This window comes from Xiphophorus hellerii, chromosome 4 (assembly GCF_003331165.1).
Source record: "Xiphophorus hellerii strain 12219 chromosome 4, Xiphophorus_hellerii-4.1, whole genome shotgun sequence".
NCBI classification, from domain to species: domain Eukaryota; kingdom Metazoa; phylum Chordata; class Actinopteri; order Cyprinodontiformes; family Poeciliidae; genus Xiphophorus; species Xiphophorus hellerii.
In genome coordinates this window covers 21,740,229-21,884,407 of record NC_045675.1, presented here as the reverse complement: position 1 = coordinate 21,884,407, position 144,179 = coordinate 21,740,229, and the positions used below count along the sequence as shown (strand labels likewise).

The 144,179-nt window shown below is 37.7% G+C and overlaps 2 protein-coding genes across 3 annotated transcripts; one reads left to right on the top strand and one right to left on the bottom strand.

Moving 5' to 3' along the window:
• Nucleotides 1–45,783: 45,783 nt before the first annotated feature.
• pcdh17 (protocadherin 17) lies at nucleotides 45,784–110,587 on the bottom strand. 2 transcript variants are annotated; one of them, XM_032560781.1, is made up of 5 exons: nucleotides 109,884–110,587; nucleotides 106,319–109,114; nucleotides 81,468–81,526; nucleotides 81,153–81,322; nucleotides 45,784–50,407 (listed from the first exon to the last, which is right to left on the bottom strand). In XM_032560781.1, exons 2-5 carry the CDS (start codon nucleotides 108,812–108,814, stop codon nucleotides 49,710–49,712), a joined length of 3,423 nt encoding a protein of 1,140 aa, XP_032416672.1. In that variant the 5' UTR covers nucleotides 108,815–109,114; nucleotides 109,884–110,587; the 3' UTR covers nucleotides 45,784–49,709. The 2 variants fall into 2 exon arrangements, with proteins under 2 accessions (XP_032416672.1, XP_032416671.1); XM_032560780.1 differs by having other exon boundaries at nucleotides 81,153–81,325; nucleotides 109,884–110,585.
• A 4,203-nt stretch (nucleotides 110,588–114,790) lies between these two features.
• Nucleotides 114,791–132,565, top strand: LOC116718686 (uncharacterized). The gene is made up of 3 exons (XM_032560878.1): nucleotides 114,791–115,545; nucleotides 115,645–115,929; nucleotides 132,429–132,565. Exons 1-3 carry the CDS (start codon nucleotides 115,182–115,184, stop codon nucleotides 132,563–132,565), a joined length of 786 nt encoding a protein of 261 aa, XP_032416769.1. The 5' UTR covers nucleotides 114,791–115,181.
• Nucleotides 132,566–144,179: the final 11,614 nt, after the last annotated feature.

Here is a 144,179-nt window from a genome sequence, read left to right as displayed (position 1 = left end):
AAAACTGGTAAAACGTTATCTTTTTTAAGCTCATCATGACACACTAAATTATATTTTACCAGCTACAACCCAGGAATTCCAGTTGGGCAAAGTCTTGTTTTTAGCTGGGCACAGTTGGCAGGGTTAGCTGGCATAAAATTTGCAAAGAGTATGAGTGGTGAGACCCAGGCAGCCCTTGGAGGCAGTTTGTCAAATGTTTTACTTTTTATTTTTGTCAAACCACAGTCAGATAGCTTCAGCTGATTATTGATCCACTTACTGATCTATTTGCAAACAGGTGTTCCCAATTACCAATAAAAAGGACAGGGTGGAATTAACCTATTTAAGTTGATGAGATGAAAGAACAATACCTGTACATCTCCGTCCAGTTGATGGCGGTAATGAACAAAGTCTGTAAACTGCCATAAAATGCAACAGAAGAAGAACAATACCTGGAGTTGACTTTGCCAAAGCAGGATCTTTGAGCTTTCACAATTCTTGGGTGTTTGTATGATTTTTTTTTTTCTATTGGGTAACTTTTGTATAATAGTTTCTGCCATTTTAGTTTGTTCCTTGAGGACTATTTATATTTACTGTGTTCCCCTTCATGAATCATTTTCCCTTAGAGTTTTTTTTCTAATCACAATCCGTGGTGTTTTTACCTCCGTTCAGATCTCGTCATATTCTGCACGTATGTATTCCCTTGTATTAATTATCAAAGGGTCTTGCCATATTGTTTATTTCGTTTCATTTTGTACTTTTTGCATTTCTATTTCATTCCCTTGGGCTTTCTTGGTTTATTGTTATGTTGTCTTGGTTGCTTTCGTGCTAGTCTGCCTCCCATTTGTTGTGTGTTAACACCAGTCATCATTACTCATGACATTCACCTGTGCTGCTTCATCACTCCCATGTGTTTCAGCTGATCTGCCACTCATTCTGAATTTGTTTTCTCTTCAGTGCCAGATTCTTCATTTTCTTTCCCTGATTCACCGCTAATGAATTACTCTGGTCTTCCTGTTCTTGAGTTTCAAAAGTTTTGTTGTTAAATTTCTCAATAATGCCTGTCATTAGTGGTTGTCTGCACAGTGGTTGTGTCTATTGAACATGAAGCTTGACAGGTTCCCATAGTCCTCTGTGTGCCAGCAGAGTGAGCCTGTGACGGATTAGGACCAAGCAGAAACATTTTTTTTATTGCCTGTATAGTGCAGAAATGTATTGGAAGTATATTGACGGGGAAACGCAGACAGACTTTACCACCTGTTACAACAACAGGAAAAAGTCAGCAGTAAATGTGGTTAAAGTGTCCCAGTCTATTGAAGGATAAAGTGTCGAAGTGGTGGAATTACATACATACCAGCCTGCTTAAACCACTGGGTAGGAGAGACACAGGATTTTTTACTATGTTACTTTACTTTGCTTATCTTCTCCTTCTCAGACTTTAATTTCTGAATTGTCTTACTACCCTCATGTCATATGAGGATATCAACTGCAAATGAGCAATATCAAAACTCTGCTGGCACCAACCAAGCACAAATCTTATTTATTTCATGCTTAAATTTCTTAGTGGATGTATTCTTTTCATTCATCAGTTCTTACAGATTTTTCTTTTAATTGAAAAAAATAGATGTAACTATTTGTAGGTAATGATAAAAAAATATACATTAAAAATTAGATTCTATTCCACTTTAAGAGACAGCAATGCTGACTTGAAGGTTTTCAGGTAAGAGTTTTGGCTAATTTGCTTGTCAGAATTAATTGCATTTTAAAGCAAATGGACTTGCAAAAATGCAAAAAAATAGACTTCAAATATATATATATATATATATGTAAGCCCCATAAACTATGCTGATCTGTCTGTATGTTTAATGTGTTTGTTTGTTAGTTCTTAGAATGTCCTGTAGAGGGCACTAGACCCACATTTCTCCTGTGTCGGTACGAGAAGAAGAAAAAAAGAAATGGCAGACTAAGCACATTTCAGCAGATGTAGAGAAGTTACTACGCATAAGTGCTGCTGTGATATGAAAGAAATCTGTTTATTTTGAACTGGATAATGTACATTCTGTTCTGAGAGTTCTCCGGTGAGTCTGTTGTTTTATTTTCAGCTGCTTACTTACGCAGAATGGCTACCTAGCTGGAGCTAACGTTGCTCAGTTTTTTTCGAACTGGAAAAAAAAAACAACCGGAGTATAAAGTGTCGCTCTGTAAGTAGCATAGCTCTGTGAAATGAGACTGTTTATGATGAAGTGATGTTTATTAAGTAATTTCTTTATTACTGAGCGTTTTTGGTTTATTTTAAACGCTAATTTGATTTTCACTGAGAAGTAATTGAAAGATTTCTATGATTTCCGTATACTTGCATGATCGGTTAACGCTCTGCATGCAGGTTGTTTTTTTTGGGACGACTTTTATCTGAACGAGCCAGTGGAGGTCCAGAAGCAGCAGGGTTCCGCCGCCATCTTTGTGACTCGGACTGAAGCCTGGAAAGACGGAGGTACTGGTGCTGCTGGAGCTGGATGTTTTGCTTGGACAACAGATAAGCTTATTGAACAAAAAGGGGGCCCCAAATCTTTTTTTTTTTATTCCACAAACTATTTGTTCATGAACATTTTGATAACTGACAACTTATGTGCACATTGACTGAACTGACTGAACTGTTATATTGAAGGACTAAATGGAATATGTAATTTCTTTTGTTGAAATGAGCTTTAAAGCTACTGTTAAAAAAACTACCCTCAATTTTCTATATATTAATTTGATATTTTTATATAAGGGTGGACAATTTAAGTTTTATACATTAATTTTATTAAGGTAATTAGTGTTACCTGGATTATTATTTTTTTTGTGGGGAAAGAAAAATAAACTTGAGTTGTTAAAACTTGTATGCTTATCATCCTCCTGTGTGACCCTAGAACAAAAGTAACTTTCCTACTGAATTTATTGCTAATTAAATTAAGTAGTGGTTACATATATAAAAACTTAAAGTAAACAAAAAATGTGCACATTTTCACAATTGTGTTTGAAATCATAGTAAATATGTAAGTCGGGTGCCATAAATTGTAGGCAGTTTTTAAACTATCTTTTCTTAGCATGCATGGTCGGATTGCTGCTGAATCAGAGTTTAGCTATGGCTTCTTGAGAGAGCAGAGTTTTTCCTGTTCTTCTCACCAGAGTAATGGTTAGAGCATTCCTATTACCTGCTCTGAGCTCTGAAGATGGGATTCCTGTTGAGAAGGCTGGGAGCGGCTCTGCTGCACTGCATTGCGATGAGTTATCCACTGATGTTTTCCTGCTCTTGCTTCTCTCGACTCATCTCAACAGTTTTACTTTGCTTGCCTCCTCTCTTTAACCAGAGCAGTTATTTTTTTTTTTTAGTATGTCTGGCCTTTTGAGCTAATTCTGTCCTGTTGCTTCACCGACGTTTACTTTTCACACTGCATATTTTTCCTTCACTTTTTGAAACTCACTTTCTAACTGAAGTTGAAGCAAATTACATTATAGCTGATTCAAACAGCTCTTTGTGGATTATTCTTTCATTGTATTTTCTTTTTAAAACACCCCTAAGTTTCACTTAGTTCAACAGTCATTATTTGACCTGAAAATACAACCTGAAATGTAAGTAGCCTTTTTTTAACTTTTATTCCTTTATGGGGAAAAAAAAAAAAAAATCTGTGATTGTTCACGGTCTAGACTGATCTTTTACTGTGTTGTGCCTGTGTAGCCTGGCAGTGTGATAGATTGGCGATATGTTTACTTCTTCTCGCACCTTGCCATCTGGTATAGGCTTCAGATAAGTTGCAACCCTGAACCAGAAAGCAGGTACCAAAAATGAAGACGGGAAAATCATGTAGTAAACTTTACAAGTTAGAAAACATAAAACAGTCAAACTTTTAGCTTGCCTGACATTTATTGGCTTTTTTGCAAGCTATGGACAATTACGTACAACACCTGCTTCTACAAATAATAAATTAACTATATGAAAGGCAGACTGCCTGTCTTTTTTCCAACAATTGTCTTGCAAGATTTGACTCCCATGATCCATACCTTTTTTAATTGTTCTAATGCAGTAAGGCATTGTTTTATAGACTCATCTGCACATGTGGCAATATTGGATGTTTATAATAAATAAATCATTGCATGTCATGTTTTAATGAAAATATGCAAGAAAAATATAATGAAATCTGCACAAATGTATTAGTGGTCTAACCAATTGAGTGATTGATTAGTGAATTGGTTAAATTATTTCTTGGTCAATTAGTTTTTTTTGTTTTTTTTTAACAAGCTGTCAAATAGATGTTAAGCAAAACCAAAGTTTCACTAGACTTCAAACAATATTACGGAAAAGAAAAGAGACTGTTTTGCAAGAAAGGACATTTTTACAAAGATTGGCTCAAATTGTCAGGAAACCAGAAGCCAGCTTACTTTCATTATGGAGCTTAAAGAAGCAGAATGAGATGCATATGTGATATGTTCCTCATATGCAATAACAAAAACTGGGAAGTTTACTTTCACAAAGAAGAATAGAGAGACTGAAATTGGCATCCCTTTGGTCCCTACTGTCAGTTTGTCTCCTTATTTTTAACTTCTGTCCTCATCCTCATTTCTCTCTTCCAACTAATGCTTCTCTATGTTGTCACTCCATGTCGAGTTATCAGACACTATTGTCATCTTATTTCTCATGGGAACCCCGGTTGTCTCCTTATTCCCTCTATATCCTCTCTCCTATCCTGCCCTCCTACTTTCTCTATCTTCCCCCAGAGCCTGTTGTCAGTTTTTGGACTCCCTGCGGCACATCTCACAGCAAACATTCTTGAGTCATAATTGTAAAAAGATTTAAACAGAAATATAGAATTGAGAGGATCAAAGATATTGCAGAAAAGATGCAATGTAGTAGCAATCCAATCAGTAGTAAGTGCAAAGATGTGTCTCCATTGCTCTTGTTTCATAAAATCAAGAAATTTAAAGACAGTTTGAGACATGGATGCATGCTGTTTGTGTGTGTGTGCATGCTTATAGGGGTGCAGGGGTGTGTGTGTGTACATGTAAAATAGGTGCCAGGCTTGAAAGTAAAAATGAAGTCTATAATCCCCAGACAGCTTCACACTATTCCTTCAGACAAATACCCCTCCTACTTTCAAAGCGATCTTCAGGGTAGTTCTGGCATGGGACACTCTTTTACTGGGGAGTCGACAGGAACCAATATCCTTTCCCTCTGAGCCTGCAGGAAGTCTGGGTTTCTCATCACAGAACTGGCTGCCTGACAGCTCATCCATTCAGCATGGCCCCACTAGGCTTTGCCCCAGTGCTTACTGTTTTAACTGGGCCTCCGCAACAAACCTCTTTGCCATGTTGACTGTGTAGAATAAAAAGCCGAGACACTGAAGCCGGTCAGGCTGCATGATGGTCAGGAGTCGAGGGGTTGTTGGTATGGTGGGAGTGGAAGAGGAAGAACCTAAGCAATGGGAGACAGAAAATAAAGAAAGACAGAATGAAGAGAGATCTTACAGTAAGTAACCTAAAGCAGCAGTGTAAGGAAGAATAGGCATTTCTCTTCCAAGTCCCTTGTGGTTAGCACAGTGAGCAATTTTTCAAGTTAAAAAGAAGGATTTGGGTTAGATATGGAAGCCCATGAGAGTCAATGTGGCATTTGCACTACATGTTTAGCACCAGCTGAAAAAGAGAAAAGAAGTCCAGAATATGAATAAACAGGAATGTGTTTGTATTTGAGACATAATGAGAAAAAAAAGATTTGTGTGAAAATTATTTCAGTTTGGTGTTAATTACTATTATAAAACATGAAACACCTTCCCATTTGAAATTTAATAGGTGTTAGGCATATAGGCGCCACTCTTTTAATCACGTAGACCTAGATTCAGAGAAGCGCAACCAAAATAGCTCCATGTTCCACCCATTTATTCCCTCAAGTCTGTGCGGGTGCACCACTGCTCAGTGACGTCCTCCATACTCTGATGGTGGCCAGCCTCCACCACAGATGGAGGGAAAAATATACAGAGACAAAAGAATGGAATTAGGACAAGCAAGGCCTGAAGCAAATGGAACAAGTAGCTGGAATCAATTTTATCATCTAATTATCATTTTGGCCTGACCTCTGTGCACTCAATATCACTTCTTACAGTAATAGATTTGAAAGCGCTTTCTCTACATCCTAATTAGAATGGGCACATAAACTTACAGGTGGACATGCATCAATTCAGCTAATATGTGTGAGTTTAGACTTCAGGTGAAAATTGTTAGAATAGTTATGTGAAATCATACCCATATGTTTGAAAGCTAATTAAAAATAATTAAATAATGAGCCTGGGACAATATGGAGGCACATCCACTATTTGCAGAACTGGTTTTTTGAGTACCAGGTCTTGGACAAGTTAAAGTGTCTGTACACATGCACATTGTCCCAGTTTCCTCTTAACTTAGTGTATGTACTTTGACTGTCATTGCAGGGTAGGGAAGGGGGTCTGAGTAGAAGGCAACAACAACTCAATTTACCAATTGTTAACACCACAGTATGTAGAATACCATTTCTGAATACCCATGTCAAACCTTGAAGCAGACGGGCTACAGAAGCAGGAAGACATCCTGGGTGCTACTATTGCCATCTAAGAATATCTGCAGTAACAGTTCACTCAAGCTTTCTGAAACATTAATAAATTTAAAAACTGCTGCCTGGTTCAATAACTTTCCATTTTCATTTTTATAATTCAGATGAAAACTTTGAGTAGCATTCATTATACTGTCAGTAAACTTGAATGGTGTGAGTATGTGCTGAAACAGGTAAGGCATCCCTGCGAGATTCAAAACACATCTGCATTAGTGATACAGATGTGCATGTTATGTGAAATGTTACATTTTCAGCATTAATGTTGGGACGTTACTGTAAATATGCAGGTTTTTATCTCGCATCATGGCTGCAGCCAAGCTGTTTTAGCATCTACCCTTATCATTAGGTCACAGTTACAACTTTTAAAGACAGTTAAAATTTCAAATATATAAAATTAATTATACAGTCAGCCCAGAATTTGTATATATATGAAATAAATGCATGTAATATTTGTTTTTAAGAGAGAACACTAGTGGTAGCTGACATAGCTTCATCTTAGATCAAACTGAAAAATCAACAGAAAAATGCTTCAAAATTGCATGAGGTAAGCTCTTACTACAAGATCTGTCTAGTAATTTTTAAGAAAACAATGTATTCTATTAAAAGATTTGAACATAGCAAATGTACAGAATAACATCAGATCATCAGGGATGTTATTGCATGTTACTGGCTTGCTGTGATACCACTGGACACAACAATCAGTTACAAAAAAAAGCATGCCGACACCAAATTTCTGTAACGAGATCTTGCTATCGTGTTGCACAAAGTGCAGACATCAGGCATATTTGTGGATTAGCAGGAGTGAGCGACCTTTTACCCACCAGCAGCACTTGTGAGTCATGTTTCCTTGTTTATGTATCCTGACTTTGCCTTTGTCTCTCCTCGTCTGTACAGTGACAGCCAACAGTGACCTCTGCCAGCATACTTCAGACCTGACCTGCTCTCGTCTCAAATAATGAACAAGTTAGGCAAGGAGCTTTGTAAATAGAAGGAATCCCCAGGCTGGTTTCTGGATAAAACTCTATTTAAAATTCAACCAAGACAAAGAAAATACATGTATTTTAAAATTATTATTATACTTTTCAATTCATTATGCGATCTGTTTTTTTTTTTTTACACTTTACAGACTTGTAAAGCAAGCATGTTCAATGCAGTCGCACTAACAATTGTAAGACACTTTAAAGAAAAAATGAATGTATGTAGACCTACCTCTCATTCTGTGCTCCCACTCCTTCTATTTTCATTTACAGCTTACTGTCTAAGAATACAAAATGCTATTTGATTCTGAAGCCCAGCAAGATCAAAGTTGTTTTTGTATGGATTTATGAAAGAACTGATTTAATTTAGGAGCTTTACTTTCCTTTCTACAGTTTTGTTCTCACAGTGCACAATAGAAATAAATCTTTGTGTAAGATTGTCTGTCAGCAAATGAGTCAGAATCTCAGAATTGTCTGTATAAGCTGACAAGTGTCATAGTTGCACCAAAGAATTCCTTTGTTTTAGTGCAACATCAAATTGCATTTAAATAAGAATATGATTGTATTTTACCTTGCTCTTGAGGTATGTCACAAAAAATAAATAAATAAAAAAAGCCATAAGGTTATTTGCATAATTCCTCATTTGAAATTGCACAATTTCTCTACTTATATTATTGTATTTTGAACACTTAGCTTATGCACAATGTTATCTCAGTCATATTCATGTTTTGGTATATGACCCTATTGCACCCTCTTTTACTAAAGCTGCATAAACCTCAATATAAAGTGGCAACCTCTAATCCCCTCTCAGGATCTCAATGCTTACTTTGTAATCCTAAAATATGATGGAGATATAGAACTAAATGTTGTGCTAGTGTGCAATAAAAGTCTTGTTGTTGCGTCACTTGAACAATTTTCAAAAAATTGTACAGTTTTTCCTTGTAGTTTTACTGGCTAGGTTCATAAAACGTTATGCACTATGTGTTACGCCGATCCATCTTACAATGTAGGAGGAGTAATCCAAGCTTTGCATTTGTCTCGGTATAGAAAAATAATCTAGTTTGGTAGAAGTGTGCATGGCCAATGTAAAAGTGAGGTATAGTCATTCAAGGACTGAGCTGATATAACGTTCTCTAGGGAAAGGCCCCACAATTTAGGAGTCATTAGTAAAAACACATTGTCATCCCCAATAGGGCTCCCCAGATATTGAGGGGTAGGACATTTTTAGTCTGAGTAGTAGTTGGGTTTTTCTGCCAAATTGCCTAGTCAGCTTATCCCCTCATTTTCTGGTTCTTCTGGCCCACATGTTTTAGATTAATAATAATTAGTGAGAAATACAAAATCCCTACAACTACAATAGAGTCCCCTGCTATGCTGGGAGCAAGAAACGGCCAAGCTTAGCATGGTGCATTTGCCTGCTTCTGTGGACTTGGAACCTTAATTACAGTTAACAATTTCTTCAATGGAAATAAATTTTCCACACCTGAAGGATTTATTTTAGAATAACATTTATTTATCAGTCCATTGAAACAGATTATGTTGCATAGACCCTTGAGTATATGGGACCCAAAAACACTTTCTTTGTTGTAATGGTGTAGGTTAGATTTCATCTGTTGGGTTATGTGTTGACATTTTCTGCTACTCAAATTGATGTAATCCTCTTAAGTGTGATTGTGGAAAAAGCGGACAGAAGCAGGGCGACATGATGTCGCTGAGGTTAGTAATAAAAGTAATTGTAACAGCTTCCAGAGAGACCGATAGTAATCCATATGGGAACCTAGCAGAGATTAAAGCTTCTGACCTTAAGGGTAACAGTGTCACATGTGCCTGGATAAATGAAACCAGGAAAAAAAAGTGATTCAACTAAAATTGATGACTTAACTTTTATTTTGCTACCTCTTCCTAAAAGTAATTTTAAGAGATTGGATGGTGCAATGTCCGTACAGTGATGTAGTGGTCAGCACTGTCACCTCGAAGCAAGAAAGTCTAAGGCTTTTATCTCAGGTGTGTGCAGTTTGTGTGTTTTTCAGTGCATGGCTGGGTAAACTGGTGATGTCTAAATAGGCTGTAGGTTTGAGTGCAAGTTGATGAACTACTGACCTTTGCAAACTTTTAGCTTGTTGATGGACTACAAAGATCGATGGACAGATGGATGGCACATCTTAGATCACTTTTAATAAAATATTTAATTCAGTCAAAATCCATAAAAGTCTATTTTGCCAAAGTCTGACAAAGACTTCAACATTTTGTAGGTGATAATTAACAACTAGACTTTAGAAAGTGCTTGCCTCTTCATAAAGCAGTTTTTTATTTCAAAAACCAGACATGTTTGACCTGAGATGTCTCCATTTTTACTAAAATAAAACATAGTGAAGGAATCAGATTTTTGCAGGCGACCTGATTTGCATTCTGAATTGTTAATTACAAGGGGGCTTTAACATCTTTGTCTAATGGCAGAGTTATAATTAGTTTTCTTGAGTGGTGCCGTTCATAATTTTCCCCATACAGGAATATTCATCCTTTCCACCTTGCATTTTTTACTTGTCTACCAAGTGCTCTTGTATTTTTACACCTGGTTTATTTACCTGATTTTAAACCTCCCTACTTCCCATTGTGTGTCCAACACTAGCCTCATGTGAGCTTGGAGTCTCACTTGCTCTTTGTTTGAGATTGCCTTATTTGCCATGATGCCTTTGTTAGATAGTTGTGATCCCACAATCCTGTCTGATACCTGTTCTGGTGTCATTGTGTGTGCCTTATTGAAAACTCATTAGTCAGTGTGATTTAGTGTCTGATAGTTTCCCCTTTTAAGCAAAATCTGTCATCCAATACATTAACTACCTTACTCACCTTATTTTAATAATTTATTTTATTTTAGAACCATTCTGAGATGTAACATTAAAACTGTTACTGTCTATATTAGGAGCTGATATAGTCAAGAGAGCCAAATCTCTTTGGCAAAGAGAAATGTATATTTTCAATAATACAAAATCTCTTTTTCTCTTTTCATCTTCTGTTCAATACCAAAGTATGAACATTATATCACTTTCTTTTTGGTCAGTCTCTGGCAATCAAGATGATTTGTCACATCTTGAAAAGTCCCTAAAACTAATTTATTTCCCTCTCTGATGCTTGTGATTTGAATGGTTTTAACTTCAGCCGGCTGTCTTCACAGTACATATTATGGTATTAAAATGCTGCAATGAGATTTAATAATTTCATTTTATCTTATGATTTGAACAGACATATGATCAGGTGGCCAATGAGAGTACAGTTTAGTATTTAAAACTGTATATTTTACTTAGAACCATATATTTACCTTCATAAGTATCACAATTTCAGGAATGAATTCCTTCTTCCTGCCTTGTAAATGTCTCCATGTCAGAAAAGTAACTTGCACACCGGGTTTCTGATGGGTCCATAGAGTGGAAGATTATGAACAAAACTAAAGTGTAAAGGTTGGTAAAGCACAGGTAGACTGAGGCAGAGTCTTTATGTAAATATAGCTCGTCCAAGAGAGAACCATGCATTTGTACATCTTTATACTCTATAGTTCACAAGTATGATTGTATTTTATAAAAAAAGCAATTTAATGCATTTCTCAGCAGATGAGCAGTCTGGCACCATTACAAAAAAGGCTTGTATCCTTGAAAATGCATTTGATATAACAAATCACACACACTGCCTGTGCTTATGCTAGTGTGGACAGGAAACAAAAGCTTGACTTTTGTCCTTGACTGACTGCACTTGCATGATGAAAGAGGCCAAAATCCAAAGAAATATTTCATACTGAATTATGTTTGCCTGAAAGTGTTGGAAAAAAGCACTTTGGTATGGCACATCATGCTGACATACAGAATTATGGTGTCTTTACCTTCACCAACTGGATGAAAATAATGAGTACTAAGTGACTTCACAATCTCAAGCCTAGTTTGATTAAGGTTAAGGTTCTTAAACCATCGGTGTACAACAATCACTAATCTACAAGTTTTGCATAAAAACTTGGGATGTAAAATTAAAGAAGGTGTGTGTAATGCAACAATGAAACTGAAGCCTGGCTTATTTTTTTATTTATTTTTTGGTTATCTTCAAGAGGCTGAGGCAAATGTATTTTTGTCTGAGTCCTGGCTAAAACATGGATTTGCACAGTGTTTTTCTATTCGCTAAAGGCCTCGCAATTCAGAAATGTCTTTTTTGACAGGTGGTTCCTTTTGTTTGTGAAGTCATGAAGGACGAGTTGTATCTCTTAAAGCGCTGCTCCACAGAGAGCCGTCCTTTCTTGTCACTGCATGACAACAGTTAAAATTTTAATTTCAACTGAGACATGTCAGAGATAAGAACCCTGCAAGGATATTTCACTCCTTGTGTTCTTCTGCAACAAACGGTAGCAAGCAACATTTTGTGTACAAGTGTTCTGGTGCTGTCATAGGAAATTAAAACATTGCCTTAGAGCCCTGGGATGAGTAGGAAGTTCTGTTTGAAGTTTCTTTTTTCAAGAAGGAGAGCAATTGTGTCTTATACAATACACTGAATAACTATTTAGACAGTGATACATTTGGTATCCATACTCATGTTTTTAAGACAAAACCTCTCCTTTTAGTTTTGCTAAAGAAAGGCCACAATGATAGGTTTGGCATATGTGACATAGCCAAGACAATAGCATCACTATAAACTATGTACAAAATAAAGTGAACAAAATGTCAGAAGCAAAACTTCCTGTGTTTCCAGCTGAAAAAGGAAATGAAACAAAGCTCTCTCGGGTTCATTGTTTATATATTTATTTATTTCTAAGAGTCCATGCTTTCATTTGGTCATCTGTGGAGAGCAATATTTCCATTTTATTTTACCAGTGGCCAACTACTGCACAGCTTGCAATGGCATGGTTCCATATTGCATGTCATTGTTCAAAACCAAGTAAAAAAATTAAACATAATTATAGCAGGAATTTTACCAGAACTGTTAAACTGCTAAGCTTTAAAGTAAACATTATTTATCTGATCTTGTCATTTCAAATTGTGATATGCCAATCCTTTGTATTATTTGTATATAGTCATATGGTCCAATTACAACTTTTAGGTATTACCCAAGCACTGGCAGAATCAGAGGAAATGGGGCTTTGAGGATTTATTACATTATCAGCACATGGAGTTGAATAAGTTCAGTAATGGGCTCCTTTTATTCCCCTTAAAAGCAGGAGACAATCTTCTAATGGGCAGCAGATAAAATGTAGGGCAGCTTCTTGTGAGAAGAAACTAAAGCCAAACAAGACACAATGACATACATCTCTAAAGTGTTGCCAGAGACAAATTAGTTTCCCTTTTAAGCAAAATCTGTCATCCAATACATTAGCTACCTTACTCACTTTATTTTATTTATTTATTTTGTTTTAGAACCATTCTGAGATGTAACATTAAAACTGTTACTGTCTATATTAGGAGCTGATATAGTCAAGAGAGCCAAATCCCTTTGGCAAAGAGAAATGTATATTTTCAATAATACAAAATCTCTTTTTCTCTTTTCATCTTCTGTTCAATACCAAAGTATGAACATTATATCACTTTCTTTTTGGTCAGTCTCTGGCATTGCCAGGAAATCAAAAAGACATGTTTTTTTTCTTTCATGGAGTTTGGAAATCATGTCAAAATGAAGTAATGAATGGCAGGAGAACAGGCCTAACCATAGAGAAAAATGAACTGGACAAGAAACTGTAGGTCAACCAGGTTAATGACGTTGGTAGTGATTATTTTCAGGTAGGAATGATTTGAGGTTAATCATTTGTTGAGCAAAGCTTAAATGACAGAAGAGGTGAAATGGCTGTGATCAAAGTGGGAATGTTTGCTCCATCAAACCTTTGCTGAGGCAGAACAACATTAAGCCAGGGCAAATAGTGCAGCTGTCCCCTTGTCTTTTATCAGGACATATACATAACAAAATCTGCCTTTTTTATATATAACAAATGCTTTATGATTAACATAAAGTCTTTCTGTTATTTTATTTAGATTACCTTGCAGGACTGTCATTTTTAAATATTAAACATATTGGTATCCGTCACCAAGTACAGTGAAGATATATGAATGGACTCAAATACACATTTATATTGCTCTCCCTAACATGTTAGACATGCGCTCAGTCGCCTGACTGGACAAAAGCAGATTACCCAGGGCTGTGACAAGGGAAGATACATATATGTCTTTAAGACACACCTGGGAGCCCCAGAAAGCAGCTGATATAGATTTATTGGCTCGGTTTAAATTGCATCTCCACGCACATCTAGACCCAGATGTCTGTGTGATGCAATCAGCAGCCTAGCACTGGGAATATCGTAACAAGGAGAATGAGTGGGTACAGTTCCAGAAGGGTAAACTCTGAGATTGCAATCTGTGGTAGAATATGTGTTTATCTATAAAATGTATGTACAAGTGCATGGTCTGGCATTTTTAGATTTGATGAGACTCAAGTTTAGTTTTAAACACTATGAGTAAGAACCCATTTCGGGAGAGGAGAAGCTCTTGTGCTGAGACTAACAGTTTTGTAGGCATTACTTTTATCCATGTAGATGCTCAAGGACTGGTTTAGTAAAGGAATAAAAAAAAACATGTCTGATAACAGTTTTATTATGCTTCAACCTGCATTTTGAATATCAAAAGAAAGTCCATCCAGGGACTGACATCATATGCATGGACACAGGTATGCATACAGATCAACTCCTCGATAGAAGCAAAAGTTTAAAGTATGCTGCAATAATGTGAAACTGTATAGAAATATGTACAATTTTCACCATACACTTGAGAATCACATAGCAATAAAGCAACACATTCGGTTTTTCAATAAAGCAGAATTCATGATTAGTGCCGCAGACATCTAAAGGAGAGAAAAAAGGTTGTCTGAGTAACACAGAGGACCAAAGTTGTGTGGATACCATGATTTGTTTCAGGTATTTAGCTTTGGTGCTGCATTCCACAGCATGTGAATGATTGTAATATTAATGAAAAGGATAGGGATGCTTTTCATAAAAAGGATATTTAATCATTACTACAAAAGGTATGATATTTCTGCCACTGGCCTGTCATTGGCACAGAAACAGCATGAGTCCTGAGGAAATCAATAAAGTGACCTCCCACAGAGCTGTTTATGTCTTACGCATCTGACACATAATCAATTGATAAAAGTGAAATTATGAAGTTGAACCGATCACGTTCCATTCAGTCGATTCGTCCATGAGCCGTGTGACTGAGCAGCATACTAATGGACAGGAAAAAAGCAATCAGAGACAACATGACAGCAACATACAGTGTATGGGTGTATAGGTTAAGAGGATGTTTATGTGTCAGGGATGATAAAAGTGGATTCTGTGATTTTTTTTTTTCATTAGAAACAACATTGTAACAGATGAAGTACCTCCATTTCCTTTACCCATCCTTTAGATTACCAAGATCCCAATCTGATTTAGTGTGGGAGGGACAGGTCAGAGGGAAGCTACATCCTAGAACGCCACACCCTATAAATCACAAGATACAAATAATCTTCAGGCATGTTCATATCACAAGGAGTAAGTGATAAAGTAAATCATAGAATGTGAAAACCTTTAAAAAAGGGTATATTTTTAAAAGTAATGGCCCTTTTCTTTTGCATTCCAATAAAATAATTGACAACTCAATAAATGTTCTGAGCTCCCATATTTGCCTTTCTATATGACAAGTTTTGTTTGTGTGTAGATTTCAAGGCACAACTCTATACGCTTCATGGTTCTAGTTATAGAATTACAAGAAATGTTTTATCATGCACATGCGAGCCCTTATTTTACCCTTGAGTTCTAAAATAGATCCAGTTCCTAAAGTCTGAACTCACAAAGACAAAGAGACATCATAAACCCACACACCAGCAGCTTACACTTGGAACAATAATCAGAGATAACAAGTATTCTCATTAATTTCAGATTCGGGTTGCATGTGCTTTGAAATTGCATATCCTTCAGAGAACCCAAGTTATTTCTCAGACAAGGTCAAAATGTGTAAAAAAATAAATAAAAAAAGAGAGAGAGAAAAAAAACCCTGCAAAAACAGCACACCTTGTAAGAAAAGAATTTCCTTGTTTGAAAGTTGCAACTATCCTGAGAATTTTACATCCCATTGCTTTGCTGTTCTGAATATTTTGTGGAAGCAGCCACACACATTGTGCCTAGGCTTGTTCTGTGAGCTATGGGGAGGGTAGGACAATAAATAAGATTAGGAACACAACAATCAGTGGGTGTGGTTAGAGCTGACATCAGATTTGACCTATGGGTTTTCATTTTCATTCCTAATAAAAGTACATCAGTTTAATGCAAATATTTTTCTTTGTAGAAGGAGACTCTTTCACAAGAGATAACACACAACCTAATTAATGAGCATTGCAGGATAACACGTTTGGTTCTCTCTTTTTTTAAAACAGACAAAGATGTAGCCTTTCCTAATTTATAGTAATTTTTTTAGCAGCAAAAAGACAGCAAGGAAGTAGTCCATTAAATATATGTCATATTTTAGTGGATATGTATAACAGAAACGACTGGAAAAAAAGTTTGGGACTGACAAAAAACCTAAACCTATCAAGTTTATGTAAATATATAGAGAACTAAGGTCATTGCAAAGTTACCCCATTAATTAAAAATACTTAATTAAGTATTAAAGGTCAAAACAGAAACGAAAGAAGTCGAGCAGCCTGGTCAAGTTCATTAGGTTTTTCTCAAACTTTTTAAGTTCTGGAAAAATTCAACAATTAAATTATCTACTCTGGAGAAACTTACATCAGTGTTCAAATATTACTCATAATTAACAATACTCTAAATATCTTTGTCTCTGCTTGTGATTGTAATTGTTCCTATTTCTAAGAGATGATTTTACTGATAAGTGGAAAAACATATGCAGTAAGCACATTATTTGGAAATTAGAGGATCTGTTGTTGATTAGTAGTGTTTGTTGAAGATTTTCATTCACACATCGACAATATCTTTGGTCTCAAATAACCCACATCATTTTTGTGTTTTTAAACTTGGGACTGGTTTGGCTGTATAATCAAACTTTAGCTCAGATTTTAAAAGAATCTGAGCTAAAGATTATTCTGGCTTCAACATGAAAAAAAACCCAATTGTTACTGTAGTTCACAAACGAAAGACAAATTGTACAGTGTACAGTTCTTGATACTCAGTGTTAGGGCTGCATATACACAATGAAATTTTCCTGTGTAATTAAGAACAATGTAAATGAGATACTTACATGTACTTGTGACAACCCCAATATTAGGGGGTCTCTTTTTCTTTTCTTTTTCAGGCTGTAACCTGCCTTTAGTGGTATGAGATGCAATGTTCTCTTACCCTTTAAAAGCAGTTTCTACCTGTTCTTTAGTGGTGACTCCTCTGTTTAGTGAAGAGTGCTGGTTACTTCTAATATTTGGATTTTTGTTATGTCTGGGTTTTTTCACCATACAGATTTCCACACATCCAGAAATTACTAACAACTGATCAAACCTTTTAATTTTCTGGTTTAGATAAATAATTTATTTCCTTAAAATTCTACCACCTCATGCTGTCTTCCTTTTTGTTGCAGTTCTTGAGCCAGCATGTAACACACTGTGTAAAAACACAAAGTTTCCTTTCTTACTTTCTGACACTAAACCAGATTAAGCTTTTGCTGCTCTGGGTCAATCAGGATTACTAAAATTATTTCTATTTGCTAAAATGCCAAATCAATGAACAAGAACAGTTTTTAGAGATTATTTTTCATCATATGAATTCTGACTTTATTGAAAAGCCAGAATTGAATGAATATCCTTTCCAAGATTTCCACCATAGTTTGTTGGAACATTGGCCCATTCCTCAGAACAGTGTAACTCAATCAGAGATGTAGACTTTGCTCACACACACCATTTTAAGCTCTAAAATTTGCTTTAGGATTGAGCTCATGGTTATGTTACAGACACTTCAGAACACTGACTCTGTTCTCCTTGGGCCACTGTGTGGCTAATTGGCAGTATGCTCATAGTCAATGTCTGTTTGACCTATTCGCCCACAAGCCTTTAATTGCTTGGCTGATGCCTTGAGATGTTGCTTCAATTTTTAAACATAATGTTCCTCTCCTGTGACGCCACCAAGTTTGTGAAGTGCTTAAGTCCCTCGTGCAGTAAAATACACCAACACAACATCGTGCTGTTCCCCCTGTACTTCACAGCTGAAATGATATTCTGAGGTTTGCAAGCTTTTTCTCTTTTTCATTCAAATTCACTGATGATCAATATGGCCAATGACTTCAATTTTTATTTAATTAGACAACAGAACATGTTTCCAAAAATTAAGGTTTTTGCATATGATTGCATTTGCCGCCTGTAACCTGGTTCAGGCTTTTTTATGTTGCTTTTAGAGGGATGTCTTCTTGTCTAAATGGCAATTGAGCACATGTTAGGTACAGGACTTGTTTCACTGTGGATTATAAAATTATCTTTACATGGTCTTTTGCTCATACTGAAGCATGTCAACTCTGATAGCTAGACATTTTCATGGTGTTTATACTGATAATAGGTTGAATAGATGAAAGTGGCCCAGAAATGACAATTTTATTTTCCCTAGGATATGTCACATGCATCAAGCATCCCAAAATAAATATTTGAGGTGATTAACAAGAATGGCACATCTATTCATTAGTGAGTTTTTTTTCTATGTTAGGTGGTTTTTTTGGGGGGGGGGGGTTAGAGTTGGTCAGAAACTCTTGATCAGTACATGGACAGCCTATTTCAGTTTAATTGTTGTTTGCAATAAAATGCTTACTCTGATTTTTTTCTGTCTCACCCCCATTTCTTCTTTTTGCATTTTGAAGCTCTACTTAGGACCTTTATAAGATTATGCAGTGCAAAATGTAAATTTTGCCATTTCTCAACTGGTCTTACAATTTTGATCAGGAGAAGAGTAAGAAAATTGCATATATTAACCAACATATTGCTCATACACATTATCCAGAACACCAGAAATATATAAGAGTGGTAGTATTAGCCCTATATGTAGTTTCTGACTAGATATTTGAGTTAGTTTCTTAGAACATTGAGAATATTTCAGCCTTATGGTCACGCAAAGTAGACGTAGACAATCTTCTAAAGTGCTCTTTTAAGAGCAACTCAATTTGTAACAAAAATGGACACTTAAAGAATAAGCTTTCCTAAATGGTCTCCAAGAAACTTTGATAATAAAAACTTAACTTTTGTAAAGGACAAACAGTGAAATGTTCATGAACGGAGTTTTCAGGATGAATGATAACAAGGCCAAATGGTGCACAAAAGTCTGTCTAAAAAACCTTTGAATTTGTCTACAAAAAAGTAAGAAATATTGCTTCAAAAGACGACAGAATATAAAACACCATTTCAATCGTGTGGGAGTGCCGGGGTTACGAGCAGGATTGCTTTACCCCCTCCTCCACCCCACTCTAACTAATGAGAAGCCGTAAAAGAGGAGGTTTGGACCATGTTTATCTGGGTAGCTCCGAGGGGGCCAAGGTGCCCTCACACACAGCAGTGCGTAGAGAAGACGACTGCTGGGCATAATACTTCACACATCAGCTGGCTCTCACATATGGCTGTCCTCGGCTGGTCCTGGTTCCTGCCCCATCTGCCTTCCCACCTCAGCTTTCGGAGTTTGTTTTTCCAACTAGCGACTGGCTGCCTCTGAGCCCTCATTGTGTTGCCACATCACTCCCATAGCCAGACGTTGTTTGCTTCCATGCCCTCTTTTTGACAATCATGCGCACATAATAAGCCTGCTCTTCTCCATTCAGTGCAAGGCCAGCTACCCTACTATCTCTATAACCTTTTCCCCCCTTCCCTACTCCGAATCAGTGCCTCCATCCTGCCAGGCCTGGCGCAGGGTCACATCTGGAATGAAGAATTACTGCTGTTCCACCCCATCCCTCCCTTCTGTCTATTTGCAGATGGCTTGTTGATTTGAAAGTTCTCTACTGTATGCTGGATGCAGCCTGTTGGCAGAGGGAGGATGGTTAATGTAGGGGGAAGCCCATTAAGGGCTGAAACACTTAAACTGTTTTTCAAACAACAGATGGAAGGATTATTAAATATTTCACACTTACTATAATTTAAACCAAACTAATGATATCACTTGTGTCCATGGAAATTGGCCATTGCTTGGCAAGACAAGTACACTGTTGTTAGATAACTGGGAAAGTTCTTGCTAAGGTGATCTGGGCTGATGACCCAATAGGCTGGTGAAGAATGATGTTAAAACCTACCTGGGTTTCTTATGTTCCATTTTTCAAGTAAGGATTTGCTGCTCCGTTTTCTCAAATGGGCATGGCAAGCATTATATTTTCCCACTGTGCTGCTCTGAAACAGATATTTTTAAATTAAATGTTTTTTTTGTGAGTGTAAAAAAACGACCAAGTATGTTTTTTGCTTCGCACTGATCAATGCCTTGTATATTGCTCTGCTCTTTGTATTGATTGTAGAAAGTAAAAAGGTACAAAAGGTACAATTGAATACCTGCACATAGACTATGCTCAGATAATCTCTGAACTAAACAGAAATAGGAGACTGTTAAAAAAACAATTCAGCAGGACCTTAAACACATTAGGATTATCTTGTTTTACAAGCACTGTTCATGTTAAAATAATTTTAATTCTTTTTATTCTCTTTAGTTTTATTTGTTTATATCTTGGTGGTGAAACAACCTCGGCTCATATTCTCCATCCAGTTAATTCATTTACACATAAATCTGTCAATAATGGTTTGATATTTTCAGATGGTGTTGCTGTTTGCAGCAGTGTGGTCTTGGATTAATAAAAAAGTTGCAAGTTTGGTGAACATATTGTGACTCTGCAAGTACTATTTGATTTCTGGTGAAATACCTGAGCCTCTGATTAAAGACTGTTGTATTTTATTGTATGAACAGTACACAAATTGTATTGTTATTATTTATATTACAACTTTAAATACATTCAATAAAAACATGTTCTGAAAAATCTGAGCATTGCCAAAAAAATCTACTGGTCAGTCTCCGTGGAACAGTTCACAGACTGGTAGTGGAGTGGGTGGAATCTAGTGCCTATTTTCTAACTATGTATGATATTTATGGCATAATTTCTTTCTGATTACCTTGAAAGTATTTTGTACTGTTATTTTACTGACTCACCATGTTTTGTGGAAGTTCTATTTTCACCAATAGTATAAACTAGTACAATATATGGAGAAACTGGTCAAACTATACCCATCTTGAGATTTGTAAAAAAAAATTTACCAAATTAATAAAAAAAATATATATAGTACACTTAGTTTTAATAAGCAAATGATGACATGCAGTTATGTTTAAAATCATTAATTCAAAGAGGCATGCTCAAAATATTAGCAGTGTGGAGTTCAATTCATGGGTATTATGGTGCAGTTCTCTCTGAAAATCTGAATAAGATGGATTGATTCAGACTTTCAACAGAACATTATACTTTGATAAATTGAATGTAGAGGGGAAATTCAAAATCATAACCACATCATACACTATGATTTGATAGTATGATTTGAAAGATGCCAGCACTGACATGTGCCAGTTCACAAAAGAGAAACCCTCTTGTTGACCTACTACACCTAAATATAACCTGGAAAACCGCTTTTGTCTAATTTCAGACCAGAAGCTTTTTGCATGTAAACACTACATTATAGAAAATGATATTCTATGTAATATTCCTGGTAGAGGTGTCCAAAATTTGCCAAAGGCTGATTTTAATGAATGGCTGTAGACAATGACAAATATTAATACCACAGATTATTTTACAGACCACATTAACTTGGCGAACAAACTGTCAAACCTCTATTTCTGCCTGATTTCAAAAATAAAAGTCTATAAATGAAGCCTGAGAACAGCTAGAGTATTGAAAATGTTTCTTTGTGCAAAATCTTAGGTTCAATGCCAGACGGTCCTATTTGAGACTTGAACTCAGATAACTGGATTTAAAGTCCAGAGTGCTAACCATTACATCAAAGAACCCATAAATGACAAAGTGACTGAACAAGCCTTTATTTCAAAGAGGCCTGTATTGAGTTTAGTTAAGAATGGAGCACTCCTCCATTTTCAAGGTTTTGAAGATCTTTGTTAGCATCCCATTGCTGAACCAGAAATGTTGGTTCCCATTCTCCCAGTGAGAAAATTTGTGATAACCTAAGTATAAGACGTTAGTGACTCTGCCCAGTTAATACAGATCAGACTGAACAGACACTGGAAAACTCTGCTTTCTGTTGACATTCTTGAGAGAATTTATAAAGTGCTTTTCAAGTGAAAATCACAGATCTCTGCTTGGTAACTAATCATGAAACTCCATTTTCTTTATTTATTTTTTTGCATAATCAGTTCTGTAAAGCGGTAACAAGTTTGATATTATATTTACACTTTGAGTGCTCCCAATGTACTTCCCTTCACAATCATGCTACTTTAATTTTAAACACAACTGTAGGTGTGTAACATCAAGCTGTTTTTCACTGCTAGCAGGTTTTAAACTTTGATAAAGCTGTCCTCTCAACTTATTAAACTCAGAACATAAACCATGCTGAGAAAAAAAAAATGCATTTTCCTGTAATAAAAATGGATGAATTGAAGGATAACTCTAACTGCTGTCTGTTTAGGTCAGGTTACTTGGCTACATTCCCACAACAGCTGCTTTTTTTGACAGCTTTTAAAGCAGAGCAAGAAATCAATACACATTTTGAGACAGCATTGGTAGTGATGTAGACATTGTGCCAGTTTAATGACAAGCTTCTTAATTTTTTAATATACCTATGATCTATGTCCAAATCCTCACCAATAGTCATAAGTAGTAATATAGATGATAGAAAGAATAAGACTGAAAATTTGATATATAAACAAGTAGCTGAAACTGCAGGATGGCTGGACTCAAAGGTAGTGACAGGGAGATCAGGCCAGAAATTTAAAAGGAGCTCAAAGTAGAGCCATTGTTTCTCCATATTACAGGGGAGTACAGTTAAGGTGGTTTGGCCATTTGGAAAGGAAGGTTGGAAAGGAAACCTTCTGAAAGCTTTCCAAGGAAGGAGTTTCAGGCATGAAACCAAAAAGAGTCACAGGAAAGACTCAGTAAAGGAAATTTCACACCTTGCAGCTTGTGAATGAATCTGAATCTGAGTTCCAGCTGATGACACAGTGGCAGTAGTTGACAACAGGGATCTGGGGATCACTGCTAAAGCTGTTGCTGCTATGACCTGGACTCAAATAAGTGTATATAAGTATGTAATAATGTATGGATTGTTGAGTGGACTGTTCTTTCACTTGAGTACATTCTTTTTTTCCAGATTCCTCCTGTGTTATTTATATATTTTAAAATTAGATATTTCTATGCTTCAATCAATGCACAGTCAAGTGCGTGATTGAGCAATTTATTCACCAGACACCAGACAATCAGCACCATAAATACAGGTATGCTCTGAGTCAACGGATGAATGACATGTAAATGTTATACTTCACCTCAACATAAATATGCAGTTTAGTCATAACATTAATAAAGTTAAAAAGTTATAGTACCTTAGTAGTTAGAAAACTTGTTACAACTTGATCCTCATTAGTTTGAAAGTACAATCAAGGTGGACAATTTATTTTATTTAATCTTCAATTGCTTTCAGAAGCAAAAATATTCCAATGATTTTTTTTTAATTAATTTGTTGGTTTAGTGAAGGCATACTGTTGAGAGATAAAAAAAAAAAGTGAGTCAGTAGAGTACAAATAAAATAGACTATACAGACAATTTAATCTGAGATTTTACGTTTTGACAGTTCATAGCAATTTGGCTTTGTCTTGCAGTACTTTTCATATGTAGATATGAAAGGAATTCATTTGAAAATGAATGCACCATATGCTGCTTTACACATCCAGAGCCAAAAAACCATTACTTGGAAACTGCTTACAGCTGTTCTTTCTCAAGAGTTTGGCAAAAGCACCCTGTCAACAACAACAGCCCATCTAAAGCCAGGGGGAAATGGTGTTTCCAAAATGTGACTTCATAAAATTGGCCTGGACTCCCATCAGCTGTTTACCTGCTTGGCCAACAGAATAAAATACCTTTTGCAGATCTGATTGGACTGTGACATTTTAAAAATAATATGTTTCTGAAACAATTTTAAATAACATCTATAACTAAAGTGAAACAACATTGGATGTGGTTATTTGACAGGAACTAACTCAAGCAGTAAGTCTCTTAAGTCCTGCTTTAAAAAGCAATCAGTCTGTTCAATTTAAATTGGGTAAAAAAATAAAAAAAATCGATTTGCACATATGGATGTCTGCTCCAAAAGAGATGTTTGGTAATTGCTTCTTTCATATATTTGTGGCTCACTATGATGCTTACTCTGTTATACACTAATGATGATAATGATCTCACCTGCTCACTTCTGCCTATTTTGAGTTCCTTTCAGAATTAGCTGTTTTAGGGCCTCTTGTCACTTTACATCCAAATAAACTGCTTCTGGCTATGCCCCCAACTCGGCATGTACATACCTAACATTATCTGCATGCAACAGCGTTATTCACTTCCTCATTATTGGCCCCTAACTAGAACAACTCATGAAGAAATATAGACTTTTCCCATTAGAATTTAATGTTGTAGACCTTAATTCAGAAACCAAAACCTGTTTTTAGACATTTCCAAGTGTTAGATAATAATTTCTAAATGAAGAATTTGGATTTTGAAGATGTTGATGTTTTCTTTAGTGTACATTCTGCATTTTTTTGTTTTTTTCATTGTATGTCCGTTAATTTGAGGTTGTGGTAAGTTATACAAGCCTGCCTGTTAAGGTAATTGCAACTTGCTACTGAGACCACATGTAACCTGATGAGCAAGGTTTTTTTTTGGCCTGTTGGTATATCTGTTCAGTGTCAGAGAACCAATATACTAGTTGATCTGAATCTTATCTCTTCCTCAAGTTTAAATCCAGCCACTAAATTTCATTCTAAAAATCCTTAAGAATAAAACGCATGAACACATTATATAAATTAAAGGTAGAATAGATTTAATTTACATGGTGTAAGAATTATAGTCAGAATTTTGTCCCTACCTATTGTTTCTCTTTCTGTTTTATTTGAAACATAACTTATTGCAACTTTATATTAAATAAATAAAAAAGACATTGTAACATTTTCTTTACAACACCAACATTAATCATACCTAATCATATGTTTCTTACTTTTATTCAGCAAACAGCTGTCAAATATTGTAGCACAGGTTGGTTATCTTTTAAGAAATTAATGCAAGAAAAAGGAAGACAATCTACTGCAGATGCAAAGTACTTTCCAAATTTTACTTATATATTTTATCTGTTTATAGGACATTAATTAGAGATTCTTGGTTCTGATTTTGTGGCTATTTTGGAGATGATTCACAGACAGATTCCCTTTTATTTCCCATATACATTGTTAAAATCATAGGGAGCAAGCATCAAAGCCCACACATGAAGGCCACATCTAAGATTCAAACTGAGCAGATTTTTTTTTCAACAGCGCACACTATGGTGCCATTTAATCTTTCACAAGAAGCTAGTATTTTGTGACTAAGATGGCACACAACTGGAATTACTGGAACAAACAACTGTATTTTTGAAGGTAAATGTCTCTCCTTAGGATCATAATTCAGGGAATCACAGCAAAGTGGTTGAATACATTCATACACTACTTTTTATAGTCTTTTGAGTTTTTAAAACATGTTTAATTTTTTGTTTCAGTTTACTAATTTAGAATATTTCACGTCATACTATCTAAAACATGAGAAAGAAATTAATTGAAAGCTGCCCTAGTCTTACGAGTATCCAATTTCTCTGTGCTCTTGCCATTATTGCTTGCCTATAACAGAAAATGGATGATGATTTAATTATTTATTTTTAAAAAGGGAAACAAATCACAAAATCTGCATTTTTGCTTACCCACATGGTCTCAAAAAAGGTTAATTGTGAAACAGTGAAAGACATAGGATACCTTCTGAATTTAGTAGACATACAATTAATACTAGCTTTTTTTTCTTTTGGTTTTTTTTTTTTTAGTTGTTTAAATTGTAGCAGAAAATCTTAGCAGTTTTACAAAGCGGGTGCTGGCATTTTGGGCAGTGCGTGCTGGTTTCATATCCTATTGGGAAAAAAAGTTAGCTTGAAGCGCTCCAAATTTCCTACCACATAGCTTCAACGATTTTAAGTTTGATAAAACATAGTGGACCAACACCAGCAGATGACGTGGATCATCAGTGAATGTGGTAAATTCAATCTAGATTGAATTTCAATGGATTTTGCTTCATAATCTTCTCAAAGCTGTGGAATAGCCTTGTTGCTGAAAAAACTTTTTTTTTTTCATTAGGTTGCACTGCCTGTATAGGTAGATCAAAATAAGGATATTTTGTGGCGTACCTTCCCTGTGTAAGTTACTTTATGTTTTCAATTCTGTCAAGTCAACAGTCTTCTCTCCTATGGTTGTGTTGGCCATACAGTGGTCATAACAGTTTCTTGAAACATTTTGTTTTGTCTGATTTGTAATTTCATTAGTTGTAAGCTACAAAAATTAATTATTACCTACAATGTAACACTGTGTTTATAATTTCTGAGTTTTGCTTTTTGAACTAAAATACTTAAGTGACTTAATCTTTTGATGATATTTTAATTTATTGGGTCTTCCTGTCTATTAAATAAGTCTTGTAACAGGGCTCTAGTCACTTAAAGCAAGGACTTATATCGTAAAGTTGAGGGAGAAAAAATAAAAAGGAACCACCTGGAGAATACCGAACCAATTTTTATTCGGACACTAGTGTCTGAATGGCAATGAATTTGTAAAAAGTAATAAAACCCTGAAAAAATGTAAACCTAAGGATAAAGTTTAAAAACAGATCATAATAACCATTCAACAAAGTAAAAAAAAAGATAAAAATTCAAAAGTTAAAAGAAGTTTGATCTAAGCTGATAAAATATTGTTAATGCATATTTCCTCTGCAGTCAATAACATTTTAATTACAAGAACTGTATTAAAAACATTACATGTTGTTTGCATGTGATTTGCATTTGATTAGTGACAGAAAAGAGAAAAACAGTTGGCCAGTAGTGTTGATAAACAACAGAAGAACTGATTTTATTTGCAATGAGGCTGGACATTTTCTTTTGTAATAACCAACACTTCACACATGCACAGTTAATATTAACAGAAGTATCTGTGTTCAGTTTTTCCAGAACATCATCAGCTTCTTCAAGTTTCTTTCTGCTTCCTTTGAACTGACAGGCTTCTTATGATAATCACTAATAATAAACTAACCGAAAGACAGCCCTTGGGGTGGATTTGTCAAGCACATGCTTAAACACACATTCTAGAGTGATGAGGAAGCCAATGCAAGCTTTTGCTGGCATGTACCAAGGAAACGTTGCAAAGTTAAAGCAAAAAAAAAATGCCTGACAGAATGTTGCAATAAAAATGAGATAGACAGAAAAAAACACAAATTAAACAAATTTAATAAAATTATCCTTGTGAAGATGTGTATTTTAGAGGGCTTGACAACAGACAACCAAATCTAATATTCAGAAAGCAGCCACTGAACAAAATGGAACCTTTTATGGAAGATCTTTGAAGTTTTTAGATATTCATTTACACTTCCTCTATTTATAGTTAGTGCATCAGTATTCTGATTGAATATCTGTCAGATATCTCTAATATCTGAGAGTAGATTTGTAGTGATTTGTAAATTCAAGTCTTTCCTTAAGATGTTGCTCTCAAAGTGCAGTTGAGAAGAGCTAGGCAGATACTGAAAACCATAATGACAGAATTGAAGTAAGAATGACAAATCCTCAGGTGTTAAACTCTAGCATTTTCAAACAAGTTGGGGTTTATTGCTAGCTCATACTGCCAGGTCAGTATTGGAAAATCTTAAAAAAACAACAACAACAACAATCAAATAAATCCTGGCCTGTTATTGAAAGTGAACACTAACTGTAAAAGCATATTTTGTTATTCACATCACCTCTTTTCATTCTTGTTTTATTATAGTATGAATGGCAGGGGATGTGAGCTGACTCCTGATTTCCCTTCCTTTTGCATTTGGAAAGTCCCAGCGATTTGTGTTATTACGGCTCTGTCAGGCTGATGGAGGCGGGATTGATGGGGCTCCTGAGATTCTGCAGCATACGCGAACAAGAATAGAGGTTACAGTCTTTTTCTCATCAACACCTATGATATGGGAATGACTGGTGGCTTGCAGTTTTGACTGACAACTAAATGTGAGGCCTGCCTGATGCCTATATTTGGATAAGAGACAGCATGTGACTCTAATTTCAGAAAATCCAATGCAATTCATGAAGCACTGGAACTTACAGTTTGAAAATTGTTTGAGGAGGAGACAGAAAAGAACAGGTAGGGTTGAGAGATTGGAGGAAGGTTAGCAAAAGTGTTTCAGGTTGAGAGTAGAACTGACCAAAAATAATGAAAATGCATCAAAGTAGGAGGAGGTTGGCTTATCAATAGTGTAATTCATCACCTTGTCAGTGTACTCTTATTTGCTTTTCTGTACTTTACATGTGGAATAGCAGAAGAGTTTTACCCCTTGAGGTAGTTTGTAGGTGCCTGGGGTGGCTAGCAGAGTGTAAGGCACTTGGGTTGGTTTTAAGGGCTGTCTGGTTCTTGTGTACTGTGGAGAATTATCCATTCTCCATGCTAAGTTCTTGATGTATAAGGTTGAAGAAGAGCCAGTGAGTTGAATTCATGAATTCCATGTATTAATACCAAATTATAACTGGTACATTTCAAATGCTACGTTTAGGAGCTAGCAGGACAAAATGGCACCCAAGAACAGTTTGTGATTTCCTTTGTTAGCCTCTATCTAAGCTACGCCCTAAAGAGGGCATTCCCTAGTGTGTCATTTCCTCTAACCCTAGCTCTCATTTGGCTTTTCTAACATGCAATTTCCTTTAGCTATAGCTTAGCAACTAGCTAAAAGAGATAGAAGGAAAGCACTGAATGATTTATTCTCAACAGTATTCGTAGTAAGAGCTGTGCTTGCATTATTGGGACAAGGTTGGGCTTGTTCCTAGTGCAGTCCATGCAGTCAATGAGGGACTATCCCATGTCATCGATCCTATTTCTGGTTTTCATCAGCATGATCTCAAGGTTTTGTCATATAAAGGAGGGTGATTCTTTTTAAACCTTCTGGTGTGTTCTTTGCATTTTGTTCAGTTGGCATCTTTACCTTTAGGGTGCAATGAAGGGGTATGGTCAAGTGATGGTAAGATGGTGTGTGAGATAGACAAATGAATTTCTGCCATGTTTGTGGTAATGAAGGAGTTGGTTCTCTCTGTCAAGGTAAAGAATGAGCTGAGCAACAAAAAAAGTCTTGATTTCTTCTGTTCTAACGCTCACCTAAGGTCATTAGACATTAATCACTGAGAAGTTTAGTGGCTGTGATTACCCTGAGCAACTGGATGAAAAGCTCAATGTAGAATATGTTGGCCATATGATTAGGATCTCTTCAGCTTGGCTCTCCTTTCTGGGCATGCCCATATAAGAGAGGTATGTTAAACTCTAGTCCTCAAGTCTTCCGCATGTCTGAGATTTGTCCTTGCTACATCACATCTGATTCAATTCATTTACTTTATCTGGATCTGATCAATTTCTGTAAAGGCCTTTTAACTAAGCACTGCTTAGGTTCAGCTCTGTTGAACCAGGACAACACTTAAAACATGCAGGATACTGGTCCTTGAGCACTGATGATAGACACCACTAATAGGAGACCCAGGAAAGACTCAGAACAAATTGGAGGGACTATGTTTGGCTTGTGGACTGTGAAGATCCTAGAATACCCCTGGATGAGCTGAAGGGTCTTGCTGTGAAGAGAAATGTGTGAGTTTCTCCTCACAAAGCTCTTACTCCTTCAGATAAGCAGAATATAATCATTGGGTGGCTGGACTTCATTTTTAACAGGCAAATGTCTACACAAACACAAACAAAACCATGGCCAGAACAAGTAGACATGGAAAATGCTCTTGAAACTTTTATCATTATTTAAACCAGTGTTCCCCAACCCTGGTCCTCAAGGCACACTGTCCTGCATGTTTTAGGCATTTCCTTGCTTCAGTCCAGCTGATTTCAATTGATGACTGATTAACAGGCATTTGTTGAACTGCAATCAGTTGAATCAGGCACATTAAAGCAGGAAAACCTCTAAAACATGTAGGACAGTGTGCCTTGAGGACCAGGGTTGGGAAACACTGATTTAGACAGACCTTGGATAACCAGTTGACACTGATGGAAAGAGCAGGTGAACATAACAAGGTTCCAGGAAAAAAGTCTGTCTGCAGGAAATGAAAAATAATGACTGACACAGCAGAGAGTGCCAGGTAGGGAAAATTGGAGTTCTTTGGCACAAAAGGCTGGTTTAGTCTAGGTTAACATCAAGAGAATTTTCTTCTTCTTACATAAAAGAAAGGACACAGCAAATGTACAAATAATTTTCAGTAATCACCACATTGGTTGCTAGCCGTGCTAGTTAAAAAAGTTATTTCCAATTTTGCTGAAGGGCCGAAGTGGCTTAACCCTTTTCAATGTCATGTTTTTCATCTGTCCCTGCATCTGTCCTTGGACAAAACAGCAGAGCGAAAACAAGAATTAGGATTTGTGAAGCAGACTTGTTGATTATGTGCCCTACCTCTCCAATTTGCTTTCATGGCGGGTTTGAAATGACCTCTATAATTGTGGCACAGTAAATGGTCAGATGTTTAATCCAAAGGGAAACTCAGAGGTTACACCAGAAAGCAAGACAACATATGGTCAACATGATCCTGTCACACATCTCATCCTCTTTAATCTCCTCGCCTCTCTCAGTCGAGTTCAGGCCTTTTGCATGGGTGCCTGTATCAACAGCGCCTTCTAAAGCCAACATCAGCAGGTAGTTTATCTGACTCTATATCCTCCTTCATCACAACAGACCACCAGCTGTCACAGCAGACATCCTTTCAGCCACCACACTGAGAGGAGAAGAGTTCAGTCCAACTGAGCTGCTAGGGTACATCTGCAACATCAAGCCCTCCTAGGAGGTAGGAAGCAGGAGCAAAGGGAGCTTTCCCTCTCTCCCATGGCTCACAGTGTGCAAAGATAGTTATTATCAGCAGAGGGAGGTGAGAGAGCACCTTATGAGGCAATGTGGTGTCGAATGAATGCATCTCTTTCTTCCTTTTCTTTCTTTATGCTTCTTTGTATCTACCCAGCACTTCCTCCCTTACTGAGCTTCTTTTTCCACCTTTCCTCTCTTAATGCCTCCTGCACCGCTCCAATTGCACACAGCTGACACCAACATACGTAATTCTGACTAATGTGACAAATAAACTCTTCTAATCTCAACAAAGCGGCTGTTGCTTTCTCCTGTGCATTCATCTGTGTTAAATCAAAGGTTTTATGCAAATGCACATTTTTATGAGGTACATTTCATCCAAGTAAGTAGGTACATCGAGTTGTAAGCCGGACAGGTTTGAATTTATGAAGTAAACAAGTGTCAGGCTTCATTTTGAAACCTCCCCAATGTTTGGTTGTCAAGATCAGAATTTTTTTTATTTCAAATTATAACTCTTCTAACTAAAAAAAAACCATCCATTTCTGAGAGGTTTGCCTTTTTTATTCAGGTGTGTCTGGTGTGCAATTCACCTTCTGTATTTAAATCTGCCGTGACCTTAAACAGCTTAGTACAACATCACAACTTTCTCCTAACAGTCTTAATTTATAGTTACAGCTTTATGCTGTCAGCTGTGCAAACTAGATAAATAACGCCTGTAAAAAGGCTGAAAGCTCCACACATGAAAACGTCAGATTTGTTGAGCTGAGAAGTCTGATTAGTCACTTTCTAACTCCAAAAGTTCCATGCACCTTATTTTTCCATTTCCACCTCTCATCCTGGTGAGGAAGTACATTACTGCGCTTTGTATTGGCATAGCGGTAAAAGCATTTAAACATTAACAACAATACATCAGAACGTATGGGTGCTGTCAGTCTGTATCCTTTGTGTTTGGCTGGAAAGCACATCGCCAAAGCACAGCTGTCTTGTAAGTGAGGTTGGGTTCAGTGCTGCAGAAAGACAAAGCGTCACTCTGCAGTATTTATGAACAGTTTTTAGAGGGTGGTGCTGAGTGCTCTCCTTTGTACTCACCATCCTACATATCCTGGCCTACATAACCTCCGTGTGACAACAAGCAATTGTCTGCTGAGCAGTCTGCTCCCCAAGGGAGAGTTCTTGTAGTCTGTTTAATGTGCCGAGCAAACGATTCGTTGGCATGCAGGTGCACAATAATGGGTACACCAACATCCGTTCACCTGCATCAAAAATAAACATAATTCCTCCCCTTTTAGATCTGGCCATGCAAATAGTTTGGGTTGTATGTGCCAAGCTTGGAGGTCGCTGCCAGTGAAAATTATGCTGCCAACCCATTACAGTAGAGGTCTGTAAAATTCTGTTCTGCCGAAAGCAGTGAACGTTTATTTCTAAAAAATTTAAGGCCACCATGACTTTGCAGACAGAATAAATAATTTCAGGCACCATCTACCATTCTGATAGATTTGTATGCACAATGTCACAACAACATTTCCATAAAATGAAGCAAAAGCAGTTTCAAAAAAATATCTTGATGTTTTTCTTATTTAAAAGGATAATCCTTTCGTCTTCTGACGTTTTGAGGGCATCAGATAGTTTTTGCAGTTTAGCCTTTCAGTTGTCATTGGGCATCAGTGCCCCTGTGGTGCTGAATGATGCCATCAGGAATGGATGTGGTCTACATACCACACAGGCGCCTCAATACCGTGCCAGATGCAGCTTTGCCACCCGTGGCACCATCTCAACCTTTGAAATTTAACGGTTCATGTACGTCAGGGCTGAACCATCTGGCCCTTTAAAGCAGTTTTGCATGTCAAAATGACTCAGGAGATGATACATGGGCAATCTGATGACTGTAAAAACATGCACTGTTTTCCATTTATATTTTATGACATTTGGGTAGATGGTATAGTTGCAACATACATCATTCCTGTTTTGTCAGTGTTATATTATACACCAGGGGTATGGTAACAGGCTTCTAATAGTATGATAACCTTGAGTAAAAACAACACTGTTCTGTGCTATGATTCAACATGTAAAGCTATGAAAAGAACAAAATGTTTTCACCAAAGGCAGAGCATTACATCTGATTAAATTATTTAAGATGTGACCAAAGCAGTATGAATAAATTGTATCTATAACTATTTTTATTTTATGTTTTTGGTCATTTTAGCATCTTTGGCATCTCCAATAAAAGAACATTAAACCATTGGAATATATTAAAGTTTATCCATGTTGATTTCACATTAAACATTCTAAACTCACACCAATGTTGCACACAGCAGTTTTTGACTAGTCAGTTAACAACTGGACATTGAAATTACATGTTTTAAAACACAAAATGCATACTGGGTAAAACACTTTGCTTACCTTTTAACAGAGCTACAGTTTACCATTCATTACTGTGATAACAAAATATATGGAGGCTGCTATTATCTTGCAAAAATACTTTAGTGGTGTCTTCTGCTGAAAATAACCCTAATTTGTATATTTAGAATAAAAGTGTTGTTTTAATACACATCTTACATCTATATTAAAAGTCTAACTTGACAAGTTTAGTTTAATATTAGCTGACGTTGATAAGACTGAGCTAATCCCAAACTCAGGAGATGTTTATTACTAAACAAGTCCATCAGGTGAGATGCTAACTGTATGCTAACTGCAGTCATTGTGTCCTGATTAAAAAAAATAAAAAATCCCTTCCTCATCTGTCTGACAGATATTCTGTCATCATCATCTCTTTGTTATGAAATACCTGTGAGAGAGGTGCTATGGCTGTAAGAGATTAAGTGTGTTTCTAATTTCAGATTTGGAGGCACTGAGAGCAGAAAAAGTCCATTGTTTGATGCCTCTTTAGTGCTATTAACTCTCATACTTCTGTTGGCTGAGAATTTATGGAATGGCTCACTTTGGTAGAGTTCATTGGGTACTGGGTGTATCAGAAATACAGGCACAGAATAACAATGTCACTCTGCTCATTTCCTATGCTCCCATTGTTTTGGTCTCTCATTTTTAATGAATCCAAAGGCCTGTCCTTTGTCAATGAAATATTGATGTTTCTCAGTGGCTAAAGCGAGATTGAAACCTTGGTCATAGAAAGCTTGTGTATAACGAAATCAATGGTCATATCAATAGCATAATCTGTTAAGCAGTTGATTGGCCAGATAATTGATGCATCTCCCTGTCACAACATGAGTTTTAGGACAAAATAGGTAATTTAACTGGAATAATTTGCCCGAGAACACACCCTTCTATGTACAATGTGACACGTCATTGTAAGCCAGTGACAGGTACATTGTGCAACACAGCGGATGTGAGACAGCAAGTCATCATCCTTCTGCCACTCAACGGATACTTGAAAGCAGGGTGTTCGGATGTTCACTGGGCTGTGATCTAAGCTGTAATACGAGCTCAGATGCGCGACACACGCACAGTTACTCACTCACGTCACACGCCAATACCCGGGCGGTCTGGTGGAAGACAAAGGGAGGGAGAAAAACAGCAGTATATCTAAAGGGTGAAATAGTAGAAGGGCATTTCTAATGTTTTCCATTAAGGTAAAGGAGATATGATGGTAGAGATGTTTGACCAGATAAGAGCAGAAAGTGACTTAAATGGAAATGTATTACTTTTTTTTTTTTTTTCTATTTCCTGAATAACCTCAAGCGGCTATGATTTAACTGTGACTTCGAATGCTTATCTTGAGGCAGTACTTCAGAGTGTGGTCTGTTTACAATAAAAAGATAAATTACAGCACAAATATGGACAAAATGCTTGCAGTGAATAATACGCAGTGTTCCCCATATCTTGATTTCGGATAATACAATGAAGTGTTGGTGCTGTGGCATTGCAAATAAAAAAGGAAGATGGAAGCTGCTAACATCATGAGGCTAAAGTGTTAAAGTCTTGAAGGTAATTTTCCTGGTAAGTGGTTATACAAATGTCAGATAGCATTTAGACAAATCAAACCCTCAAACAAGTGAATCTTGATGGTATGTAGCCCACACCTCTAGGGACTGTCTGTTATTTACACCCTCTTATCCGTCCTGGGTTGTTGCCATGTGGAGGCATTGCATTCTCACTTTGTTGTAGATCTGCCTGAGACTGCTTTAACTGTCAGCTGCAGCCCTTTAAATCCCTCAAGGCCCATTTTATTTGCAGTAGCCATTAGAGAAGAGAAGACCCCTGTCTGTTACTCTGTCTGTTTAGCAACTCACTGTTTGCTTTTCTCTTGCCAATTCATATTTGATCGTTCCGTTTCTCACTTGTCATTGATACGAAGTTCATTTTAACTCTCATGTTTCATTTGATAAGTTTGGGGAATACTTGGGGGGTGGTTGTGGAGGTTTAAAGCTCAGAAGGATTGTCTAATCATATGCAGGCAAGCTGTCACAGGCTTTAATCGCCTTTGTGAACCATGGTTTTGAGTTCAAAGTGAGGCCGATGTCCCTGCATGATATCTTTTGCTGTGTTCATACGGGAGATCCATGAACTTTAAAATCAAAGGGAGGCAGGCAGGGGGATGGAGCTTTGAACTCACTATAGGTTTCCAGTTCCCATCATTACACATACTATATCATGCTAAAGACAAAAGATTTTCCAGAATGGACAAATGGAAGAAGAGCAGAAGATAAATGTTTCCTAGGTTGTTACTGGTCAGATCAGTCTCAGTGTAGAAGAAGAAGGGTAGAAGAATTTTTCATTCTGCCAAACCATGTCTACTATGAATCAAAAGAGAAGATGTAAAGGTTTACTAGTAGGCAAAAAATTATACATACCCTTGGCAGACTAGAATGCGAAAGTAATTTTTTATTCAACCAAGAAGTGTTTCTGACAGGGAATTAGGTAGCTGTCACTTAAGAGATTAAACAATGGGAGTATCAATTTTGGAGAAAAAAAAATACATTGTTCTAAAAACTTGCAAAGTTACTTATATCCTTCACAATAATCAATGAAAATATCTTTACAGGCAATACAACAATTGTAATTGCTGATCAGTTTTGATGATCACCCCAATCATCAAGTTCAAACTGGGGCGCTGACTGGTCCACTCTAAGGCATCAATGTTTCTTCCAGTCAGAAGTCACATATTGATCAGACTAAAAAATCTTTGATCAGAATAAAGCTGCAAGAATAATTTTGGTCTAAGTCAAAAAGAATATAAACTTCATGGTGTTGTCATTACAAGTCATACAATCATATTTCTTATAGCTATACTCTTTGTAATTTTAAATCTATATGAACAAAGTCTATAAATCCACACTTATTGAAAATTGTGGGTTTGTGTGGACAGTGTGACATGTCTGACTTTACCACAGTGAATAGTGAGCTTGTTGAAGGTGGCAGCACTGCTTGGTGAACCAGACAGACAGCCAGGACGGCAGCACTAAATCACATAATTGCTTGGAAATGTCATTTGTGTTCTTATTATAACAAAGTAAGCAAATATGGTAGATAAAGAGCAAAAGCTATTACGATAAATGTAATAATTTGTTCCACTAATTTATTTTTCCTATCACCGTGATTTATCATGCAGCAAAAGTAATTGGTGAGCGTGGGGGGTACCCGTCTGTATGTGCCCCTCTTTCACTTCAGTGTGTATGTATAGCACAAGAGATTTCCCAAAGAACACTCTCAAAATGACATTGCGACTAAAAGCTCATTTAACAATTGTATGGCTAATTGATATTGGAGCAATGGATCAAAGGTGCGGTGCTGCCAAAGCACAATAGGTTTGGTCATAAGAACTTTGTCCCCAAAGTCATATTCTGTTACTGTAATATTGACCTTGCTGTCCCCCCAGTCCCATTTGGTTCAAAGCACATCCTGTTGTTATAGTCCAGTCAGTTAGGTATCTGCCTTTTCTTTCATCCAATACATCCCTTCCCCATTGGTCTCTGATGATATATCAACCAAAGCTAACTTCTAAATCACTTGTATTGATTGTTTTTTTGTTTTTTTTCACAGATTAAAAAAAAGAAAAACATTCTTATAGAGCCAGATTCAGTTTGCAAGCAACAAAAATGTCCTCATCAATATTCCTTGATAATTTCTTGTTTGGTACGAAGAAAGACAAGAACATTTGAAAGTAGCTTTTTAATGGCCAAAAAATGTTGAAAAACATAACCAATAAAGAAATGCATCTTAGTGAAAGAATGCCGAAAGCACACATGCATAAGTCATCACAAGCAAAAAAATGACCAAATACAAGGGACAAAATAGTTGAATGGAATAGTTCTAAACGTCCTGGTGGCATTTAGTGGAAGGTCCCCTTAGTTCTCAAGTGTCTCACTCAGAAGACATTGGATATTTATGAATTGATTCAGCAGTGTCAGTCAGTCCTGCACTTTGCCAGCGGCACTAATCCATGTGATAGAATTCATATGTCTACTTCATATTAAGTTTCCCGTGCTGCTTATTGACCTTTTCATCTAGCATTTTCCCTCCACTGATGTGAACTGGTCCCTTCACAGAAGCTGTCTAGAGCCATTATTTGGTAGCTTTCAATTTTGCTTCAGGTGAAAAACACTCGAACACTTAATGCAACGGTGAAAAGGGCTTTGAAAGTGAATGAGGACTTGGAGTACGCAGTCCGGGGAACATAAACAATATTCTGTCCAATTCTGCTTACATTGTACATATCATGAAACATTCATAACTTTTTGCAAGTTTCTCCACCAGTGTTAATTTTTAGTTGAGCAATACCTAAGGTGAAAATGCCAGAGAAGCAAATATACTCAATATTTGATTTGACATGTATTCTATATTAATTGATGTTTGCTCCAAATAGCTGACAACATACTTTTATTTCAAAAAAGAACAAAGAAAAGCAATTTAGTCTCTTGTTTGATAAAGGCAAGAGTCTTAAATACTGTTGCTATAGTTACCTTCTGCACCCCTGTTTTGTTTTTCTTTCAGGTTCATCTGAACTCCTTGGTAGGAAGAAAATCATGTTTTCACACAAATGAGATGTGACTTGAAAAGCGATGAGTGGATTTTTTAAAAGTCAAAATATGCAGTTATGAGAGAAATATTTTTGGCTTTTGTAACAAACATTTTTTAAATTAAGATTTTTACATTAAAAATAATTAAAGCATATTCCAAATTTTATGAAACAGACTGAACAACAATATAATGTTAACAGAAACAACCCAACTATCCATACTGTATAGGTTTGTAAGTCACCAGCTACATGAAAATATCTGCATATTTTGTTAAAGCAGAATTGAATTGTTCTAGCATTGAAATTTTGTCAATGTCCATCAATAAAGTGCTTTTTGAAATTATGTTTATTCTAAGACTAAACTTTAATACATCCATTTTAAACATATTTTATAGTTATTTCTGTTAAATAAAACTAGATGTTGAGGGGATGTGGGTGGTTGTGGCAACTGTATACACATTTTTAAAAACCCTGCACCAGGAAGAAGAGGAAATGGGGACACACTCTTTCCCACTCTGAGGGAGTGGGTAGGGACACTGATAGTTAGGGCAGCAGAGTTTGAACCTCCTCCCTCCTATAGCAATCAGAGCAAATTCAAAGCCAACAACATGAGAGTAGCAGAGAATAAGCACAAGCAGAGGGACCAGTTATAGCAGGGGACAAAGAGAAAACTTTAAGGAAGTTGTCTGAACTCTGATTTTAAAGTGGGTACGCAGCCTTTTGGAGCCACCGCCCCCTTTCTCTCTCTTCAGAGAGTGAGATGTGAAAAGTTTGAATGTTTGCTGATTACTTTTTTCCTGGGCTAGATGGTGGCTTGGAGCTTTGGAGGTAAAAATTACTTTATACCAGGTTTTAGCTATTTTCCAGAATAGATATAACAAGGAAAATATGCATAGAACACATAATCATTTATTACAGTATAATTCCAACAGGGGTATTATTATGAATTTTAAGCCAAATGTCAGTTACAACCTCAGTAAGTCACAGACATATATAAATCAAAACATGTTAGACTATAGGTTAACTTGACAGAGGAAACACGTTTCAAGCACCTAAAGAAAAGATGCTGCAAAAACCAACAGAATCCAACGAAACACTGGAATTTGTGTTAAAAAACAATCCTTACTCGTAGCAGTACAAATAATATCAGCTGGATAAGTCCTAACTGATGACCTGTAAAAGGCTGTCTCCTTACCAAAAATAACAAAAGATGCAGTTCATGATAGGTAAAAGCAAAAAACTATTCGATACCTTTAAAACATTATTGTTGCAAAATATACTATTGATATTGTTTACAGATTAATTTCTACGCTGAATGTTCTAGAAAGTACTGACAGGGACATTATGAGCAAGTGGAAAGAACATGATTTCACCAGCCACGATCAGGTGCTCCTTATAAAATGTCTGCCATATGAGAAAACTGGATCCACTTGCAGAGAGGTTTAAAAAGATGTGGAATTTGTAGGTTCAGATTTTCTATGAAAACGCTGAGTTATACAATCAATTTCACAAAAAAAAAAAAAAATAGGAACACTGACTCTTGTTTGCTTACTGCAGAACATTTGGCCAAGCAAATTCAGTGCTGGGAGGTGATAGTTTTGTCAGATGTCACCAAAATGGAATATCTTGAATGTCATTGCCTGCACCTTGTTTGGTGGAGGAATGGTGCTGCACCATAATAAAGGTGGAAGAAGGACACCTGGATAAATACAATGACATTCCTGGTAAGAAGCTAAAAAGAAAATATGGTTGGATTTTTGAGCAAGACAAAAATCCCAAACACAGAGCAATGACAAATCTCTGAGAAAAAGTATGCTTTGTTGTTTTCAAAGTGTATTCTTTCATAATTGATATACTATTTAACAGTGCAATACAAAGAAAAATAAATGAATATTTAATGTAAGGTCAAATGTTGCTAAACCTATCTTACTAATACTAGCTGAAGTCATGAAACCACACCAATAGCAGTTTTAAATGTATTAATAGAGTAAATCTGTACGGCAGGCATTTGAGTTTTGGGGGTTGGTGAAATCTGTAGCTGATTAACATACTGGTTTTGTTTTGCTATTCACATGCTTTGGTTATTGTTTTTGGCTAATAAGCTGCACATCTAAAAGGAACACATGGCTACTTATCGCTCGTACAGCAAAATCTGCAATTCTCCACTTGGGACATTGTCGTCCAGCTGCAAACTTCGTCCTGTGAACATGTAAACTTAAGGATGGATTCTTCAGCAGCAGAAAGAGAGTGGCAGGACATGAGAATAATCAGACATCTAGAAGGTAATACGTGTACGGTCCTTATTTTGAAGATGACACCATCCACCATAAAGATGCCAGTGAGAAGAAAACACCCAGGACCACTCATATGATCAGTCTACAAGTATACCTTCAGTTTATCAGTCGGTGACTTTCAGAACTTTTGTTTTTAGAAAACAATTATGATATAGCACTAAAACATTTTTCAGGAAATGTATTCAATACTTACAGTGTAATATGGTGGATTTGATAGGTCCTGATTTCTATCACACACTTATTGCAGGTCTGTTCCTGCTCTCCTGTGCTGAGGTACTGCGGTTGTGCTTAGTGGGCTATGATAGTGACCAGGAGGGTCTTGCATCAGATGTGGTGTGCACTGCATAGAGTAGCGGTAACACCTAAAATAAAATTATTATCTATGCCGGGCTTTCTTCAGTATAACAAAACATTGTCGAACATGTTGTATTTAGGCATGGTTTCATTTTACTACTGACCAAGGTTCACAGACAACTCCATGATAAAGGCTCATGGTAGAAGCTCACATCCTTATTGGAAAAAGGTGGGTTAGATTATTGCAAAGTTATGTAAATGAACAGACACTTGCAGGTAGCTCGTCAGGTATGGGGACAAATCTTCTCAAACTTTGAGGCCTGTTTTCTCAATAATCTTTGAAGTTTTCCAACATTCAAATGGTCATATCGTCTTCATTTTCTGTCTGTGTTTGAAGTCATTAGAAAGCTTAGAATCCACACTTTCAGAAGCTGTAAATAACTCAAAACACTCCTGGGGAGATTTGTTCCTGGTTTTGTGGAGGCCAGTCACATTTTCACTGCACATTTATGGCTGATCACGTAGACTAATAATGTCACATTTATTAAATTTGCTACGCAGGCTGCGGAACGTCGACATGTGTAGCACATGTGTAACCAAACATGTCTATTGAGACAGAGAGACAACAATGGGCATGTGCCAACTGCCTGCTCCATTCATTGTGTGACACTTCACCACCAGAGGTGAAGCACAGCTCATCACTGCCTCATCCTGCACTTTTTCCATGTATTTAAACTGGTCATTTTGGCCAAAAATAGTTGAAATCATATGTAAACAAATTTTTTGAACAGTCAAGTGGACAAATTGATTTTGTTTTATCCTTGTCAGAACCTATTTTACTTGTCATGACAAATGTCTGTCCTTTCTGCATGTCACTGCTGAACAATAGAAAGATTTTTGTTACTGTCATTACCAACCAAAGGTTGTTCTACAAAGTCATGAATGCATTTCATTAAATTGTCAGTAGCCTCATTAGAAGGGTATTTGTAGTGAAAACATTTTAGAGATTCAATATTTGTTTTCTCCTTTTTACTTTCAATACTTCATCTTTATTTCATTAAAATTTCAGTCTAAAAAGTTGCTTTTAACACATAGTATTCCTTAGTAATCAATATTGTAAGCTTTGCCTGATTTCAAGGATGCACAGTGGCTCTACTATCTTGCAGCAGGAGGCTCCTATGTTTGGTTACTGGCCTGGTGTCTTGCTGCATAAAGTTTGTATGTTGTCTCTGTGAATGAGTAAGTTCTCTTCAGGTACCCTGGCTTCCTTCCCCAGTCCAAAAAGAATTACTGTGATTAGGTTTGACTGTGTATATGTATGGTTGTTTGTGATGTGTCTCTCCATATTGCCTTGTTAAGGACTAATGACCTGTCCAGATGCACCCCCCTTCCCATCTTATGACCCTTTAATTAAATACAGTTGCTTTGTTTAAATGGTTAAGACTATACTCTGGTTTATTATCCCAAATAATGGACCAGGAGGCCACAATGAGTTTAATTTTGATCAAAGCTAAGAACTTTTCTTACCTGGCCCAAAGTGTTCTTGTCTGGATTTAACTGCAGTCTGTCCTTTGAATGTCCTCCATTTTATTTGCCAGCTTTTCAATTCTATTAGAGGCTTGCATTCAAATTTTCTGTTGAGCTTTTTCTCACACAGACATAGTCTTCCTCTCATAGAGATGCGTCACTTATTCTAATTTTTTGTACTTTCCTGAACACTGTCACAAATGAAAGGACAATTCATGTCCTTTTACAATAAAGTATGATGAATACTTTCTCCTCTTAATGTTGAAATGATCTTTTCCCCAGCTGCCCTTTTAGTCAGCTCAATACAGAAGAGTGCTTGATTAAATCCCATCAGCACTGCTATTTGGATCAAGGACCTTGATTAAAATGCAGAAATATGTTTTCCCATCTACTGTTAAGCTGAAATCTCAACCTGAGCTCGCCTGAGACTAAACAACTAAACGAGGCAGTAGATTCATTTAGTATATCATACCCTAAAACTGTATGCAGAGTTTAGTGAATAAACATGACCGCTGTATGCAACGTTGTCATTGTGGTTTCAGTTTCAGTTTCATGACTCTGAGTCACTTTGGAATGGAGTGTGCTGCGGACATGTGGGGCTGAAATGCATATCTTCTCATCTTTGGGTTGCATTTACCTCACTATGCATTCCTAGCTGCTACAAACCACGCTCTGCACCATGTCATTAATATTTCACACCTTCATGTGGTTTCCTTAATGAGTGGTGTGATCTGTAAAGTTTTTGGTTGAAGGTGAAGAACACGTACAAGAAGACAGCCTGTTATTTGCTTGAAGGTATGCTGTGGGTTTTTGAAAACTGACTACCGGCCAGAACTAGCCAGTCAAGCATGAACCTGCTGCAGTCCTAGAAGTGGTGTTTTTATGTAGGAGTGCCTCAGCTATCTTTTTAATTAATATCTGCCTTCAGGCGACTAGTTAGATACAAACAGAAAAAAAAAGAGGGGAAAAAAAACCCTTGACGCATACGAATGGACTGTTAATCCAGCAAGGGGTAGAACATTCCCTCTCTGGTCAAAATAAAAATTTATTTGATTGAGTCTTCTTCAAATAATAAATTATTCCATGAATAATTTGCCTTGATGTAGCTGAATGAATTCTTTTGGCATTGAATTTTATAAGCATAAACAATTAACTTAGCTGCTGCAGCTAATTTCAGTATTTTAAAACATATTTTAATAAATATTAGTAATTGAACATTCCAGCTCAAAGCTTATGGCCAGGTTGAGAGGGAGCATAATCAAAGAGGGGTTTAGCCACCTTCAAATAAACTTCTAAATTCAGCTTGTCATAGACCTTGATGTGAGCAAAGTTTTGTTTCTTTAAGTATTTTTATTGGTTTTATTCTGCCCCATTTTTATGTTTTGTAGTTATTCTGATTAGCAGCACTTTATCTGTTCTGCCTAATGTTGCCACCTTGATCCATTTAATTACTTCAGGCCACTCTAGCAACAATTGTAGCAGTTTTTTCTGACTTTATTGGAGTTCTTAACATAAAAATATTTTTTATTATTGTTATTTTTACTTTTTTTCAACAAGCACCAGATACTAACATGAATCTCATCACCTTCCCAAAGTTTTCACAGCTGAAATTAGACATTGTGTGGATTGTATAAAGATCCTAAAAATATTGTTGTTAAAAATATTTGTGTTGTGCTGACAATTATTTTAGGTTCCCAACAGGACCATAGGGTTAAAAACCAAACCAGACTTTAGAAAAGTAAACTACAGTAAAAATAAATAAATAAATAAATAAATAAATAAATAAGATGAATAAAAAATATACTTTCTATTTTGGATCACTTCCAGGTCTCAAAAAGAAGAGGGTTAGAATTTTGACATTAACAAAATAGGGTTTTAGTGCTGAACTTTTTTTTTGTCTCTCTCATTATGTCCTCCTGCAGCTTCTATTAGAATCACATGCAGATGGCCTATTATGCAAATTAGTTGATCATATAATTTCAGTTACTAGAAAGAAAGCCAATATCTACTTTACTTTTACTTTTACTGAGGAGTTGCAATTGCATCCTCCGTATGTGGTTGTTGCCAGTGCAGTGAGTCCCACCTCTGTTTTCTGTGTACATTGGCATTTGAGTCAGTAATTGCAGAATACATATGGGAAAATAGTTTTAGATTCATAAAATAGTGCTCACATAAATAAATGAGTGTTTTTGTCATTGGAGTTGTTTTAAAGCTTTGTTCACATGTAGCTGGGTCTTTTTAAAATGATGTTGTGGAGATATTTGTTTCTATAAAATAATTTCGTTCACAGTTGATCGGTTTAAGAAAAGTGTTCATACGCACAAACCTGCTGAATTACACTACGGAGCATTGTTTTAAACCTGCCAAACCCATAGGGGGCAGTGTGGAGCAAAGCTAAAAGCTATATCAACCAATCTCATTCCTTCAAATTAACTACGAATTCCCTTTAGGAATTAAACATTTGTGTGGACAGACAGAAAGGTTAAACTACTTTTAAATACCGTGTTAGAAAATAAAACCAATAGAACACAATGTGAACTGGGAATTATGTTAAAGCAAGTATGTGGACGCATGTGGAGGTTGAACAGGATTGTGTCTAGATTGGGACAGATACCTGTTGTAAGACAGCTGACCTCCAAGTGCACTTTCTCCTTTGCAACTCAACATATTGGTGCAATTGGGCTTATGAAAAACAAGAAGGGTTTATGAACAAGTGCACCTCCGTGAAAGAAGTCACCTTTTCTTCACTGCAAGGCCAAACAATAACAAAGGTCACATATGAGATGTTGCCGCTGCAATAGTTGTTGCCTGTCATGCATTTACTTCTAAACCTCCGGTTTCCAGTGTCCACATGCAAAAAAGGAAAATTTGCAAAGCTTCATTTTGGCCGGAGGTTTTGTTTATAGTGTTTTTTAGTGCTATTAAACAGAGGTTACATATGGATGAAAGATCAATTGGCATAAAAATCTTGTCGGTTTATCAGGTTTATGTGTAGAGAAGGCCTAAGAGAGCAGAAGTCCATTTCAGTCTTAGCCCTATTCTACTAGCCATTTGCTTCTGGCTTCTGAACAAGTTGGGGTGCATTTTTGCCAAATTAAGATGCCAAGATGTAAGATATTACAGTTCAGAACCCTTTAAAAAAAAAAAAAAAATCAATGACTATGCCTTTAGAGAACCACCAGGTTCCTGGAAATGTCAGGATATGAGTATTGTAAATGTTTACAAGACTACAAGCTAAACAGTTACAAGCTTTACTCTTTTAACAGCAGAATAACAGGAAAACACCCATATGCTTGTGCAATCAAACCAAGTTGATGGATAATGGCTCCCTATTGCAAGTGCAGAACTATAGTGTATTGTCATCTTCTCTGTTTCATTTTGGCTTGGGCAGCACAGGTGATTAGAAACCCATTCAAAAGCAACAAAAATAAACTTTTCCTTTTGGCAAGCTAAACATTTCAAAGAAGGTCACACTTTGAATATGCTCCTTTGTTCAGCATCCATTGCCTTTAACAGGCATAAATGGTGTGTTACATAAGCAACATTTTAACAGGGTAAATGTGAAGCCTGTTGGCTATCACTAAAAGATGTGAAGAGAGAAGTATTTACGCGTTTGTGGTCCTGGCATATGTTTAATTGCATTCAATCCAGTGTATTTGTATAAAGCCAATTAAACATTTAACTTTTTATATTTGAATGCAACACAAAGTATTTACAACTATTTTGTATATTCTCATTACAGATTAGTTGTATTTTTATGTTTTATTATTTTGTAAACACAACTGTAAACTGCAATATGTTATTACACAAGCAGTTTAAATAAATAAAAAAAATAAACAAATAAAAATTCCAACTCCTTTTTAAAATAAGCCGGCACTTACTCACAAAACAATGCAATTCAAGTTGACATTAAAATACTGGCCATGTAAAGATAACTGAGAGCAAAGAAGTATCGGGTGTGCAAGGTCTTCTCCTGGGAAAAGAGAAATTAAATCAGAGCCAGGACTAATCATTCCTCAACCAAGTCAAACAAGGACAAGAGAAAAACATTTTGGTTATTTCCTTTTTATTTGCGCTTTTAACTGTTTTTCTTTTTTAACTTCAGATAGATCACAATGAACACAGCCTTTAGACAATAGCAGAAATAATCCATACAAATAAAAATGTCTCTGGTCTTCTCATGATAAAGTGGAGCCCTATGCTATCAGTGCGGGCCCTGTGGGTGAGGGAACAACACCAACATCATTGGGTGCTTAATTTAACAAACCAAAAAGGCATATTGTCTGACATGTGTCTGTGTTTGTGAAGCAGTGACTGTCTGAGTCTGTGTGCACTTGCATCAGTGTGAGTAATAGACCAGAGGTGGTTAGCCACATTCAACAAGGCCCTTCCCTAATCGCTTGGTAAAGCCAACAAGTCTCAAATGGGCAAAACATATCACACTCTAGGCTTGAGTAATGCACTGCCAACAGTGCAAGATGCCAGTGTATAATTAGACAATAATGAGAGACCTCACATAAAGCTCAATCTCTAAACTTCTGAGGCCAAACTATGCATTGGCCCTGAACAGCAGCCTCTGCTCTATTAAACAGCAAATTGCCTGAGAAAAGGGGGCCATGGCTTTAGAGAATTCCTTTCCACAACTGGACCCTGCACATTTCTTCACCTTCGGTTTTTATATGTGCAGACAGTGGCCAGGGCGAGGGAACACCATCAAAGGGGACAGTACCTTGAATTGTGACAGCGACAGTGAAAACAATGAAACCTGGGATGTCCTCTACATACCTGTTTTGAATAAGGAAAAGAAAGGAAGGACATCAAAATGGAGTTTGAGGTGGAGAAAGAAGGGAAATGGACAATATGTACAGAAATTAAGCAAACAAGCACGCAACACAAAGAAAGATTACTGGCTCTAGCTAAGAGGCAGACAAAGTCGCTCAACACAAAAAAATCACTAGGGTAAATAAAGAAGACTCAAAATCAACTTTGTAATGTTTTTTCCCTCCCTTTAAGTATATATTTCATTTTCAGTGCTTATGAAAATGAAATGCCTAAATGCACCAGTGCATTTAAGCATTATGTTACTTAAATGCACTGGTGTTATTGAGTGTGTGTGATGGCATTCCTGGCTGGATCAAAGTTCCAGTGCAAGCTGCAAATGTGAACTGTTTGTGCTGCCTGTATCATGTGAATCTGAGGCTTGCTTGATTTATCCAGATATTTAAATTAAAATAGAAGAAAAAGTCTCCTCTGAAAAAGAAAGAGAAGCGTAAATATTTGTGCTCCTCTGTCAAAGCCTCTAAGCTCTGCCTAAAAATCTGCATTCTGCTTTTCTCCTGCAAAAAAGAGCAAGGGTAAACCTAAACCAAATACTTTTCAGACGAAAGAGAGGAGAAAAGGTAACAGTTGCTTTGCCCCTCTAAGGAGAGAAAACAGTCAAAAAGGGAGAGATGTCAGTGAATGAATAGCAAAATGCAAAGAAGTCAAAATGATGCAGAACAGAAGAATGATAGAATGCCCAAACAAAGGAAATCCAAACAACATGAGTGTGATTTGCCTGTATGACAACAGGCAAATCTACTTCCAACATATCTTGGTGCCACAATAAGTCACTGTTTCCTATCATGGCTGCAGGTTATATACATTTTATGATTGTGGTCACATTTTCCAGAACACAAGTAGCCTACTGTTCTGTGTACCTTACTGTAAGGGAATTTTTTAAAAAGCACCCTGCATTAGTATTTCAGACTGGCCGAAACTTGCCAAAATTCTCAAAAATAAATGTTTTTCTTCTTTTTTTTATTTTAAGAAATCCTGAATGCAAAGACACCTGGTTGTACAAACCATGTACCCAAACAGCGAAGATGTAACCAAAGTAACTTCAGATAGAATTTCAGATAAGTCTCTCTGCAAAGTATGAGATTTCCAACATGTATTGAAGAAGAAGTACATACATAAACAACGCAGACTGTTGAAAAAGAACCTGTTTTGGTCCTTTATAGGAAATGCACATTTTGGTGGACCAGGGCTTAAGAAGCAGTCACAAAGCTCCACAGATACAACAAGCTCTCTGCAGAGACAGTAAGGCAGTTTCATGATCACCAAGGAAACCACTCCACTTTCCATATGGCGGGTTTCTTTTCTCTTTTTTTTGGAAAGAAAGTAGAAACAAAATGAACAGAAAATATGCAGACTTGTTATTGTTAAAGAAAATAGCTGCCTTATAAAAATTTGCTCAGTAAAAATAGTCAAACTGTCTCCTTGTTGTTGTTGCTTTTTTTGTTGTTGGTTTGAATCATCTTCCAGATCAGCTGGCTCATTAAGCTTCTAACAGTTATTGTATTTGATCCAGCTGGATCTCAGGGTAAAAAGAGGCGACATCTCCAAAGCACTGAGGCCAGTCTGCCTGCAAAGATGCAGAATAGAGATGGAAAAAAAGGAAATACCAACAGAAACCCAAAAGCAAACTCACAGAGTTCGACAGCTACTAAGGCAACTTTTGCCAAATACAATATAAGCCCATGTATATTGCAACACAACAATATATTAATTTAATAAAATACACAATATAGCTTTTGTACACATAACAATTTGGCTCAAATGCACAGAAATTGCAGTAAAATCAATAAAAATATGTCAGTTTTTCTGATGTAAACACATCTAAATTGGATACATATACACATATAATGATATTATGTATAGTGATAATGTGAAGGGACATTTTCTTGTTTTGTTATATTTTTGGATATTTGTCTTTGAAACAATGGCAGTGTCCTTTGCAGTTCTTTCCTGAAATGCTTCACACCTGACCTCAACTCCAGGACACTTCACTTCAAATTCCTTTTTTTTCTCCTTACAAAATGTATACATATTTTGCTGATATTCTGACACTATACATGGATTCATACATACAGTCATCTATATAACCATATAGATATTATCTTTTCACAGCTGAGGAAAGAAATGTCCCTTTTTATACAACTTGATTGCCTTAAGGCATAGTCACACACATGATAATTCACTGTACACAAGGGACTAAAAGCTGATGGTGTACATGTATAAGACAAATCCACAGATGGGCAGTTGTGTGTGAGCATTCATTTGTTTGCGTGTTTCTGCGTGTGGTGCAGCATCAGCGCGTGTCAATGTACTGCCATGTGTGTATGCAGAGTGGTAGTGGACATGTGGTGACATTGGTGCGTGCGACTACATTGCTGAGCAACATGAACATTTAAATAGAGGTGTGAGACAGACACAGCTTACACATGTAGTTACAAAATGACGGGTGAGACATGGTTACACTGTTAATAAATCCGACTGAAACAGATCCGACTGGTCCATAGCAACCCCCCTAAAAGGAAATCTCTTCAGGTACAGATCTGGTTCATCACACGCTACACTTTTTATCACTTAATTAAAAAAAAACAAACAAACAAACAAACAAAATAAACAGGTAAAGTTGTATTCCTGTCTTTCACTGTCCGATTAGATCAGCTTTTGTTTCTCTTTTTCCACATCGATTGTCAGGTCTGACCATAAGTAGTCCTTTGTCATTCAGTTTCAATGTCCAACACGCAAAACAGAAATCCACCTACGCACACTTAAAAAGATATGTAGGATTTCACGATAGACCATGAACAACACACGAATGAGCTGGTGGGCACTTAGATAGGAGCTTGCGAGGTGCCAGAGGCTTAAACCCCTGCAATTTTCTTAAGAATCCAAAAAAAGTTTAGAAATTCAGAAAAAGTCAGATGTCAGTTTCTTATTTTGTTGGTTGCCATATGACTGACGTAATAAAAGTCCAGTGTCTGTACTTTTTCTACAACAAATACAGTGAAAAACGCTCTGGGGACCAGAGAGGTTTAACCTTTTCAATTTGTTTTGGTGACAGTTTTGGCATGAGAGTCGTTAGAAGAGCAACAAACCCCGACTTTTATCTTCACAATTCCTATGTTTCAGTCGTTTGAGTCACTTTCTCAGTGTGCCAGTGGCCTCACTTTCTCTGCAGTCCTGCAACAGTTTGTCGATGTCTCTCACCACCTGGTCAGCGTCCATTCCGTCGCGGCTTGAATCTGGTTCCGCCTGCTCCAGGACACACTCCATTTCACCTGCTGCCTCCTGACTGATCCTGGAGCGGGCCTCTGCGAGCACCTTGGCCACTGGGTCTGAGGGAGGCAACGATGGGTACACCCCTTGGTCTCTTGTTTGTTTAGTAGGTGACAGGTATTGACCATCAGGTGGCCCGTAGTGGACAGAGCAGCTGGCTAGGGGAGGTTTGCCCTCAGCCCCATCTGCTGGGCCTTTTACTGCGGAGCAGGGAGGCATCGTGGAGCAACCCTTGGTTGGACTGCTGGAGACTGAGGGTACCTCTTGCAGCAGGGGGCTGAGGGCACGTTTTGCTTTTAGGTAGGGCTTGACATTGGCGACAAGGATGGTGTGGTCGCGTCTCTCCTTGCCAAAAGTACAGAATGTTTTCTTGCCGTTGGGGTTGACAGTCTCATAAGTTTCTGTCTCGGCAACTGCCTCCATCCCGGCCGGCACAAACATATTGTTGCGGTAGTCAACACCTTCCGCCTGGTTTCCGCCTGCAGGGAACTGAGGCATCCAGCAGCGGTCAGAATGACCCAGCACTCTGCACTCCTCTGTGCAATTTAAACAATCCTCATCTGCAGACAAAAACAAAGGGAGGGGATGGATGGAGAAGAAAGCAACATTAATGTCAAACATCTATATAAAACAGAATTAAAACGCACAATGAGACGGCGCTTAAATCCTACTGGCATTAAAAACCAAAGTAAACTTGAGAATAAATTTCGTTGTTCTTGTGACAATGACAATAAAGATTTATCTTATCTTATCTTATCTTATCTTATCTTAAGGAGTTAAAGGTAGAGAAATAGAACAAAAGCCCAAAGAAGTCCCAAAAAAAGAGGAAAACCAGCAAAGGATGTCCCATTCTTAGCACACATATAAACACAGTCACATGCGCACTAAAGCACACATAAAGGCACACAGCTTTCCAAGGGAACTGGGGGACACCTGCTTGCATTTTCCAAAGCTCTGATCAAGGGGATGGCAGAGCATACAGAAAAGATGGGAAGGGAGTGAGAGGAAAAACAACAACGGTTCAGGTTTGGCAAAGGCACAGTGGCGTTATCATAAATTCATGTCAGTGGGCTTTGAAGCCCTCCCTAGATAGTGAGCCTGTGCCAAATGGCTTGTGCTTCTTCCCTGTGTGTTTCTGCCTGTTTATTTGTGCGTGCCTTGTTGCCTCTCGTGTGCATATGTGTGCATAAAAGTGTGTGTTTCTCTCTTTCATCTCTATTCAGAAGGAAGCACACTTTGGCTGATTATGGGAGTGTTTCTGCCTGTGTAAAGTGGATCCAAAACTTGGTTAAAAAAATAAAATAAAAAAAGTAGATTTTTTTTTTTGCTCCTGATGGAAGAGAGAAGGTAACATTGTGTGGCACAAAAGGTTTGTTGTATGTTGGATACAGAGACACGATTCTTACAAACAATAAGAAATAAAATTAATGAAGTTTGTGCCTTATTTCTAACAAAAATTATTTGTCACTATAAAGTGACAAATTGGAAAGATATTAAGAGGGGTCTTAATGGATATCATAGTACGTTTCTGTAATGTTATCAATCAATCTAGTAGACAGATGTGATGTCACTGTAAACATGTTAGAAAAACATCTTCATAGCAGCGAAACAGCTAACAGTCGGTGTTAGTTGATTTTAGCTTTTCCAAACAAGTCAATTTAAGAATATTTATGAATGTGTTACATTAGTAGATATGAGATATGTACATTTTCACAGGAGATTGTTAAGCTTGTCTCTATGTTCTCTGCCAAACAACTTCCACATTACTCCACGGAAGTTATGTTGAAGGCCGCGACTAGTCAATCTGCTCTAAGTCCACCGATAGTGGAGCAAATGCTTGAATTTCGCAACAGGCTGAACTTTATGCAACGGCACTGCAGATGGTGCGTTTGTGTCCTTTTTTCTTTTCCTGGTCTCATAGCTGTTTGGAAACGATGGCAGCAGATTTCCAGTCAGGTGAATGGGCAGATCAGCAGTTCAGTCCGCCAACAAAAGTTTAGTTACATGGAAGTTGTTTGTCTAAGTAAAAAGCAACAAAATTCATGGGATCTCCTCAAGGTGAAATGTGTTATATGCTAATAGAGTATTATATATTACAAATATGAGCAGTTTAAGTTTAAATTGATTTAAAAGGCTAATATTCAGGTAAACATGGTATTTTACTGACAAGACGTCAGCCTCCTACCTGAGTATTTTATTATGTTTCATACTTACAAGTAAGAAAATTGTTACTCATATTTTTACAGAAAATTCGGGACAATTTACCAATTTACAAAATTTCCTTAAAAATCCAGAAAAAATAGCAATCAAAAATGGTTTTCAAGTAGATGTTACATGTTTGCAATGAACCCAACATAGAACGCCATTAATACGGTTTACTTGAATACTTAATTATTGCAAGCATGTCTTTATTGCAGCACTCGCTAACAGTATTTAATATCACATGTCTTGCACTGACATTGGAGAATTTTCTTCACTACAGAAGATTGTAAGATGATCGCAGTGTGAACCTGGCCCTAGTTGAGATGGTGTTAACCTTGTGTCAAACACAAGTGTTTGCCTCTTTCTTCCTGTATCTATCATCCAAGTTATACCAGTTAATTTCCACCTACTTTACTTTTCTTAAATAAGACTGAGGATACATTTTTATCCTTGTACACCTGAATTTGACAAATGCACTCCATCATTTTGATGTTGTTTTATAGTAAAATCAGAGGTTTTAAATTCTGAAGAACTTATCAACACAAGGCTACAGTTTGTTCTTGCAAATGTAAAAACAAAGGTAACCTTTTATTGGAGTAACAACAAGGCTACTTAGAACTGTGCAGCGTTTGAGCAACTATTCTCAATTGACTCCTGAAGGACAGAATTGCTGTTAGGAACTGGAAAGCTACCCCATCAGCTCCATTATGCAATGCACAAGGCTCTACAACACGGTGAAAGTGCTGCTTTAAAGACCACAAACCTGGGACTAATACAATCTTTCGTTGATGCGAATGAGCAAGCAGAGTGGATGTGCTTGAGTGCACTTGGCTTGGCCGTCTTTGCCGTGTTGCGGGTCAGCAGCACAGATTCCCAAGAGACTGCCCTTCCTAAGCTGTGGAGATGAGCTTAACACTTCACAAATGTTTGAAGAAGCCAAAAAGCGCTGCCAGGGAGAGCCTGACATTTCCCGTGTCAAGGCAGTCATCTACAGAGGAAATAAGGTGAGCAGGAAAAGCGAGACTAGACCAATACAGAATGGACTACATTTAAGTGGTATCGATGACGAGTGAATGCATCTACACACACCGACTGAGAGTGACGCATGTCTGAGGTTTTAAGAAAGTGATTTAAGATTGGAGTAAGAAAATATAAGCGAAATATCAAAGCGCAGATATCGCTGATTTAGTAAAAAGACTGCACATAAAAATACAAGCTTGAATATTGTTTTCAACCAGAGCACACAATGACTGTAATCCATCAGCAGGGTTAAAAAAACAAACAGAGCCAGCATCTAACAATGCATGGACAACTGCTGCCTTTCACCCACCCACTCACAAAGACACAAACAATTAACTTTGCCCCTACGATGTCTTCATGCTCTCCGAGGTGATTGTCCATTCAGCATATTAAAGCATAAATAATCCATGCAGACATATTTCTCTCTATTTAGTCGAAGAAAACCTCTGATAGATTATTCATGTCTCTGCTGCACGTACAACCTTGAGGCACTCTCCTCATATCTATGGCTAACAATATGACATATGAGAACAGGGGTGACATTCATCTCCCTCTCTCTCTTTCTTCTTCCCTCTTTCTGTTTTTTCACTCTGGCTCAACCAGCTCTCTAGGATGGGCAGCAAAGGCCTCCACCAAGGACACATTTGCTTATGATGATTTGGCTAGTGGGGGCATGTGCTGTTTCTTCCTCTTTAGTTCCTCTGCACTTACATGCACTTCAAATGCACTTCAGTGGTGCAAGATAAATTACCCTGACAGACACCCTAAAACATGCCATCATTTGTCCAAACTTAATACAGCTCTCTGCCAATAATCTGGTTTAGGGCACTGGTTACTGAGACAAATTATTTGGCTCGTTCTTTAATTTTAATTTCCTGCAGATGATTAATAAAAACACCATTACCTTCCATGCTGTGGACTTACTATTAAAAAGAACTCTTCATTAACATGTTGAACGAATAAGTGTTATGGTCATTTCTTATTCACTTTTCTCAGCGAGTGCACAGTTGCCGTCTGGGTAACAAAACATAAAAATAACAAGGTGCATGTGCAAAGAGCTTGATAATGGCATCCTTTCCTGTCTGACTCCGACTGTAACAGAGTAACAGCAGAGAGATGTTTCACTACATTTGTCACAGCATCCCCCCCCCCCGCCCCCGTTCTTTTAAAGGAGGCTGCAAAGAAAAAAAATCCACTAAGCTGGTAACAACCAGGGGAACTTAAGCACAAACGTAACTGCTGAGAGAGGAATGACAAGCAGTAAAAAATAATAATGGAAATATTCAGAAGGTTCATTGGGGTTTGTTTATTTGTGGTCATTTGTGACCTGTATATAACTACCTGATACATGGGTCTTCCAGTGTTAATTCTTTATTCAAACTGAAATGACAGGTACTGACTTTAGCTGGTTACAATTAGGTTTAAAGTTCCTCAGAAAGGACATAACTCTTTTCCAAAATGTAATCAGAAACCCCAAAAGTGCTTTGCTTTAAGGCAAGTGTCACTAAACTCTGATTGAATCCCCTGATCGGGAGTCAAGAACTATCGACTATTCTATCTTGGCAACTCTACTGAAGACACTTGACCTCGATTCCTGATTGGAATTAAATATTACATCTCTGGTGTCAACAAAAAGGCTTAAGTAAACTCTACACAGTTTTGTGTGGTTGTGGAGACATTTCTACCAACAATTAGATATTAACATCTTGCTACCTCAGATAAGGCTTGCAACAAATGACTGAGGTTTGATGTGATGTGCAATTGTGCACACTGAAACTTGTGAATGTAAAAGTCCTCTTGTGTATCAGCATGTATCATAAAACATGGTGTGATTTCCCTAAACACCCTTTTCTTCCCCGAGACACCTGCCCTCTGGCCCTACAAGCCCGTCCCTTCTCGCTTTATTACCCAGGCCGGTGATTAATGTCCCTCTGTCACATGCTGTGGTTCCCAAAGAGGAAAGGATGAGAGCTGTACTCACAGGCTAATGCTAGCAAACCATCAGCATTACGCTGAACACTGGGTAAAACAATGTAGAGGTAATGTGTTCCTTAAGTTTAAAAATGAGGGAAAAGACGGCAAACCGATAACAGTGGCAGTGAATCATTCCACTGTCGTGCACGCATTGGAGCCACTACACAGAGCAAAATGATCTGCTAAAGTGGACTACAGGACTAGAGAATGAACCAAGGTAATGAGTGTGTGTGTGTGTATCTTTGTGTAGAGGTTGTGTTGTGTTAACCCACCCGAGGTGGACAGGAGGAGTGGCAGCTGACGAATTGAGCGGGGCATCTGTGACAAACCATGACTGCACCTGTTCACCTGAGGGAGCTCACAGTGTGTGTTCGTGTGTGCAGGCGTGTGGGGGTGTGCATTATTGTGTTTTTAATCTTCTCACCTACTGCTATCCAGCCCAGCTGAACCATGCGCTTCCTCTTCCCCACCACCCCTGGCTATCTCAGCCAATCAGGTTAACTAAATATCTGAACTGAGCCGATGAAAGAGTCTCCAATCTGACGGGGTCAAATGTTCAGCAAATATCTTGAGACTTTTTATTAAGGGACAACATCTCAAGCTTTGGGTATCGGTGACATAATTTAGAATCCCTCTAAACAGACAATATTGTGATCATGCATAAAGCTCTACTTTTTTTTATTTATTTTGAACTATTTAAGAAACCTTCTTAAATTTTCCCTGAGATTAAACTGAATAAAGCCTAGTCTACGCAGATTTATTTACAAACAGCAAATTTTTGAATCGAGTTGAACGATTGTTGTTTTCCATTGTTTTCCACACTCACGCTGGGAATGTCACTTGCCTTCTACAGTTGGCTGGTTTATTATGCCAGCATTATATCTGCAGTCCTTGTGTACTCATCACATCTTGCTGTGGGACCAGCATTTGTGATGGCCAACGACTCTACTTGAAACCCGAAAAGCATCAAAACCAGGACATAATGTCATTTTATGATACTTTGGAGCAAATTGTACCTGCACACTCTTGTCCTGTAAACTTGCTTCAAAGGTCCAAAATTATAAGTTTGCTTTCTTTGGAAAAAAACACACTTTCAAAGGAATTTTAAATATTACCCAAACCTTATAAGCAAACAAAAAAAAAAAAGATTTATTCTCTCATCTCTACTCTACAGTCCATATGCATGAAGAGCACAGGAATTCCTACTGAGGAGGTTCTTTAGTATATTTGTGAGTGCTACTGAAATGTTTTTGCAATGTTCTTGTTTTTCCAAAATGTTCTTAAATGTTTTGCTAACTGCCTTCACTGTGGCCATAAACAAATAAAAAGCAATGGTGGTTTTTTTAACTGTAATTTTCTCCTGACTGATAACATTTTACTGACATTATTCTGAACCTTTGTAATCTGTTTGCAAACTATGACTTTAGCTGACATATGCAATTGAGCAATGTCAAGACATTCCTATTACAACATCTTTATAATTAGATTCTCTATAACCTGTGGCAGGTGTAAATTCAAGAAGACTGAAAGCTTAAACTGCTGAAAAAGTTTAGTTAAAAGCTTTTGCAAATTGTGCCATCTAAGTTACAGATTTTCTTTTTAAATATTTTTTTTTTCCCTCCAGTTTTTCAATTAAACTTGACAGGAAATATCTGACATTAAAGGGTAAAAGAGTTTTGAAATGATAATGAAAAAGTCTTTTAAATCACAAAAACCAAACATTGTATTATTACAAATGTGTGTGTATTTTTGAGAGCTATTGTATATTCATGCTTATCTGACATTTTTACCTTTTTTTCATAAAGACTGTAGCAAAAATGCTAATTATTGATCAGGAAATTCAAACTTCTGGTTGTATAAATGTGATTTAATATAGCGTGTCTAGATTGTTTTGTGGAGTGAACGGCTTAACAGAATGAAAAGAATAATTATCTTTGTTGTAATAGATGGCATAACAGCGAGAGGCAGGAGAATACTGATGCATAGCAGGAAGTGCTCGGCAGCAGCCGTGGGGAAAAACCGTTGGCTGGCAATGCACAGACTAAATCAAGAACACCTATCTAAGGATCAAACACGTCCTCTCTTTAGGCATTCTGCCGCAAAACCGCAGGCCTCTCAGTTGGCTAATGCTTGGCTAAGTTGCTCAAACAACACACAGAGGAGAAAGTTTATGCACAGCGGAGAGAAGGATAAAAAAACCTAGGAGCAGCATAAGCTCATATTCAAACAAAAACAAACACGCAAAGCTTAATCAGTGATGAGCAAGCAGAGCCAGGGGGTGTGGGTGGAAAAAAGGGGTCTGCAGGGCTGTGGAAATAAGGGGCATATGGGCTGCCAGAATTGTGTTCTCAAACAGCACTCTCCTACTGGCACAAAGCAGCCAAAGTGCCCTGAAATGCGTGAGGTTGTCCTTAAAATTTTTTTTGCATGGCCACATAAGGGGGTGTGCATGTGAGTGTGTGTACCAGTTGGGGTTGTTTGTGTCTGAATGAATTGTGCCCCCCCCAGTGTCAGTTTATCTGCAATGTGAACGCGTATCAGTTTTATTTTTAGTGAATCTAATCAAATAGGATCTGCTTTTCCTGGCATGTTTTCCCACATGCTTTAGATTTCCCCAGGTGCGCCAAGAGCTGCCTGGTGTTATATTATTAATGAAAGATGTCTGCCAGCTTTAACTGTTAGCAAAGGTCAACCTTGAGATATCTGTGGGAAAAAGGGATTTCAACGTTTTTTTGTTTAGATTTTTCTTTTCTTTATCTGCTGGCAATCCTCACAAACAAGTTCAACGGTAATGAACAGCCATGAAAGCCTATTCAAAAACATGCTGAGTAAAGGCAAACCAGTGTTTAACAGTAACAATGTTTTGTGTTACAATATTCAAACCGCTGTTTCAAACAACAACTTTAGTGAACTTCTCAGTCTTGCCCTTCTTTGATGTATTTTCATCTTCCGTTATGTACAGAATAAACAAATTAAAAGAAAAACACACTTTTTTTGTTGTTGTTGTGAATAGAACAGCTTTGAGCTTTCACTTCTGACAGCAGTCAGAGGCACTCAATAAATATTGCAAGGTCAGCTAAGGGAAGATCCTTCCCTTAGCCTATCAAAATACCTGAGCCTCTTCTCCAACGCTGTGACTTTAGACCTTATATAATTCACATTTCCTCTAGGTATAGATCGCCCCTGCTTTTGCTTCAAAGTCTTTTAATGTTGCAGCTTTTGAAAGAGAGAAGCCATGGGCAAGCTATTAGATTATAGATGACTGAGAAGAACAAGCCTTACATCATTCCTGAAGTGATCAAGCTGTTTATTCTAATTAAAAAACTCTGAAAAATATAAATAACCTAGTTTAGCAATGCAAGGTATCCTATGAATATATTAAACACTACACAGTATATACATAAACACACAGACAGACAGATACCTAGTAAAGTATACATACTTCTTGAATGTAAATTCATGGACTTTAAGTTATAAACAAACACAAATAGAAGTATAGTATTTGTGAAATAGTATATAATTGTGAATAAGAAAAAAAAAACTATCTAAACATTTTTAGAAATACAAATCAGGAATGTGTAGCATACTATTATATTGAGCCTTCTTTCCTCTGATCCCCCAAAGTAAAATTCAGTACAACTAGTATCTTTCAGGAGTTACCTTATTATTAAGGAGTGTGTTTCTGGTAAAATCTTAGCAGTTTGTCAGAGAACATCAATGAACAAACTGCAACATGAAAAGCAAAAAAGAAAAAACACGACATGTTAGGGATTAAGTTTTGTAAAAAACTATAAAACATCTGCAAAGATACCAAAATATGGCTGGCCATATGGATGTGGAAGAAGGTGCTCTGGCCAAACAGTATGAGCAAAATTTTTAATTTTTACGGTTTTGTAAAAAATCCTATGTTTAGTGTAAAACTAACACATGAAACATGGGGATGGCAGCATGATGCTGTGAAAGATGGTAGAACTAAACAGGATAAAACATTAAAAAAGGCAACATGTCAAGAGGTTTAAATCGACTTGAAACTGGGGCGGTGATTTAGATCCAGTCGGCAAAACAAAGACAGTCTGAGCTAAAATGTAAAGACTTTAATCAAATCATAATCATAGGTAGAGGATCACAATGCTCAGACTTAAATTAATCGATCATCTGTGGCCAGACATGAAACTCGTTGTTCACATTTGCTCATCATTTAAGGGGACTGAGCTTGAGGTATTTTCCAAAGGCTAAAGGACAAAAATATAAATCATTAAAAGTTTAGAGCTGGCAGAAACGGGCTAAAAAAGATTAGGTGTACAAGAATTGAGTTCAGATGAATAAAAATGCCAAGCTTTTTATATCATGTGAAGGCACATCTCCTGAATATATACACTATATCTATTTATATACAGGATATGTATACATCCACAAAGTAAACTGAATAAAATAAACTGCAGTTAACAGTTGTAATGTGATAAAGTGTAAAAGAATTCTAGGACCATGAATAATTTTTCAGAGCACTTCAGGACGATTTCATGTTTTAAAGCATTTAATATTTATCAACATGCAGTAAGCTATAACCAGAATTTAACCCATAAAAGCAAGTAGGTCTCTGTGTAATAAAACTTTAAGAATGTTCTTGAAAAACAGGGTTAGATATAATGAATTTGTCCCAAGCCTCATGTTGAACTTGTTTCCATCGTTTCATGTATTCCCTGGTTGATGTAGTGACACTGAGATCTAAGCTGTGTGGGTCCACGGCATCTGGTGCAGGCTTCCTTGTTCTTCTCACTGCTGAAGATGAATCTGTGCGACTCTCGCTGTGTGATTGGGGTCATTGTATGGTGCAGATTGAATTTGGGACCAATTAGATGAACGCCTGATGGGGCTGCACAGCGGATATGAGTCTCAGCATTTAAAGTGACTACAATGAAGCAGCACTGAGAGTAAAATTGTTTTGCTGCAAACAAAGTGCTTCAGTTTAATTCAAAAAAATGAATAAACAAACTTGAGAAGTTCATTCACAAAGAGAAACAGGAGAAATACAGATGAGACTAGGGTACTGAATTGTACAGAAATGCTGAACCCATGATGTCGAGGACCGCAAACAAACAGATCTGCCACACAACCTACTTTTACAAAGGATTTAGCTTTTGTTGTCTGGAGTGTAAATGTTGGTAAGAATGGGCAAAGAAAGAAAGACAGACTCGGGACAACAGTATCCTTCTACCTGTAACTGAAGAAAGACATGCGGGGTTGCACAAAGGGTGGCAAGGAAACAAGAAGAGGACTTATTAGAAGATGAGGCGAGAAGCGTGGTGAATTGGTGGCTAATCCTCCGTTTCCTCTAAGCCTGTGTAATTAGGACATGGGGGATTGCACCATAACAGGGGATGCTTCTGGACCGCCTTGTTTTTTTTCCTCTCCGCTTTCTCCTTTGTTTACTTTTCCCCCTTTAGTCTGGGTTTGTGGCACTTTGTCATCTAAATATAGTATGCTTGTGTGCTCCCTGTCTTTCCTGTGTGTGTGTATCTCAGCTTGTTCGCTCATGAGCAACACAAACAGACACAGCAGGCTCGCACCATGTTTTACTTCTGCTCACTCCTCACTTGTTTTTTGCGCTGCTTTCTTTGCTCCATGGCAGCATTAAGATTATGCCTGGTCATATTTGCTTGCCTGTTTCTATCAAGCAACTGTTTGGTGAGCCACAAATGTTCACCAAGCAGTCAAGAGAATTGTATTTGAAGGCTGCAGAAGAGCCTTAGCAGAAAAGAGGTTCACAATGTGTTTGAGACATTAGATCAGAGACCGAGGAGGCTGATCAGCAGCCGTCTGCCAGTTAATAGCCTTTATCTACTTCCTCGCCCCTGTAGATGGCAAAGAAAGTTGCCTTGGCCCATTTAGAGAGATAGTGAGCACAAGACTTGGAGTGAGAAAGAGAGACAGAAAAGAAAATGGAAGGAGGAGAGGAATTTAAAAAAATTAAGGCAAGCGAATCTATGAGTCACCAGCTCATTACAGAAATCCTGTTTCTATCCAAGGAGAAAACAGGTTTAAAGAGCTTATTAAAGAAAGAATGAGGGGGAACCTATTGTTGCTAATTCAGAGAGGGACGTCTTTAGAAGCGGTTCACTCCACCAAATTTTTACATTTTAACCATGGTGCTTTAATGGTGCCATTGCTCCCTCAGCCATTTCCGGAGCTGAGGGAGCATATCTTGGACTGAATTTAGAGCCCTGTCGCGATAACTGGCCTGAAGCAGGGAGACTGGTGAGCGAGATGAAGCATGGGCGCTTCATAGATACAATCCATACAATAATATAATCCACCATAAATTTAATACTGTCACGTTTACTGAATTAGATTACTTCTTTATTGTCTCCCTCTCTCTGTTTGTTGCTCAGTTTTGAACAAATGGATTTGAGCGACTCAGGGTGTTGCGGCTTTGTGCAGGAACCATTCCCACGTGTGCCGCTTTAGCAGGATTAGGGAAAGTGCTTCTGATTCTCAATCTCAAAACAACCCTTTGCATATAGCAAACGAAGATTGAACGGTTTGCACCAATGTTGTTCGTTTTGACCTTATTTATGCGTCAAGCGTACACACACACGCAATTCAGTCATTCTATGTCTGACCACAGATCAGAAAATCCAAGGTAATTGTGGGATTTAATTTTAGGCCGATGTATCTTCCACAAAAGGATTGAGCTACTGACCTTTTGACTGCATGAAAGCTCCTTGTGGCAAATTGTCACTGCATTGCATAGTTTGTTTCAAATTATCTTAAATATTTTAGCATAGCGGGTTTTGCACTAAACAAACCAGCTCTGGCAGAAAAATCTGCATTGGAAATGATAATAAAGTGAATATATGAATATTTGACAGCTTGCAGCCACAACCTGTACCTTCGGCTTAGTGACTAAAACATCTCAAACTAAAATAAAGATAAGGTGGCTGATGATGCATGTTGGTAAGCTTGCCAATCAAGCCTAATGTAATCCGAAAGGTGGAAAAAACAGCATAAGAAGAAATTAGTCATTGATGGTGCTCTTTTACAGACTAGAAAACACATTAGTTTTCTTTTTACATCAGCAGTACAAATCTTTCTTGACTACTATATCACAAAATTTGGGGGGGAAAAAAATAAAAAAAATCATAGTTTTTATTTATATATATAAAAAAATTAATACTGAATATAATACCCGTTTAAATATTCAGTGGGGAAAAAAAAACAAACTTTATAGGCATCCCAGCTGTCAAATTCTCATAATAGCTGAACTGCTTTTCAGGTTTCCACCTGTAGTTTGACATTTTATCTTTGGTGATCTGTCCTCGCCATCCTACTAATCTTTATCTCCCTTCACAGATTCTCTATCAGTCAAGTCAGGACAGTTTGACCACTCCAAAGCCTTAATTTTACTTTTACTCTGAAGAAAGATGTTGGTAAAGTTATAAGAGAGATAGTGAATTCAAGACTTAAAGTGAGAAAGTCACCACATAAAGTAATCTTCTTCAGAGTCCTACTCATGACGTAATAGTATGGATAATTTTGGCCAATAATGCAGCCACAGAAAAATCAGAGTTTAAGCAAATGATACAAATCAGATATTTTGAAAGTTACTTTATCTCATATTTTGTTATGGATTCTACATTTTCCATGAAATTCCAACTATTTGGCAAACAATTAGTAAACAGTGGCTGTGCTCCTTTTGATTATGTCATTAGTGCATTACATGATGAGGTTTAAATAAAGTACTTAGAAGATGCCAAACTCCAGTCCTAAAGAACCACCTGAATCAAAAAATTACATCATGAGTAGGACTCTGAAGAACATTACTTTATGTGGTGATAATGGACCATCATAGTTGGTCTGCTAACCGCCATAAAACACAAGAAGCAGAATCTGACTGAGGACATAGTTGAGATATTTGATTCATATGTGTTGCTCAACTGAGACATCTAAATGTCAGTTGCTGAAAGTCAGTCCTCAAGGACTAGAGTTTGACACCTTACCAGAGATGAGACTGATGTAGGTGCATATGAATGGCATATATGGTTTCATCACCTATTCTTACTGCCTGTTAAACAGGGTAATGGAGAGGTCACAGCATGGAGCTCAGTGTGAAGTCAAAACACCTCTATAGTTGCATGCCATGCATCACAATACATGGCATGCAATCCTCTAAATTCATCCTCCAGAACATGGACTTGTGAGACTAATAAGTGCAATGAGAAAAATGTACACTTAAGCATGAAGGCATTTGATCAATTTTGCCAATGAACAGCAGTGTAACTCCCCTAAGGATATTGGCGGGTGTTGAACAGAGGCTAAGTGGAAAGGTGGAGTGAGGTGGGCCGAGTCGATGGTGTTGGCTTTCTCAGCCCCGGGGCCTAACACATTTAAAGAGCTAACTGACACACTTTGGATGTATTAGCCACGGTGAGCTCTGCCAACCTTTCCACTACTTCTGCTGCACCGCCTTTTCCTCCTATCGCCGTCTGTCTGCCACTGCAATCTCCCCTTCCGTGCAAAGCCAAAGCACATGCCTAGTGTTTCAGCACCATTGCTTTAGCATTGATGTTCCTCTGTGTCCCAGCCAAATTAGTGTTTGCCGTCTAGACAATGGCCGCCTATGCCTCTGTTATGGATAAACATACGCAAACAGTAATGCTATCACTCATCTGTTTATATGCATGATTAGATTAAAAGAAACTGACGGAAATGCAATAACAGTTTATTAGTGCACCCGTTGGGGGGAGGGGAGTAGAGGGGGTATAATCATTTCAAATAGAAATGCATTTTCCATCTCACTATCTCATTTATACTTTCTTTGCCTCTCCATCTGCTTTACGCTTGAGACTGGTGAGTTATGAACAAAGAGCTTTAAAACTCACAGGGTTCAAGTCCAGGCTCTGGCAATAAAACATAAATAAAAATAAATATAGAGCTATAGGCACATTTCAAACTCAGCTTGAGAGGCAAAAAACCCAAAAGACTAGAGCGCCTAGGCTCCCTGTGACAAATCTATGCATTGAATTTGAAGGTGAGAGAAACAACTCGCCTCAATCCACACTGCCCCATTCTATTCAGCGGTTTAAGATTAGGGTCAAAGATTAGAAGGCTTACACAAGATAAGAATGGGATTAAAAGAGCTCAGAGATGTAAAATTACAGATCAGAGAACTGGCGAGAACACACCTGAATCGTAAACAAACTCCTAACACGGCTGCCACCTGTCCTGCTGGACAGCACTGGCATCATGGGGGGAAAGCAAAACAATGCACTGCCGATGAGAGAGCAAAAAAAAAAAAAAAAAAAAACAGAGAAGAGAAGTTGCATCCAATATTCCAGCGAGGGATTCAGCACACATCAAAGGCTGCTTCTGCAGTATGTCTGTTAGATTTGGGATTAATGGACTCCAGAGGGGCCTGGACACACACACACACACACACCCCCACACACACACACACACACACCCCGACGCTCGCACACACACACGCACACCCACGCAAACAAAATCCCCCACAACTCTGCCTGATAAGATTCACAACTCGGCTAGCAAAGCACTGCAGTGCAGAATGAGTATCTTTTCTAGTAACTCTCCACAGTAGGCTCTCTACTGCAGTATGATACATTGTACTTACACCTTAGTAAAGGCTTTCAGGGTATTTTTTTTTAACATTCCATTAAATTTTGGGTAACAAGCATTTGAAATGTCCGGGTAATTTAAGATTTCCACGGATTTGGTGCAGGCTTTTCCAGGCGCGTTCATTTGATTGCTTGGACAAGGTTTTGATTTCTCTTGTCGAATTGCAAAGCACATGCCCACACATGCAATCATGCCTGCATGCAAACGTGCACATACGACCGTAAGTTGCCTCCAAGCTCCAATGACTTCATGCAAATTATAAATATGCAAATAGGGGCGGTAAAGCCTCAGCTGTCCTGTGATGCATTTTGAAGAAAACACAACAAAACGGGGAGGGAGGAGGCACACTGTGAATCTATTTCCTTTAATCTTTACAGACAGAGGGATAGCCTAATCCCAACTCCGACTGCCTTTCCACCCCGGTGCCCTGCTTCGCCACCATTCTCCCGCCCCCTTTTTCCCTCCCCTGTCCTCCAGGCTGAAACCACAGGTGCACACAAATGCAAACCACTGGGTGGAAAATTCTCGTTGACAGCATTCTGGTGTGCTTGCGATTGGTCAGTGAGCAATGAGGGAGTTCCCTGATCCACTTGTCGTGCTGACAGAACAGCTGGACACCAACACCAGACACAGATCAGGGTGGGAAGAGATCATGTGGAACAACAGGGAACTTAAGACCAAAATGAGATTGAGCAAAGCTTAAGCTCACTGTCATTTCACAGACTGAGTCAACAGGGCAAAAGAAAAACAAAAGAACACAAGTAAAACTAAATCTGTTTGTCTTTAATATTTCTCAAACAAATAGTTTGAAGCAAACAAGGTGTACAAGCTGTACATACTGAAATGAGGAGAGATGGATGAATCAACCTGCCAAAGATAGGAATGGACCTTTGACCATTTCCCCATTGACTGTCTCTGATTGGTGATTTATTGGTCAAATGCTAAAAAATCTGATATTTTTTCTCTAATTCATTAAATGAATCACAACTAAGAACTTCCACCACTTTCAGTCAATAAGCAAATCTACCAACACTTATACATTTTAATGAGCTTAAAAAACAACGATGCATTAATTTGAGTGATCCTGTAATAATTTTCTGTTACTAGTTTTTTGTTAAGCTCTTAAATAAAAAGAATAAAAACTCTGTCACAACTGGAATTAGCAGGTCTGATATCAAATACAATTGTAAATCAGTATCTACACGGAAAACCCTGTATAATTCTAGAAGGGAGATCCTTCTCATATTTTCCCAAGCAAACACTCAAACATAACTGCTCTCTAATATTTATCATACTTTTAAATCCATAAACCCCTGACATGTATGACCTGCTGCTCTCTTTGGTGCTCCAGTGTATCGTCTCATCATGCCAAGATGTAAAGAGTTCTCTAAGGCCTTCAAAAAAAGTTCCAGATGTTTGTATTCTATGAAGGGATTTAAAAAGACCTTCAAATTATATAAAAAAGATCATCCCCAAGTAAAGGAGAACATCTGCAAGTGGCACACATTTGAAATGGCTGCCAATTTATGGAATGGCAGCCTCAGCAAAAATGGCTAAAGAGAAAAAACTATTTAATGCAAAAAGGAGTCTGGAAGTCTCCTAGCAGATTCTGCAGGTAAATACTGCAGCTAGTAGTGTTAAAGCGAATGCATAGATGGATAGAAAATAAAATTTAAAACTAAGTGGTAGACATTTATGCTTGAAATACATAAATGAATAAATAAATGAATGAATGCCCTCGTGAAATAACCTGCCAAGAAGAAAAGCAAAGAGAAAGGCTGTGTGGCCGCAGCAACAGACACGCGGCAGAGGTCACAGATGGCTTTTCAGGAGCGGAACCTCACACCAAGCGTAAAGTGTGGAAGAAGTGTTCTGGTTTGAGGTTGTTTCACTGCCCCCGGGACAGGGCAGCTTGAAGCCACTGATCCAACTATGAATTCTGCACCATATCAAAGAGTTTCTGGAAGATAATGTGAGTCAATCTGGCCAAAAGTCAAAATTGGAATTGAAGTGGACCTTTCAACAGGATAATGATGCTCCACACACTAGCAAATCCACCAAGGAATGACTCAAAAAGACCAAACGGGGAGAGTTATGGAAAGTCGAGCTACAGGCCAGACTTGAGTCATGTTGAAATGTTGCAGTAGTGAGAGCAAAGAAAACCTTTGTAAATCTTGTAACTAAAATAATTTTACATGAAGGGGATAGGGGAAAGGTCATTTTTTTGTTCCAAACTAGAGAACAATCATGCAAAATTATTTTTTGTTACTTTCTTGATATTTTACACATGGACATATTATGTTGTTTTTTTCTTTACAAGTACATTGTTGTGTACGATTTTCCATGTACCCCATAATTTTTCAGCGATTCACCCAAAGAATCATAGTCACCAAAAATATAGTAAAAACATTTCCAGTTATAACAGTATTTATTAAAATTAAAGTCTCACAACATATTTGAATTCACACTAAGCTAGAACATGTTATATTTCATCACTGTAAAGCTAGAAAAGGAAGATAGCAGCAATCATCTGTCATGAATGCAAAACGTTATCAATTCTGATGTGGTTGCCTGGATACACCTTCAGCAAAAGTGTGTTTTCCATCTCCCTACATGTGCTAATTCACTGCCTCACTCTGCTATTGTCTGCCATTTGTCTTTTGAGCACTAACACGCTGACAAGTACCTCATGAGGAAAAAGAAAAAGAAGAAAAAACACACTACCGTGAGCACGCCCAGACCCGCTCTCATCCACATGATCACCCTGAGAAGCATTATCACAATCTAAGGGACTAGATTATCCCCAGGCTCAAAACTTCATCCTCTTTGATCCGCACTTGGGAGGGGATAAGAGGCAGCGCGGCAGGAGGACCATTACCCAGACTTCGCACTTGCTAATCACGGCAGATTGTGATCACCTTCAGGGACAGATGGACAATAGATTCATAAACATCACAGCAGAACAGACATGAAGTGGTCAAGCCAGTTTGTAAAAATTTTGCAAAAATCCTGACACAGTCTCAGAGGTGCTTATTCCCTGAAATGCATTTCAGTCATCTAAATGATGTTTGTGTTCAACTGAAATGCTCCAAGAATATACTATAAAAAATGTTTAATAAATTAGGTCTGATTAAAAATTCACATTCTAATTAAGAAGCAATAAAATATCAGTACATCTTGAGCAGGTCATTAGGAGTACATTGATGAAATTGGTAGTGTTAAAAAAAAATCTGTATACATGCACCACATCCATGAATTTACTTTAATGTTGTTTGTGTAAGAGGTGCAAATACCCATCACTCCAAGTTGTTTACACTATAAACCCTCTAAATCTCCGTAATAGATCTTTGTTGTGTTTTGAGGTGCGATGGTGAGGTCAGCTGTTTATTGGCTGCTAGTAATTACAGATGCATCCTAAGCTTGCTGACATTGTCCATGGGGCTTTGCAGGCACTATCAACTAATTCAATGCAGAAACAACTACAATGTACTGAAAATTACACTGACTCTCATTAACGTGAAACTTAAGAAGCGATAGGAAGTCGTGGTGGGCCTAATCTGGTGTTCACGGCTTCACAGGGAAACTGCAGGAATTACATTTTGGTTTTAAAATGTGTTAAGTGATTTTTAAGTATTTAGACTGAATCGCAAAGCTCTTTTTTCACAAACTTAAGTCGGCAATTACTCTGAACTTGTCTCAAAATTTTTCTACATCATATGCATCATTCTTAAGTTTTTCTGTCCTTCACCAGAGGCAATGAGAGTGTTTTGTTCCCCTGTGTGGGGTTGATTCCCGCATAAGGGAGGCAATACGGGGACAATAGCAGCCACCCAATTAAAGCTGTGTTGGCCTTGCAATTCCTCAAGGTATTGCCATGTGACAGTTTAATTAACCAAGCCCGTTATCTTAATTTAGCAGGATCAAAAAGTAACAAACTGAGGTTATCTGGGAAAAACACTCCTAGTCGCCATACTCGTATACTCACATGTACATGCTCTCAGTCTTTGTCAATGTGGCAAAGCTTCGGTGAAATAGATATATTTAATGAAATTTATAATGTTGGCACTGACTGCTTTATGTTAAGATACCATACTTTAGCACAAGTTTATTCTGTTGTGTAGTTCTGACATCAAGGCAAGTTTTTTGACAATCCATACAGGTATATCCCTGATTGGGACAAGACTGAAGCAGGTCTTACCAGTGTATGTGTTGTCTTTTTCATCTGGATTGGAACTGGTGTCTTTGTAAGTCTATCTCCAATGAAGCTAGCCTGGTGTAATGCTCATCCATAGTGACCCTCTTATTCAGATGTCATATTTTAAAACCTAATTAGGGGTTGGGTGCTTTTTATGTAAATAAGTCTCAATCATTCAGATTTACGAAATACCTAAATAGTTTCTTCTGTGATCATCCCATCCACTGTCATTTCATAAAGTCCACCCTACCCCCCTTTGTTTTAGCATCTCTTCTTTTTCAAAAACTCCATTATCTACTACACTGCAGGCAGTGGATGAAAGGACATTACTAGTTATGGTTGAACTGAGAAGAAGTCTTGATGCCTTGGACAGGCCTGGGCCATTTGTCTCTCTGGTTCCTGATGCAGTGTAACACGGGGAAACAATGCCCCAGGGCATCACAAATATTCACTCGCATCAGGCGTGGAAACAGTGCAGACGGAGGGGCCTTCCAATTGCATCTTAGTGATTGAAGTTGTGCTGAATTCATTGTCTCAGGAAATTTTCATACGGCAGTTCATTTTCACATAATCAAAGCTGAACAATTTCTCCAGTTTGTAGCTGACTGCACAGAATTGATCAAGCAATCTGTCATTTTTACTATTGTAATTAATAACGTTGAGGAATTCAATATAGGGGGAACTCAGGACATAATATTGTGAGCAGAACTACAGCAATCAGCATGTGGCTGCTCCAGCAAATCCATACAAAACCGTCTAATTATAGCAGGATATTAACAGATGGGACCTCTAAACTAGGTCTAGATATGCATTTTGAAGCAAATACATTTCTGTGTGGCAATCTGCAAACTGAAATGACCTTGTGAGTAAAATAAATAATCTATTCTTCAAGTTGATTTCAGAGCGATTGTAATTTTGTTCAATGTAATTCTGTAGGTGCTTCGACTGATTTTCTTTTAGAGGTAAAGTTTCACAGATCAGCATAAGTAAATAAACACACACATAAAAGTTATCAAAGCCACCTTGCACACAGAGCATCTGAAAGCCTCCGCAGATGTTTGGCCATTAGCAAAAGATATTTGTGCTACTGAAGTTATGAGATGAGTTTTTTTGTAGATCATGTTTCCTTTTCACTACTACCTGAAAGGCCTGACTATATTTTTCATAATTTCAAAACCGTTTCTTTTTTAACATAATGGTGTCATTACAAAGAGGAGTGTTATTGCCATGTAATTTGTGGGTCTAGTCTTTGAAAAATATCTTTGTTGGTGCAGAGTATCAAAAAGATATCTGTGTTAAAGCAAGGATGCAGATTTCAGCCATCATAGGGAACAATATCTGAACTAGTCACAGGTGGACTGAAATATTGGGCACTAGTTGAAAAGTCTTTAAAACTGAGTATTTAAAAGGGGGCTGTTATGTATTTTTCAGTTCCATTTTATACCACAATAAAGTAAGCATGTAACTTACACTTGTGAAAATATCAAAATATCAAAACTAACTTCAAAGAAATTTGACCATATCTCACTTTTTGAAATTGGCCTTTGTCACTTTCAGATGATCCAAGGCAGAGCTTTCGGTAAATAGGTGCGGCTTCGTCTGAGCAACGATTAGGCACCATGAATCGTTGCCACGGGAGACTCAAGGATTTCTCAAACATGCATGAAAGAATCAAAGCAACACTCTGGGCATGTCTTTGATGAGAGAATGACATTATAACATGATATAAAGCTGGAAAAAAAAAAGTAGATTTCACATAATTACACAATTAATGAAAATCCCCTCTTTTCAAGACGTCTCCATTTGTTATTAAATGTCTTGCTTTGTTCTTGAGAGTCCAATATATTTTTCCCTTCCTAACATTGTAATCATATGACTAGCCTGAATTTTGTCACTTATTTCTTTTCCTACTAACAAGCTTTAAGATCTTGATGGCTGAGTTCTGTTTTAAATGTAAACCTAGAGAACACAGAAAGTTCTTCTACCTGCCCATAACCTTATTATTAGCAACCAGGCTCCTAAGTCGTTCTACTGGGAGTATGACAGCACACACTACTGCTTTTTTTGCTGTAATTAGTCTGGTTCTCTAAACCTCTCTGAAACGATAAACCCAAAGTATGAGTCCAAGTACTCTCAATTTTACTGCATACAAGAACATGTTAAAACACAGTACATAAAGATTGTAGAAATGGCAAAATCTTCATTTCAATCCCATAACATAAAAAAATTTAATTAAAATAATTTGGACCGAGATAGATATTGTGAAATCTAAATCCCTCATGTAGTTTTATGACTCTAAGATTAAAGTATAAACATAATTCTTTTCTCTCAAATTTTATTATCTGTTTTAAAAAGTCTCCATAGTGAGTTGGCTTCATTACCTAATTTATCACTGTTCTATGACTGTATCATTAACACTGTCCTTATTATGCATTTGCTTTTTTGTTTGCAAAGGACAATAGCTTGTTCCTCTCTGTGGGGCAGAGCTTGTAGTTCGACTTTGGCCTCTAATATTTCATAGGTTAAGTAAAACAGCAGAAAATATAATAATTCCACTTTAATATTCAGTATATGCTTAAAGCACTTAACATTACCTGAAGGCACTGCTATAGGTCAAAGAATCTGACAGGTCACCGAGCGGCTGTAGCACCAGTGTAAGGTCGCTCTCTAAATATACTTGGAGCTCTTTTATGAAGTGCTAGAGAGTTGTCATGTCCTAATTTCCTAATTAATTTCTAGCATTTTTGTATAATGTAAGGCAATGTGGAGAAAATGAAAAGAAGAGTCTCTCTGGTTATAAGAGAGAGTCAGTTTTAAAAAAACAAAACTAAACTATATATTTTTAACTTGGCTGAAAAACTGGGTACTAAAAGAAATGGTAATGATCATGTATATGGCTGGACAACGATAGGGAGCAAGTAAAAGAGGCTTTCAAAGCATATGTAAAACAGCATGGGTAATGTCTAGAATTACTTCTCGCACACATGCACATACGCACACACACCCCAACACGCATGCATACACACAAATACAAATGCAGAAATGCCCGGCTGTCCATGGACAGAGGACAGATGGCTACGGAGTGGCTCTGATCCAGGGAGTGACGATGTTCTGTATCATTATAATCTGCTCCGTAGTATCCTCCCTACTGCTGTGCAGGACAACATGTTTCACCCACTGAGAGCAGACACTGGAACAATTCTACTGCTGTTCTCCAGCACATACACTCAGACGCTTGCAAAAATAAACTTACATTTGGCATTTCCAACATTCCATAGCTATCATCGCTCGTTTACTACTTCCAATTAATACCCATGAACTTAAACTATTGCATACTGTTTCATTTATCTTTTTAGTTGTATTTTTGATAAATTATGGAGTTAAATACTTGCTTTAAAATGCTTAAATCTACATATAAATAAAAAAATTAATTAAACATGAAGTTTAATTTATTTTTTTATATTTTCTCAAAATGTTGCCTTACATCATTTTTCCATTTGTCCCCCCTCCTGTCTGTACCAATGAAGTGTGGTGGGCCAGATCTTAGCTCACAAAGAGTAGTAGAGACATGAAGAAAAAGAAAAAATAGAGTAAAATGTAGGTATAGTAAATATAGCTATAACAATATTCTTCTTTTTTGTTTCCAGTGTGGCTCTCAGAGGTGTGTCTGAGTACCAAAGTGAAGCAAAACAGATTTACTTTTCACAAGTGGAGCATTACAACTTTTGTCGTGATGTTCCAATGCAGATTGATTCACTTGAGCATATCTGTCTGTCTATCAATCTATGTAAAACTTGCTTTGTAAAGTTTTACTTGAAATGTAAAGGATGCAGACAGAAAAAAAAGGAGAAAAGAAAGGCAAAAAGGTGGGAAAGAAGGTGAGAGGAATACTGGATGCATTAATGAAAAGTCAATGAAAAGTACGCAGATCGAGGTAATACAAGATGTATTTAGTAGCAACCGCAGCCCAGTGTAAAGTGTATCTAAAAACAAGCCATTACAAAATTCAATGAAAGTATTGCAATCACACTTTTCCTGATATCTTGTAGTATTTCTTAAAATGCAAAACAATGTGTGCTCTAACCCTCAGGCTTTCTCAAATCCAACTTGCTTGCAGTAGCTATTGCTTTGATTCAGTTACACATATAAAAGCAAGTTCAACCTTGCAAAGCACAGTTTTCGACTGTTCAATGGGCTTCTTCGCTGTTTATAGAACTACTCTGAAAAACTGCAACACAACATCTACACATTCTGAGTTGCGATAGTTGCTGTCTTTTAAGCACTTCTATTTAAAAGCTATGATAACACTTTAATTGTCTGAGTTGAATTCACAAAATTAACAAAGCTTTGCATCCAGAAATTAATTCCTGGAGAAAAAAAAAAGGAGGCTGCATTGCCATGGGGCTCAGCTACATAGTATTAATTAATTTCATTTATAGCTCAGACACCCCATCTAGGAGGCTGTTGATCATGTGATTACAAACGGAACAACTGGGAACAGAAACATGTCTATCATGATGATGGAGCTGATAAACACTGGATTTTCTCTCTTACAACTCCTTAGGGAGATTTTATATCTGCGTAGAAACAAGTTTGGTAGAGTTGTTTTCTTTTCCAGTCAACTCAGCGGAGTTGAATCATATTCTCTGCATGATAATGTGGGTTACTAGCGTGTTTACAGCAAACAAGTCAGCCAGCATGTATAAACTGTAAACATAAAATATGCAAACTAATCAAACCACCATCCCTCACTTTCCGAGCTCTATTGCGCACAGACAAGGCATTAAAACAAACACATGCAAATTTGTGCATGGGGCAGGGCCTGCGATAAGAACAATGATGACGAATCTGTGGCTCGAGAAGAGCACCGGGATCCATATTTATGGTCCTGCAAGTCGCAAGAGTTATGACTGACAAAAAAAGCAAGTAAATAAATGATTACACAATATCACTGGAGCTTTACTGGTCCTGATGCTGGATGAAGGCTTTAACAATATGGGTGAAGAGTGATTACCCTTAAATCTCCAGGACTCTGGACTAATCCTCATCCTTAGCAGATATACATTTTTCAGTAAGCTTTGAATAACATTTTCATTGTGTTCTACTGGATTTGCGTTTTCTTTTTTCCATGTAATATGAGACTCTTAGAGTAATAGTTTGCCATTTTTGAGGACGGTCTGATTTTGGTAAGCAGTTGTAGCTTCAGATGTAGGTGACAACCATTCTCAGAAGGATATAAGGCAGACTTTTAAAGGTGAAAAGTCCAACTATGCTGTGTAGAGAAGTTATGAGGAAACTTAGGAAGAAATAAGAGGTGTTCTCTCTCACTGCTTCCATAAACATGGTGTAATTATTTGCTACTGCTACCAGAGTAAAGGGATAATGTCACAGATTTACAGCCTAAGTGGTAAGAGTCAGAGATATTCATCAATCCTCTCCAGCACTAGAGAGTTGGAGATAGGCTACACTGGCTGAATGAGGATTGTGGGTGATCCGCCATGCAGTCGGGCTGAGATTTAGAGGTGGATATCACACCCAACAGCCGGCCCGGCCTGAAATAGCTTCCCACGAAACACAAGAGGAAGGACACAAGAATGGACATTACCCTTTATAAACCACAATCATAACAATAGGATTTAATAAAACTTTGTGTGGTAAAGAAAATAGACTAATCCCTTTAAATCTTCCGTAATGAGAGGGAAGAAATCCTCAGACTGTGATAGTTCCCCTCCCTTCACCCCATAAGATTTTAGGCTTTCCGCAGGATTCCAATAGCTTAGCCGCAAATCGTCTCACTGCTGTGCGATACCACCACATCCTCTAAGAATAGGGGTGATCTGGCACATGTGTATGGCACAAAAACACTCACAAATCTTATTTGACTTTGAGTGATGCATCCTGGAGAACTCCAGACTGTTGATGGCTTTTATATTCCCCACCAGGAAAAGTAAGTTGGTGAGGGTGCAATGAATCAAGCTATCGGCCTGGCCAGGGACAGACCGCAGAAAGCTGAGGAGATGAGGGACAGGAAGAGATGAAAGTCTCAGAGACAAATCCTCCCTGCCCAATGGCTCGCACAAACAGTTAGAAGAAGCACAAGCTGCTGGCTGCTGTTTTTGGATGATGCTTGTTTTTTAATCTACTCCCCAAGGCCACGTTGCAGAGTTTCACAACCAACCTTTAGTGGCATTGTGGTAAATCACAATTGATACTTCATTAGATGATGCGAAAAACAATTCCAATTTTTTACATTAATGATTTCTGAAGAAAGGTGCAAACAGGAAAACAGGAGCTGAGGAGCGCTCCAAATTGTGCTTGTGCTGGTATGAGGAGGATCACTGGAATGACGCACTTTCATATCTGGTTGGAACAACGGGTGTAAACACACCCCGATGGCCTAAATTAATCATGTTTAAACAGACGGACGCGATGGCATCACATGAAACCATGACTCCTCCATATGCTACCTGTTTGGAGCAATATTTGTAAGCTGACTAATTACAGTGCTCTCAGATGAAGCCTATCTCTTAGCAGCTGTTTGTCCATTAACCTGTGGAACAGTTATTTTAGCATGGGAACCAGCACACATCAACACTGCTCTAATTGTAAAAGAGAAAATAAACACAATGTTTTTGCTTTCGGCATTGAAAAGCTGGCTGTTCATTGAACATGAAGGTTAATTTTGTTGACTGTTGCCTTTTCTAACATTCATTGAGAAATTATTGCTGATGTTGCTATCGATTTTTAAGTGACAAACAATTCAGGAGCAAATTCAAGAAGGATGTATTAAGTGTTAAACATGATCAAACCTTAAACTGGGTGACTGATTATAAACTTGGACACAAAGGCAGATCTGGATCTGAAATAACCAAACAGAGCAAATAGCCTCTCCCTCTCTATCTATCTCCAACTGATTCAGGTAAATGAATGCATCATTCCACTTTTTTTTTTTTTTTACAATCTGCCGCAACACTTGTTGATTTAGGCCATTCTTCCCTAATATTTCTAAGCACAATTTGTCTTTAAAAAATTTTGTCTTGCCTTTTCAGGTCAATTATCAGTTCCTTATTAGCTGAAATTTGAATAACAAAACGAGAAACTATCTTTTCAATCTCTTTGATCACTCCAGCTCCAGCTGTGTTTGTGCCTGGAGAAAGTATTACTGTGACTTGATGATATTTGCAGATTTCTTCCATTACCAGCACCCATCTTCAGGTATTTAGCGCAACCTGCTTCATAAATCCAGTAAGGAAACAAAAGTAGGCACTGGGTGCAAGACAGCTGCAGAAGTGAATCATGAATCTTCCCTCTCAAGTTTCTATCTATCAATGGGTTTTCTTTAACAAAATGCAAAACAAAAAAAAACAAAAAAACTTGAATATGATGGATCACAGTGTCACATATATTGAATAAAATCATGAAATATATGATGGATGTAATAACTGCAATAAGAAAGGAATTATTATGTGTCAGTGAGCCGTCACTTTAGGGACCCTCACAAGAGAGGCAACTGTTGCTTTTCAAGTTTTCATCAGATGAGTAAATGTCAAAAAGTCAGCCTCCCTGTCCGGATGATATGACTGAGTCACATCCTGGTGGCGCCATGGTTCGATCATGCCACTTTGGATTCAAAGCTTACTGGAAGTGTTTCAGAAGATGTGCGTCTTCAAGCAGCCTGTCATTCAGCAGCCAGATTGCGTGTTTCTTTGTTCATTTGTTGTTTTCAGAATTCACTTGTGCAGCATCTGAACTGTTTTTTCCCTTTTCAGCTTGCTTCTCTCTTCCTCTCCCTTGACGAAACATTCGCTATGAACCATGCTTTATCCCTAAAAGGGAACCCAGATGAAATAAATTGGAACGATAAGAACTTGTTTGTCCAAAACCATTATTGACAAATCTCAAATGGAGCAGCTGACAATGTTTATGTAAATACCAAAACAAATACTTCTCTAATGAAGCTGATAGCCGTGTAAAATTTGCACTCGATTTTCTTTGAATTGGCATGACTGGTGAGCCCAAACGAAAGCATTTTCTATCAACCCATTAAGAGGAATTCTAAACATAAATACATCAAAATAGTATGCGTTATTGATTTCACCCACTACTGTAATGTGTACTGTCCTGAGGGCTGTATGTGTCAAAATGGTACATGTCAATAATGAAGTCATAAAATGCTGTCTGGGATGCCTTTTTAATACAGATCCAAAAGCATTCATACAACAAATGCTCTATCTGACCATGAAATATGAATGATATTCAACGGAAACCACTTTTCCAACAGTCAGATAAAGGTTTATTGAAGGCCATGGTGAGTAGGAAAGGGGTTGCCATGGCTACACGGTTGAAAAGGGCATCTGATTTGACTTCTGACCAGTCAATTAATCTTGCAACTGCATTTTTTTAATCAAAGGTTCACCTATAATTCAAAATTAATTGCTTTGTACATAAAAAAGGAAAACTGAGATTGTGAGGATTTAGGAAAGGTACCATAGTACTAACGTCTTAAGATTAAGCTGCCTCGAGGGAAGATGGGATTAATATTTTAGATGAATTTAAGTCAGAATATTTCTTTGACTTTGTCTTTGCGAGGACTAAAAGAGAAAATGTTTAATTAAGCACAGTAAATTATGTGGACTCAATTTTATGCATAGTTTTTCAGAAGAACACGGAGTTGAGCCCTTCTTTAGCTTGAAAACATCCTAATGCCACAATAAGGTCAGGAAAATCCACTGCGTGAAATCCTCTTTGATAGGCTGCTAACTTTTCTGCTGCGCTTGTTGCTTTGGGCTACTACATTCAGCTGAAAATGCTACTGATAAAATTAGAAACACTGATGTGTAAAGGGATAAATGGAAATTCACACATCACCCGCAGAAGTACATTGATATGAAATATTGCCAGCTCAGTATTATGTTGTTCTCTTAACATCCACCTTTGCAATTACATCTCAGATTCAAAAGAAGGCACAAGACACTGCCTATAGGATCCATCGAAGATAAAATGTCTGATTTTATTTTTGTATATCTTTAAGTTTGCGCATAAAGCAATGAAGTATTCTATAAAACATTAAAAACACACTGCAAAAATGTGTATTTAATCTGTTAGCACAGAAGTAAATAGAATTGTAAATTTTTATATAACTGTATATAACCATTATATACAGGTTCATTCTCAGTATGATATATTACTTAGCATTTACAGAAAAAACAAGCAAACTGAAATGTAGGTTTTCAAGTAAGAGCTGAATATAATGCCATCATCATTATCTTTTTATGAATTACATTATATGTGCGTGCGTGTGTGTGTGTGTTCATAGACATCACTGTAAGGGAGCATTTGCGTGTGTGAGAACAACTGACCAATCATGGCATTTCCCTTACTTAATCAATTCAAAAGCTGGTGGAAAATGTGCAGGTGGATATTTCTATTACCGAGCCACAAATAACTGAGAAACTCAATTTCATCACCTTCCACAGTGCTGTCATAGGAACACATCTCATGCTGTCTCCTCACAGTATCCACACTGTCCTTGTAGTATCACATTATCCTCCCACACCCCCATCCCCTCCCTGTCCCACTCATCCCTCCCGTTTCTGAAACAAAGCAGGAGGCGGTTTGATTATCATAATCCAGTTGCAGATAATTAGGAAAGGTCAGGTGGTGCACTCAAACACTGTCCGTTCCTCTCTGTGCTCCAACCCCCTGCCCTCATCCCCCACTGTTCTTCTTGCTCCCTCTCCATTTGCTCGGACAGCCCTATCAGTGGGTAACATCTCCCAACACCACTGCCGACTGTCTGTTCATGATAGCGACTGTGGCAGTCATCTCCACAGAGGCGAGCGATGTGCTGCCAACCTCTCCGGCGAGCCAGACAAGACCGTATTAATGTCTGCTGCAGGCGCGCTGGAGCATCAATTAATCGCTGTTTAAAACTGGCAAAAATGCATTTGATATACTTAAGCTTAATTAATACATTGCAACCAATTTTGCGAGACTAATTAATCAATTTGAGACTGAGCTGCAGTGCTAAGATATCTAGATTATATTGTCTAGAAGAAACCTATTCTATAAGGGAGGGAAATTGTTGAACTCAACCTACTTTTACTGGAGGGCAGCACAAATCCAGGTATTAAAAGAAAAACCTAAACGGGATGGCAAAATTAGGGTGAAAATAAAGAAAAACTTGGTTTCTTTAAGGATAAGAACTGACTGAGGTGGGGATTAATTGGGACTTGAACTACATGCTCTGTGCACTGCAAGTCCTGTTTATACTGAACCAGTGAAAGAGGCCACAGTGTTCTGACAGAAAAGCAAAGAGCTACAGAGTAATTGAGAGGGCTATGCTTAGAGGGAAACTGGTCTTAAGATGGGATAAAGGATGAAAGTTGGGGGTGGGGAAAGGTGGGGGAGGCAGCTGTAAAGAAAGACCCATGAACTATACACTAAGTGATTAGATGTATAGAAAACCCTGTAAGAAAACAACCTCAGGGACACTGACCAGTGTCAAGTTTTTTTTTTAACCTGTTTTCATCTGAGGAAACAAACTGGAGCGTTGTTTCATGAACAATATACTGTCTACACACTTGTGTGGTTTTATCTCATGTGGGTTAAACAAATCCCAGTGCATTAAACATTTTTTTCTCTTGACAGCTTCAGATTTAAGTGATCGTACTACAAATTACTTGCGCATGCATGGAAGAGTATAATTTTCTTTCTCTTCAAGATATAGCTTGAATACAGAACATATGATGATATTTATTTTTCCTTAAGATAAAAACATCATTGAGCACTCAACTAGTGGTTTTGAAAGTTGATAAAGATGTGCTAGTGTAGTACCAGAGTAACTTCAGCGTTAGCCTACAGCCTCTCCCCCACAGCTTAGCTAAACCCCTATGTTATTGGCAAAACACAGCCGGCTGCTGTCGGTTGACTGTCTAATCTCACATCAGTCGATTTCCCCAAACAAGGAGAGGGGGAGAAGTGGAACGAGACTCATGGTGGAGGAGTGGGGAAAAAACCCTTAAACACAGATTACACCCTCAATAAGTTACCATCACCTCCGGACTTGTGGTCTGTGAGTGCATGTACTGTATGTGTGTGTGAGTGGGTGCACGTGTAGGCATGTGAGCACATTTTGTTTAGTTCAAGAACTAAATTGTACTGCTCAAAGACCACACAGACAGAAGTGTATAAACATGCTGCATCTACCAGAGCTCAAACAGCTACCAAACACCTAAAGTTGCATACTTAGTCTTTAGTCACGTGCTTTTGTGTTTATAAATGTGATCCTTTGGTCCCTCATGGACAATTAAATGAGAACATTTTCAAAATGAGAAACATATGGAGCTTTTTAATTGGCCAATTTCTCTTGCCAACATGTGTGGCTTTTTTTAATTCTAAAATCAATGAAAAGGAAAAAAAATGCTATCTTGTCAGACTCGCATATTGCAGCACAGAGTGTTGCTCAAATTTTCATTGTCCTTCCGTACGGAGTAAAGCAGCCCTTCTGTTCCCAGGATTAATAGCACCATTACAGAGAATCCATGTTCAGTACACAAGACCATTCTTCAGGATCCTGTCAGCGAGATACAAACTTTTTTAGTGTAGATGTTTTAGCAAATTTGTGTTTCCCAGAGTATTTCCATTATGTTAAGCGGGTAATTGTGCGCACCAAAGCAAATCTCCGGTTAAAGCTGCTAAGAGAAATTCACTGTATCTCCTTTCCCATTTCCTCTCTCTTTCTACTCTATGCATAATCTTAAATTTCTTGCCTCTCTGTGACCATGCACTAATCATGCAAGGTTGCGGGGGGTGACTGCAGCAACTCATATCTGGGGAGTTATTGTTCTACACATGTCATATGTAATCTGCCCGACCCACAGTGCTTAGAATAATTATTCATATTTAATCACCAAACTACGAGACTACATCGCCTGCCGCTCGCTAAGTCATTTTCCATGTTCCATTATCAAAGTTTCAGAGATGGGAGCTCAGAGAAAGGGGACTAAATGCAGAAGCAGAAGTAGTTGAGCTTATAAAAACATAATGGGCTTGTCTGCTTTGATAAACTGAGGACGTGTGTAGCATGCACACATAGTCACACCCTCCAGTCCAGGCATACTGTATGCAGAGTGCAGTGAAAAAAGTGGGGCGTGGATAAAGGGGACCGATGCGATTTCATACAATGAGTATTTAGGCAAGTACAAAAGAAATATGTTTTTAATTGTATTTTTTTGGCTGTTTCTTCTCCCGTCTGCTTAGATTTGCCAGGGAGGGCTCACCTTGTTCCAAAGGTGGTGGTTTCACACCTGCAGCCTTCAGTTTGAGGGCTTCTTTTGCAGACATATCACAGCAGGAGCCTTTGTTGGTGTCCTGGTCGCTGTCAGCCTGGTCGCTGTCACCATGGCCGCTGTCTCTGAGGCTGGCTCGCTCTGGGTCTTTGAATGTTGAACTACTAAACAACAACAAAAAACCAAAAGATTTGGATGCATCAATATGACCACTTTTAGATCTAATTGACATATGCATACTCTGTAGTACGTTTTGGTAACTAGTAATGACTTGGATACAGTTACCTTATAGATTCCAGCTCTTACCTTTGAACAAACTGTTGTCTGCTACCCATATAATTAGGTTCAGTGGGGAAACTGTCCGTCTGTGGAAAAGTGAGAATAAAGTATGCAGTGTTAGTAAGAGAAACATTTTCTGTTGTAAAAACAAGAATTCCTAAAGATATACAATTAATTATGCAGAACTGTGAGGTGCAGGACAGATTAGTTGAAAGGAACTGAAAGTATGCACTCTGCTTTGCCAAGGTTTAAGCATTTCACTAACCGTATGAAACGGGATAATTAGCCATTGGAGAGTAACCCACACAGTTAAACATCAGGTCTGGCAGACATCAGATAATCAATGACTCCAAGGACAATTGTCTTGATGAAAATAGAAATCTTTGCAATTGCGGTGTCGAGCCGTTGGCTAGACATCTATTAGCTAGATTACAGTACAAATTGTACAGGAATAAGAATGTAATTTACGCCTTGTTCCTGTTAGAGAACAACTAACTCTCTTAAATTCAACATATTCTTTCTCAATCTTCACTCACAAGTATATTAAAAAATAAAAAGACTTTGTATAGTAGGGACGATTAGTTGAATATTAGACGGTCCATTCTTAGATCTGCAATGACTTTCTTGCATTTCATGTCGACTAGTTGAGATCACAACATGCTGCATGAGGAATTGGGTGGGAATGTCAGATAATTAGAGCTTTACGCTGTTATAAGAACACTGAGAATATCTAGAAATATAGTTCAAGCTGTTTTCAAAAGATCTAACAGTCTATCCATGTGATCGAAACAAACCAAACGAATGAAAGTTCTTTCAATGGAAACACACTATATGTAACTCAGACCAGTAATTTGTGATGGTCACTCTGTTAAGCCACTTTCTAAATAAGCTGGTGGTATGCTTAGGGTAATTATCCATTTGGAAAATCCACTTTTGCTTTAACGTCTTAGCAGATATGTTAACATGTAATGGTATTGTTTCCGAAATTGGCTAAACACTTTACTCTTGATTTCATTGTCTCTAAACATTAAGGTGTTTGTCCCCAACTTGGTCATGGTTTATTTTTACCCAGGTTTTGTTTTTTAGTTGATAGGCACATTTTGCTACACAAAGAACCCATCTCCTTTTTGAACAATATGATAGAAGGATACCTATTTATACTTGGACATAATTGTTTGAACTGACAAATGTGATAAGAGCTGTAAAAATATTACAGTTGATTATTACTACTATCAATATTATATAGCCAATAGGAATGATTTGTATATACCAAACTAACACAATAATAAAACTTCAGTCTGATTTTAATGTCAGATAATGAGAAAAAGACTTTACATGTCCTGTACAGTCACATTAGGAAGCATTTTGATGTGTGACAAAGTGCAGCACTGTAATGTAATTCTGGTACAAGGCACTCTGCATAAATGGCACAAATGCCTAATCTTTGGAACAGTACGAAGCACCGCCTTACGGAGTGGATCAATCACATCGGCAACGAAGCACTCTATCTTAGTCCCAGTGTGTCTCACTGGCTTAGTAATTATAGCAAGCCACAATGTATTGGAGATTTTAATCATGTTAAGGAGTTAAAAGGTTAAAAACATTGCAGTGTGCTTACTGGCATTTGCCAAAAATATAGGCCCATTATCAAAAGATGTAGGATCTTTTTATGAAAACATTTTTTTAACCAGCATATTTTTAGCTCTGATTATTGCAAGGGAATAATCAATTTCCTCTTGTGTAGTGGTAGGAATGATTGAAGAAAATGCCTTAAAGAGAAAATGCTTTCATGCTCTTGTAGCTGCATTCATCACAGCAACACAAATAATTACACTATGTTGTGCACAACTCTCTGTCTAGAATTCATAGCGGCGAAATGTCATGTTTGGTGAGTAATGCGTCGTTGTGCCAGGCTTTTTCACATGCGCAGCTTGACTCACGGTCGATAGAGTATTTCAATGTCATCGGTGCGCTGCAGTGGCTCAGTATGAAAAAAGGGTGTGTGAAGGTCAGACAGGCCACCTCAGTACTCTGACCTTCCATGCTTTTGCAAACACCTTTATCTCCTCAACATTTTATTCCACTTCAGCCTTTGCCAATGTTAAAAGAAAACACCCACGGAATATATCAAAGACTGGAATCTGACCATAAAGCAAGAGAAGAAGGAATGTTTGAAATCATTTGGCAATGAAATGATAAGAGCGGCTGAAAAGAGTTTTAAAAAAATAAAATGAAATAAATTGAAATAAAATTGGAAAGAAAGAAAAGGGAAGATTAAAATCTTTTTCCAGTGATGTGTCCCATCTGTACTTATTTTGACTATACAACTAACCTTGGACATGTGTTTCAAACAATTCTGCTCCATAAAGGTCATCACAAGAAAAGGGCATTACTCAAAGATGTTTTTTGCAATTGCCATGCTGTGATTTCTTCATCATGACAGACAAAAATTAAAATGTTGTGGTACTGAATAAAATAGTCGACAGTTACAGTTGATTTGAATCCAAACGTAGTCTCAACAAATGTTATTCACACCTGTAGTTTTTCTTAACAGACAAAAAAAACATGCCTCTACTTAAAGTACCATGCCGTTCACTGCACACAAGGCAATAAAAAACACATTACACCACTTCATGGAAACCTCTTTCCTGCCAATTAAGAGTTCTGGGTGATCTTAAGCCTCCATCTCTTCCTGTCTGACCATAGCACCCAGCCCTTTCACTTCAATGGGCCACTTTCCAATTAATGGGTCGATAACAGGCAGCATGAACTGCTTTCCGCTGAGAAAGTCAGAGCCCACAATAAATACAGGATAATTTGAGGCAGACTGATAAACTGCATTGTACACTGCATAAATTCCCTTTGCATTATAGGTATCATTACTTTCAATGCTACATGTACCTAAACCTGAATAGCCAGAACTCGTTTGAAGATTTCCCTTGCTTATTGACTGAAGATCTGAGTCATTACCGTAAAGAGCTAAAGAAGTGAAGAACCTGTTCAATAAAAGATGAATCCAGCAAATCCACCTCTACTCACATTGTTCACATAACAACAAAGGCTGTTCTTGTTTTGTGGTGTGGATGAATTTTCCGAAGGCATGTGTTGCTGAAGTTCAGTAAATGATGTGTTGTATCTAGTTCAGGGAGCAAGGTCACAAAGGTCACAGGGATACTGAACACAGCCAGGCTGAGTAAGTGTAAAAAGCTGCACTCTATTCTGTATTCCCATTGAGGCCCCTAAGACTGACCGCCCAGACAGCAGGCCGATTGAGACAAATGGGACGAGAATATTGGAGTGCTGTTCTCCTCTCGGGGCATAGTGGTGAATTCTGGGCTACTGTTTGCTTCTGTGTGGTTACATTTGTGTATTGCTACCTTTTCAGTGTGCATTTGATATCCTACACAGGGATGGTGAGCGAGGACAAATTGCAGCTTCTTTTTCACACATCATTGGACCGCTCACTTTTATTCAAACGAACAAGAGTACACCCCCTTCACCTATTCTGAGAGGTATGATTCATGCATTTCTCCTTTGCTGTCGTCCTGGAAAAAATACAGTGACCTCCATATGTATTGGCACTCACTTGTAAAAACAAGTGGGTGCCAATTCCTTCCTTACAGAAACATGTAAAAACCGTAAGGAAAGGATTATTATTTTTTTATTGCACACCGTAATCACACATAAAACAATACAACAATACACAAGGTCAGAGCACGCAGAAAGAGACCTTCAATACTTGTTCTTTGTTGACTTCAATGTCAAATTAAGACAGTTAGGTATTTTCTTGCAGTCATTTTGTGACTCGAAACTCAAAACAAAGGCCCTTACCTTACGTGTTATTGCAATAGTGACTCACAAGATGTCATGGATATTGATAAAAAGTTCCGCCACAAAGTGACCAAACTTAAACACAACACAAAGAAAGTTCAGTTACATTTATATTTTAGGAATCGTTAGGCCAAGTTTAGCAACAGTGATATAAGTAAAAACAACTGTTTCAATTTTTTTTTCCATAAAGAGGACTTTTTTCCATAAATGTGTCAAATGAAAATAGAATTTTTCAATTAATTCTGAGGATTTTAGTTCATCTTCAATAACTCTCAATAACTGTTGAAGATACGGCAGAAATCTTGTTAATGTATATGTGATTATTATTATGTTTTTTGCTAAGAAAAAGTAATCGGAGCAACCTGGAATCACCATAGTCGTAGTAATAAACTGAAAAAATCTATGCACCAGTTACACATTAGGAAAATGCGTTTTTCAGCTGTGCAAAAATAAAGGTTGTACAGTATATCAGCACCAGTCAGACAGAAATAAAGGACAAAATGAAAAACATACTGAGACCAGGGAAAAACAATAAGGAAATGAATGGCACAGAAAATGGGTTATAAAAGAATAAATTGAGGTAAAACAGTAAACGCTAAAAGAATCAGAAAAGAGGGGTGGAGAAACAATACATTGGACCACATAGAGTATCTAGTGGTTGAGGAGCAACTTTAAGTGATCAGATCTAATTAGCATTTAAACATCTTCCTGGAGATAAGAGACCATCAAATCGATGGTCGTAAGTGAACTTAAGGCCAACACACTGCCTGATAAACATCTTGCTTTATCTTCTAAATAACTCAGAACAGAAGTGATCCAGTTGAATTTTTGACAAGTAACGGTGTCCTAATGATGCCAGTAAACACAAAAGGTCTAAGCAGTTCTGATGGACAGGAGTAACTAATTAAGTAAGTAAAATCTTATTTATAAAGAACCTTTCAAGATAAAAAATACAAACAACTTGCTTTAACAAGCGGAGTAAAAATATAAAGTGCAAAATTAAACATTAGCAGACTTAAAAAAGTACATTTTTAGCTGTCCTTCAAAGGGTCTGCTGATTGCAGAGTCAGAGGAAGAGAGTTCCAGAGAACGCTCTGTTTCTTATAGTTTTCTGTTTTATTTGGGAGGAAATCAGTACGTCTAGGTGTAGACTGGTGTCTATCCATGAGAACCTCTCCAAATCAAAACCAGAATCTTGAATTGCAATGACCAGAAACTAGTGTTTTGTCACTGAAAGTGACAAAACTTTAAAGATGCAATTAGCACCCCAGCAGCAGCATTCTGTACAGACTGCAACTGGTCTAGGGAGGCTCAGGTTAGACAAAGTCCATCGCAATTATCCAGATGAAATGAACCAAAAGCTATTGTCTCCTGTCTATCTAAGGACAAGAGACAACAAGGTTAAGTTTGGCAATATTTCGTACATGGTAGAAACAGGATCAAACCAGAACTTTTAAGATATTTTCCAGCTTAAAATCTGAGTTGGAGGTTATTCCAAAGTTTCAAACAGACGATGGCCCAAGGGTCTGCTTTATCTTTACCGATACTTTTTGTGGCTCAAAGAGGATTTCTTCAGTTTTTTCTTCATTCAACTGAAAAAAAACTTTCACTCATCCAGCTTTTAAGGGAATCCAGACATCTTAGTAAAATGTGTAGTTTCAAAACTTAGTTTAGAGCTGGATATTATCCGCAAAGCAATGATGGGAAATATCCTTAAAAATTGATAGTATTGGACCAAGAGGAAGCAGATAGAGAAGAACAACATATAGGAGAGCTGCTGATAGACTGAATTATAAAATATGGTTGGAAAGAATGACTGGTTGTTTAGTTTTGTAAAGAGTTTGTCTTAAAGTTAGTTATTTTGAACATCAGATTTTTCTGACATGCAAGATAAATGTCACACTGAAACCCTTTACTAGTTTGTTTGCAGTTTTCTTTTTCAATGAGAATATATATTAATGAAAATTTACTTGTGAACACATAAACACAACCCAAATGTGGAAGCCGTAATCCTTGAAATGTGGGTCAGAGTCCCATAATGTCCCCCACTTCCCCTTTCATTTCCCACTGTCCTGTCTGACCATTCTCAAATAAAGAACCCTAGTGAATGAAATCTTTTATTTTTTTTTAACACATCAACTATGATGCATGCCTCTCAGTAAATGTCCATGCATGCAGGTCACATTTACAAAACATTAAACATAATAAATTGCATTTAATTTAAACTAGTACAGCTGCCATTGTACACTGATGTGGAAAAGCACTTGAGTGCTCACCCCGACATAAAACCAACACATTTGCTTGTTGTCACATTTGATGGAAAGCAGGGAATGTCTGAAAGTGGCTTTAAATTCATTACACTGATACAGCTCTGAGGAGATCATTACAAGTCTTTCACATGCTGTTTAGCCCTAGGATGTCAGGGTGCGTTTTAAAAGCAAATTACCCAGAAAAAGTAACAGCAAACATTTAGTCAACTTCACCAAGCCTATACCATAGATAAAATTGATGAGTTGCTACAACCTAAAGCTATGTTGAATAAGGAGATAGAGTCTGGGCCAAGCAAAACAGTATGATGATGATGGAGGAAATTTTCATGGGCTGGATACCCCACTGCCAATGTGTTGCCTTGGGGGGTTTTGTTACAGGAGGCTAAACAAACTTCGACTACAGCAGAAAGTAGTTCATACTTGTAGCACTGTAACTGACAAAGCAGCAAAAGCCTCATGTCATGTGGTAAAGCAAGTAAAGCAAGATAAAGCAAATAAACCCCACAACATCAGTGAAACATGTCTGAATGGAACATCAAGTATAGCGACAGCCAAAGGTTTGAAGACATTCTAGCAACAATGTAGAGGGGCCTAGCTCCCCCACATTTTTAAAACTCATATCTTAAACAATTGCAAAACAAGTAACAAGTGTTACTATGAAGAAAAAAAACTGAATGTGCTCCAATATTCTCTCCTGGCTTCAATTCTATTATATGTCAGCAACCCTCAAACACAACCTCAAGCATAATTCTAAGATGCCTGGGAGAGCTGTGTTGTTGACAAAGGTCCAAAATAGCACTTCAACTGGTAATTCCCAAGTGTGAACAAGTGCGGCTACATAAATGACATGAGGCAGAGCTAAAATCGAGCATGCATGCTCAGCAAGCGTTTGAGTACAGCTATAATAAAACAGTTAGTTTGTAGGTTTAGTCATCTAAATCACATGGGTCCTTCAGAAAACCTGAAAAATCTTAAAATGTGTTCTTTAAAGCAATGTAGCAGCAGAGAACTTTTTAAAATAAAAATAATACGATTTGTTTCAGGTCTAGCTTGACATTATTGATATCAGTGAGGTATATGTACAGATACGTGCAGCTGCAGAATGATATGCTGTAGTGCTTAAAATAGCTAACATGCCTTACTTCCTATCACAATGTTTGTGATATGTGGCAAGTTACTGTAACGCTAATGGAAACAAATGAGCTAATACTTGATGTAAACTCCATTGTAGCAGACTTGGTAGATGTACATTAATGAATCCTTTATATGTATCTATTACAGAAATTTTCATTTTTCCAATTGGCATTTGACAGCTACATTCATGTTTCCCAGATTTTTCTCTGCAATACCAGCAAATTATGAAAAGAACTCCTCAGTATAGCAAGAGAAAAATGATGTGAAACTAGCACCGATGTAATGATAAAACATCACTTGAGACCGTAACAGAAAATATTGATTATTTGTTCCACCCAAAGAAATGAGTCATTAAATCAAATCCTTCTTACAATCTCTTATCTGCTGCTCATCACTAGCTGCAGTGAATCTGACATTACAACAAATCTAACACAAGACAAAGTAAATAAAGACAAACAAAGAATCATCTGTTAGCGCTGCTGTGGTGTAGAAGTATCATCTGTGTTTATTATAGAACTACCTCGGGGCTATTTGTAAGAAGCTCCTTTATTATAAAGCTGGCAAATTCAATCTAACTCGGCACTCATACCTTGTAAATCATTGTCTCATCATTTTAAGAGATTTGTTTTTTTTTTTGTTTTTTTTTTTACGTGTTGGGAATGGTACCTTTTCCTTTATTAAATTGGGCTAAGAAGCACTCTGGTGACTTTTTTTATTAATCTATATAAAGGACATGACTTCTTGCTTGCTGATTAATTCCTCGATTCAGTATTCATGATTAACATGGAGTCCCTTTCAATGACCACAAAGTATCATTAGGGCTCCCTTTTGACATCCTGGTAAACAACAAACAAGTAGAATTCATCGTGCATGCTTAGTGGCACAGCTGCTGTTATTAAGAAAGAACTTCATTTGAAATATATACAAATATAGAGTGGAAGATGCAGTGGAGGAAAGTTGGCTTATGTTTTTTTTTCAAGCCTATCTAAACTGACAAGTGAAAAACAAACAGGACAGTCAGTGAAGTTACTGATAATCTATTATTCCATTTGAAGTGGAGCCCGGGCAAACATACACATATACTTTTCACTTCTGTCTCCAAATAGCTGCTTTAGTCTCATTTGTAGTTTTCGGCACAATCCGAATAGCTGCATTTGCCTTTGACAGTAACAGTTTATGAGGGTTGATCAGTTTTAAGAGCTTTTTTTTGTAAAGCACTTCATCCATTTGTAATAAAGTTTGTCATTTAATCTTGAAAACTAAATGAGTTTTGAAGAGCAAGGAAAGAACACTGGTGGATTAACACCCCTGTGTCTGACAGACTGTCACTAAAGAACTGTTAAACTTTAACTTGATCTTATCGTCATCATGAGACTACACTTCAGATTACAATGAAGAATTAATTATTCTTCTACCCTCAAGACAATGTGTTCTCTTTATAATCAAGGAAAATACATAATAATCTGATTACTTTGGACAACAAAAATATATTAAATTTTTTTCTTTTAACTTCTTTGCATGTAATTGATTCATTAATAGGATGATTAAGCAGGTTTTTAAAGGATTCTCCCTATCTAACTATGAAGAACATCATTACCCATAAATCATGATGTGGACCAGCATCCCCTTGGGAAAAGATTACAATAAGCTGCAAAATTGGAAAAACACCATGAGTCACAAACACACAATGTTGCTTTTTTCTAAAATTGAAGCAAGATGGTCTGTCTGGTCCCTATTTTATGCAAAACTCCGTATCTACTCTGAAAATCATCAAACTAGGATTTGTGCCATGGAGGTCATCAGTATTTTATATTATGACACAACTAACCCTGCACTCAAACCTGAGGTTAACTTCAGATAAGACTGTGGGAGGAGACTAAAGTGGATTCAAAAGGAGAACACATGGGAAGTACACACCAAAAAAACCCAAACGGAAATTGAATTGGTTGTCTTCTGGCTTTGAGGGGGTGATGCTTACCCACACACTACTGTGAAGCTAATCTCATTAAATAGTTTATGATATTGAATGAATACATTCAAGAATAGAGGGAGGAGACAGACACCTTTGAAAGATGATAAAAGTATTTGTCCGCTTACCAAATTCTTCTAATCTTTCTTCAGACTAGTAGAAAGTCTTGTGCTATTAAAAATCTCAATGCCTTTTAAGAACACAATTCTTTCCACACAAAGCTGAGAAACCTTAGATTCTTAGTTGTATGTTTGAATTATCACCTCAGTAACTTACCTGACTTTGTAAGACTTGCATATAATTTCTACCAAATCACAAGTCATGTAGACACAAGTTGAACTGTACATAAAAAACATCTGAATGCTCACTGCTAGTGGCTTAAAAAGATAAAACTCCTTTAAGGATTATGCACCACAGAGGAAAGGCTGGCATATAAAAAAATTACAATATATTTTTTCTCATTACCGTAATGTTTAGATATCTATACAAAATGTATAAAACAGAAAAGAAAAATGTTAAATGGTGGATCAGGCTGTTTATTATATGTCCATTCTTAATTAACTTATTATACAGCTTTATTGCTAATAAGTCAACTTTAACCATATGTGAACCAGCGATAACCTGGGCCCATGCCACTGTTATTTTGTTAAGACAAAAGCTGAAAATTAGGTAACCCCTGGATAGCAAAATACATGTTATGTAAGCAAATGTCTTCACTTCAATGCTCTCCATTACTTTAATTACTTTCATCTGCATGGACTAAATATTAAATAACGCTTTATTTTAAAATGTACAGTCTATTAAAATAAAGTGGAAAATCTTTTTTTGTTGTTGTTGTTGGTGTACTCCAAAAAGCCTCAAATTATAATCAGCAGTAGCATGGTGGAGGTACGTTTTGGTATTTCTGTTATATATTGCCTATTTTATTCAGTTTTGTGCTTTATAAAGTGCAAAGGAAGCATAGCATAAGGCTAGAGCTTACCTACTGGACTTCACATTATGATTCCAATGCAGAAAGGAGACCAAGCCTGAACACATTAATTGGTAAAAGAATGTTATTAATGTTGAGAGACTGCAACCACAAAGCTCCATCACAGTCCACAACAGCCATTACTTGGACAAATCTTTGCACCAACCTGCCATCTACATGTAAGAAGGAGATGATATCAACAGTCATGTGAAATTAACAAAAGTATTATTGCACTGATAACCAACCTTACCACAACTTTTACTATGCCTTGGAAGATTTCTTAATTAAAATCATTTTAAAGCATCCTCACCTCCAGCATGCTGTGCACTGAGTTTCCCCAAAGTTGTATACTCAGTTCAATTCTACTGAGTGGAATTCACAATGTGGAAAACCTGATCAAAAAATATGCAGATGACACTGCAGTAGTGGGATGTATCTAAGGGATGAACAGAGAAAGGCATAGCCAACAACCTGGTGCTCAATGTAGACAAAATGGAGGAAAAGATAATCAACAGCTTACGAAAATCACAAAATGATTGCACACCAATTAACATCAGCACGTTTGCTGTATAGAAATTAATTAATTGAGTAGATTTTATTGAAAGACAGGTGTCTGATGACCTCATCTAATCAAAGAATACATCTCATATTTTGAAACAGAACCCTCATTTATATTTTTGCAACTTTCTACAGAACTGTAGTTGATGTCTGAAAATGGAACTGTACAGCAATATAGAGAAAAGAGGGCCTTGCAGAAGATAGTAATGGGAGGAGTAACAATTAGAGGCACCTTACTCTCTGTCCAAGATCATTTTTATTGTCACTAGCAGTGGTGGTTTCTGATATGTGATATAGGCAACCGCCCAGGGTGGCATGTTGTGAAGGAGATGGCATGGCAAATTATAAGTACTTGTCACATTTTAAATCAGTGACATGATATATCTCAATTAACATTTGAACAAAATAGCAAGTAAAGACTATTTCACTCTTCAGGAATCATAATAGATAGTGCTATTGAGACAGTGTAATGTATTCCCTGCATACTGATAGGCACAGACATGCGTTAAGCCTTTTGCATTTTTTGCCTTCAGTATAAATAAGTGTTTTTAAAAATCCCAAATCCCATTTTGCTGTTTTTTCTCCATCAGTAGATAACAGAGTGGGTTATAGCTCACAGGAGCAAATAGTTTATTCTGTGTGCATCAAATGAAACCCAAATGTTTCGCCTAATTTTAGATTTAATTTAAGCAAATGATTCTTGTTTTGTAAAGCAAAAATCAACATCAATTTAATTCTGTTAGTTTGTGGTTTGCATGACAAACAAGTCATAAGTGTAGAAAATTGCAAAAATCCACTCCCTCACAAGCTGCTGTACATTTGTCTTCGGGCAAGCAGACTGTGGGATCACTAAAATGCCATGTGAGTGGGATATTCAAGCAGAAAAATTAATTCCAATTTCATCTGGGTGGCACTGGCACAATTCATAGCCTAACAAGGTGCAAACTAAATTCAAATTGAGTGAATTCATATGACTGACCCTAGGGTTTTTGGGGCCGAGTGAGAAGTCATAATGCTCTTCTACCAGACCAGGGAGTTGGTGTCTACATGTGTGAGCTAATCTGTGCATGATTCTGCATTAGCCTGTTTGTGTGACTGTATGCTTATGTGTGTGCACTTAAGCATGCAGTCACACTATTAGTCATAATGTTGGGACAAAAAGCTGTTTAGGCAGTCCTATTGTGTGGACCTGCCTGACCTTAGGAATAAAAGCAAGTAAACAAAAGTATTAAATTATTATATTTCATGGTAATAGCTCTAGCCTTAAATGTGAGGTAATTTTTGGTTAAGACTGAACCTGTAAACTAGTCCTCCCCAACCCCGGGCCGGTACTGGTAGGTGGACCAATTGGTTCCGGGCCGCACAAGAAATAGTTAAATATTTCAGTTTTATGCATTATTTGAGTCTGGAGGATCTTTTATTTTGAAAATCCTTTAACCGGATTCTTTTAGTTACGTCTTGCGCGCCAACATTGAGCTCACAAGCAGCAAAATGAGTAAGAAACAGATCATATGTCTTTGGAAAGCTTCTTTGCGAAGGAGAATTTGTCGTTATCGTGAGATAAAATTTTCATGAAAGCAAAATATTTGTTTTTGTGGCGCATCTGTGTCTTATTTTGAAGAGATATGTAAACGTTACCATAGCGACAGAGTCAGAGAGGAGAGTAGAGCTTGTGAGTTTTAGGTCGAGTTCACACGGCACAATTTAAAAGTTGTCGGCTGATTTTCCAAACCTCTGTGACCACACAGGGGCTGATAAAAGTACAACAGGTTCGATCGGTTCGTGTGTCCAGCCACATGGCACAAACCGATTTCACTCACCAACATCCTGATTCCTGAAGAAAATCCCGTAAAACCCCCCACCATACCATACGTCAATTTAGAGTAACAAACATGTCCGACGATGTAGTAGCAATAGTGATGGTTTGTGGACTCATGTTAAAAGACCTAACAAAAAGAAAAAACCTTGGATAAAAGACTGTGGGAGCAGCCGCTCTATTTGCTGCACTATGCACTAAACCAGGCTCTTAGTTGCGCAATGCTAGCTGTTTGAGATTTCCCTTCCGTGCTTATGTCACCGTACTTTCTGATTGGCCACCTGTCACATTCAACAGGCTGCGTTCTCGTTCCTAGTCAGGGCAAATCCCACAGGCTGCCATAAAAGGGCCAAGACAATCCAACATGTTGAATATGCCCGACTTTAGATCGGAGCGGTCCCGACGTTCTACGTAACACACCACACAGGAGGTCGGAACGTCCTAAGATTGTCATAAGGGGTTAAATACCCCTCACCCCCATAACTTGCTGTTTGGCCCCAGGAGTAAATGATAAATATGACTTTTCAAATAAATACAATTCTTCATTACAGCACAAGAAATGTAAATGAAACATTAAAACAAAAAAGAGCAACTACATGAGACATTTGTATACAGACAGATTTTACTAGCTTGTCTGAGATGCGTAGGACCAGTCTTTTGATTATTAATGAAGAAAAATATGAAACATCGAATAAAACATGTCAGAAATGAGAGATAGAGGATTTTCCTTGATGCCACATTCATCAGTTACATTTAAAATTATCTAGAGAACACACAAAAGTGAGAGGACAGTATGAAATTTTAGAGCCAGGGCTACTAATCCTCTATTACTTGCTCATTAATAGTGACAACTGTTTGAACTGAAGTTATCTAAAGCCTAGAATCCACACTGATCCTGCTAAACCCTCATTATTCCAAAGCAAACTCAGCTGAGAAGGTCCAGCTTGAGGTAATATATTGTCATCATACAAAAAGACATTGTACTTAGTCATAAAGAGAGACATGCATAATGCATATTTGCTGCAATAAGTAAACAGGGAGTTACGCCTTTATACAATTCTCTTCAAGGTAAATACGGGTGTATTCATTTTGTTTCTGAAACTTTTCAGAATACTGAAACCACTTTGGTATCTACATAAAGAAAATAAAACCTGTAGTAAAAATAAAAAAAACTCAGCTACACCACCTGTTTATTTATTTCAGTCAGGACATATGTTGCTTTTCTTTAGAATCTTGTTTACAGTTTCCATTTTGTATTTTAAATGTAGATTAATAAAATCATTAATTTTCAGGTTAGGATGTGCTGGTGTGCAGTCTGATACCTTTGGATTTTTATTACTAACATGGAACTAAGTTTTACAATTGCTGCCTTAAGATTCAGACTTGGAATTTAACTTTATGGAGTAGATGGATATAGATAAGTGTTTCTCCCCATTGTTTATCTACTGTGACTTGTGTTTTTTGTTGTTGTTGTTGTTTTTCATTTAAGTTATGACTAAGGGATACGGAAACACTAAAGATACTTCTCACTGATAAAATGTTTTAATATAATTCACATCACCGGGTGGAAATATGTAAATTTCTCAATAAGAAAAAAATGACAAGCTAAAATCAGCTATTCTCAAAACAAAACTGATCAGAGTTCAGACCAAATAGCAAGCCAATCTGGACAGAGTGCATGTCTTACTGCTTGGCATGTTCTGCTAGCTCAACAGAAGAGTTAAACCCACCACTGTATGCTGCCATGACACCAAGTGTAAAAAATGGGCCATTCAAAACAAAGAACTCAATTTCTGAAGAAAGGATTCACAAAAACAAAACCAAAAAACAAAACAACACATTTTCTTCTTCGAGGCACGGAAAGTAATAGAAATAATTACGTTTAAGTTATATTTTCTAATAAAATTAAGCAGCTCGTTATGTTTTAATGTCCAAAATTAAGCGGATTAGGCAACTGTAGGCATAAAGTTTTATTTCTTTTCAAGATGTACACAAATTTATAAAATTGATTTACTAATCTATCTGGAAATTAAATTTGGACCTTTAAACATGAACTATGATAGTTTTTTTGTTTGTTTTTTTCTGGAATGTTTGGAACAGCCTTAAGAAGCTTTACAAAGGAGGAGCATGTTTTCATCTTTCTCTGTTGCCCTTACTTTCTCCCAAAAGTAGTTAATTCCAGTCTAAAGAAAAGACTGGAGGAGAATTCACGTGATGGTGAATTCTCCTCAGTGATCGAGCACATGTTTTGCTGCCCTCAATCAAACCGAGACAATAGTAAATACTTAAGCAATTTTATTCCAGTAAAAGCAGCAATTATTACTTAAAGCTAAGTATAAATAAAATGTGTCGAATTCTTTGGCGTTATCTGAATTATTTCCCATCTCAGAAAATGGGCAATTTGTGTGAGTAATCAGGAATTATTATATCTTTTCACTACAAAGGAACCAGAGCAGAAAGAGGCATCTTTAGGATGAAGTCAATAAACAGCTGCATGATTCTGTGTTAGGGATAATTGTTAAATAAACATATTGTGACCCAGTGTTTAGCTTCAGCATACAATAATTACACTTGTAAACTGATTTCATTAAGTCCTCTTATTTTGCAGATTTATTTAGTTTTTCTCCTGCAAAGAAATAATCCAAAAATTATTGGCTTCTCTGCTGATAAACAAGACAGAAGCTGAGAGCTTGTGAACAAAACAATAAAGAATACAATTATTCCAATTGAATGGAGGAGGGGGGGTGTGCCATTCTGTGGATGAAAGGGCTTTTTAGAGGCTTCCCAAAAGCCCAATACCAAGGCCAGACACAAAGAAACACACAAATATTGACACAGACTGAATGCATGGGTCTCACATTAATACATACACCAATGCACGCCGACACACATAAAGGCCTTCTTGTCCTCACTCCCTCTCAATGAATACTCAAACAGACACAAAATACATTGAGGTACTTTTATAACAAGGTGACTTATAGGGTCAATAGGGGGTGTAATATTTTAGTAAAAGGTTGAGCCTGAATAAGACACAATGGAAGACAGGGTGGAAGCTATTCTTGCTCCTGGGGAAAAGCAGGAAAACAAGCTTTGGGATAATGCTCTATTGTCAGAGTGTTGGATGTATGTTTCTCTCTGTCTCTTTTAAGTGTCTCTATGGAGCGTCAAGGATCTGGCAGAGCAGCTTTGGTGTTAATCAGCTAGCCCACTGAAGAAACAATCACACATAATCGGAGCTTCTAAATCCTGCTGACCTTCTCTTCAAATACATAGAGAGACCCTGCTTCAAACTTCAGCCTTTTTAAGACACACACCAGAGGTGGGGACTCGAGTCACATGACTTGGACTCGAGTCAGACTCGAGTCGTTAAAATCACGACTTGAGACTTGACTTGAAAAAATGCTCAAAGACTCGGACTTGACTTTGACTTTCATGCCATTGACTTGGGACTTGACTCGACTTGAAGCTGTTTACTTGAAAAGACTTGATATTTTTTACTCAAAGTCTTAAAATTTAAAACACATTATTTATAAAGTGGCGTCATTAATTAATTTCACTCATTCCGTATCAATATGCGCAGACAGTCACTATGTTTTTCCTCTCTCCTTATGTATGTATGTGTACGTAGCTGCAGCACAACCAATCAAATTAACAGGATTTGGACGTTTAAAAAAACGCGGCAAAGCTACAGAGCTCAGGGAACGAAATACGAAATAACCGCTCGAATATGCTTCCGCGAGTAATTTCTTTTGGCTATGTAGGTTATGAACTTTCGACTAAAAAACGAACTGCAACTTGTAAAACATGCAAGAAGAGAATATCGGATGGAGATGCCACGACGTCCAACTTTGTCCGGCATTTGAAGCTTCACAGAGATCGGTAGGTGGCACTTTTCTTTTGCTGTAAGATAGTTGACTTTAGCTAACTTCGTGTTAGCATGTGTACTCCGGGTTAAATTGGTGATGATTTACCATAAATCCGGTCCTTCAAATGCCTCCACAAATAATGTGCACCGTGTTAGCTCAGGAAGCCGGTGGATAGTGAGCGGGGCTCCGGAACAGAAAGCAGATTCTGGACCTGAACACAGGGAACAGAGTCTCTCTGTCCCATCATGATGATGAGCCGGGTCTAGTATCATCTAAGGATGGTTGGTGTATTTGAAGACATCTACGTTGGGAAATTATATTGACAATATATTGTTTACTGCAGTCAGTTCATTAAGTCAACTGTTTTTGACTTAATGCACTGACCGGCGTGACTGTCACATGTCGCACAGAACCCATTTCCAAGTAGTATAGCTTTGCTGGGAAAAAAAAAAAGACCAAATACAGTGACTGTCCCAAATAAATTTTGTGTTTAGAATATCTGTCCCATATTTACGGAGGACTGAAACTAACATACTTAGAAATAAAAGCAGAAAAATAAATGCACCAGACCTTCCTGAGTTTACTTGTGATAACTTCATTTATACTTATTTCATTTTATGAAAACTATGATTGTTGTAGAGTTGATGTTTATTTATGAATAGAAGGAGTAAACTGAAGTCAAATGTAATTCATGAAAGGCTGTAATTTATTGTCTGACATCTGTTTACTTCTGACAGATTTGAAGAATACCAGATGAATAAGAGGATCACAAATGAACCTCAAATACATATTTTAAAAAGAACAAATGGTCTAATATTTGAATTTTATGTATAATTGCAAATTATTAAAAAAAAATAAATAAAAATGACTCGAAATGACTTGAAATTAAAAGCTCCTGACTTGAGACTTGACTCGACTTTTGCCTGTCTTTACTTGAGACTTGACTCGGACTTGAGGACAGAGACTTGAGACTTACTTGAGACTTGCAACACAGTGACTTGGTCACACCTCTGACACACACACACACGCACACCCACACACCCCAACGCACATGCACAAAGGCGTTGCTAACTTGTTTTTGCCCTGCTCTACCGCCCTTAGATTCTGTCTGATTGGCAGCACCCATGTCTCTCCACCTGCAAGCATTTCGGTCAAGCATGTTACTATGACCTCAAACAGGGGAGGAGAAAAAAGGAAGAGGAGGGATTAATTGAGACAGGGCATAAAAAAGATACAAGAGGAAAACGGAAAAAGATCCATCCATCATCTAAGCAGTGTTGAGAGTATATAAATAGCAAGATCTGTTCAGAGTTATTACTGAGCCAAAGCTTCCATTGTGGTACTTCATTTATTAGGACTTTGCACAGATCAATACAGCAGACATATACACCCTGTACCGTTGACAACATAATCTCATCATTATAAATTTGGCTTGGGTCGTCTGTAACATGAGCAATTGCTATGCTTATCTGAGATGACAAGGGCTGAGAGAAAGAAAAGAAATCCTAAAATTGAAGGCAAAAACCAAGAGCTCTAGGTTTTTTTTTTACTTAACAATGCTAAGAGCGCTAGATAATGAAAAACAGTAAGTCAGTACCAAACAGAGTAAAAATCAATAAGAAACGGAGCAAACCGGCCATTGATCTGAATGCTAAAGGACCCAAAAAGATTTCTTGCTAAGACATAAACCCAGCAAGGGGCCAATTCAGTACATCTGTGTGGTACAACAGACGAAGATAAGACTGGTGAAATAAAACAATTTTCAATATGCCTTTAGCACTTAGTGTTGCCACTGCTACCACTAAGAACAGAGACCGTCAAGGTTTGACAACAAATCTTGTGCTCCCACCACTTAGTGGCTCTTTGTTTAGGCAATAGCATCTAAGAGTGTGGGACCATTCGCCTCTATTTCCATCAACACTCCAATACACAGCCGCTTCTCGATTTCTCTCATGCACACTCAGGGCTATAGACACGCGGGTCAAATTTCAAGCTGTGCGATAGATATACGCAGCAACAGAAGAGAACGGGAGGATCTCTCTCATTTCAGTTTCACAATCTCTCACACACACCGTGCACAAACTCAGATAGGATTGCACACAAATTGCGAGGGAAATCGTAATTTCCTATTTGTAACAGGCCAGTAATGTACTCCTGTGATTGTATGAGGGAGAGGGAGTCATTTTATAACAGCTTGTTTTGACATGCAGTTAGGTTAAATTATAGCAAATGAGATGGTATGCATGATATATGCCTCCAAACAATTAATCACATTACTGATGAAGCTGAAGAAGAGCTGAACTGTAAAAGGCAAGGACAAGGAGAGAGAGCGAGACATTCAGGCAGAGGGGGATACATCATTTCTCTTATACTAATGAGATAGAAGGTGAGAACAGTTTCACATAACTCATTCTTTGAGCTACGTGTTGTTTCTACAGCACATGCCTGGGGGGCACAGTGAAAGAAGATGTGGCAGAAATAAAAGCTCTCTCAGGCTGGACCGGAGCCAAGGCACAGCAGAGCGGACTCTACTTTGTTTGACTTTGAGAGCGTTTGATTTACAGCAAGGAGACCCAGTTGCTGGCAGTTCAAAGAATACATCACCATGCTCTGTACACCTAGGCGACCCCTTGTGTGTCGTGCATTTTGTTGCACATTAATGTGTGGTCATTCCTATCTGAGCCTGTCTTCAGTTCCATCTAAGGCCCACCTGTTACTTAAAAAGCCAAGTGTAAGGACGCCGGCAGGGATCCAGAGCCTACGGGGGACAGGCGGCCCCAACAGAGAAGACCATTACGTTCTGGGAAAACCAGCAAGACCTGTGCTTCAGAGCTCTGCTGGTGGTAGCACAGGTGCGAGGTTGTGTGCACATACACACGTCCGCGCAGAAATACAGGTAGACGCGTGGCAGTTGAATCACAGATTCCTTTGCTGTGAAGGTTATGTTTTGTTCTTTCATCTCCACACCCTCTCAGCACAATGCCAGCAGCACCAAGCTGAGTGGCAGCATGTGGATTTTTTTTGACAAAATATTATTTTTTTCTCACAGGAAACATCTTAAATTATGCAAAAAAATAAATAAATAAAAACATTACAGTAGATGTATTCTCAGGTACAAAACGCTGAAATGTATCCTGTGTAGGAGTGCACCTGCAGCATAACAGAAATATGGTATCAACAAGGTCTGGCAAACAAGAGAGTGCTGGACAAGACAGCATCCAGAAATAAAGAAAGAAGTGTGCTTGGCTTCATGGAATAGTAAATAGTTGCATAAAACTTTCCTAGTCTCTCAGTTAAATGTATGTCAAGCAAACGGCACTGAATTAGGCATAAAAATCTTCATCATCCTCTTCCCCTCTGTCTCTAACACAGATAGGCATACACCACCACACAATAAGAGAGCAAGCATTCACTAACAAGCCGCAGTTTTATTATCAAGCTCATGTCATCTCCAATTGGCTGTTTCCTACTGAGCCAAGAAAATTGGTTAATGTGTCCGGTCAATCTGGCTATCATGAAGGGTGACTTGTGTGCTCATTTCCTGTGTCTTTCATTACGCTACCAAAAAAATAAAAATTCCTTTGTTGGCCTGCCTTGCCAAGTTGGGAGGTCTGTTAAACTAATGAAATTATGCAGCACAGCTAAGTGCGGAGTCCATATGGAGAGCGCTTCCTCCGCATCCAGGGGGTCACCAACAAACCAGTCCATATCTGTCTACAGCATGTGAAGTTTGTTTTTAGTTACAAGGGGAAATCGTAAGTAGTGGTGAGCAAAGTATGGAGCCAACAGATAAATTATTTAGCATGGTTACTGGGATTTTTGAAAACAAGAAATAAATAAAACATTCCTTTCTAAAGCTGCGTTAAATCTCAAACAAACTTTCAGTGTGCTTATAATATCTGTTTATGTAATGAATGTGGGAAGATAAAAGACATGGGCGATGCACATTGCAATCAGACCTAATTTTCTGCTCTCCATCTTTCATAAAACTTAAATACAATTCCCACATCGGAGAGTGGAAACTGATTGGCTATTTGAGAGGCTACTACACTGCCCTCTGTCTCTCTCTCTCCTTCTCTTGCTGTCTCATAATGTTTCAAATAAGCACTCAAATTCTGCCTATATCAGCCAGCGAACATCTTCTGGTTCCCCACTTTCTCTGAGTTCAGTTATACTCATTTGGTCCGGTTCAGAAACAAGTAGCCGGAGACCTCTGATGTTTATTGTGACATCTTCTGCTTTAGCTCTGATTTGTTAAACATCATGATTAATTAATGAAGGAGGATGCAAATATAGCTTTATGCTCTGCTTTGCACAGCCGCTGCCACTTCTAACCACTCTGAAGGCATCTATATGGAAACAAGCCCTTTTTCAACGATTACTATTAAACACTAGCGATGGTTGCAAATAAAATAAAAATATACACATTATCCAAACTTGTGCGTGTTGGGAAAAGAGATCAAATAACTTGGAGTTATTCCCCAGAGCAACACTCTTTGGTTTGACTGCACTTCCTCCCAGTTGTATCTATCATATCAGCTTTGGGTAGCATGAAGAGACATAAAGGTGTTTATTAATAATTTAATATTTCATTGTGGTGTGTTATGTACAGTAGGGGCAGGTTTATTTGAAGAAATACAAAAATAAACCCCAAGGCAAGATAATATTTCTTTATGTACAGGCGAATAAAATAAAACAGATCTGTCTTAGAGACTTAGTAGGCCCACAAGGGGACAAATAAACACAAATTGCAAAAGGTTTCTCGAAGTGTTTCTTATTTGCCATAATTGCCTACACATTTTGTTGTTATACTGCAAAACCTGACAGCAGGTTTGAGTATATACATGTTTACTAAACTTACTCTGTAGGAAGCTCCAGACCAAAAGAGTTATCGAAAGATGAAAGGAGAAAAAAATGAAATAAAGAGTGCTTTTCTATTCATTGGCTCAGTGGCTACTGAAGTGTGGGAGCAATTTCAATACAATATACCACTGAGGCTTGGATAAGACGTTTTGGTTGAATCCTTAAAAAAAGCAGACCTACGTGTGTGTGTGAGTCTGTATGCGTGTGTGTGTCTCTTGGAGGAAGGGTGTTTCAAGGTTCGGACAAACGCAACATTGTCACACTCATAAAAGAGAGGGGCTCTGTCACGGAGCCTGCCAGCTAAAGGCTTAAATCACATGCCTGGAATACACAATGACACTACACCCACACACGAACACACACAATCTCCCTAAATTATGCAGAGTAAGACCATCCCTCGAAGCATCCATTCTCAACATCTGCTCCAGTTAAAATGTTGGCATGCGTATTCTCAACCTAAACAGATCAAAAGAGTGAAAAATCCCAAGCAGAGTAAATACGCAACTTTAATGGTCACAATCACATCACTTAAAAGTTCCTTTTCCTGCCACACATACACATATTTGTGTATGTGTGGCCAATATTGCAGTCCATGTTTCCTGAACCCTCAGGGATTTCGCTACAGACTGGCTTTATTACTCTGATTCCATTCAGAGTAAATTCCTTTAACACCTTAAAAAGAAAAAAACAACAACAAAAAAAATTATATATATATATATATAGAGAGAGAGAGAGACAGAGAGAGAGAGCGCTGACGGTGATTTTTTTTTCTTCTAGCAACATGTATTCCTAAATGAACCATCGATATCATGGATTCACTGTCACAAGTTCAGTGAATGTCAATCAGACCTGTAGCAGAGGAATGCTGCAAGAGAGGCTGCTTTTAAAAAACCTCCTATAGCTGATGATTCCACATATATCCTTTCTTGATAGAGCAGAACTCTTTTAATAAACTGACGAGTGACAAGTCAGTATATACTGGAGCCCAGTTTTTCTTGCCACTCTCTTGTCAATGCTACCCCACAAAAGGCAGAATATCGCCACCTACAGGCAGCTTTTACAGCCTTTTTTTACAGAGCCACTCATATCTTATTCACAAGAGTTATGTCTCACAGACATAACATTAAGTTTTTTTATACAAGAAATAATACACAAGCTTACATCAGTGCAGCATCTTCTGTTTGACAAAGCAGAGTTTTAAAATGTGGTCACAATGAAGACTTAAAAAGGAGAGCCTCTAAACAAGTCAGTAAGTGACTTCCAGTTTGGTGAATCTGAATCCATTTCCAGTCACTTTTAGCGCAGGCTCTGTTAAGCAAAAATATTACAGTCCATTCATCCTGAACCCCAAGGAATTTTGCTACAGACTGGTTTTATTATTGATTCCATACAGAGTAATTTCCTTTTACGCCTTAAGTGGAATTAGGCTTCGCTGTATATCATCCATCTCTTCTCGGGAATTCTGTTTACGAATGACAATATTCTCCACTATGTAATGTCCTTGCATGGTGATGAGGATAATAAGGAAAGTGGAGCTTTGCTGAATTCTTTATATCATTCCTCTATTCAAGCTAAACACCATCTCAGCCCCTCTCCTAGTGCACCGCTATAAAATATTATTTGTGTAAACCAGCTCTACAGATGAAGACCACACATTGCAGGCAGTTAATATTGCTCCACAATGCACAGATGTAGCCAGCACCACAAAGGTGCCCTTGTGAAGAGGTGATATGTTCATCCGGTTTATTCATCTATTCATTTGTTTTTCCTACTCAGCCACACCACTGTGGCAACCACAGTGACAGATGGGACGAGAGGCCTTGGATCGATAGAAGGGGAATTCTGTCTTTGTTTCCTGACATTTTTACCATAGACACTTTCCTGACTCAGGTTACTTAATGTCCATGCGAATGGAGTGAGGGTAGGAGGAAGGAGGAGGGAAGAAACTGATATGTTTCTGTACAGCTTCTGAAGAAACTTAATGCCTCAGGCCATCTCCCTCAACACAGGTTTCTATTGAATAATACAATAAAGCACCCATACATTGAAGGGACCTTCCATAAACAAGGCACTATAGAGTGTGTTGATCCCTCTTGTTTTTTTGTTGTTTAATTTTTGCCTTTAACAGTTAAGGAGAAAAACATTAATAAACAAGTGCAAGACAGCCTAATGCAGTCCAATTCATCATGAGTAGATTAGCAGGGAAACTGTTTGTGGAATGGACCAGCAATTATTTTGTCCCTCAGAATAGCAAGCATTAACGGTCTTTGTGCTGACCTCTGGCCTTCAGAGCCAGTTCATAATAGAAGGAGGGCAAAGAAAGTGAGACAGAACAACAGACATTTGCCTTCTTTCCTAGTAAATGAAGTGGCATATTTCATAAATGAAATATGCCACTTCTGATTGCAGTCATCGTCCCAAACTCCATCAGGGAACAAGCAAACAGCGTAACCTAGACTATGATAGTTGAAGTCCCAGAGGATAAGTGGAGATAATAAGCATAACTGGTTTTAAATTGCACCTGTTTATTTTTTCTATATATAGTGCTCCAAGATTACATCTGTTCTGAATAAGAAGTAGCTGAACATAATAAATATGGAGAATAAATTTGTGCTATATTTGGGGAATATAAATTAAGGTCTTTATCAAATAGCAAAATAATTAACCCAGATAATAGAAACAACACCCATCAAAACTACATTTAGAAGGGACAGATATCAACCAAAACTGGAACAATAGTAAGAAAACAAGACACTGGTTAACTTCACTGTGACTGCCCATTAGGTGTCGTGGAATACACCACTAGCTTAAGCTGGGTTTAATCCTTGTCGACCACGACAGACCTTTAATGGGCTTATGGTCAAAGACTTTGAGAACTTATCACGTTGGAAGCTTATGTACCCTACTACTTGGCACAAAGACGTATAAAGTAGTCAGGAAAATAAGTACAATCTCCTTATCGCCAGGAATTAAAACCACTAAAATAAGTATGAAAGAAACTGTAGAATAGAATGTCATACTAAATAGTTATTGATTAGAGATAGTTTCCTCTTCATATAAGCTGTTGTTTTAACCAACTAAATGCATTGCATACTAAATACATAGTTGTGTTTTTTGTAGATAATTCTTTAGTAATTTAAATTGACATTAGGCCTAAGAAATAGGGGTAATGCCTGTTTTATAGCCAGATTACAATTATAGAACAATATAATATTTTAGTTTCTGGGATAAATTGCTTTCTCCTACAAGAACAGAAAACTTTAAAGTGATATAAAAACAACTGCACAGAGGCTGATCTAAGAAAATAAATAAAAGTTGTTGTCACATATTTCCGGCACAACAGATTTGCGTTGATGTCATCGGCTCTGTTCTATGTAAGCACCAGAATGGCAGTTTAATCCTTCTAATGCTCACCCCTCCCTTGCATCTTTTTTTTTTTTTTATCACTGCTCCTGGGTCGCTCTGCCACTGTCTGTCCTTGCCTTTTTTTTCATTTAAAGAAACAAAAGTAAGTGGTGATGTGGGAAATGGGAGCTTTGTGCAGCTTGTGATGTAAAAACGATGGTACCACAGTGAAGGAGAAGAATGCAATTTCTCTTACCTGTATGATGGACATGCGGTTAGTAGGTGTGTCTGTAGTGCTGGTGACTGGGCCTGTGAAGCTGGTGTGGCATCCCACGTGGCTTTGGGGCACGCTGAGGTTATTGGCAGTGGGTTTGAGGTACATGACCTCTGACCTTGGTGAGCTGAGTGGCAGGCGTGTCTGATAGTCAAAGTACATGGGAGAGGTGGCCAGGGAAGGGCTGCTTACCACATTCATCACATTCATGGCATCCCGCTCCTCCACTTCGCTTTGCACCAGCATGATGTCGTTCTTGTTGATCTTCTTCTTCTTGCCTTTACCCAGCTGTGGGTGCGAGTACTCTGCAATGCGACAATTATAAGTACGAATTTCCTTGTTCTCCCGCTTGCACTTGATTGCTATGGTCACCATGGCAGCTAGAAGCATGATAGATATGATGCTCAGAGTCACAATAAGAGGCAGTGACATGTCCCAGTTTTGATTGTCTTTCATGTGTGGAAGTCCATCTGGAGGACGCCCGTTGGAGGCCTTGACAATGAGTCTGGCAGCGGCAGTCAGAGTTGGCTTGCCGTGGTCTGATACACGAATGATCAACTCAACAATGGGACTTACATCATCCCAGAAAGGGTGAGCTGTTCGCACCTCCCCAGTTATAGGATCAATCTCAAAGAGGTGTTCTTCATTGCCATCTGAAATTTCATAGGTGAGTCTTCCACTCTCACCATAGTCGTTATCTACTGCTCTCACTGTGGTAACAATGTAGCCAACTCCAACATTTCGTGGAACATGGATTTCAGCTGTGTCATTCTGGAGAAGCGGCAAAACTATGACAGGGATGTTGTCGTTGACGTCCAAGACACTAATGCGCACAGTAGCATTGCTCTCTAAGTGTGGAGATCCTGCGTCTTTAGCAAGAACTTTGAAGTCAAAATACTTTATTTGCTCATAGTTAAAAGATCTTACAGCATAGATGGCTCCGTTAGCGGCATTTACATTAACATAGGTGTTGACATCACCCCCACTCACGTTGGAGTTGATAATACTGTAGTACACAGTGCCATTCTGGCCTAGATCTGGGTCATGTGCCAGAACTGAACCTAGGTACTCCCCAGGGATGTTGTTCTCAGGAATTTGAAGTAGGTAGACTGACTTGGTGAAACGAGGAACATTATCGTTCTCATCAAGAATCTTCACCGTAAAAGATTTTGTGGAGTTTAAAGGAGGAATGCCATTGTCTTTGGCTACAATAGTAACGTTGTATTCATCCTGCACCTCTCTGTCCAGGGGCCTGTCTGTAACCACTGTGTAGAAGTTATCATAGTTCTCTTCAAGTTTAAAAGGGACATTACCCAACACCCTGCACTGGAGCTGCCCATTTCTTCCAGAGTCCTTGTCTGTGACACGGACCAGAGCAATGACAGTGCCTGGGGGTGCTGCTTCACTGATGGCTCCCTGTCTCACAGACACAAAGCCTATAGATGGCCAGTTATCATTCCTGTCAAGCACTTTAACGGTGACTTTACAGTGGCCCGGGATTGGATTGGGACCTAGATCTTTTGCCTGGACGTCAATCTCGATAACTGAGCTCTCTTCATAATCAATTTCCCCCTGAATCTTTATGACTCCTGTTCTAGAATCTATTGAGAATAGCTCACGGATTCTCTCAGGAGCATAGCCACTAAACGAATAGACTACTTGACCATTGTTTCCCTCATCAGGGTCTGTAGCATTTAAATCAATTAAGACTTTTCCAGGAGGTGAATTTTCAGGAATTTCTACAACATATGAAGATTGATCAAATACTGGACTGTTATCGTTGGAATCTATAACTTTAACATTTATCTGCATTGTACCTGATCTAGGATATTCTCCACCATCAGTGGCTGACAAAATGAGAGTGTGATGGCTTCTTTCTTCTCTGTCCAGTGGACGCTGAATGACTAATTCTGGGAATTTGGTCCCATCCCCTCGGGATTTTACCTCCAATGAAAAGAGATTGTAGTCATCGCGAGTTATTTGATACGTTTTTAGGCCATTTTCCCCTGCATCAGGGTCATGTGCGCTGGTCAGAGGAAAGCGTGTCCCTGGCACTGCATTTTCAGAAATGTCGATGTCAATTTGATCAGAAGGAAAAACGGGTGAGTTGTCATTGATGTCCTGAATATCTATTTTTATCATGCATATCTCCTTGTCATTGGCAAACACCTCCATGGAGAGCTGGCACTTGGGGTTTCTCTTACACAATGTTTCCCTGTCGATGCGCTGCTTTGTGTACAGCAGTCCGCTTTGGGGGTCCACGTCGATAAGATGTGGGGCTGAGTTCTCCAACACCCTAAAGTTGGCTTTCTTACCCTGTCCTCCCGGCCCAATCTGTTCGAGTCCAAGCCTGGCATCTTTGGCAATGTTCCCAATCACTGTTCCTGGTCCCTGTTCCTCCGGGACAGAGTAATTCAAGTTTTTCAATGTCAAGGCTTGAGCCCACAACAGGAGGAAAAAGAAAATAGAAAGATGCATCTCCACTCAGTAAAAGCTGCTTAAATCTTTGCAGTGATTATTCTATCTGTGACCTGTTGATATTCTGTTCAGATTTGATACTTCTATCACGACGGGTAAAGAAAAGAGTCCAGTTCATCATGTGATGTCTTGACATTTGTCACTGTAGATTGTCTTTGCTTTGTTGCGTTCTCTCCTCAGCAAGCAATCTGTGGTACTGAATGCCTAATTTATATTCAGCTGAGCACCCAGACTCATCTTAACAATAATCGAGATCCAGACTCCAACAGAATAGTCATTGTAAGTGTTCACTCATATCACCTAAGAAAGGAAAAGGAGGAAAAAAAACATGTTATATGAAAATCAATTAGTAAATCGAATAAAAACAAAATGAGCTACAAGCCACCCTGCCAGAGAGAAATCAGAAGAAATCAGATTCACTGCCAAGCCAAAAATGAGACACAGCTCATGTGTAATTCATCTACACAATTATGGGAGAAGATTGTTAATTGGTTAACCTTGGAAGGCGCTCAGCCCCATAAATACACAGGCAGCAAGTATTCTCCTGCAGTCTATACATAACAAAATCCAAGACTCTGCAGGCAGTTTCAAATCTATATGTGGTGTGCATGCATCATTTGACCCCAGAGAGATAATGACCCATACATTTGTTGAGGGTGCTGACTGAAGTGTAACAGGGCAACTTTAATAATGCGGTAACGCCGCAGGCGTAAAACTGAGGATGGCCTATTGTAAGGGCTATTTGAAGGAGTGAATATAAAATTATCTTCTTACGCGCATTAACAAATCCGCATAATCCGGATATTTAAAATGAGCCTTATAAAAAGTCAGAAATGAGCTGCCAACATCTCAGCACAGCCGTTTAATTCTCTCCACTGCTGCTCTCCGTTTCCTCAACTCTGCTTCTCTCTAACGCTCAACAGTCCTTGAGAGAAGCTGTTGCGTCGGGGTGTACGGGAAAAGGTTAGGGAATAACACCGGTTTGAAAATGAGCAACAGTGAGAGCTTCAGGTGGAAAATCACGAAAGCGGATAAGACACAAAGAATATATAAAAAAACACAATCTTACCACGGGAGAAACTGTTTCGCTAGTTCAAAAGGGTAACAGTAAAAAAAATCAAAACAGTCAATTCCAGTGCGATGAAGAGATTGTTTAATTTCCACTTCACTAAAGGTACCACCCGTATCCTTCTTCTCCTCCGTGAAGAAGGAAAGCCACAAGCCTCCGATGCACACGCACTCTACAGTACAGCGCAGTAGAAATAAAAAAAAAAGTGCTCCAAAGTATGACTGTAATGTCAATGAGCTGAAGACCTCTCTCCTGTCTGATTAGGATGCAGCGGCTCGCCCTCTGCCTGCAGTGAGTCACTGTTCTTCAGGATGGAAAACTGTTGTCAAAATTACTGTGTGAAAGAAAGAAGAATCCAGATGTGTGGAAAGGTAGCCGATATCCACAGTGGACATTTAAAGGGCGATCGGTGTTCTCTCCCCACGTCCGAGACAGCTCAGAGTTACTGATTCCCGTAGTGGCATTTTGTCCTTGTGCGTCGTCCCCCAGTCAAAGTGCGCAAAGACAGACGGACAGCCGCTCTGGAAGTGGTCAGCAACAATGCCGCATTTTAGGATAAGTCTCCATGCTGCTGTCAGAGAAAATTTAGATTTTTTTTTAAACTACTCAAGCCAAGTCATCACTTACTATTTTCAGCACGTAACACAGCCCTAAGCACAGCAAGCGCTTCCTCTCACTGACTGGACTCCGGACACCGCATGGTGCATTAAACATTGTCGCTACTCCTGTGGCAGCCAATGAATTTGAAGAGGTGGGAAGAGAAGGAGGGATTCAAAAGTCGCCGTGGGTACAGACTACAAATGATTGGTGGGTCTTAGTTCACCGGTGGCGGATCTGTCTTTTTTCAAATATCACACTTCATTGTTGTGCGGGGCTACAATAAAGGAAACGGTGCGTTGACCACGGTCACCAACGGATGTGCTGAGGCCAAGCCCAAGTGGTTTGAAATTTCAGTTAGACTGGGAGGAAGAGAAACAGACCAGTTAATTCACTTTCCCGCTAACTGAATAAATAATATCCACGTCTCCTTTTTAAAATTAGTGGCATAGTTAAAAAAAATATCCTTGTCATTTAAATACAAACACACGATGATGTTGGGTTATTTTTGTACATGCAACGACTTGCAAAAGTATTTATAGCATTTAAAGTTATCCCATTTTGTACAATCAGAAAGTTTAATATGTCTGGATTTTATGTAATAGAGCATAAAGATGTAGACTAGAGCATAGTTGTAAAGTGAAATGCAAGTTCTTACTTTTTTAAGAAATCTGAAAGGTGTGGTGTGCACTTGCATTCTCCTTCGCAATATACAGCAGAATGTTTTACCCCTTGGTATTAGCAAAACCACTGTGGAACAGGCTGAAAGGGTTCCATTTGTGAACAGCAGATTTTTTATTTATTTATTTTTAGTCTTGAAACATTTTCAATTTGACTTTGGTTTGAACTTTCACTTTCTTTGCAACATATGGATGTGCTTTGATTTCTAAGTCATTAAGCCATTTCTCTGACTATTCATTTTAGGTAATTTTCTCCTGAATGGTTAACATCTTTGAGTGTTTTGCAGCCTCTAACAGGTTGTCCTAAAGGATTTCCTTGTATTTAGGTCCCTCCATCTTCCAATCAATTCTGATCAGTTTCCCTCTCTCTGCTCCAGAAAAAACATAATTTCAGCATGATATTGCCACCACCACGTGTCATGATAGTGATATATTAGTGCACAAAATGCATTAATCAGATTGAATATATTTGGGTTAAATAATGCAAATGTATCATTTATGTGGGCACAATTTAATTTAAGTTGATCCTGATGTGTTTATGTGCACCAGGATTTATTCAAAAAAGAAGCATGCATGTCTGCACAGTGCATAAAGACAAACGCAGAAGCACTTGTGTTTGTTTTGTATTTTCTGAGTGCCCAAAATGGACTTGGACCATAAAAAAGGCTAAGACTTTACTGCACTCCCTAATTAAGCTACAGGCTAAGCATATGCTAATGGTCCTCCAGTGTTACAGGACGAGAGAATGGGAGGCAATTAACATCCTTCAAAGTTTTAACCATAGCAGACCAGTTTTGCTTTCCCATTAGTTGACATAGCTGGGACATGCGCAGTCAAGTCAGTTTGCCACAATCAGAAAGACATCAACAGAACAAGTGTGTTTTGAATATTGATCAGTACAAGCCATCACTTTCATTTGGATCACAATTTCATTCCTATTGTTCTGAATCCGATCTTAGATATCATATTTTTATTTCAATTGGCAGGTTATTCCAATTACATATGTCCATGTGAACATGCCTACCAACGATGTTTGTTCAGAGTAGTAATGGGTCGGATGGGAATGTTTCGGCTCTTAGAGCCGGTTCTTGGAAGTGAGTGAGGGGCGCCGACTCCTCGCTAACAGCAGTTCTTTATTGGGAAGGGCTATAGACACAACAGCGCAACTATCATAAAACACTAAAGGTGAAGAGAAGGAGGGAGAGAGAGAGCGAAAGGGACTGAGTGCCGTCTCCACACTTTCGCCCCTATGGCACTGCAGAGCCGGCCCGGTCCCACTCTGCTCCCTAGCCTGATATAATCTCACAACTTCCTAGTCTGTATCAGTTGTACACAATCAAATATCTCAAGGTTTTCAAGTTGATCTAGCGGACGAATCTGCGCTCTGTGCTACACTGGAATTACAAGCGCCTCTTCAGTCACAGATTTTAATGGTAAATGTAAATAAGATTTCTCCAATTGAACTGATCAGAAGTCACCAAGACTGTGAATGAGGGGATTTTCCACATGTAGCTGGGAAATCCCTCAAGCCTTGGTGGTAGTTCAGCAGTATCAAATGTGAGTTCAATTCTGAGAGAACACTTAGATGAAAATTTTTTTTAGTTAAAAGTAATGCTGAGATAATTAGTTTCCTCAGCTTCTTCGCTGACAAGTGCATACAGAAGGAGCTAGACGGGATAACCAAGAACAAAACTATTCTGCTTTCCAGAGGTGGGGACTCGAGTCACATGACTTGGACTCGAGTCAGACTCGAGTCGTTAAAATCACGACTTGAGACTTGACTTGAAAAAATGCTCAAAGACTCGGACTTGACTTTGACTTTCATGCCATTGACTTGGGACTTGACTCGACTTGAAGCTGTTTACTTGAAAAGACTTGATATTTTTTACTCAAAGTCTTAAAATTTAAAACACATTATTTATAAAGTGGCGTCATTAATTAATTTCACTCATTCCGTATCAATATGCGCAGACCGTCACTATGGTTTTCCTCTCTCCTTATGTATGTATGTGTACGTAGCTGCAGCACAACCAATCAAATTAACAGGATTTGGACGTTTAAAAAAACGCGGCAAAGCTACAGAGCTCAGGGAACGAAATACGAAATAACTGCTCGAATATGCTTCCGCGAGTAATTTCTTTTGGCTATGTAGGTTATGAACTTTCGACTAAAAAACGAACTGCAACTTGTAAAACATGCAAGAAGAGAATATCGGATGGAGATGCCACGACGTCCAACTTTGTCCGGCATTTGAAGCTTCACAAAGATCGGTAGGTGGCACTTTTCTTTTGCTGTAAGATAGTTGACTATAGCTAACTTCGTGTTAGCATGTGTACTCCGGGTTAAATTGGTGATGATTTACCATAAATCCGGTCCTTCAAATGCCTCCACAAATAATGTGCACCGTGTTAGCTCAGGAAGCCGGTGGATAGTGAGCGGGGCTCCGGAACAGAAAGCAGATTCTGGACCTGAACACAGGGAACAGAGTCTCTCTGTCCCATCATGATGATGAGCCGGGTCTAGTATCATCTAAGGATGGTTGGTGTATTTGAAGACATCTACGTTGGGAAATTATATTGACAATATATTGTTTACTGCAGTCAGTGCATTAAGTCAACTGTTTTTGACTTAATGCACTGACCGGCGTGACTGTCACATGTCGCACAGAACCCATTTCCAAGTAGTATAGCTTTGCTGGGAAAAAAAAAAAAAAGACCAAATACAGTGACTGTCCCAAATACATTTTGTGTTTAGAATATCTGTCCCATATTTACGGAGGACTGAAACTAACATACTTAGAAATAAAAGCAGAAAAATAAATGCACCAGACCTTCCTGAGTTTACTTGTGATAACTTCATTTATACTTATTTCATTTTTTGAAAACTATGATTGTTGTAGTGTTGATGTTTATTTATGAATAGAAGGAGTAAACTGAAGTCAAATGTAATTCATGAATGGCTGTAATTTATTTTCTGACATCTGTTTACTTCTGACAGATTTGAAGAATACCAGATGAATAAGAGGATCACAAATGAACCTCAACAGCCTTCCATATCACAATTTCTGGACACTCGTGCTGGGCAGTACAGTATGAATCATCCACAGCAGAAAGCCATTACAAATGCCTTACTACGTGATTTAATTATTGGTTGCAATCTGCCCCTGTCTATTGTGGAAAACAAGAGTTTTCGACACTTTCTGACAGTAGTCGACAGCAAATACAGCCCAATATGTCGCAGAACAATGACATCAAAAATAGAAGATCTTGCTGCTGAGAAACATTTGATGTTAAAAACCCAGCTGAGCCAGACTGATCATGTTTCAGTGACAGTGGACATTTGGTCAGACCGAAAGATGAGGGGTTTCCTTGGCATCACTGTGCACTGGATACAAAAAGGAATTGAGAGGCTCGAGGTAAAATCAAAACTGTTGGCCTTTGAGCGCTTCAAAGGCTCGCACACAGGTGAAAGAATCTGTGAAAAGTTTGAAGCTGTATGCGATGAATACAACATCAAAGATAAGCTAGATTACATTATAAGTGACAATGCTGCCAATATGCGGAAAGCATTCACTGTATGCTTTCCCACTGACCAAGGTGAGGAACCTGATGATAATCATCATCTTGACGACCCAGAGCTCTGGCATGACTTACCCTTGGAAGATCAGGAAACAGTCGGTGCTTCTTTGGGAAAGAAACATCGCCTGCAATGTTTTGCTCACACACTTCAGCTGGTGGTGAGAGATGGCCTGACAGAGACCAAAGTGGCATCTCCTGCCCTTTCAAAGCTATCTAAGCTCAGCTCACTGCTGCACACAAGCACAACATTGAAAGATGTGTTTGAAGCTGAATTTGGTGAACGGAAAAGCATTCCTGCTTCTGTAATCACAAGATGGAATTCAACAGTGAGACAAGTGAAGGCGGTTCTTCAATGTGAACATCTAAAACTCTGTGCTATTCTTGAAAAGGCCGGGCACAAGAAGTTGTTGTTCACAATACGAGAGTGGAACTTGTTGAAGGAGATGGTGGACATCTTGAAACCGTTTGAAGAAGCAACTGATTTGACACAAGGTGAGAAAATAGTCACGATCAGTGCTGTTGTTCCATCCGTGCTGTCCCTCAATCACCACCTTGAGAAACTGAAGCCGCAAGTCCGTTTCCTGAATGGTCTGGTCAGCAGTCTCCAGGCATCTTTGAACAAAAGATTTCTTGGAATTTTTATCAGTGTACAAATGGCGAGAGCAGAAGAAGGGATCACTGCACCCTTTTCAGATCCAGTGTACCTCAAAGCAGCTGCTTTGGATCCAGCGTTTTCTCTGTTGTGGGTGGAACACCATGTGTTGGGCAGTCAGGACATGAAGACAGAAGTGACACAAAAAGTTAAAGGTAAAGACTGTATTTGGTGTTCTTTTTCTGTATTATTTATTTATTGTCTAAAATTCTAATACAGGCTCTTTTGCCGCTGTTACTTGGATGTTTTCTCAGATCTGATCCTGGAAAATGCTGCAGATCCTGCAAAGTTGGAGCAACACGTGACTCCTGGTGATAAAGATCAAAAGGACTGTGAAGATGGAGGACTGTTTGCTGCTTATTGTAAGAGGCAGAAGAAGGATGTCCAGACAAGTCCAGCACTACAGCTAAGTCATTACCTCCATATTGCTGATGGACAGAACGCCCTCTTGTTCTGGGCAATGAACATGCACACTCTTCCTTCACTGTTTAATGTGGCCACCAGAGTTTTGGCAGTGCCTGCTTGCTTGCAGTGCTCCAGTGGAGCGCGTCTTCAGCTATGGTGGCATCATTTTACGTCCTCATCGTGCACAAATGACAGACAGAGTTTTGGCCAGTTTGGTCTTTTGCAAATGCAATGCAGAATAGTTAACTGAAATACAGTATCCTCAATTGCAGATTTCTGTTAATTGTTCAGTTGATATATTTGTTTTGTTTCTTATGTCACTCAAAACATGGACACATAAAAATACATGTTCACTCAGTGACCAGGTCAGAGAAAAGAGGAAAAAACTGCTGTTATGGTTCTTTGTATTGTGCTGTGGAAATGTCAGCATTTTCGTCTTTTTTTATTGAATATCAAGTTTAACAGAACTGGGCAATAAAGTGGTCCAATTTAAAAATGTTTTTTATACTTTGTGTTCAGCTACACATGTTCTATCATTTGAGATAAATACATATTTTAAAAAGAACAAATGGTCTATTATTTGAATTTTATGTATAATTGCAAATTATAAAAAAATAAAAACGACTCGAAATGACTTGAAATTAAAGGTTCCTGACTTGAGACTTGACTCGACTTTTGCCTTCTTTACTTGAGACTTGACTCGGACTTGAGGACAAAGACTTGAGACTTACTTGAGACTTGCAACACAGTGACTTGGTCACACCTCTGCTGCTTTCTCTTGGGAGATAGCCTCGGCAGCTTTAGCAGGAATTTGATTGACATGACGGTCCGCCCACTTTCGAAGTCGTACTCTGCTCAATGCAAAATGACCAGAGCCAGAGTAAAATAGGGCTGAATCTTCAGTGCAAAAAAGCCTATTTTTTCTGCCTTTGGCTGCTCAGTTCTCACTCTCACTGCAAGCGCTCTGCTCAAGGCCGAACTTTGCTTTGATTAGAATGGCAGCCTTGTGACCAACCACATGTGAGGATATGGGATTATAGCATTATGTAAAAACAGAGAGGGGACAGACACAACAGTCAGGTGAGGACTTTCTTTCACTCAATAGGCAGTGGTGAGGACAAGACTGTCGCAAAAATTTATAAATATAACTGACACCTGTAAGAGAAGCAGCATCTGAAGATTAATGATCCTATATAATAATAAATTATTATTATCGGTCTGTTCGGTAGATTTGTTTTTGTTAAAAATTTAAATGTTGATTAAATATTGTACAAAAGTAATGTCTGCTTTTGTAACAGAACAAATTCTTAAAATTAATCAAGTACAAGTATCTGTAGGGAACATTGAAAGCTAAATGATTTATCATGCAAAAAATTCCTAAATTCCAAGTCTTGCTAAAACATGAGGCAGATGATAATAAATGATAAGAGCCGTTTGGGAGCTAAAAGAACCAGCTCTTCTTTGGGAGCCGAGTCACAAGATCCGGGTCTCTGAAAGGAATCAGACTTTCCATTTCTAGTTCAGGGTGAGGTGTCAATTTACTTTTCTGCCATAGGACAAAAAGTTAAGTCATGATGTCATCCGATCATGTTTGTTGTGCCCCCTGAATGACTTGTGGCAAAATGTAAATATCTTATAATTTCTTTAAATAATGGCTTTCTTCTTGCCGCTCTTCCAGATTTGTGGAGTGCATGCATTATTTGCAATGTTGAAAGATTTAAAAAAAAATTTTTTATCTGCACTATGAATCTTTTCCATATTTTATTTTTCATTTGCAGATAATAGATTGGACAACTTTATTAGTGACTTGATTAGTAACACCTTTATTGCTTTATTTATACTGAGATTAGAGTCTTGATATTTATACTCTATTTACTAATTAGCTCAATTCTAAATGCAGCTGTTTGTGGTGGATATAACTTAAAGGTTTCCCAGTAGCAGAGACTGAATACACATGTGTGTCAAACTTTTCAGATTTGTATTTTTTAAAAAAATATAGAAAGCCACGGGTATTTTTCTTTCCATAAGTCTATCACATGAAATCATGCTAGAATACATAGAAGTTTATTTTGATGACATCTGGAAAGGTTCAAAGGGTATCAACACTTTTGCAAGGCACTGTAACTAATGACCGGCATAACACACTTTTTTTTCTGTATATAACACAAGAACACATGATAACGTCAGTAGTCTTTAGACATTTCCTGAAACTGCTGCAAAAAGAAGTGTTTATGGTGTGAGAAAGAAAGTAAAAAAAATAATACAGTTTGAAAAAAAAAGTGTTTGGAATATTGCATGGAGGGTATATTGGCAGTGTGCTCATACAGTATATAAGGCATTTTCCTACATGAACTCAAGAATGCCTGGAGAATGTATGCATGGAATTAGGTAGAGTTTCACCAAAGGTGTTGTTCACACATTCACTTCACAGCGGGATATTCTCCACTGGGGAGGCGTTCTCACAACAGAATACTCTGCAGGCTGGTGCTGTGGGGTAGCACACAGAGAGCACAACATGATGGAGAAACCTGTGCAGAAGGAAAAAAAAATTGCAGTTGTATATTTACAGCATGTTGGTAATGACAGATGCAGCTCCCCATGTCTCTGTTGTGATGAGTACTGATATCATCCCCCCATGAATTTTCAGCATGTAAAAAAAAGAAAGTCCATTCTCCTTCCAGTGTCCACTGTTTTACATATAACACAATATCTATCCATATCAGAGTCTGAAATTACTAAAATCATACTTCAAGTGACAAAAAATACAATGTGTTCTACATTGTCATAATGTATTTAAATAGAAAGCACAAGAAAACCCAATAACACATCATTGTTCAATAGCTTGTTGGACAATCTTTAGCTACAATAATTTATAGTAATCATTTCCTTTGTTTATTAGGCTGATACACTGTTATGGTACATTTTAGTCCACCTGCCTGAACTACTATTCTGACTAGGTTTAAAATGTATAAATGTATCCCCAGTGCTATGTAAGGCTCCCCTACAATATTTTAGATGGATTAAGATCTGGGCTTTTACTTGGTCAGAGGATTTGGTCTTTACTGCAATACAAGCCCAAATAATCTCCCTTTGTTCTGATACGAAGTTGTATATGTTTTCAGCAATTAAGTTAATTTATGTAGGTCAAAACGAGGGAAAGCCTGCCTCATGTGTTATTTTTAGGTACTGCAACTTAGCAATCGTTTTGAAACAAAACTTTATTGAACAGCAGTAGCAGTCAAGGAGACAATATGACGTTCGCATCCACTTTGTGATGTCCGCGTCGAGTGAAAATCTGCAGACATCTTTCGTTCATGGTTGCATTTCTGGTTTGTACTGCACGAGTAATTATGTGAGGTAGTTTCTGTACTAGATGTAGCTTCCTAATGTGCTATTTGACTGCAAAATAAGTTTTCTTTGTTGTGTAATTTAACCGCGAGTTGAGAAATTACTCAATATGGTGTCGGTAGCCTAGATCTATACACATAGATGTTCGGCAGAAACTCAGTATAAAAGTGCAATATATTCTGCACATATTTATATATTGTATTTTTTGTCTTGTTTTTCAGTTTCACCCTTTTGATTGTTAATAAACCTGCTGACAACGGTCTTTGGTCTTCGTTAGCTAGCCTTTGTATCAGACATGTACAAGTAACGGGACGCCCTTCACTTATGATAGTCTTAGGAGTTTGGATAATGTGTTTTCACCAAGCATGCCGTATATTGAGGTCATCTCTTCTTTGATCCCACCGGTTCAATATACATTGCTCAAGGACTCGTGTTTCTTTACGAACCTGGTTTGTGAAGCCTTATTATTTTGATTTTCTCCTTTTAATTCTTTCAGACATGCTTTACTTTGTGTTATTTTTAATTGTATCACGAACTACATTAATGCATTGAATGTAGGAATAGTTTGGTGAACTGTGATGGACAATTTGACCATATTTTTCAATAACTTAAAAAAAACATAGTTTTGTGTTAACGGTGGAACAATGACATTTCATCTCTGCAGTATTTCACTTGTACATAGCCACATGCAAACCATTTTGATACAAGTATGAAAGTCGGAGCTAATATTGGCTATGATGGTTCTTTGAATACTACAGTATGTAGAGACAAAATAAGTAATTCTACATTTGATGTGACTATTTAAGTCCAAACATATCTATTCATTAATTCAGTTATCAATCAAATGATGCTTATTGCTAGGGCTGTTGTAAAAGAATATTTTAGTAATTGAGTACTCTATAGAATATTTTTATGATTAATCAAGGAATCTCCCGCTCTCTCTCTCAGCACCATTCCTACCGTTCGCTCCACGACGTGGCTCCGACAGCAGAAACGCTGTCGTACTCCAACCATCGCGCCACAAAATTCAACAATCCTTATTTCTCCCCAAACTCTCACAAATGCCACACAATTCAACACCATGCTGCTAGCACTTCACAACAACTCATAGGCAGAAGTAAGAGCGCTGCCCACCACAAATAATGATCTGGGCGGAGCACGGTGCGCTACATAATAAAACATTATTTAACGAAGCTTCGAGGCAGATACATTTTCCTCGAGGAATTTTAATAGTCGAGGTACTCGAATCATTCGAGAAATTGTTTCAGTCCTACTTATTGCTTCATTTATTACTTAAAAATGTTTGACAAAGCTTCTAAAGGATTAGAGTATATCGAACTGGGTCTCACCACTATTGCTGTACAGCCCTCTCCCCGCCTCCCATATTTTAGGAAGGGTGTACTTTTTTGACAATGCAAGAAGCTTAATTCCTCCACGATGCTGACTTAAGATATAGAAACATTTAACATTAATTTTGTCAGGATATATACATGTGTTTAGTTATAATACATTGTTAGGTATGAAGAAGGATGTATCCCTAATAAAAAATAATCATAACCATAGCTTGCACAGTAGTTATTTAAAACTGATCATTTCCAGAAAAATGTTATCACTTTGCCTGTTATGTTAGAGCTTTGTCTCTTTTTTGTTGCAAGATTTACCAAAGCCTTTTATTCAGGCTTTCTGTTTTGGCATGTCAGCATTGTTCAGTACAATCATCTATAAACATGGGTCTCAACCTCTTTGACTTTCATGTTGACCTTTCCCTCTGACAGCAGCGAATGACAACAGTGTCAGATTTGTTCAGTCAGATGGCGACCAAAGCTCATTATCAAACAGCAGGTTTGATGTACTAATGTCAAGATGTTGATAACTGATGAAGGTAAATGTCACATCACTGTCTCTATCTGTGCTATGAGCGTGTGTCTACGTGCTGCACATTTTGCTTATTCATGTCTTTGCCCTTGGTTCCAAAATTAAGGAGTTCAAAATGAACAAGTAAAACATTACAAAATGTGTGGATAATAAAAAAAAAATTATTCATTCTCCTTTTAAATAAAGTTGAATTAGCCATTGTCCTCAGGACCACATTGTTACCAGCACCATTTTCCATAATTTGCCCAAGTAACACACTTGCATTTTTTTTTTTTTTTTCACTATGAAATGCACTGAGGTAAAACAATGCCTGGAAAATCACCTGCTTTGATGAAATGTCACCAGTGCTTCCAGAGATAAAGCCAGCCATTAGCAGCTTTCTTCATTAGCCCAATTAAATGGCCCTCAGGAAATGCACTGACAGAAAGTGTATTTGGAATGGGCTGCTGGTGAACAGCTGCATTAAAACCCTATTTCGTAAATTAAATTTCAATCTAATGGCAATGGCCTTTCTTCAGGTGGTAATAAGAGAGAGGAGGCCTATTCCTGCCTGCACTATTTAACCTATTTCTAGATTTCCCTTCCCCATTTTCTGGCATCCAGATTTCTTTCTTTCACACAGCTTAAAAATATCCAACTCTTCCACTAGATAGAAATTTGAGCCAACAGAATGAAGACTAGGTGTGATTTTTCCCCCCCTTTACTACTTCTTTAAAGGAAAGAAAATTGAAATGAGAGCAGACTTTTACACATGGAGAAATTTTCCTGCAACACACTTTTTGCCTCTTTCATAGTGACTTTTTTTCTTGACAGTGGTTGGCTTCACATGTTCATTTTTTATCATGTTCCCATCAGAATCTGTCCTCTGTTTTCTTCTCAGTGTTCAATTCTTTGCTGTGTTTTATGGAGAGAATATTTGGCACAGTGTGCACCTAACAGTACTTCTTCTGGTATTAGATGAATCAGCATATTAGAAGGCTGTGCTAAGAATATTTCTTAAGATAGCACATTGTTGGAGTAAATTACCAAAATGCTGCATTTTAGTTTTAAAGTTTAAGGCTGTTCCACACCAAAAAGGTCAGAAGGACAAAGTTTGAATGGACAGAGAATGCACAAATATGTGCAATTTTCATTCAGTTTAGTTCCCTTTCATACAACGCTTTTGAAACTTCATGCAAAACATCATGTAGTCATAACAGCTGTTCACCTGAGGCAGTATCAAAAGAGGCTGCCCACTAAGAGCAGCAATACGTGGCACCAACCTACCCAGAATGTAGTTCTGTGCACCTGAGATTCAGCAGTATAGAAAGAAACAGAAGATTGGAAAGGACACAGACATACATGGTATCACATAATAAAGTAATGTAAATAGGCCATAATGTCAGTTTTGAAAAAAGTAATTAAGCAATAAATCAATTAATCAAAAAACTTGAATACTCTTCTCCATATTCAGTAGAAAAACCTTTATTTGCATTACAGCAAACAAACCCTTCTTAAAATTGCTGACCAGCTTTTTGCATATTTTCACTGCAATTTGGAGGATTTATTTTTGGCGATGAGTTCCTACCCTTGAGGTTGGAAGGCCTCCATCACATCGCTCTAATCTTAAGCATCCTCCGCAAATTTTTCAACAGATTCATGTTGAGACTCCGGCTGAGTGTAAAACAGTAATGTCACTTTTATTAAATAAGAAACATATTGGGGAATCTAATAAATCTATAAGGGGGTATGCGTTACAATATGTCTGGAAATCATGCATCAACCTCATATCTTTGTTTCCCTTTCTATATTTGGTCTGCTGTGTAGTCTGCTTGCATTCTAACTGTAAGTGAACAGTTAGAATGCCTCTTACAAGTAGGATAACTAAGTGGTGCAGAAAACAGATTCACTTGTTTCAAATGAACCAGTTGGCCTTTTTGGACAGGCGTGAAAGCAGATCAAACTGTTCTGGTGCCAAAGCACCTTACAATAACCCCAATTTCAACAATATGTAATTTCAAAGTGGAGCTGAGTTCCTAACTTTTACTCTTTCATAATCTGTTTTCTATATTTCACTGAATTGCTCTGCCATGAAAGAGTATCGCTCCAAGTCCATGCATTGAAACTACTACTCCCCACGATGCTATTTGTGATTTATTGTGCTAAAAACAGGGGGAATTACAACTTGCATATTTGAACATTCATATTATACAACTTTTAATGTACCAAAGTGCAAAATTAGCATAATATGCCACTGCAAACGCCAAAGAATATATTACCACAACTTGGTGACTGCACTTGTTTTAATCTGTTTAGAACTTAAGTTTTTGATATTTCTTTATCAAAGTACCAATACAATTCTTCAAGGATATCAAACTGGAAATAATGTACCAATGTTTAATCAGATATGAGTTTAAGTGTAATAATTCCATGGTAACCACAACATCTAAATACTTAGATAAATAGTTGCTGCTTGTGTTTATGTATATTTTTGAGTGAAATGTAAGTATAACTGATAGTTTTGTTCCTGTTTCTTACAGCATGGGTCATGCCAAAAGTCAAATGTGAGAACCATTAGCTTTATTTTCTTTTGTGACGCCTAATGCAAAACTGACTTACATTTGATCCAACTTTTTTTATACTGATGCCGCTGGAATCGTTAATCTCACTCCAAGCTCCCCACTAAAGCTGGTACTACCAAAATACATACTAAAGCATACACTGTGTGAGTTGTCTTCGTTCACGTTCCCTGAGTCACAGCTTACTTTTCACTATGTGATGGTGCACAGTTAAACTTTTTGGTACGTGCTGCTACGTGATGAAGTGAAGACTGACACTCTTCACTCCAGTAAATTGCTTGTTAGGAGGAAAGTAGCAGTCTGCAGACTCTCACACAAAGGATTGTTAGTTTGAGATGAGTCACAGACAATGTTTTCCACAGTCCTTTGGCACTTCCACTTTACTTTCACTCAGTGTTGCTCAGTTTTTAGCTCCACTGGTGAATGGACAAGAAGTCTGCCCTGTACAAAACCATGTCACAGTGTTCCTGAAGTTCCTGAATTAAAATTGTCTAATGTCAAACTTCTATGTTCCCAGATATGGTAATAGATGCTCCTAGTATATGTGAGTAGCAACAGTCTCCCTGCTCTGAGACAGTGCTTGCTGCAGCTCATCTTCAGATGATCTGATTTCAGTAAAAGTAGTAGCCTGTCCTCATAGAAAGCCACTGAGAGAGTGAAAAAAAGCTACATTATGTGAAAGTTTACATTACTTACATTTATGCCTTTTTCATCTCTGATGACAAAGAAGAGTTGTGCCCTAACCCTCTTTCACAGTCAGGTGAGAAGGAGAGATTTAATGGCAGGCCAGATGTCAATGCACTGATCGATTCAGAAATACTCCCAGCGCTGCTTTAACCCATTTAACAACAGTTTTCACCATGGGAATCTGTCAATGTATGCTTCTGTATATGCTCTCTGTGCAGTATCTGTTTGCAACAGAAACAGATCCTGTCCTGGGTTCGCACATGCCAAAAGGAAGTCTCAAGACAAACAATGTTTTAAAATAGCTTGACAGGCAACATGTTTGCCCAAATGTACTGTGCATTGTGAATGTGTCACTCTGTGTCTGTTTTTGTCTAATGTATGTGTCAGGACAGTGTGTAATGTCAATATGTTGATTTCTAATTTGTCTTCACAAAGGCTCCAGGTAATGTATGCTTCTATCAGTGAGTTTAGGAAAAGGACAAGCTTAATGGTCAAGCTCAATTTGAATCTCTTTGAACCTGTTTTCCTGTGAATTTTTTTTTTTTCAACCACGTTAATGGTTTGCACATTCCAAGAAGTCAGTCAGTGATTGCATTTTTAGCAGGTTTTGCCTCTCATCAAAGAAGCTTTTTATCAGCTATGCGATATGATGTTTAGATGTTTATGGGTTGTTGTTTGTGGCAGCAAAAATGAGATTAATTGGTCTCATATTTTTTCATGGGCAGAACACACAGAAAAGTGCTTCTCTACATCTTTTAAATAAAAGTCCTATTTGATGCATATAATAAAGCCTCTGGTTTGCTTTGAGAAGAATTATTTTCCTGTCTTCTAACAGAACATGCGAGGCACATTAATTGTAATTATCCCCCACATTTTCTAAACATCAAGTATTGCCCACAAAGATTTTAATCACATTCGGTCAGCTGAGGCTGACACAGAATATTGGTGGAGCAATGTGAGGCTCGCCAATGGAATGATTTTTATTCACCCTGAGGTGCAAATAATTACTTCTCCTTGCAGAGCCAGGAACCATGCTGAGACAAGGAGATGAGACCAACTGAGTTCTTTGGTATGGGCCTGCTTTTAAATGCTACCCCAACATCAAATGACACACCAACAGACAGTTACCCATTAAAATTTGCCCATCAAGCGCAGTTTAGAGAGGGGTAGTCTTGACAGAAAAATTATCTCCTTAGAAATAAGAATGAGACTATACATTTCCTTTTACTCCCACTGCAGATTTATGTCTATTTTTCTTGTTTTTACTGAAAGATATCATCTCACAACAATGCATCTGAAATTAATAAATAAACTAATAATAAACACAATTGAAACACATTTTTTACAGTCTAATTTATTACTGTAATGTTTATTACTGGGTAATAAGGTTAAGGGTATATAAGAGCCTAAGATGGTCAAAATCTAAGATATAAATAGTGTGTTTTATAATTATTGATTGAGATTGGGGGGCTGCACAGTGGCGCAGTTGGTAGCACTGTTGCCTTGCAGCAAGAAGGTCCTGGGTTCGATTCCCGGCTGGGGTCTTTCTGCATGGAGTTTGCATGTTCTCCCTGTGCATGCGTGGGTTCTCTCCAGGTTCTCCTGCTTCCTCCCACAGTCCAAAAACATGACTGTCAGGTTAATTGGTCTCTCTAAATTCTCCCTAGGTGTGAGTGTGTGTGTGCATGGTCTGTGTTGCCCTGCGACAGACTGGCGACCTGTCCAGGGTGTACCCCGCCTCTCGCCTGGAACGTAGCTGGAGATAGGCACCAGCAACCCTCCCGACCCCATTAGGGACAAAGGGTGAACAGAAAATGGATGGATGGATTGAGATTGGAAAAGACTGAATTGACAACCCAACAGATCTGCTCTTTTAAGTTCTCAGATCTTTGCTAACTAAGGTCAATGCCCAGGCATAATTATGATTGGGAAGCCAATGAAAATGTTTATATATGAATAAATAGTGGAGAGCAAAATAAATCACAAAAGACCCCTACAATTTTGTCGTTCACCTATGACACGATTCAGGACAGTTTAAGCATAATTGCTTTTTATTTGTGGCCAGTTTCCCACTTTATTGCATGAATTACACAAAATCATCCAATCCCATGCAAGTCTTTGTCCAGACCTAGTTCAATACCTTGTCTGCTCCTTCCTTTTTGTATGATAAAGGACAAAAATAAGAACATGGACTACTTTACATCAAAGTAGGTCAAAGTGATTTTCTACAGAGGAGGTAGAATCACATGGGTCACTGCATTATTTCTGGCAATTCAGTAAGAATGAGTGTTGTAGGACTGTCGAAAATTACCAACCAATTTTATATAGTTGACCCAGTAGAGTGTCTATATTTGTCTTGCGCTGGGTTTATTGTATGTGGAAGGAGTAGATTTGTCCTTCCTACTATTTCCAATCCAATCTCGGTTTAACTGGCCTTTATCACCTCTGTTCTCTGCAGCAGTTCATCCTAGACTGGCAATGCATGTCTGTCAATGTTGAATTACACTTTGAGTATAGTTATTTATAAAGTATGATGAAATTGTAGAAACCTCTAAGCAGATCCTTTAAAACCGATATTCTTGAAAACATCTCTATGTAAAGTTTGGAGAACAAACTGCTGCATTCTTTGGATTTGAAGATTCTCCTTCAGTGTTTTGCTTTACTTGGTCTCAACTGGAGCAGCTTAGTTGTCAATAGCAATTTTGACTCAGGAGATGGTCACGGACTACCCCTCTGTTGCTTAACATGCCTGTCTTTTTCTCTTTACACTTCCCTCTTCACCCCACCTCCTCAATAGCTATTTTCTTCATTCCCTCCACCAGCCACTCCTTCTTCTCTTTTTCCCTCTCTGTGACCTCTGTTTCAGTCACCCTGTAGTGAACAGGTGTATCTGTCTCTCTCCTGATGAGTATATTACTCTGAAGTGGCTCCATGGTCCCCATAGACCCCCTGCCTCCTAATACGCTTAGCTCTCACAGCTTATGTCAGCTGGAGTGGGTGGTCTGATAACGCTCCACTTGATCAAGCCATCCCCATCAGGGTCCATCTGGTCCACGGTCACGCCGGTCCTCTCGCATGTCAGGGAGTAAAACTGCAGACAAACGTCTAAATAGAGTTTAACCTTCCTTATTTTCTATAAAAGTTAGGGAGTTTAAACTGAGTTCAGCATGGCTTTTTATTTCTAATTAAGTCATGTGGAGATTAATGGGAAATGACTGAGCAGAACATTCACCTCTTTGGGTAAATATTATGTGATTGGGAGATAACATCCGTTGTGATCCCACATTACTTCACAACATCATCAAAATAATGTCCTCTATTATCCCTTGCATTTACATCAGGACCAGTTCAGCATGTACCACCTTTTAACTTCTGACCCTTGAAAAAAATACAGACCCCCTCCAACACCCCCCACACACACACAACCCTGCATAAAATTAAGCAGACACTGAACATATGAACTAAATTTACGTTTTTGTATTCTCTGTATTGAATAAATATTCAAAATATATTTCCTGTCATATCTACTACTATCAGTAAGGACAGCAATAGAGGTTTTGTTGTGTCTAATCAAACTTATAAAAAAATTGTCCCAACAATGTTAATATATCAGGTAAATTTTGAGCCTTACTAAGCTATATTTTTAAAATTTTATAACAAATAGCAAAGAAGGACATAATTGTGAACTGGAGGGAAAAATTTACATGCTTTTCAAATGCTTTGAAAATTGGAGAATTGTACCCCTCTTCAATCTGATACCCCTAAATAACATCCAGAGTAGCTACATTTCAGATTGTAAAATGGAGTCTGTCTTTATATAACCCTTGTTATTAGCAAAGCTGTTCTGTGACAGTTTTGCTAAAGAACATAAACCTAAGTCATCAAACAAAACAGGACCACAGCATTCAGGTGAGAGATTTTGATGCGGAGAAGCATAATTTGCCATCGGAAATGGATAGTGTACGACACAACTACAAAATCACCGCAATATGACTGTCCATCTGCACTAACAGGCAAGGCAAGAAACACAAGTGGTTTATGGTGACTTTGGAAGGACTGCAATGATTTATAGCTCAGGTGGAATTAGCTATCAACAAGTCGACTATCACTTATAAACTATACAAATCTAACTTTTATGGAATGGTGAAAAGAAGAGAAAAAAATTGACCCATTTAAAAAAAAAAAAGTATTTGAAGGTTGCCACAATCTATTGCAGACACAGCAAAGGTGTGGAAGAAGTTGGTCTAGTCACTCCAAAACTAAACTTTTGATCCTACATGCAAAACACTACTATTAATAATCACCCCCTCCTTAACATAAGACATTGTGATGGTAATATCATGGGAGTGTGTTGCTTTACAATAACAGGGTTGCAAGTTGCTCAGAGTTGGTAGGGAAATAGATGGAGCTTATTGAAGCCCAATCCAAGAAGAAAGTCTGTTAGAGGCTGCTGACTTGAAACAAATGTGAATGTTCACTTTCCAGTAGGACAGCGACTCTAGACTTTCAGCCAGAGATGCAGTAAGAATGTTTAGAACAAAGCATATTCATAATGTTAGTGGCCCAGTCATGGCTCTAATCTAAATCCATTTACTTTCACCTTTAAATACAGTAAAAGATAATAGTTCTTCAATGTATTAATGAGGAGGTTGGGGTGGATGGATACATATGGACAACATTTTTCAAATGATTTGAAAAATAATGATAATGATAAATAGAATCTACCTTTTCACTCAGACAAAAAATTAAATATTGACTGTCATACTAAGACTTTTTGTAAATCCTGAGGAAAATAAGATCATTAGGTTTTTTTGGTTTGTTTGTGCTAACAAGCTATTTATTAATTTAGAGCCTTGCGTGAACAGTGATTAAAATAAAATGTTTGTGAAATTGAAAACATAGAAATTGCAGTGGTATTGAAACAAAAAGTTGCTGAAAAAAGATTTGCTGAAATACTGCATGATTGGATCACAGAGCTGTGATTGTATTTTTGGTGCCACACTAACCCAAGAAACAAATTTTAATTTACACAGACATTTGAAGCATTTTTAATATAAGATATATATTGATTTTAAGTGCTTTGAAAAATATCAACTGTACACTGAAACTGAAACGGTGTAGCAGAGAACACACTTCTAGCACAGGAATTAGGATTAAATGTCACTAGATGCAATTACAAGCTCTTGAGGTTTATAATGTGGTCTCACTAGTGGAGTTCAATGTTCTATTTTTACAGTAACAGGGAGATATGAGACTGTATCCTCTTTTCATTCATGATGTCCCCTTCTATTGTTTCCTGCAGAGTATAAATAATAGCAGGCTAACGCATGTACTGTACAATCCATTGTGGCCTTGGGACAGCAGAGGCAAAACAAGGAAGATTTTTTTTATTATTTTAGTTCCCATTAACCATGATTGACCCAGCCTCCTGCCTTGTCTTCCTTTCTTTCCTTTTTCTCATTTTTCTGTTTTTCGCTTTCACCTACTTGCAAACACCTGACCCCCCTTTGCCTTCCCACAAAGAAATATCAATGGAATTGAGAGCAAAACAAAGACTTCAAGCCATCCCTGTAGAGCAGTGTGGTGCCGGTGCTCAAATGTGTATCACTACAAAGGTGCAGCACCTGATTCCCTCAGAACTGATGCAAGACTTTGTACACTCCAAGGGCCTTGAACTATGCATAAGGGTTGTGCTCATCCTGATTAGATGTACACAACAGACAGAAACAACGACAGAACACTTAAGTCTTGTTGCACTCACACAACATAACACAAACTGCAGATTTTACACTCTGTGTGCATTTTCCATAGGCACCAACCATTGCATTGTTTTTTTTATGTTTTTGAAATGTCGTTTTTTTTCTTATTATTTATAAACTAATACAAGTTTGTTGTGATAAGGTCTTCTCAGTTTGTGTTGTTTGCTTTAGCATTCCTATTTCTCCAACTAATTATTTCTAGCAGTGTGTAAATCCACACAAATAAAAAACTAAAACAGAGTAGGAAATAACACTATTCCGTTTGCACCTTTATTTAAACAGTGTGTTGTCTATGGCAACCACAGGCACTGTTTCTGCCTTACTGCGTCTTGATGGCATGAACAGATTCACAGTTCCAGACAATATGCTGATTTGATTTGTTTACTGGAATCCGCTTTTATTTAAGCTTGATTTCTAAAACTGTTAACCCTATTTTATGAGTTTGTCAGTGTCACAAGAGGCACTTGTGCGTTAAGACGAATGGGGTGACAAACACATTAGCACCATCTAGTGGCGAGTTTAAAAGAGATTTTCAGTACCTCAAAGGTTTTAAATGTTTATTGTAAAATCTATCTGTCTGTCTGTCTGTCTGTCTGCCTGCCTGCCTGCCTGCCTGCCTGCCTGCCTGCCTGCCTGTCTGTCTGTCTGTCTGTCTGTCTGTCTACATTTACTTTTTAGATAACTGAATTGTTTATTCAGACATAGTGTCATTATGCCCTACAGATCAAGTATCTTAATTAGGGAAAAACTCATACTCCAGTTAATTAGCCAGTATAATAATAACAAAAAAAGAAAAATCTGAATGTCAACTAAATTATATATGCACTTCTACAGTGTTCCTGCAATCATCTTCAAATGTGTCCTCTAAGAAAACACATCCTTTTACCTTTGTGAAAGTGCCAGCTCATTTTGTTCACAAAAAAGATCTACCATTTAGCCAAGCATGTGAAGACTGTTAATAAGTTTAGCTCATGAAAGTTATGAACCAATCTCTAAATAACATCAGTGCAAACATCCATGCATGCTAGAGATTCTTTGCCTGTGGTCTGCAAAAAACTTGTGTTTGTCATGACAACATAGGTGTTTGCTTAAATGGGAGGGTAATTCCATTTGCAAGGCCTGTGTTAAATTTTGATTTGTGTCTGATAAAGCTGCAAGACAGCAGCGGACAAAATTTCAGCATTATAATTGCCGAAACTGTTTGCGACAGTGCCGACCCCAATCATTCTTTTCCCCAGCTTGTCATTGTAACCAAATTTAATAAAATGGTTGAAGGAAAAAGAGAGGAACCCTTACTATTAAGGAGTTCTGTAGATAGAGTCCTGGAGTAGTTCTAATTGTGTGTATTCAGATATGTTTTTAATAGTTTGAGAATACTAAGAAAAGCAATTCTTAGTCAGACTGCCACATCAAATACTGAACATCCGCATGCAAGCCTTTTTAACTGAAGTTAAACTACCACTTAGAAATTATGTAGTCATTGCATTTTTTAATTGGCTTTTGGAAAGACTCATAATGATTTTACACTGAATATTTAGCAGTTTTTCAATAATATAGCACAGATTTGTCTTTAATTGAACATTAATATCTCTTTTCCCCCCTCTTTTTAACAGTGTTAGACCCACATTCTGGGACATGAGTACTACATCATGTAATCAAGAGACAGTCATAATTTTAGATAATAGATGAATAGATACCTTAATGGATGACGTTTTGCTAAATAATGTACAGCTATAAAACTATTTACTGCAAAGTTGACATTACAACTACAAGAAAACAACTGGAACACATATCGGCAACTTGTCCTTTAAAAATATAACATTTGTTTGTGTTAGTGTTAGTGTTAGAGTTGCTCTAACCCAGGTTGCCCTTTTGTGTAACCAGCCGCCTATGTAGTCCATGTCAAGAGTCAACCTTGTCCAAAGCCTTCAGCATCTGATGCGAATCTTATTCACACCTGGTGCTCTGCCACCATTGACCTTTGTAGCTAACTCAATGACCTCTGCTTTTACCATGGAATCACCTTCAGGCTTATAATTATCATAATGTTTTCTATATAATGTTTTGCTAAATGCCAGTATAATTACATAAATGTTTTTTCAGAGAATATTGTTTTACTTTCTTCAAAGTTAGAGATTTACATACATTAAAATTATTATGCCTTTAGCCTATGAGGAAAGCTCTGGTAACAATAGGGTTTGTAAGCTGTTGATAAGTTCATTCACGGCATTTCAGTTAAATGGACACACAACTGTGGGTGTGTTTTCAGGTAACACCACAAGCACACTGCATGTGCTATGTTCATCTGTTCAAATAACTGTATGCAAGAATATACAAAATATACCATCACAGTATTTTGGAAGAAAGGGTTCTGTAACCCCTGCAATGGACTGGCGACCTGTCCAGGGTGTACCCCGCCTCACCCGAAACGTTCACTGGAGATAAGCACCAACTCTCCTTCTGACCCCACCAAGGGGGAGGGTGTACAGAAGATGGACGGACGGACGGACGGGTACTGTAACCCAGATATGAACAGTGTCTGAGATACAGAAGTAATGTTTTGGTATGAAATGTGAGTGTCAACCTTAAAACAAAACAAAAAAATCTTGAGAAGATGCTTTCTCAAATAAGTAAGAGAGTGTTATTATCCCCAGTGAAACATGTCCTGTACCTACATCTGACAGGCCTCTCAGAGGGGAAGAAGTCATCACTCCAAAAGCAACATAAAAAAGTTAACTGCCAGCTTACAAAGGCTCTCAGAGAGACAGACCTTCTTTTTTAGAAGGGTGTCTTGTGGGCTGCTGAAACTAAAACTGAAGTGTTTGATCAAAGTGACCATCATTACTTTTGGAGGGGGGAAGCATGTAAGTCTGAGAACATTATCAGAACTTTTAAGTATCAATGGCAGCATCATATTGTTTATTTTATTTTATTTAATATTTTTTTGGCCATAAACCCAATCAATCAATCAATCAATCAATCAATCAATCAATCAATCAATCAATCAATCAATCAATCAATCAATCAAATTTTATTTGTATAGCACATTTCAGCAGCAAGGCATTTCAAAGTGCTTTACATCATATCAAACACAGAAACACAATGCAATGGACAATGGAGGGAGGAGAGACATACACATTTTTTAGCTGGAAATTCAAGCATCGTTTTTAGTTTGCATCAGCTAATGATGACAATATTAAGGTTTGTTGTTCCCTCTTTGCTGGTAAAGTGCAATTGTTACACTCTTAAAAATACAGAAAACAGAAAAAGGAGTGATTTTTCTGTAGTTTAATAAAATGCCAATTTACATTATTACGTGAAAAAATAACTTTTCAACAAATGAATTGTATTTTACTATGTTTTAAGGTTTGTCAGTTAATGTGGATTGATATTTATTGTAAACCTTTTTTTTCTTTTACAATTCATTTTCTTTTGTTGTTGTTGTTGGGGTTTTTTACTGTCTGAAATCAATTTATAAAACCTGCACAGAATCTTTTAGTCCTACAATAATAGCCTTCTAACCTATCAAACTATCTGGCTTCAAAAATATTTCATCAAATTTAAAGAAGCACCTGGAGTCTCAGCATGGCACAGTCAAAATGACAGAGCAAGTCCCACTGAAGCAGAGAGCTGGGACTAAAATGCAGGAGGACCCCCATCCACCCAAACAACAAAACCTGATTTTCAGTACACAACCAGTAACTTGAGCAGAATTGAAGAAGTTAGTCAGACAGAAAGGAATAGAAGAAGTGCTGTCCTTGAATCCAGTCGTCTTGCCCTGATTGTCAATTTTATGTTGCGGTGTTGGGGGCTGTGTAAGTACTAATAAAGTAACTTGTAATGTAACTTGATTGCTTTTAAGATCTAGTAGTCAGTTAAATAACTAAGTTACATTTTCAAGGAATAACCAGCAATCAGTAATCAAGTTGCTTTTCATCACTAGTTACAAATTGGAATGAGGACGGAGCCTGGTCAATACCAGCCCCTTGCTCTACACTTTGCGTAGTAAACAGGGTCTGGGTTCTCGACTATCAAGAAACAATTGCTTCCTGGAATCATGAACTCTGTTGAGGTTGAAATTATAGCTGATCCCTAATGTTTGATGTATCTAAAGTGCCAGATTGCCGCCAGGAAGTTTACCAGAAATTGCCTGCACTGTAAACAACTATCTGTCAATTCAAAAAGGGAAGTGCCAATCTGATCGAGGCGGCTGTTAATGTTTATTCAGTATTTGGAAGCGTGACCAACACGGACTGAACAGCTTTGTGCATTTCCTATGCTGCCATTGCTGAAACTACGATTGTAAAACAGCAAGGAAAATCAATATCGTTCACAACTTCTCCTTCTGTTTGCTGATCGACCTGGTAGGAATTCTACCGTAGAGAATCCGAGTCTCTCTCCGGTAGTGCTTTAAGCACAATCTTAGACAGATTGTGTTTTAAGTGAGATTTGAATCGAGCAGAATAGTGTAGGAAGGCAATAGCCAGTCTAAGATGTTAGCAAATCACTATTTTGGGATTTCCGTCATAAGTCCATTATCTCAGCTTCACATAAATTTGTGGACAGAACATAAAAGATGTTTGAGCAAAAGAGTTACAAGCCTCCTCATTCAGTTACATAATTTCTTTCCAAGTAACTAGTCAAAATATCCACAAACATTTGGGAGTTTTGTGCATGGATAATGGATAAGGTAATCTTTTGAGTTGGAATATAGTTACAAAATAGCCCATGAAAATATGTCCCCTATTATTCTATCATACAGAAAAAAAAATTAGGTAAGCCTGGCTGACCTAAGAAATTAAAAATTTTGTCTGATTTAATTACAAATGATGAGAGAAAAAGGTTCTGTGTGTATTGTATTTCTGATTCAGAGTGTACATAAATATTTGGTTTCTCTTGCATCATTAATGTTCCTGCACATAACAGTTCCTTATATGGCAGATATGTTTTATTGATGTTTTTGGAGTTACTAAATCATAGCAGACTTTATCTATAGAACTGCCTTAAAGATTAATAGCGAAAGACAATGATATTGTTAACAGTAATTACTTTAATCAGAGTTAACCATCCATTTTAAATTCTTAATTATAGGAGATGGCCCTCTGGTGACCAGAATGAAAGAATATTCGTTTGCTTTGTCTTTGATGTCACTGAAACAGACACCCCCTTTCTCCCGTCTCAAAAAAAACAAAATCAAATGACTTTTTATGAACTGTCATGATATATATTGTAATGAGCTTGTGCCAAGATTAGCCACTCAAATTCTGTCCGAGTCTGTTTCCCCCCATCAGAACAAAATGAATATGTCCATGGCAAGTTAAAAATGGAAATATTTTTAGGAAGTTCTAAGTTTATAATCAACATAATAAAAAACTGACTTTTAAAACAACTATGAATGCACAGTTCATAACAGGAGGGATTACTTTGGAAACATGCAAAACAGCAACAGCTCAAACATCAGTTCATCATGAGTAACAAGGGTTATGATATCACCCGAATAGTTGCACAGGACTATTTTATGTTAGGAATTTGCTGACATATGTGTAAGTAAAACCAAGCAAAAGTCCCTCAAACGGGTATTTGGATGAATCTCCCTGAAGATCTTTGGTGGCAGATTATGCAAGTCTTTCTCCACAAAAAACAGTCAGAAATCCATTGAGATGTTTTACTTTCTAAACATGGAATGTCTCTGGGAGCTTTGTTCCAGAGTCATCTAGTAACACCATACTTTCATCTCAAATTAATAGTCCAAAAAGCATTTATACTAACGCTATAGCAAACTGCTATATTATCTGGCACACAAGTATGGTAGCATGAACATTCAATATAGTATCAGTGCACAGACTTCACACTATGCTAAACTTTTTATTCAATTATTCTATTATAATGAATTGCAGTCATAATGGTACTATCATACCTGTCTTCACACAATATATTACAACAAACTTTCTATGTAACATATTTTCATTTTTGCAAATTTATTGATATTTTGGATCCTCAGTTAATGCCATAGTACCTAGGGTCTGTCACTATTTGCTGTAAATTCTCAAAAAAAATCAAAAACTGGGAAAGGGTATTTGGTGTTTGATTAACCAAAAAGGGCACAGGTCACTCTGTTATTCACTGAACTTCACATGGCTGCCCAAATGTAACTTCAGTTGCTCGCACTCTCTTACAGAACAGTTTGTGTGTCTGCACCGAATCTTTAGACGTATGTTGTTTTAGAACTGTGTTCATTTCTAGAATGTCACCTGATGCTGCCATCCTTATATACATGGCACTCAATCAGACTGATCTCATCTGTTGTTAAAAGACTGTAAAAGTCAGTCAGTGACATCTTCATCGTCATCATCATTAATCATTGTCGTCAAGTTTATTTGTGTAGCACATTCCAGGAACAAGGCAATTCAAACAGTTTTAGATGATGAAAACATAACGTAATAAATAAGAAATCCAGACTAAACTAATGATTTTCCAGTTGTTATTGATTAAAGGCAATGCAAATACTTTTACAACTTTCTATGTAGACAAAATGATAACCAAACAAGTGTTTTTTTTGTTTGTTTTTTCAGCTGAACCCAACAGCAATCTCTTTTCCATTTTAACAATTTCTTATGTTTCAAAGTGATCACAACCTTCAACAGAGTACACCTTTATTTCATTCACTCATGCACAACTTAGTTCTACAGAGTCCTCTAAGAATCCTTTCCAATTGTACAAGATCCTATAAAGTGTTATAATGTTGATCATTTTCTCTCCTTCTGATTTGCAGACAGTTTCTTAGCAACAAAAACACATTATCCCTCGACAACATCATTCCCTCTCTCACTCGAAAAAGGCACATGCTCCTCTTCAGCTTCTGTTTCATCAGGTCTTCGCTAAAGAGTCAGAAAATGAGTCTCTTCTTTGATGTCTGAGAATAATGCGGACTGGACCATTAACACTGTATACGACAATGGTGATGAAGAACAAAGCCCAGAGAGGTGAACAGCCATAACCATTGACTTTCCAATCAGCTTTTTCCTTTCTTGACACAACCACTTACAAACACTAGAACTTCTCATTAAAGAAGCTCCAATTAGTGTGAGTCAGCAACTCAGACTCTGGCTAAAGCTAAGGACATTTTTAGTCCAACACTTTATGCATTAAAGTGTTGGACTAAAACACTTTAGTCTCCCAGCTTTCTCCTGGGCAGTTTAATGTTTATGACTAAATATAATCACTGGCCTACAACAAATTTAGGAACAGTTAGATTAGGCCATAAAGCCACTGAAAAAAGTAGAAGGTTTTATTTATGAAACTTGTATTAATTTAAACAAATGTTTAGGTTTGAAAAAATCAACTTTGACTTCCCTTTGGGAAACTGGCTGAAAGTTGTTTCAGTACAACACATTGGTCTGTCAGAAACCAAGCCTAAACCTACTAAATGATATCATTTGTTTCAAAAATGATTTATAAACCACTTAAAAGCAAACTATTGTACCATTGCCACAATGCATTTATAAACTTGGCCAGTGATGTAATACTGCATACATATCAATATAACCCATTTTAGAAATTTCTCATCTTGATGTGATTATCTGGAGCTGCTCAGTGAGGGGTTTGAATCCTAGAAGAACCCACATAAAACCTGAGCGCACAAGTGGTCAAGCTTTAGTCTGTTGTGACAGACCCCCACCAGCTGTCATTCATTGCTCCTTGCCTTTTTGTTTGGACTGTAAAACTCTTCACCAACCACCACATTTTCTGAAGGTTTAGAGGGCTTACAACAAAAGAAACTGGAGAGCAGAAATACACACTCTCTGGTTTCATGCCATTAAAAACGGTTGTCTATGGTAGAACTGGAAAAAAGCATCTTAAAAAAAGACCTCCGCTGATTTATGTTTGTCCCTCCCCACATTGAGAGGGCAGGTGTTTGGATTGCTGTAATCTCCATGTCGCTTTCAAAGTCAGAAGTGGCCTGCTGCAAGGATGTTCTTTAGCTCATCTAGGCTCTCACTGGATTACCCTTCGCTTAGAAAAAGTTTGATATTATGCAGAGTTTTGTTTGGTGTTGTTTTTATTCTTTGTCATATAGCAAACTTAAAATCAATATTTCTTATCTTGTAAAGTTCTATGTTTTCACATGTACTTTAGGTGTAGAGAACAGAATACAATCAATAGAGGAGATAATATAATTTAAATATTTTACGATATATTCCCAGTAAGCGCTGTCCAGATCCTGTTTGTGATTCAAAGTCATGCAGATGAATTTGTCTGCTTTAGGAACCTCATGGTCATATATTTCCATTTTGCAGATGATGTGGTTGAATCTTCTGCTCATGACCTCCATTTGGCACTGAAGCAAATGAGTGACAAGTAGGTTTTACTATTACCCCTTTTCCACTGGCTCTACTTCAGCAGCCCGGCTCTACTACGGAGTGAACGCATATCCACAGGCCCAGCTCGGTTTGTAGCAAGGCCATTGTTCTCAACTAAAAATGTTGGAGTGACATAAAGCACTTCAAGTATCTTGACTTTTATGAGTGATGGTAGGATGGAACAGACTGACAGGGCCTCATCAGCTTTAATGCAGGTGCTTCTCCAGCCTGTTGTGATCATAAAAAAATCTTAGAAAAAAACAACAAAGTTCTCAATTTATTGTCTGTCTAGGTTCCAACCCTCACCTACTGTGATGAGATAGGAATTACAGCTGATATGAGATCCTGGATACTAGCCGGCGAAATGAATGTCCTCTGTAGGCTGGCCTAGCTTAGCCTTGGGAATATAGTGAAGCGGTTCCTTCATCCGGGGGAGGCTTGAAGTAAAGTCCCTATATATCCACATCAAAAGGGCATCTGATCAGCATGAGCACCTCTCTTTGGAGGTTTTTCAGGTCTGGGAGGAGGAAGCCCCATAGCAGACACGTTGGAGGGACTGTATAACCCTTCTGGCCTGGGAACGTCTTGGGTCCCTCAGAATGAGTTGGAAAGTATTGCCAGTGAGACTGATGGGTGGATTTACATCATGAATCTGTTACTGCTGTGACCTAACCACAGCCAATAAAGCTAATAAATGTGATTGATTTTAAAATTCATAATTTGGTAAAAGCTTCATAAAGAAAAATATGATCAAATGCAGAAGAAGCCTGAAAGACCTTGTAAAATAGAACTCAAGTGATTCCAAGGAACTGCTGCAGTAACGTCACAGTAAACAATGTTTAAGTAAACAAGATATTCCTGCAATAATCAACATGTTGATACTTAAAAATATAACTCATATTTAAATGATCGTATTTCACAAATTATAGCATAACCTATATGCAGGACACAATTAGCAGAGCAAATCTTTAATAGTTTTCAATACAGTTGTCACTAATACTACGAATCTGAGTGAGTTTAAAGAAACAAAATTTACATGTTAGAACTGCACTGTGAATGTAAAAATTTTTAAAACTGATCAATCTTTTCCCTTTTTCAGCTCTTGTACCAAATTCAACAACTGTGTGACAATTCAGTTTTAGTCAAGCATCTGTACACATCTGTTGGGCTCTTTTTGATTTTGATCCAAACTCAAGCAGCAAAAATCACAACTTGTCAACTACCTCTTCCAGTTACAATAGTTATTTAGACCATGCTTGAATTTTTCAAAATCCTATCAAATTTGGGATTCACAGTGACAAGAAACAGTGCTGACAACTTGCCAGGATTACTAATGACTCATCGACTGTGAGAAGTAACGTCCCCTGGTCTGGTGAAACAATTACTGAGCTACTTAGCCAAACTTCCCAACCGCATGTGTGCAAGAAACCAGACACTGGGGATCAGCTCATTAATAGCATCCCTACAGTCAAATTTGAAGATGGCAGCATTATTGTGTGGGGATGTTTCAGCAGTCAGAAAAGGGAGTGGAGCTAATATAATGGCTATGACAGAAGAAAAAATGTAGAACAATTTTAGAAGAAATTATTTTTCCAGCGTGCTCATGGAAGGAGGTTACATTTTTAACACTAGAGACCAAACCTTACCATAATGAAAACTCAGAAGTGGCAATAGGAAAACATTGAAGCAAGCGTTTGAAAAATATAAACAAGAAATCTGCAGTCTTCTTGTGGGAAATTAACACCAGCAATGAACAGTATTTAACTCATTTCCAAACAAATAAAAGCAAGGTAATTTCTTTTCAATCATAAAATAATCATGAATCACAGGTTCAAAGAAAAAATTAGTAATTGAAAAGATACATTGAAAACTGTCTTATTGAAAATTATGGTACCACTGGCTCAAGGCTGAATTTAACAAAACCTCTGAAACTGTGTGTCATGAACGGAAGGTTTATGGACCTTGGAAAGAAAGAAAGAAAAGGAAAATTTTTACTCATTGCTGCAAAGCATAAATTCCACTCCGAAATAATCCTAAAATCATTTAGCTGGATACATTCAAAAATTTGTGACAAATCAATTGCATTTTTATCTTTAATAATAACTTAAATAATACAACTCTTTAACAAAGATCTATTTGATCAAAGTTTTAGTCTTTTTAATGAAAAACGTAATGTTCAGGCTTATTCCCTAAAAACAGATTAATGTCTGTGTAATTGGTTTCTTAATATTTCAAGCATCAGTGAAAGAAAACTGTTGTGGATATTAAAAGTTTACTTGCCCTTTATAGATTCCCAGGGTGTGTGTTGTAAAAAAAACTTGACAATAATTTCTGAACTTTTTCTACCATAACACATCCTGCATATGTCAACTGAAAGAGAAAGTGAGACAGACAAATGTAAACAGTAATAAAGCTGCAGTAGGTTTGTAGATTCTGCCACCAATTGAAATTACATCTCTTAACCCTTATGGACAAATCTCTATCCATCAAGATCACAACACTCAACCCTACAGAACCCAAGTCCTGACTCCAGGACCTTTACTTCTCAATAGTTGTGGGATCAGTTTGGGCAGAGTGTCATATACACAACCTTACTGGCTGACGTGAGACAAAAACTTATGAAAACATGAGATACATGACACTAGTGTGTTTGACCAACCTGGTTGCCAGCCTGAGGAGGACATTCCAGGCAAATAATAACAAATTACCAGTTAAAAATGTCTTTGGTTTATATATACAAATAAGCTGAAAATTATTAATTCACATGGCAGATTATATTTAACTTTAAAAGTTTGTTTCTGATAGGAAGCAATATGGGCATATCTGAAAAAAGGGAAAATTTACCTGAGAAGAGTTGTTCACAAGAAATCTCTTCACAACCTGAAAGGTGAACTTTTACAGGGTAGATTGGAGAAATGTTGCCAAGTCAAGATGTGGGATACTGAACTACTTCTTCAACAAAGTAATAGTTTAGGAGTGTGCACATTGTGGCAGTTTTAAATATATACTTCTGTGTTTTCAGCAGACATTTTTATTTTTTCATTTAAATTGTGCAGATGATTTCATTTGTCTCTTTAAATCTGGAAAAATATTTATAATCATTCATCACTGTCTTTTTAACAGGTGTGTTTTTCCTTTTTACATTTGCTCTGCCTTCGTGAAAATATTTTAGAAAGACATTAAAAGGGATCAGCTTTGCAAAGTTACCTAAAAGAACAAAGGGTCTGACTTGGAAAGGGCAAAGTTGGTAATCCTGTCACATGCTGGCTGGCTCGGATTCAATTGAAGGACAGTGCTCAGCTCATCAACCATAACTTCATGTTTGTGTACATTCCACAGAGTCTGAGTTGCATTCTAAATAAACTGGATGCTTTCCTGGAGCCCGGGCAAAGGTATTTGCATGCAAAACTCACACTTGCCTCCCTCATGCTCAAATTGACTGACAAGTATAAACAGGAAGTAATTTTCTATTGGCACAACAATGTATGTAAAGTTGTTTCAATCTCCTCTGTGACTTCAATGTCTTTAAGTAGCCCACGGCAATGAATGTCATTACTTAGTTTTAATTTTGAGAGAGAGATGAAAGAGGAATCCAGAAATGGATGCATGCTGACTGAAGTGGCTTTGTTGCTGCTTCATCCAGTCTGAAGGGCTTTAGAAATTCAGGATCATTGGCCAGTCAACACAGCTTTATGACCTAGTGTTTGATTACCTAAGAATAAATTAATAATCACATCATCAGAATAATTTTTGGGGAATTAATTATAAAATTACAAATTCTGAAAAAAAAAAAAAAAAAACGTGCACACAGGTTGACTCCAATTTGGAGACTTCTGAAGTTCCTCCATAGTTTTTTAGCGAACCTAAAGTAAAAGATAACTACCTGTTACAGCTATGGAAACACTGAAAACCATGTAATACATCTACCAAGTATCTACTGTGTACCTTGTTTAGTCCCAGTATTTGTGGTGACCCGTAGATTTTTTTTTAGATTAAAGTAATAAACTACGTACATACTCAACGTAAATACTTTTATTTAATTAAAATAATCAACTTTGTTAATTTTCCAATCTTAGATAGGGGGTAAATTTAAAGAGATGTGAAGCAGCCAGCAGAAACAACATTTTCTTCAGTAGAGGAAAAAAATCAACATCCCTCAAGTTAAGATGTTTTATGTAGAGGCTAATTTAAAATGGAGATACCACAAATAAACAAGTGAAATAACTTGCATATGACATGTTTTAAATTGGAAACATTTCCAGTAGCTTCACTGAACAATTCATTCTAAAACATCACTGCAAAGCTTTTTTTTTTACCACTGGGATTTCTGCATTTGGTGGGCAAAGAACAGGAAAAACAGCAACAAAATAAAAAATTAAGACTGCATGTCAGGTTTTTCCAAATATTTTGACCAGAGCTTTAGTACGGCAGCAGAAATTTAAAGCAGATGCGTCTTGAAAGCCGTATGTAGAAAAAAATCATAAAGTGGATGCAGAATGAATTCTAAATTCAAAATATGACTATAATAGACATTTGGCACATTTTAGTTTCAAAAAATTAATTCCTGACTGTGTGTGACAAAAATTAAGGATCATGTAGCTCTTGTCAGTTCATGTCTTTCATTTTATCCATGATTTTTTTTTTCATTTTTCACCAGTCAGTGTCGAAGAGAGAACATTATAATTCTCTCTCAGTTCTGGTAAGCTCTAACAGTTGGTGGCTGTTTTTTTTATCCTGTATAACTAATTATGTTTTCACAAGCTTCAGCACTGAGTTACTTAGCACAAAACCTGATGCATGGTAGATTTAATTTACTTAGATTTTGTCTTTGTCTGCTGTGTTCTTTGCAGTACATAGAATCTAGTTTTTCACTCATTCTTTGTCTAATCCTCTCCATTGTTAGCCGAGTTGCTTCCAAGCTAATTCTGTTTTACTTTTTCCACAAAGTCAAGACTGTATTACAGTATGTTTGGAGATTTGTTACGATTACACCATCAATTTGAACGTTGTGTTTTTCAATTCTTTTGGTTTGTCTTTTGGGTTTGATGAAATATTTTTTTCCACAAAGGCTGCCCTTTTTTTTTTGAATCTCAACTAAACCTTTTTACACTGCACTTGATGTCATAAAACAATGGTAAAACACAACAATGAGTTAGTGCAACTGCACTTGTCACATCACACCGTTCATCTCTGAACACATGTCAGCAAGAACAACATAAAAATCATGAAAAAAAAAAATCAAGATTTAGATCAGTCTCATTACCAATTCTTGAATTATATAGAATATGAATCCTTTTAATTTTAGACTTTGGTTTGTTTCTTTGATTCTGCATTTTACTGTTGTTTCAAATTTATTTGTAACATTGATGCAGCTTGTTGGTTTAGATTCTGTAATATTACTGTATTATGTGCTTCCAACCTGTGATGGACCATGTAACTAAATATGTTTCTCATTTATACAGACATTGTACATAATGATACGTGGCTTCCTATTTCCCTGTAGTGGAACATTCAAAATAGCAAGGACAAAAGAACATCATGCCAGAAAAGCATACATTTGCTGATTTTTGTAAATCAAGAAATCAGCTACCTTAAAACATCCACATATTAACGCAGAGCAATAATTAACAAGCTTGATAAACCTGGAACTGTAACAATCAAGGCTGAAGATTGAGATCATCTTGGAACTTTGAATCTTCAGCAGGATGCCAAGAAACGTAAAAATAAAATTTTAAAAATCTCTAAAATTCACTATTGGAGAAGTGCAGAAAACAGCGATACTTTGGGGTTACAGAGT

What these genes read in the sequence shown, in the direction of transcription:
- LOC116718686 (XM_032560878.1), top strand. Translation starts at nt 115,182, where the DNA reads ATGGTGGACATCTTGAAACCGTTTGAAGAAGCAACTGATTTGACACAA. An exon ending in AGTGACACAAAAAGTTAAAG is followed by an intron (nt 115,546 to 115,644) that starts GTAAAGACTGTA and finishes ATGTTTTCTCAG; the next exon opens with ATCTGATCCTGGAAAATGCT. An exon ending in TGCTTGCTTGCAGTGCTCCA is followed by an intron (nt 115,930 to 132,428) that starts GTGGAGCGCGTC and finishes CGACCTGTCCAG; the next exon opens with GGTGTACCCCGCCTCACCCG.
- pcdh17 (XM_032560780.1), bottom strand. Translation starts at nt 108,814, where the DNA reads ATGCATCTTTCTATTTTCTTTTTCCTCCTGTTGTGGGCTCAAGCCTTG. An exon ending in ACCGCATGTCCATCATACAG is followed by an intron (nt 81,527 to 106,318) that starts GTAAGAGAAATT and finishes ACTTTTCCACAG; the next exon opens with ACGGACAGTTTCCCCACTGA. An exon ending in ACCACCACCTTTGGAACAAG is followed by an intron (nt 50,408 to 81,152) that starts GTGAGCCCTCCC and finishes TTTTGTCTGCAG; the next exon opens with ATGAGGATTGTTTAAATTGC.